Source organism: Varanus komodoensis, unplaced genomic scaffold, assembly GCF_004798865.1.
Source record: "Varanus komodoensis strain SLA01 unplaced genomic scaffold, ASM479886v1 scaffold3, whole genome shotgun sequence".
In the NCBI taxonomy this organism is placed as follows: domain Eukaryota; kingdom Metazoa; phylum Chordata; class Lepidosauria; order Squamata; family Varanidae; genus Varanus; species Varanus komodoensis.
The window spans coordinates 47,421,740-47,565,918 of NW_025335761.1; the positions used below are offsets into that span (position 1 = coordinate 47,421,740).

The 144,179-nt window shown below is 44.7% G+C and overlaps 1 protein-coding gene across 1 annotated transcript; it reads right to left on the reverse strand.

The window, feature by feature from the left end:
• Nucleotides 1-16,728: 16,728 nt before the first annotated feature.
• On the reverse strand, nucleotides 16,729-108,332 carry CLMN (calmin). Its single transcript, XM_044435847.1, has 13 exons — nucleotides 108,251-108,332; nucleotides 53,775-53,836; nucleotides 52,075-52,170; nucleotides 50,003-50,086; nucleotides 43,292-43,384; nucleotides 34,914-35,104; nucleotides 31,907-32,100; nucleotides 28,639-28,721; nucleotides 25,731-26,993; nucleotides 23,357-23,544; nucleotides 21,244-21,304; nucleotides 18,190-18,254; nucleotides 16,729-16,898 (listed from the first exon to the last, which is right to left on the reverse strand). The coding sequence occupies exons 1-13, from the start codon at nucleotides 108,330-108,332 to the stop codon at nucleotides 16,733-16,735; spliced, it is 2,628 nt and encodes an 875-aa protein (XP_044291782.1). The 3' UTR covers nucleotides 16,729-16,732.
• Between the last annotated feature and the right edge of the window lie 35,847 nt (nucleotides 108,333-144,179).

Genomic DNA, 144,179 nt, shown 5'->3' on the forward strand with positions numbered 1-144,179 from the left:
ATTCGTCACTATAGGCTCCTCTGGTTAGGGTTGATGGAAGTTCCAATCCACCAGCTTCTGGATGGCCGCACATTCCCACTTCTGCTTTAAACCACAAGTTCTTTGGTGGATGCAGACTGTTTATACACTCTTACCTGAAACGAATGCCCAGTGCCTATAGATCAATAGGATTGGGCTGCAGGGACCAGGATACCTGAAGGAATGTCTCCTTCCCTATATGTCCTCCCACCCCTTAAGATCTGAGGCAGAGGCCCTCCTCCAGGAACTCTCCTTGAAGGAGGTTAGGAGAGCGAATACCCAGAGGAGGGCCTTTTCCGCGCTGGCACCCTGACTGTCGAATGCACTCCCCAGAGAGGTTCACCTAGCTCCAATGTTATATTCTTTTTGGCCTGGTATTTTAATATTTAAATATTTCAACTAAGTTTTAATGGTAATGCTCAGTCACATTTTATTATGCTTGTTATACTTGTTGTGTTTACTTATTGTTATGTTTAATTATGTTGTAAGCCATCCTGAGACATTTGTTAAGGACTGGGTAAAAATGTAATTAAGTAAGTAAATAATGAATGAATGAATGGAGCCATGCCCATCTATCTGCCTGTCCTTCACAGGGATAGCCATAATAGCTGCAGTAAAAACAGAGGACTGTGGCTCCTTAAAAACTACCAAATTTATTGCAACCCATGAACTTTAATGCCAGAGTGGGGAGAGGGAAGGGAGAACAGGTTGGAGAGATCAATAAATAATCTGAGAATTCTGAATTCAGCAGAATTCTGGAGGTGTAAGAACTGATGACAGATCTGCAAGAATGACGTTTTCCTCTGTGGGTGTCTTTGTCTAGATTGGCATCTTGGGTGTTCAGAAGAATTTGACAGCTGCTTCCAGCTATTACAATGGATGATGGCTTTCTTCCTTCACTTCCTGCAGTGACCATCGGCCCCCTTTCTGCAGCTGTCCTTTGGCCTCAACTTTCAGTGTTTTATCTAGTTCTGGGTGAACTTAGTAGCTCATTCACTACAGGGTAAGTTTAAGGTTCTGGTATTAGTGTACAAAGTCCAAAACAACTTGGGCCCAGGATGTCTAAGAGGTTGCCTTCTCCCTGCCAGGTCACTGAGGTCATTGAAGGACATCCTCTTAGCTTTACTTCTGTGAATGAGGCAAGGGATCTGCATAATAAAAACCTCATCTGGGAGCACCCCAACTGTAAGGTGGCTTCCTACATTCCTAAGTCTCAGAAAGCTCAGAGTATGGTCTGAAGGCACATAAGGCACCCACCTTGTTGAAGCTAAGCAGGTCTGGGGCTGGCTAGAGCTTGGAGAGGAGACCACCTGCAAACTGCATGTAGTCACCTTGACTTCCACAATGGGAGAAAGGTGGGATATAAATATAATAAATAAATAAATAAAGTTGACAGTCACAGAAAGTGGACTGATCATACATTTCCCTCAGGACATCACATGCTTTTGTGTTTTTTTCCTGCTTCCATCAATCCATTCCACCCAAAAGGTACAGAACATTCCATGAAGAGATAATACATGTCTGTTGTCCTTGCTTAACATTCTGTGACATTTTAATCTTTCAGAGACTTCTTGATACAGTCCTGATATGATACTGATTTTATTGTTCTTTTGGGGAAATCTGGAAGTTGGCATCTGTACGGCCATAAATTCAGATTGTCATTTTACAACCCTTGTCATTTTACAACCCATATTACAAAAACAGAAGGCATCGAGCTTTTCAAAGAAGAAAAGGGACAACAAGATAGAACAAGATGTGCCCTAACCAGCAAGCATATACATCACATCTCATGTTACTCTCAGGACTGTGCATGACTGACCAGTCAAGCCACTGAAACACAGCAAGTCCAGTTCAAAATTAAAAGCCCAAGAGCTCAAAGGAGCTCTGATTAGGGAAGAATGCTTTCTATTCTGTATTTTATATATGGGTGCACACACCTGATAATGTGATACGGTTGAACAAACGCACGGTTATGTTTGATCAAGGGTGGGCAACACATGGCCACTGCAGCTGCATGGATTTTATACAATTCCTTTGCAAAATACCCTTTAAGTCCATATTCCACAGATTGTCAGGTATCTTTCATTCCATTGTCTGCTCATTGACAGAGTTGGTGCTTTGTCCTTTTTAAGGATGTGTAAGACGTGCATTCCACTTGCACAAATGTGCATTACTGTAAATTGCCCCCCCCCCCATAAAAATGCATGGAATCCAGACAGTTCAGAAAAAGCTGGTCCACTGTGGAATCCTCTGCTTGGATTGCCAGAAATCCCAAACCATGTCAATACATTGCCTATTTTTCCCGCATCTCCAGTCATCGGCCGCTGGTGTGGCCCATGCTGCCCCCGCCCACCCCAGCTGATGAAATTTGCAGCTGCAAAAGCACTGTCAGTGCAACTTGAAAAGAAGCTTAATTTGCTATTTCAGGCTTTCTCAGTGGTTTGCCACTTTGGGGGTTAAATGATTTATATTTTGTTCTAGCAAAACCTACCCATTTTCTGCTTCTGAAATTCAGTGCATTTCAGCCAATACGGTCGCAGGTCATGCTTAATGAAGCTACAGTCCAGCATATCTGAAGGGCAATCAGTTGGGAAAGGCTGCCCTACGTGATTTCTCCCTCTCCCTCTCCCAGTTTGGCACAGTAGGAGTTGAATCATAGAATAGTAGAGTTGGAAGGGGCCAGATGGCCATCGGTTTCCAACCCCCTGCTATTGCAGGGCACTAAGTTCCACCATCCCACTCAGATGACTGTATGGATGCTTTTTGAATGTCGTCTCTTCGCTTTTTGTTGTCATCTCTAGAGGCAAATCCCAGATCAGGAGTGAGCCCCCAGTGGAGAAGATTCAAAGGGTGGCCAAAGCAAGGCTAAGGCTGATTACGAGCTGAGACTTGCCAAGAATATCAAGAGCAACAAAAAGGGCTTCTTTCAGCATGTAAATAGGAAGAGGAAGGGGAGACAAATGATGGGACCACTAAATAAGGAGGAAGGCGATCCAGTGACTGATATGAGGGAACAGGCACAGATGCTAAATGACTATTAGCATAGGAGATTAGATGAGGCTGGGGACTTAGGGACACAGATTAGAGTCACCCCCCTTGAAGTCGAGGGGCTCCTCAGGGCATTGGACATTCCAAAGGTGCCAGGCCCTGACGGGTTACACCTGAGAGTACTTAGAGAGTTGACAGGGGTTCTCTCACACCCGCTGGCCTCCATTTTTGAGACTTCATGGTGAACAGGTGAAGTTCCAGAGGACTGGAGGGTGGCATCAGTGGTCCCAATTTTCAAAAAGGGTAGTATTGGAGTATTGTGTTCAGTTTTGAGCCCCTCATTACAGAAAGGATATAGCCAGGTTGGAGTCAGTGCAGCGTAGGGCCACAAGGTTGGTGGATGGTCTGCAGGGATGTCGCATGAGGCGAGACTGAGGGAACTGGGTCTCTTCAGCCTGGAGAGGAGGAGACTCAGAGGGGATATGTTGGCGACATACAGGTATGTGAGGGGGTGTCACATGGAGATGGGTAGAGACCTGTTCTCCCCTGCAGAGGAAGGCAGGACACGCTCCAATGGAGCAAAGCTCAGGGAGCCAAGGTTCCATTTGGATGCCAGGAAGCATTTCCTGACAGTCAGGACCCCGAGGGTGTGGAATGGACTTCCCCGGGAGGTGGTTGAGGCCCATCGGTGCGGGTGTTCAAGGATAGGCTGGACGTCCACATGGTGGGCATGTCGTGAGCGGAGCCAGCTGGTGCTGGAGGTCAGACTACATGGCCCGGGAGGCCCCTTCTGACTCGCTCTGTTTCTATGTTTCTAAAACCAGCTTGAAAAGGATCACAGTAGCTGGTATCATCTAGACATCCTTGGGCCTGAGAAGCTACTACATGCTCCGACACCTTGCCCAATAATGGAATGCTGGAGACTGGCCAGAAATTATCCAATATAGTGAGGTCCAAAGTAGGGTTTGTACAATCCGGCTCTCTTCTGTTCATCGGACTTCCTCTCATGCTTGGCCCTGGCTTAGGAAGCAACCTGAGCTGAGAAGAAGTCTAAAACCCCACAAGTTTCTCAGCATTGCCTGTTTTAACCAAGACAGAATCTGAACTTGCTTTAAAGAGGCATTTACCACTGCTGTTACCCACTCAGCCAGGAAGTACAAGGCTCGTGCACACATATGGGGAACCTCCCCTCTCTGCACAAATGAAGAGGAAAAGGAGGTGGTCCCCCAATTTCATGTGGCCTTAGACGATGCAAATTATTTGTGCAACTGGCAACCTTCTGTTGTGGCACAGACAGAGGCCACAAGGAGCGCGGAAGAAGGAGGCTGCTTGCACAGCCTTCGCACAGAGCTCAGTTCACGGCGGGTGCCTGTGTGAATGGTCGCTGCACTCTGTGCCGAGTCAGACCCACAACAGTGAGAAAGCAGACCAGAGATTGAGGAGCCAAGCCAAGGGAATCCTATAGAACAGCCCTCCCCACCCTTACGACTTCCAGACATGTTTGGGCTGTAACACCTAGAATCCCCTGCCAATGGTCCTGCTGGAGGGGAACTCTGGGAGTTTCAGTTCAAATGGTGCTGAAGGCCACCAGGTCAGGGAAGGCTGCCATAGAGCTCCACCCCACACAGGGAATTCCTCATGCATCCCTAATTCTGGGAGGATTATTTAAAAACCCTGCAAGTTTCTTAGCATTGCCTGTTTTAAGCAAGACAGAACCACAGCTTACTTTAAAGAGGCATTTACAACTGCGGTTACCCACTGAGCCAGTCCTCTTCTAAGCCAGGAAGAACAAGGCTCTTGCGCGCACACACGGCGGGGGGGGGGGGGGGCTTACCTCTCCACACAAATGAGTAGGATAAGGAAGAAAAGGAGGTGGTTCCCCAACTTCATGTGGCCTTAGATGATGACAAATATTTGGATTTATTTTGCTCTGGTTTCTGCCCTCATTGTGGGATTGAAACTGCCTTGGTGGATGACTTATTCTGCAGAATGGATGCAAACAAGTGCAACCCTGTTAGTCCTCCTGGATCTCTCAGTGATACCACATTGACACATTTTCCTGGGGCAGCTGCAACTTGATGAGGGTTTGCAGAGCTTACCTAGCAGTAAGTTCATTAAACCTCACGGAACCTGCTGAGACTCCCTTTTCCCAGTAAGGCTGTGACTGGCTCACACAACATTGCTGCATGGGAAGCAAATTGAATTTCAGTGTGCTCCTTGAACAATTTGCACAGAAATGATAAACCACCTTTCTATGGATTTGGTGTAGCATTGCATTTACTGCCCGCTCAAAAATATCTTTTTTTTTTTTTGCAATCTTTTTTTAAGCAATCTTTTTAATTGCTTAAAAATATCTGAGGGTGCAACATTTGATCTGGCCCAAGTAGACAAACAGACCCATGTGCTATGACAAAACTCCCACTGTAGTGTGCTGAACAGCTGCTTCCTTTCCTTCAGTCTTCTCCCAGAGTATAATTCTTGTTCCAGCTGTGAACTGGAAATCAGGCCCAAACACTGCTGAATGCCCAAGTGTTGCTAAAGGATCCTATGTCATTTCAGCAATGTACAAGGCAAAACTTTGGCAGTATGGTGGATCATATTCTTCCAGTATAGTTCAAGTGGTAGAGCAAAACAAAAATAAGTCTTGCTCCTCCTTGGGAAATAACCAGTGTTTCAAATATCCAGTGTTTCTTGGCAAAATATCCAATTTGCCAGCGCCAATCACACTGCATTAGCCCAGGAAGTTAACCTTGAATAGCACACCCCGGAAAATAGCTGAAACTGGTGCTTCTCATATAAGAGAAGACAGTGCAGATCTCTTCTGTGGGCAGCATCATAAGCTTACAACCCTACAACTGCTTGGTGATCCCAGAAGCGAACTATAATAGAGGATGTGACTTCAAATTGCAACTGAAACTTCCGTTCTGGCCTTTGAGTAGATTTCTGCTGTTATCATGCTTTGCTTTCTTCTGCCTGAATCACTCTGTAACTTTACTTCTGTTTAATACATACTTTAGCCTTCAGCTATTAGTGTCTTCATTATATTCTGAATCCTAAAAAGAATTGTTGCCCCTTGGCAGCACAAAGAATAATCCATGATCCTGAATAGAAAAGCAGCGATGGCAAGTTCAGCTCACGAATGACACTGCAAAGCATGGATAAACAGCTGGGTCATAAGATGAAGCTGGGTGCTAAAATGAAGCCAGTGTTGGCACCAGAAGAACTGGGGTTCCACAACTCAGAAGACCCTACTTCAGGGCCTTCATAATAATAGGTGCCAGTGGGACACAGATAGTCCTTCTACCACACAGGTGTCTGCCCCAGTCTCTCCTCTTCGAAAGAAACACTAAACAACACAACATGAAAACCTGAGAACACACATTTCTGAAGAAGCCAGCAGTGACTTCAGATAGAGACGGGAACGTGAAGGGTTTGAGTTCCATTCAGCGAAGCAAGAACAGTGACAGACCTCATAGTGCGGGGCAGTCTGGGTGAGGCTGGGCCACATCAAATATGCCACCACTGCGGTGGTGGTGGGCCGCTCATCCCGCGGCCGGCCTGGGCGCTGCAGGCACTTTGAAGGCAGCAGGGCCCCTCCCCAAGCCCCGCCCGTCCCGGCAATTGGCCTGCGGGCCGCGAGTTTGAGACCCCTGTGCTTACCCATGACTGCTATGGCTCCTTTTCCTCAAACAAGGGAGTCTGGATCTGTGCACCAATATCAGGATATCTAACTGATGTTGAAGATTGGCGTCTGTGTCTCCAGGTGCAACTGGGCAGTTGCCCACAAACATCTTAGCTTTTGGGGTTACAACAAAAAATACAGTTTCAAAAACATGAATTTAGTACCTGAACTACAGGCTCTTAAATTTAAAAAACAGTTTACATGTGCGTGCAATCTATAAATGCAGCACAAAGAAGGAATACTCGAGCATCTGCCATGCTTCTTGTGCCCGAGAAAGTACGAAAGCTGGAAGCAGTAGTTCTCCTGAGTCAAGAAACAGAATCTTGTGGCACTTAAAGATTAATATTTTTAATGGAATAAGTTTCATGGAGTACAATTAACCTGATTGAATGTATTGTTATCCTTAATTACACCTATATACATACACACATGGAGTTATACATTGCAAGGTTACAGGGAAATAAAATAGAGGAAGTACAGGCTTCGGCAAGGGGCGGCATAGAAATGTAATAATAATAATAATAATAATAATAATAATAATAATAATAATAATAATTACATGACTGAGCAGCCAATTACTAAGCAGTTCTTGTTGGTAACACAAGCATCTTGGCCCTGAGTAAGATAATAAATTCACAGAATCAAGCAAAAACGTTTATTCCAGTTCAAGCCGGGGTGATACACCTGTTAGCAGCAAAACATTGAGTAGAGCTGAGCACAATGTTCTCTAAAATTTCTGCCCTATTCCTGGGCAGAAAAACGGGGCAAGGGACAGGTTTTTACCAAATTTCCCCCTGGGGAGGAGAAATTTGCCTACAGTTGCTCACAGACAAGGATCACCATTGGTAGGTGTTGTATCAAACCTACTTTCTTTTCCCTCTGGGCTTTTATCTTTGCACTGCTACTGCAAGTAGCAACAGAATCCAATGTCCTGGCTTTGAAGCCCTTTTGGTGTCCTGCACACAGCACTGTTCTGGGGCATTGTGCTGAGGGAAGAGGACCCTCACCCCAGAGTGGGCCGAAAAAGTATTGTTGCTTCTTATTTCTAGGGGGATAGGAAAGGAAAAAACAAAGAAGCTTGCCGATAAAATTCTCCAGAGTGAAACTTGGCCTCACTTTCTTTCAGAGTTTACAGATGCAGATGCTTTTGTTTCTTCTGCAGATGCTTATAATGCCATTCCTTGCCTAAAGGCCCCATAGCAGGCTGTGTGGAGGGGCAAGCAATGTTGTGTGCTGCTCCAAATGGATGGATTTTGAAGACTGTGCCAGAATCAGTCTTCCCAATTCCTGAAAGCTTTCTTCTTCCATGAAAGAGCCTTCCATTTTTGTGCCTTATTCTCAGGATGTTTTTATTTATTTATTTATTTATTTTGGTGTTTCTGAACTTTCCTTATTGCTGTAAAGAGGTCAGTGGTGCATGTGCTTTCTTTCCACTTCCCTGCTGCTTGCATTGCCCTGCTCTGAAAAAGCCTCATGGGAGTAATTTCCCCATGAGGTCTTCTCCTGGGCTTAAATTGAAGTGCAGGAAGCCAAGTAGATTACAGGCTTCCTGAGATGTTAGTACAACAAAAGAAAGGGATATTTCACACACTTCTCAGCTACCTCATAAGTAAAGTAAGTAGAACCATCCAATCCATGAGAATTTCTTTGAAAAATTACTCTCTTTTGAAACCCCTTTTCAAAAGCAGCTTATCTATCGAATTGAACATGCATGGTTGAAAAAGATGTGGGATACATTTTCAGCATGGGGGACCTGGCTTTCTGGCTGAGTTGCTATGATGTCATGGAATGTTAATGAGCACCTACCAAAGGAGAGTAAGGTACAGCCTGGAATACTAGAAATAGAATAGATGGAAGAGGAATGCTGAGGGAGGGAAGATCCACTGTGGGTGAGAACAGATGCACGCAAGTTGAGGATTGTTCATCCTGCAGACCTTTATCTGCCTCTGTAATGCATCACATACCAGCATGAATAGATCAGCTGCTATTATCCAGAATTGGCCTGCAGGAACTTCCAGTCCCGTCCATCAGGCTAGATGAGAATGCTGCAGAAGCAGACATCATTCGCTTTTGCTCTAATTGTGCTATTATATTTCGTTTTATCATTACGTCAATATCCTGCCTTTTCCTCCAAGGACACAAAATTGCCGGATATGATCCTCCGTCTCCCCCTTGTAGTCATACAGCAGGCCTGTGAGGGAGCTTAGCCTGGGAGTCCATCAGTGGCCCAAAATCAACAAGTGAGCTTCATGGATGAGTGGGGACTTGGATCCCAGGTCTCGCCACTCCGAGTCCAACAATCTAACCACTACACCACTCTGTCTGTCAGGTATGAAAAGGGAGGATAATGGGGGTGGGGCAGGGCAGATGATTCAAGATGGGAATTCCTCTGAGGACTACCCCTCTGCCTTTGAGAAGCAAAAGCTGTGGTAGTCCTTTTCCTATGGATTGGCCCAGTGCAATGACAAACTAAATTTAAAATCAAAGGCCATGCTGCTGTTATCATGAATGGTTTCCGGGTCAATGAACTCATCATTAAAATGACCCCTCCCCTCCCTCAAAGTAGGAAGATATTCCTGACATCACGATCATCATTGCTATGACCCCACCAAGGTGCACAGCATGAAGTGTAACAATGGAAAGTTCTTGCCCCAAGGAGCTTACAATCTAAAATTCAGCTCTCGGGAGTTAACCAAATGAAGGTAGAAGAACTTTATAAGGCAGGGAAGAATCCATTTTTTTTTGTTCAGTATAGTTTAGAGGCAATCTTATGTGTGCTTGGACAGAAAAGGGGGCCTGTAACCCCCAGTGTGCCATAGGCAGTGTGGCAGGTTGTAGGGCGTTAGGCCAGCTTCTTCTTAAACATGTAGAGGCTTGCAGCCTTGGTGATATTTTGTTAACGTGTGGCAAAGATAGGAATCCATGCTTAGTAGCCCACAGAATGCATCTACCTCTTCCGTGATGAAAGCTGAAATAGATTCCTTTCAAATACAATTTGAAAAACTGCTTGGCCTTTGTAAATAAGCAGGTCAGACTCCTGTTCCTCAGAGCAAAGGGCACACACAAGATCAATTTAGTACAGAAAATCCATCTATTTATTTGAAAATTTGAGGCATTAGAAAATAACATTTGAAGCAGTTCACTATTTTTAATTATTACAACAGATCAACATTTTGCAAAAAACACACATCCCTTTTGCAGTTTGTTCCATCTATACATAAAACACTTGGTATATTTTACCCCCCACTCCCTGTTTCAGAGACTAAGTGCAAACATTCAGTGTATGGAGCTGACCAGAAAAACATACCAAAAGTACAGAACATGCTTATTTATTTCTGTGCTTTAAAAATAAATCCTTTGCACTAAGACTGTTTCAGATTGTCCCCGCTCAAGAAAAGAAAAAAGAAAATATCCCTGCCAAAACCTGAATAAGAATTTATGGACTTCAGATCACCAGTGTTAGAATTAAGAGCATTTACTCAGAAATCCTGTTGTGCTTAAAGGGATCGACTCCCAGTAAGGTAATACAGGACTGCAACCTTAAAAAAATGATGCTGTGTACAACCAGGAGAAGAAACTGGTGTGCGGGGTAGAACAATGTGACTGCACACACAGGAAAATTTGGTTCTGCTTTAAATGTTTGTTCCTCTTTTCTTCCAGGAAGCACAGGGCAATGTAGGTGGTTTTCTTCCCCTTTCTTGTATCCTCACAACAACCTTGTGAGGTAGGTTAGAATGAGAGCTAATCACCCAGTGAGCTCCATGGCAAAGTGGGGATCTGAACTTGCATCTCCCTGATCCCAGTTAAGAGTGCTGGACCAGTGTAACCCACTGATTTACCCCAGTTTGACAAATAAAAACTTGGGTCAGGAAGAATCAAAGCAAAAATTCTGGCTACATGTCCTCTTATTTTGGTTTAATCTTCTCCCATTTTTGTCTGCAATCTTGAGGATTCTGTTTTTAAATTATACCAATGGGTCAGGAACTTCTCCCTAGAAACATAAGCTTCTTCCATTGGTGATCACGCAAACGAAGCCTGGCCTGGAAGTCCCTGCTGTTTCCTGTTTGTAACCCCCTCTTCTGTTTTCTCTGTCCATCTTCCATTTTTCCATTTCCCCTCACCCAAAAAACCATGAAGGAGTAAAGGATGGCTAGCCCTGCCATGCCCTTCTGCCAGTAGCATGAGGAACCATACCTGGAAGCATCTTCCACTTACTACCCCAGGCCTGCTTTCCTGACTGTCAGCCCTGGTGGGTTCAATAGGACCTAATTTTGAGCAAAGATGCTGCAGATTGCACTGTTCATGGGCAAGAAGGCAGAGTTACCAACACCTTTCTGCTTAGCTTGAAATCAAGTTGCCTTCTTGACCTTGAACAGCTCCAAAGCAAGACAGGAGCTGTAAGCGGCACCTGAGACAAGGGCCAGATGCTGCTGCTGCTGCTGTCAAAGCATCCTTTCCTCTCTGTAAGCATAATGAGATGCTCTAGCTCTGCTTGCATTGCCAAGCCTGAGCCCACGGGGAGCTGGCCCTGCATCTATTTCTCAGTGCCACCAATCTGTTTCACAGAGCTCTGAGAGTCTCTTGGTGCCAAGGGACGGTGTTTTCCTCTTAGCTTCATTGCCCCAGAGATGATTTTTGATGGGCTTGCAGCTGGAAGTGGAGAGTTACCTCACTCCATCTTTCTCTCCATGGCAATTAAGCTTAGAAAAACCCTTTTCCATGGGTTTGGGAAGATCTGGATAAGACTGCAAATGGAATGAAGAATGTATTTTGAGATGATTTTGTTGAGAAATTAATTAGCAGGCTCTGGCTCTTGTATCATTTAAATACATCCTAGTTATTTTTTCTACATGTTCCTGTACTGTTATAGATCAGCATATGCAAATATGCATCCTATGGGCATGAACCCAAATCTTTTAACTGCCTAGCAACACCCTGTTCATGAGACAGAATAAATGCCATTCTGCTAAGCTGTGTGATGTTTGAGTGCGCGGGGCTTAATCTGAGCATCTCACAACTTGCATGGCTATTTAAGAAGCACTGGGATGGAAAGGGGGTGGGGGTGCTTCAGTGATGATGGTGATGTCATCCTTGCTTTTCCGGCAGAGGAAGACATGAGGTGGAGCATGAAGAGGTTAATCTGTGGCATCAAGTGATGCAGTTTCTGAAGTGTTGTGCTGCTCTTTTATAACTGATTTCTGTTTAGTAAAACAGAATGCCACAACATGTCATATTAAGCTTTGGGGGAAGTTCAGGGGACTGCAACCAATCAATTCCCTTAACAAACAGAATTCTGGCTCAAACAGGAGCACCTGATACAGAATAATACATTATGTCATGCCTCTTCCTGCAGTCCTGCTCTCATGCTGGAAGACTACCAGGGGATTGGGGGTTATTCTTTGCAAAGTACAATACAGGCCACAGAGAGGCATCTCATCCGAGTGGGATGGTGTAACGTGGTGTCCTGCAACAGCGGGGAATTGGACCCGATGGCTTTCTTGGCCCCTTCCACCTCTACTATTCTATGATAGGACCCCGAGGGTATGGAATGGGCTTCCACGGGAGGTTGTTGAGGCCCCATCGGTGAGGGTGTTCAAAGATAGGCTGGACATGCACATGGTGGGCATGTCGTGAGCGGAGCTGGCTGGAGCCGGGAGTCAGACTAGATGGCCTGGGAGACCCCTTCTGACTCGCTCTGTTTCTATGTTTCTATGATTCTAATACACTTCCTGCCCATCAAGGAAAACCCAGCACAACCCTCGTTTATTTACACTGCTTCTAGGATACAACTTTTCCCTACACACACGTGCACATGTACACACCTCTCCAAGGAATACATGGCACAGTTGACGGTACCACTTCAAACCCATGGGCACTGAATGCCACTTGTGGGCTCCTTGCCACCACATATAAGACATCATTGGCAACCAACTAAAATGCAAAACAGCCCCAACTCAGGCTGTGCTTTCCTCTGAGTGTTTTCAGATGGAGAGCAGCATTTGCTTGGGCTGAGCAAGGATGCAGGACTTTTCCACTGCCTCTGCAGAGAGAGCGGCTTTGGCTCTCCCTTGAGGGCTCCTGGCAGCAGCCATTCCTTTGCCTCTCTGAACCGTGCCCAAGCGGGCTGGCTGCTTAAGGACTTTGTAACTAAGAACTGGGGCTCAAGTTATGCCTTCTTCCTTCTCCCTCAAACAACCCTTTTTTATTCTGTGTTTTGAATTTTAGATGGTGAACCATTAAGGCATTTTTTAAAATGACTGAACAGTAAATAGTTCTGGGAGATTTTTAAACGGAAGAGTTGTATAAATATAATCAAAATAAACACACTTTTAAAACATTTTCTCCCATACCTACAGACTTGTTGCAATCCGAAGTGGGACACTCCATCACCTCACGCCCTTGTGCAAACCAGACCTTCTGGCTCAAGAAACAAAGGAAATGAGTGGTCACCATATTCAGTTGCTTAGAAATCCAGGTAGCAACCAGGGACAATCTGAGCCACTGTACATTCTACTTTCCCTATTGCATTAACAAAGATGAACGCTGCAACACAGCGCAGCTGTGAAAAAAGAAAACATTAGATTTCATGGAATTTCAAATAAAGGGGCTTAGATCCAGATGTGATCATGCTTAGTGACAACCCACTGGCATCAACAGGACAGATAAGTCAAGGCTAGATTAAGTCCCACTTATGTCAGTGGGTCTGCTCTAGCCATGGCAAAATCTGGATCCAACTCTGGAGGCATGGGTAGCCCCAGTCTGACACAGCGTTCGCACAGCCCTATAAAGTAAGCTGATCTGGAACATGGGTACAGAAGGAAGATGGAATCTAGCCCTTCCACAGTGTTGTGAGCTATCATGCCTGCTGTAAAGATGCCCAGCTGGAAAGGTTTGTTGAATGCTACCTCTCCAAAATGAAGAGAGAGTTTATGTTAGGCCATGGACTGATGAACTTGGTGAGGAAAGAGATGGAAGAAAAGCAAAGACTGGCCTCATTTCATTTTAGTATAGATGTGTGTGTTTTCCAAGGCTGGATTAGGTGACATCAGTGAGGGCTGGTCTCTCATGGAGGATTGGTGATTAGCTAAGAAGTTGAAATGAAACCTCCATATTAAGTAGCAGTAGCAGTATACTTCAGAGGATTATCTGGCATGGGTTAAAGAGTTATTGCCTCGCTGTTTTATTTCTGTGCTTCCCAAAAAGCTTCTGGATAGCTGTAGTTAGAAACTAAGTCTGACCAAATAGAATTGCCTGATTTGGAAGAGTCTCGTGTGTTTATCACAAAATGGGGGCATTCTGGATTACTTTTGGACACACCTAACTTTTTAAAAACTTGCATTGATTTACCTACCTTTTATACACTGATCACTTACCAGTGTTGGTCTATGTTTATCGACAGCCCAACTAAAGATGGCTAAATCTGTCCATTCGGGTTTATCTTTTTTCCTATCCTATGTTTCAACTAAATGTTGAAGATTGCTCTAAACTTAAATTCAGTTCATCCCAAACATTGAAAATTTATTTTTAAAAGCTCACATAAAACTTCAGAAGCAGTGTTATGCACATTTCTTCTACCACGTGTACTTTGTCTACTATACAAATTTTTAAGAGCCATTTTCCTAATATGCTGTGGTTTTCAGCACTATTTCTCTAATATTTCCATTGCTGAACACAGCTTTCTGATTGGAGATCCCCATTGTCACATTTGGAGATGTTCATATTTTGAAGGTTAACCAAGCTTTGGTTCATGAGGCAGTTTGAAAGTCTGAGGAGAAGGTTGATGTGAGTGAAAAAGCTGCTCGCGGGCACAGGTGCCATCCTATGATAGCCCTGAACTCAGGAGGCTTATGAGCATCCAGTGCAATGTGGGAAGAGTGGCAGAGGCAATCCTGGCCTCCTTGCATCTCCCTTCTACATTTTAGCCAGACGGCCATTTTTGAGGAGAGCGATTGTAGGGTACAAATGATAGCAGAACTGTCTCCTACCTTGGTTCTAGGAATCCATCATCACAGGTGATGTCTAGCGCTCTCCGAAAGAACTCCTCCCTTATTTCTAATCCCAGCAAAGGGAGGAAACTTATGTTGCAGAAAGAGAATGGCAGGAGTGATTCACACAAAGCCAATGCTACATTTGCGCAAGGGCAGAGCTGGGAAAAGGAAGCCTGGTGGCCGACTATGTGGAAAGTACCACAAACTGGACTCTTGGCTGCTCCTAATACGGCAGTCTCAAGCTATTAACTGCCAGTCTCCTGTCTCAGTCAATACAAGACAACGCCATCTCACTTCATCACATAGTTCCCTGACTCAACCATCCCCAAACCCCAAAACAACCCAAAAATACTTCCTGTGTACTTTTCCACCAAAAATGAGGTTTCTCTTTCTTTTGCTTCCACCTCGAGCAGTCCTTCCCAAGCTGGGGGCTGTGAGATGTGTCAGGGTATCGCTTCCATCAGCCCCACTAGTTGGGGATGATAGGACTTGTAATACAACACACATGGAGGCATTGCCAGGTTAGGGAAGGGTGTTCAAGAGGACTGTCTGCCTTTACTGTGGCTATACATGAACGACCAGGTGGCTAGTCTCTAATCCTAAACTATATTGCATCTATCCGAAGCAAGGCCCCCAAAACTACTCTGGATTTGTCTAGCATAAAATAGCTTAGTTCTACTTGCATATGTCAGATTATAATAACTTAAGAGAATCACATTACATTTCCATTTATGCAGGACAACCGTTTTCAAGCAAAATTATCTACCGGGAGGTCAACATAAAGAAATACACGCACACACGAGTGTGTGCGGACACACACACATTTGGCAGATTTCATGGCTGTAGATAAATCAGAATTGCAAGAAAGACTTCTGAAGATGAAAACACTTTAAATCTAGAATTTCCCCCTCAAAGACAATTCATTTTATTTAGTGTCCTATACAGCAAGGCACAAATGTACAAAATTGTGAATGTTAAGTCATTACCCAATGACTTAATTCAATATAGCTCTATTTATCTGTCTGTCTGTCTATTTAAATATATAATATATACACACAATCTTTTTTGCTGACACTTGTTAATACAACAGGACATAAAAGAGTCAAAAACCCCTTTGGAATGTGCTTTGAAACCTATGAGGAGAAATTACACTGTCTGGGGCTTTTAACATAGAAAACAGCTGAGTAAAGTTGGACACAAGTGAGGTGCATAAAATTACGCATCGTGCGGACAAAGCAGTTACAGAGGCTTTCCTCCCTTCTCTCATAACATCAGAACCCAAGAATTTCCCATGAAGATGAATGATGGGAAATTCAGGACGAAAAAAAAGTTACAGAACTTGCTACCACAAGGTGTAGTGATGGCCACCAACTTGGAAGGCTTTAAAAGGAGATTGGACATTGCATGACAAAGGCTATCCATGGCTACTAGTCCTGATGGCTAGGTGCTACCTCCAGCATCAGAGGCAGTTGCTGGAAAGCACAACTGGGAAATGGCTATTGACCTTAGGTTACGGACCTTAGGCTCTGCTTGTGGGCTTCCTGTGGGCGTCTGATTGGCCACTGTGGGAACAGAATGCTGGATCAGAGCCCCTCTGGCCTGCTCCAGCAGGGCACTTCTCACGTTCTTAAGGTAGGTCCTACTTTTTTGGCTGGTTTCTGAACTGCAGTTGAGAACAGGCAAGGTTGGCTGAGAGTCAGCACCCCAAGAGGGTCCCACTGCCATGAGCCCCCTGGACTTGCTCCTTCTCTTCACCAATGCAACCTGCTTACTCACTTGCCTCTCTAGCAGGCCCAAGCAAGGGTGGTGGGGAAAAGAAGGGACAGTACATGCTATTGCTACTTCACTCACTGGGAGCAAGTAGGAGTAAAGATGAGGAGCATTAGCAGCCAGTGGCAAGAGTAATGGGAGGTTGACTTACTGAGGGTGGGTGCCCATTGAGGGTATCTTTTCCACCAAAGCACTGGCAGGAGCAACTATCTCCTGAAGAAGCAGATTTGGGGCACAGAAAACAAAACGCCAAGCTGCTATCTTTTATTATTCTGACTCACTCAGATCAAAGTGGGCTGCTAACAAGTTGTGGAAGGAGCAATAAGCAGTAGACAAGCACCCAGAGGAAAATAATGAAGTAAAAGAGTTCAGGTTGGTCTGCCTGGGAAGTGGTGGCAGGCTCTGGATCCACCTTTTCCGAAGCATCTCTCTTTTCGGCATCTTTTCTCTTCCTACAAAGAACATAAGAGGTAGGTTACAAGCATGGATGGCCCTTGTCCACATATTTTCTCTGCAGAGGCTGGAAACGTAGGAAACTGTTCTATCCAGAGTTAGTCAATTTGGCCCATCTGGTCCTGGACTGTCATCAGGAAGTGGCAGTGGCTCTCCAGGGCTTCAGGCAGGAATTTTCCCATCCCCACCTGGAGATGCTGGGACCATTAGCATGCAAAGCAGGGGCTCAGCCTCTAAGCCATGACCCCCTCCCCTGGTTCGATTGATGAGCATGGAAATGACAAAACCTTGTTTGTGGTTGTGCCTGACTGTGGGACTCTTTCCAAAGAACATTCACCTGGCCCCTTTCTCACCATCCTTTAGGACCCAAGGAAGGCCAATCCTAGCTACTTGGGCTTTGGGGTTGCTAATTAGGTCATTTCAGTTAAATGTGTCTGCATCACAATGCTTCTTTGGCTGATGGAATGTGTAGATGGCTCCAGAAGTAGTGAATTGCTGCTTTCATCAGCTATTGCTGTAGGTGGTGTGCTTTTATGTGGTTGACTGTTGCTGCTTTTGATTGTCAATATGTATTTATATTAAATGAAATTCTGTTAAGTTGCCTTGGATCCGGTCCAGCAGAGAAAGCAGCACATGTCTATTTCAAATACAACAGGCAAATGAATGATGCAATAATGTGAAGAACAATTGCCATTAGTTATATCATGCCAGGCTGCGGGACATTTTACAGAAGTACAATCAGAAAGAGGGGCTGCATTCCTGACAAGCTTAGACTCTAAAGGGCTTGTATGTGCACACAGGAGCAATGGATATGGGAAAAGTGAAACACAGGAATAACAAGAACACAGCAGGCTGGTATTTCTGGCCTCACCCATCTTTGCCTTTGGCTCACCCAAGTTTATCCAAAACTAAATTCTGCCCTTGGATTGAAAGAGGTTTCCAATTCCTGGATGAGTGGCAATGGGGCATGGACAGTGCATTACTCTCGTTCCTTAGTACTCCAATCTTTCTTTGTTTTTAGTTACAAGTTCATATTTTACTTTAAGATAGAAAGTAAAGGAAAACATGCAGAACTAATGCAATCTCTCTGGAGACTGGGTGAGCAGCTTAAGGTCATAGATGCTAACCAATTCATAGCCACATTTTGCTACCATCTTTGAGAACAAGGCTGTTTTTTCAAAGCTTAGTTCTGGTGAAGACAGGTATGCTTGTCCTGAGTGCAGTTAAGGGTGCTATCCAACCAGCCAAATGTTACAGCTCACCATATTAAAAAAAGGAAAAAGTCCCCACCTGATACATGAACTTGTGCTTTCACTTGTAGTCATGCTCTTCTGTACATCTGTGCTGCCACTTCCCTGAAAATATTTAATTCATAAGGCTAACAGCAACATAATTAAGCAGCTCCACCAGCAAAGTACCAGGCACAGACAATAAATGCCATTTTTGTACGTCGAATCAGGATAATCTGATCACACCCATATTGCTCATCTGTGAGGAATGTGTGAATTGCATGGACATTTCATTTTTTACAAGTCTGTGTAAACATTCCAAAATCCAGATCAGTGCAATGCCTTTCTTAGGCCAATTCAAAAGTCACCCAAAATGTGCAAGCTTTTGAGATCTTCAGGTCTCTTCATCAAGCAAGATGAAGAGTTGCATGAAATATGCCTTCCAAAATAGGTCCCTTCCTGGAAGTCAATCCTTGTAGAGCAATTCCTTGCTTCTCCCTTGGCTGGAGGCTCTTTCTTGGTAACTTCTAAAGTGTTCTGAATATGTTGGCTTTTCCAGCCAGCTCCTAAACAACTGGTGCCGCTGAGCCTTCTTCCTAATTGCAACTTCCTTTTGTAAAAATAGTGCAAAGGTCCAGACATTGCTCAGATTGGTCACTTCACTCTGGAATGAGATCCAACCTCCGGGCTTTGGAGGCAGGAAGGAGAGTCTTACCAATTGTCAATAAGGGCAAAGCCACCAGAGTTACAAGGTGCAAAAATACTTAGAGCACAGCTGACGAGTCTGAAAGACTTTCACTGGTAGAGTGACAAGGAGGAAACCTGGGGGATATGGGACTCATCGTGTCTGTATTCAGAATTCCAGTGCAATGAAGAGGCCGGAGTACTACACTTGAACCATTTCTTGAACCCACTCCCACCAGCAACAGTTAACCAAACATGCCTGGAAGGCCAGGAATTTAGCAAAGGGAGAGGCAATCTTATTTTTACACTGGAGTCAAGGGTGACTGAGTCAGTTGAGGGAATTAATGAACGAACAAGAACCATTTGGAATGGGAGAAGTTGTCTCTGTTGTGCTTTCTTCCATTCTGAGGCACTGAATGGCATATGATGGGCGTTTCAAAGCATCTGATGAGTGGTGCTGCTTGTCACTGACATTTTAGGTTATTTTATATGGGGAAGCGGGTATCTTAGCGGATACTTGTTTTTAGATGTTTTAAATTCTGTACTCTCATTTTGTTGTAGGATGCCTTGGGTCTTTTCTGAGAAAGCTGTCTGAGAGTACAACCCTGTGCAAGTCTAAAGGGAAGAAAGGCCAAAGAAGAATGGCTGGCTGGGGTATGCTGGGAATGTAGACCTCTTTTTCTTCTCCCTGAACTTGCACAGGTTGCCCCTTAAAACACTAAATCATCACTGTTATCATCATCACTGAGGGGAAAAATACATTAAGAAAAAGCCATCAAAATCATCATTTTTCTACCCAAGAGCATTAAAAGTTTTCCCTGCACTGATGTCGAGGAAAAAAAATGTGCATTCTGAAGAAGTGAGCACTCTTTTTCCCTTGAGTGCCTGTAATGTGTGTTTTCAGGTACATATCCCTTCATGCACACACTGCAGTGCACCTGAAGATCCGGTGGAGAATTTGCTTGGCACCTGTGCCATCTGCCCCCTCTTGCTGGTAACACCGGGCACACAGGGCCCTTGAACAATGAGAATGGCTTATAGGTCTATCAACAGGCCAGTGGCTTTTGCTTGGACAGGCTGATGCTGCACAACTCAGGAAGGATTTCCCCAAGATTATTGCTTTAAAAGGAGCTGGTTGTAGGGGCAGGGGCTGGTGGCTAAGTGCGCATGCTGGCAGGTATGAGTGGGGAGTGAGGAGAACACCTTTGCATCTGTGAGCCAAGGTGAGGCATTGATCTTCCCTTTCAAAATAAGTATGTGTCTTGGCATGTTTTTCCATGGGAGTTTGGAGATTTCACTGCAGTTTTTCAATTTGTCTTCACTGTACCAATTCTGTTAAAACATCAAGCTACAATTCCATGACCATTTACCTGGGAATAAACACCACTGAACTCGATGGGACTTGCTTCCAAGTAAAGATTGGAACAAGTTTAGCATATGATTTATGAATCTTTAAGCAGAAGCACCTTGTGGAAGATGTGCCTAGAAGATCAGGGAAGGTTTAGGGAGAGTTCTAGAAGACGGCCTCCCCCCACACTCTCTCTCTCTCTGGGGTGTGTGTCATTTTCCAATGTTTCCATGAGTTGCCATTTCAATTTGCAAATGATGCTGCCCTGGCCCAATCCCAATGAGATTAGTTCAAACTAATGTGTTGCGCTAGTTTCAGAAGATATATAATTTCCCCGTGTTGTTGTGCTTCTTCCTTTAGGAGCAACACCAGGAAATCCACTCTCTCCTCATCTGGTCACCTATTCACCCTTGGCCAAAATACTCCTCTAGGCAGTCTGTTCTTCCTCAACACACGAGAGTGGCTCAGGCGTGAAACCAGGGCCCCTCATCCTACCTCCCTTGGTTCCTGAAGTTACCTGATATGTGTCACTCTCCTCATTTCTTCAGCCATTTCTCCACTGCCTGGTAAACTATGACCCCATGCTCTGCCACCAGTGTTATGTAGCTTTCTGTTTGCTCCAGCTGAACACCAGGTAGATTATTTTTCACCGATCCAATTTAGGAACACAACAGATGTTTCATTTGTTCTTCTGTTTACACAGACCAGGCCTTTCTCTCCTGCCATCACCACCCCAATTCTTCCTTCAGGCCTCGCATCTGGAAAAGGTCACACTACAGAGAGCACCTGACTGCTAGAGCTCTCCTTGGCATTCTGGATCATAGGCACATCTCCCACTAGGGCCAAAGAGTGACTTCCTTCCACTATTTATTTGGAAATATGTCCCACTGAATTCAGTGGGGCTTACTCCTAAATAAATGGATACAGAATCATACCCTTAAAATACTATTGGTATTTTATATGCTAAAATATGTTTATAAATCCCTTGTTACCCAACCAGAATTATTTAAAGCCATGCTAGCCCAACCTTATCTTGGATCAGGAGGAGTGCATGCAAATGACAAAACGAAGACGAGAACTTACCTGACTGGTTGAATCAGGGGTGTATCTTTGGGAAACAACATTGGGATCACTATGGCTTATCCTGCAAAAGATGATTGAAACAGTGATTAAATGAGGTGTGATTTGAAAGATGGCCTGGCGCCAATAGCTTGGCACAGCGTCCTGAAAAACAGCTGTTCCATGCCTAGGGATGATTGGAGGCTTCTCGGAAGACATACATCTCTTGCATATAGATATATAGATCCAGTGAAGTTGCATGCTTCTCCATGCAAGTTCCAGGCCACCATATTATTCATATATGTATCTGGTGTAGTCCAGATTCTCAATCTTCTGTGCAACTAGAACTCCCATTTACCACCATCTAATAGAATCATACAGTTGGAAGAGACCCAGGCCATCAGGAACAACTGCATGCTCAGTGCAGGACTCAAGCCACCCATCCAGATTTCTACCAAACCCAACCCTACCCTACCCAACCCAACCCCTAAGCTTCCAAGATTAGGCAGGGTCAGGCACCTCAATCTATATGAAAGCTACATAATAGTGGCAGCGCAAGTTCATATGATGTTGCAGAGCAACCATGGGTCCTGGATAGACAGTGCCACAACTCCCAAGTTTATATATGCACTAATGATGGAGTGGACATATGCCATTGCCTATCCGTCTTCCTCCCCATGTAATGAGACTGAACAGATCTTTAGAAGATTTTAGGAAGGAAGGAGAATGACATTAAGTGCCACAGGATGATATGAAGTGTCCTCAAAACAGGTAATAGGCTTACAGCACATGAAACAGGAAAGGGAGTAGATGACCTGTTGGAAGGCCTGGGAAACTTTGCTGGGTGAAACGTAATTTATTGGAAGTGAGCTAATACGATGGTGGGAAAAATAGGAAGGGGACACAGAGACTTGAATCCCAAAAGCTAGCTTGAGTCCACCCACCGTGCAAATAAGGTTTACCTGGTTTGGTTCCATGTAATGAGCTACTGGAGCACATGTTCATAATCTCACACTGAGCTTCAAGTCCAGTAAGTCTCTCTCTATACAGTTCAAGCTGACTGCCTTATATAACCTCTGACTGAGAAGAAGCATGAGCCACGAAGCTCATCAACTTTCCAATTTCAAATTGCATTTGTGGAAAACCAGCTGGTCTACCACTTAGCTTGAAAAGTGTGCATGAAATTTAAGTCAGTGAAATCATATTGCAGATCAGAACCTCCCCAACCTGGTGAACTTCAGATACTTTGGACCACAAGTCCCACCCTTCCTGACCTTTGGCCATGTGGGCAGGAGCTGATGGGAGCTGAAGCCCAAAACCTCTGGGGATGGCTGTTGTATATCTCCAGCAACCAGGGTGGGGATGGGGTATATCTCAGGGTGGGGTATATCTCCAGCAAATATATATCTGTATATCTCCAGCAACCAGGGTGGGGATGGCTGTTGAATATCTCCAGCAAATGAGCTCACTGGATTTTAGAACCAGCCTGCACAACTTGTGGCTCACTAAGCAAAACAGATCCACTTTCAGTCAAAGAAGGTGGGTTACTGGGGACCACCTCCGGAACTGATAGCAGCTAGCAGGCCAACATGCTGCACTTGGCTTGGTGTATCACAACTGTGCAGATCCTGCTGCAGACACTGAAGTATCATGCTTCTGAGGAGAATTCCAGAGCCCCAGTCCTAGATAGCCAGACCAAAGGACAGGAAGGAGTATGCATACAGCAAGGACTTACCTGCCTTTTCAGTGCAACTGAAGTGGCCAAACAGGTAAGCCAGTTTTTTAAATGAGTATGGCTCATCTATTTTCATAGGCAATCAGCTGCCATCAGAGCATGCAAGAACTGCTCAGCCCCATTGATTTCAGTGGGGGAGTAAAGCATGCACTCAGTTAAATCTCCGCTGTTGAAATCGGCAGGACCCAAAACACTTCCAATTTTGCTGCAACCCATCTTACCCAAGTGCATCTGGCTGCAGGGGCACTTCTCTGTCTAGGACTACAGCCAAGAAGACCAATAAAACAGAAGACATGGCAAGCAAACAAGCTGTCTGGAAACTGGGCAAAGAAAAGTGGCAAGATGGGTTTCATAGTCAGCAATAAATCAATCAGTTGAACAAACAAACACAACAGAAAGCACCTTGAAAGTCCCTGGTGATCTGTGGACTCTTCTTCTAGCTTATCTAGGAACCAGGTAGAGCCAGCTTTTATATTTGGGGCATTTTCTCCTTGGAAAATTGCCTTATTCTTCCTTTTTTCTTTCTTTTTACTTCTTTCTTCTGGCACTTTCCTTTCTTCAGCTGTAGTATCAAATTGGTTTACTACAATCTATTAAAAATATGTTTAAAACTTCGTTAAAATTCCAGACTTTGCTCCCATTTCCCAAGATCCTCCAATTACAAATATAACCACTAAACTTTCTTTTTTTGGCAAGCTGCATTTAGTGTGTGTGTGTGTGTGTGTGTGTGTGTGTGTGTGTGTGTGTTGGGAGGATTTCTATCCTGTTTTCTGAAAAGTGAAGATACCCAAAGCAGCTAACAGGATGAAGTAAAAAACTAGGAAATAAAAAGTTCAAAACAAAAAAACTAATTAAACATACCAAAGACAGAAATAAACATTAAAATAAACATTAAAAACAATATGCCCCCAAAAGAACTGCAATTAAATAACAAAACTCTATGTTGTTTAATACACAGACAACTCAAATAGCTGATTGGAAAAAAAGCATTTTCAGGTGGCAATGGAAAAATGGTAAAGTAGGAGAAAAATTAACTTTCCGAGGGCAGGGGGTTTAACGTAATAGTCATTTCAACTGAAAAAGCTGCTCGTATGACCCTTCCAACCACAGGGAAGGGTTATATTAAATGACATTGTAAATGAAAAGGAGGTAGGCAAAAGCTGATGCAGAGTTACATCTGCTAATTTACAGGTAGAGAGGCAATTGGAGAAACAGTGTCTTTCGAAATACAGTACATATACTGTAGTTCAGAAGGCCTGGTGAGGTGACCTGGGCATCCGCTGCTCAGTCTGCTGTCCAGAACTGATGAGCAGCCTCAAGGCCACTAGGTACTCTTCATATGGTTCTTTATCTTTAAACTACACTTGTGGACCGAGTAGCCGTCCAAGCAGAGAGGATTTGGGCAGGAGCTTTTGCAGCCCTACCCGGAGAAGCCAGGACAGCACCTGAGACCTTTGGCATGCAAAGCAGGTGCCTTCCACTAAGTTGCTGTCCCTCCTCATAACATTGCATGGAGATGGACGCATGGTTCTGCTGATCCCCAGACAAGCTGGACCAGGCAGGGGAGAACAGGTTACGTGTCCTTAAGCTGGTAGCTCTTTCCAAAATGAAGAATTGTATAGAGTGCCACAGCCAAGGCTCTTCCAAAGATAACAAAAGGACGGGGGAAACTTGCACTATTGTTCCAAGTATTTTGTTTATTTATAGAGTTCATTTATTAATTTCTATACTGCCCGTTAGCCAGAACAGCTCTCTGGGTTAGTTTGGGGGGTTGCTTTACATTATAAAGGTGTATAGTGTAAACGTGTAGTGTGTGAGTATGATAAGCAAGCATTTGAAACTGAGGGTATCGGAGAGATGCTTTGCTTGCCACAAAAGCCAGGACTACCAGTCTCCTGTGGAGGGTACACCTGATGGAAACCTGAGTGTGTTGCTGAGTGATGAGCGAAGAAGCCCTCAGAATCCAATGCATTTTCACAGAACTAATGCATCCAATTATTTGACCGGATTATATACTGCTGTCCACTTTCCCAAAAACAAGGAAACAAGTCTACATGTACCTACTAAACCACTTGGATTAATATCAGCAGTGCCCAAATTCAGGGAAAATTTATGGAGATTCTGCCCTCTTCCTCAAACCCAGCTGACATCTGGGCAATACATGAAGCCTAGGGGACTCGACCTCCAAATAATCATTTGCATTTAGATTATGCCTTCAGCAGGTCAGGTCTGGTCTGGTCAGGTCAGGTCTGGTCAGGGAATGTCATAGCCTTTCCAAGCTTGGATGACCACCAGATGTTTCTGATTACAGCCTTCAGCATTCCTGACCACTGACCATGTTAGGAGACCATGATGGAAATTGAAATTCAAAACATCTGGAAGGGGCAAGGTTGGGAAGGCTGATATGCTACTTGAAAATTCTGTGCTGCCCCAAAGGCTCCCTATCTAACCTACACCAACTCCTGCCACAAGAGAACCACCACAAGGGAACCACCAGTCCACCCACAAATCAACAGACGTCTCATGAATGGAAGACCTGGGCTTAGTCCCAAACATTTAAATCCAATTGATATACCACCAAAGAAGACATCTTGACAGCAGCATGGACTTGAAATGTACAATGCCATTCCTTAAAGGTACCTGAAAGCAGCAGGGGTCAACTGAAGAGAACAAACAGTGAATTAAACTTTTCTGAAACCAGAAAAGGCATAGCATGAAAACTGACATCATCCAGGGATCATTTTGAGCAAGAAAACAAGTAATGCAAGAACTTTACCATAGGGACATCTGGGTGAGCAGTATCCTTCTGAAGAGAGATTGCATGGCTGGTTACTTTAGATGGCACCTTCTTTCCTATTACAGTGGCCTTGTTAAGGGAAGCCTTGGTATGGTTATGGATAATTTTCTTCTGTTTTTCCAGGTCTTTCTCATCCATCTGGGTGGGTGCAACCTTCATACTGACTAGTGGGCTTGGCTTTTGAATATCCTCCTCAGTGTTTTGGCCAAGCAGTTCTTTCTTAGCCAAACAATTCTCTAGAAGTTCAGTGCATATTTTGTTGTTTTCTGAAAGGGAAGAGTTGGGATCTGAAGTAGCAAAGGCATCCAACACTGCTGATATGGGGACATTATAATGTGGATAATAGAAGAGGTCATGGGGGATTATAGAAACTTTAGAAGAATTTGATGCTATCTTAGCCTCTGATCCATCTTCACTGGTGACATCAAAGCTTTTGGGAGTGTTTCTAATTGGCCAGTGTTCAGATGGGCCAGATGCTTCAGAGCTATCTTCCAGAGTGGGTCCATCAATTTCCTTTTCCTTCACATCAGACACTTCTTTTGCATATTCATCCTTTTCGGCAAGATTAGATATTTCCTCGTGCAGCATGTGCAATACATGTTTCTGCACAGTGTCTTCCTCTTGAGAGTCTGAAGTTGGATACTCAAGCTCGTTTGATAGGTGTTCTGGTACACTTGGTGGATGTGAAGTCCAAGGCAAGGAGAAAGCATTTCTGTCAAGTGATTCTTCTGTTACACCAGTTGGCTTCTGCACATTAAATTCTTTAGCATCAATTGGATCAGGAGAATGGCTGCGATACATAAGAATAGTCGGTGGATGGTCATTTTGCTTCAGTGAATCACCTTTGCTAACTTGATCCCCTTCAGATCTGCCTGCATCATTGGCAGGAACGTTAGTAACAGAACAGGACTGCAACCCAAGGGGCTCCGTTATTGGCAATGTGTTGGGACGCTGGGGTTGTTCTGCAAAAGTCTCTGGAGGACCAAATTGCAGCTGATGGTGATTGTCATGAAGGTCTTCATTGGCCATATGAAAATTCTGGTTCTTCTGATTGAGAAGTGAACCAGGAACATGGATTTTGGTGGGTGGGGACTGGCTTCTGTCCAGGTGAGACATGTAAGTGTGCTGTCCATTTTCATTCAGAATTAAAACCTTTCCTTGTTTTTCTTCCACTGATGTCTCTTTGACGTGAACGTACGTAGATTCAACTGGAAATTCTTTGTCCGCATCTGCAAAATCTTCCTAAAGGATATTAAATAATAATAATGAATGAGGAGTGGTGGTAATTGTAAGACAAATGTTGAAACAAGTATTCCATGCTTCCACTAAGCTAGGCAAACATTGCCATCAATAAACATATGAGGTTCTGGCCAAGAAAATTCTTGTAATTCAGTTACTCGCAAAATAGATAGATTAGAATTTAGGATTATGACCAACACACATGTAGATCAACATAATTAGAGAGGCCTGAGATGCTGTTTCGATGCTTCTGACTCTTGCGGTTCAGATGAACAAGGAGTTTGAGTCAAGCTTTCCTCAATCTCAAAGCCTCCAAGTTGGATTACAACTTCCAGCATCCCTTATCCACCCATGCGAGCTGAAGGATGGTGGAAACTGTAGTTCAACACATGCGGAGGGCACCAGACCGAGGAAGCTTGAGTTAGTCTGTGTTGCTTGTTTTCCAGCATATATGGCTGACAGGGACCAACATGGGCTGTGCAACCCACACTGGGCAACTATCCATCTATCTATCTATCGAAAATATTTCCACCCCATCCTTCCCAATAAAATGTCTCAGGATGGCTTACAACCATTAAAATAGAATACAATAATACAATAATTAAAACAATAAATGAGAACTGGGCTTTGAGGCTGGGCACCAGGCAGAAGCCTGGATAAAATGTATGCCATTCTCAAATGGATCCCTCCGTATTCTGAGCCAGTATACTTCTAATTTTGAAGGAATGGTGCTGGGGAATATGATTCATTTGCTTTTATATTCATACTATTTTAAAGGCAGGAAACAATATCATTTGGAGATTCTTATTTATTTCTTTGTTATCAGTCCTTAATATAGTAACATCTTTCAGTGGTTACTTAGAAAAATACTCAAAATCTCCGCTACACTAGACATAGAATTCAATGTAACAGCAAAACATTTCAACTTTCAACAAGTACTGTTTGGAAAAAAAGACACCAAAAAGAGACAGTAAAAAAGAGCTGAACCATAGCAGACAATTATAAGCCAGGGAAAGCATCTGTGAACAGGTGTGATCACTTGCTCATACCAGAGTGTAGGACACAGAATAACAATGCAAGTTGCGATAAACCAGATTCCAGCTAGATAGCAGGAAAAGCTTCCTCACCATCACAGCAATACAACAGTGGAACCAGGTTCCTAGAGAGGTGGTGGGCTCTCCCGCAATAGAGACATTCCAAGAGAAACTGAACAGCCATCTGAGTGGGGTGGTATAACTTGGTCATCTTCTTGGCCCCTTCCAATTCTACTATTCTATGATTCTATGTTTTCAGAAGATCCATTTCAGAGATGCCACACGTTCTTCCTCCCAAGCCAAACACTGGGAACGTGTGTCAGAGCAATCACCCAGGCAAACGAAAACACCAAATGAAGTCAGATTCACTTCAGATGCTTAAAAAACAAAAATATGTGTACATCAGGCCAAGGTGGCCATGTTGAAAAGTTAACACCTGTAGCTGGCAAGCTAAAGAACAATGCTGCAAGGGTAGAAAAGTCTGGCAATCAATAAACCTTGGCTTCTAAATCCATACTGAATGACATTATTGCAAAGCATCCATAAGAGCAGCAGGGTGTCATTGCCTTGAGTGAATAAAAGAGCTGGAAAGTGAGGGGAAGGAAAAAGCATACCCCTTCCAGTTCCGGGAAGTGCTCCAAAAACTGTGCCACGTAGGTCATAATGGACTGTTCATCAGGTGAGTCAACCATGATGTCTGTGGACCACACAAAATATTGTCTCATTATCTAACATTTATAAAAGAGGCAATGAAGCAAGCGTACTGCACAAAATAGTGCTTTGGCTAGGATTTGGAATGCAGAAGTAAAAATGTACCTTTATGTATTATGTTATTCTTAATGATACATTATGATGCTTCTGTGTTCTTTTCCAGGCACAAAAAGACCTTTTTATTTTACCAACTGGCATAGTCTGAAGATTCCTCTATGTACTAGTGCTTCACCAAAAACGGTGAATATGGATGGTTTTCTTTCCTGAAATTCTTCATCCCACTAAAGAGAAGTCTTGGTCTAGCATGGTATTTTCTGACAAGAGTCCTTCAGTTTTGTTCCACAATTTCTATCACCCTTGGTCAACGTGGCTAATAGCCCACACATCTGGAGGGCAACAAGTTGCTTGTTTAGCAGCGTTGTTTAAAGGAAGAAAGTCCTAAAGTAAGGGCCAATTCATCTGTCCAACATCTGAAACAATAGATTAAATCCAGTAATGCTCTACTAATTGCAGAAGGGTTATTGATCTTCTGCTTATGTGGAAGGGCAGAAGAAACAATATTCACCTATTGCTTCTCCTACTTGCCTTCAGAAAATATTCTGGAGGGTTGGAGAACCCCTCTAGGACAGCACGGGAGATGGCACAAAGAAATGCAGGGAGAACTGGCAGAGGTCTGTACTAGGTTATACACTATCATTTGCAGAACGGCTCAGCCTGGTAGCATGGAATAGACATGGCAGACACAAAGCAGATGTACACTAGAGAACACCATGCACCCCATTTCCATGAACCTTTATGCCGCAAGATGAAAAGATGGTGAAAACTGGGCCTTTGCAGATAGGAATATATGCTTCGTGCACACAGAAATATATGCTTCGTGCTCACAGAATATATGCACAGAAATATATGCTTCGTGCTCACAGAAAACACAGGAAGCCGATGCAGAGCAGCATCAAGAAACACAAGAAGAAAGTTTGGAACAACATGGCACTGCAGCAAGTATTGTATCAATCAGTTTCTCAAAGTCTTGAGTTCCCAAGGAGTATGGTAAACATCTGGCACAGGGATGCATTATCAGAACATGGCTCATTTTCTAGTCATCCCTCTTCTTTAGGAAAGCAAAGCCATTCATCCATTTGAACATTACAACAGTGAGTGCCAAAGCAGAATTCCACATCCCCCATTTTTGGAACAACCTCCCAATTGCAGTGTACCTGGTACCAAATTTGTCATCTTTTCAGAGCCAAGTCAAGACAGCCCTCTTTGCAGAGGCCTTTAAATCACTCCTTGGTTATCCAGAGGCCTGAGGGGATTATCCCGGTGATTCTTCTTGTGGGGCATTTTAATTGTTTTTTTTACTGCATTTTAAGTTATGTTAAACATTTTCAACATTGTCATTTTTATGTAATTTGTATCATATTTTATTGTTTTGATTTGTACATTGTTGTAAACTGCCCAGAGAGGCAGTATAGAAATGAAATAAATTATTGTTGTTGTTACGTATTAAATGCCTCTAGCTTATTTTTTATTTATTTTCAAATGTATAGGCTGATGAATAACCTCTAAAGGTTCTCTGTGCAGCTAACAACAATAAAACTGGCCAACAGTACAATTACAAGTAAAGGGGAAAGGAGCAGGGAGGGCCTGTTGGGTGTAGAGTGAGCTTTTACAATCAGGTGTTAAAGCCAGGTTTTGAAAAACTTTTGAAAGGGGACAGTTTTTGCCTGGCACCCAAATAACTGCAGTGATGGTACCAGGTGGTTCTCTTTCGGAAGCCCATTCCAAAGGTGGGGACAACCACTGAGGAGACTGTTCTAATGTCAAGGCAGACAATTCAACCCTTCTTAGGGGAAGGGTCTTAGCCATTAGAGGAACAGAACCAGGGCTCACAGTGTGAAAATGCCAAGGTTTTCAAACTGTCAAGGATAATGAAGTCACCTGCTACCTCTCACAAGCTTCGCTTTTCCCTTTCAGTTTAGTTGCAATCCTCACAGTCAATGTGCACATATGGGGCAGGGAAGGGGGAGGAATGTTCCAGCTACAGTATATGTCACTGTGAGCTGTCCTGTGTGTAATGCAGATAATTTTGAGAGTGGCTTGACTCCAAGTGAGCAACTAAGAACCATGAGCTTTACAATGACCTGCTCCTCCTAGAAATGAAGTCTGCTAGAACTAGTTGGTTGACTTAAAAGATAAATGTTTTTTTGCCTGATGCTGGAAAAAGAAACCCCTGGAAAATCTTGAGCTGCCATGTGGGTATAAATATGAGCATATATCACAGACATACATTTAGTTATGGAACAGCACATTTTTGAAATCTTGGTGATGTAGCTTGGGACTGTTATGGTGGGTTTCTGCCCTTCAAAGTTTACCACTACTTATCACTAGTGGTAAGAATACAGTGGTACCTCAGCTCACGAATGCCTTGGTTCACGAACAAATCAGGTCACGAACAAAAATTTCTGAAAAGTTTTGACTTGGGTTGCGAACACCACTTTGGGTGGCAACCAAGATCGCAGCCATCTCTGCCCCCCCCCCCCCAAGTGGGGAGATGGCCATGATCGCAGTTCTGTTCATGCAGGGAAGGCGTGCGTGATCAGAGGCGCGCTCCTGCTGGAAAGATGGGCTCGGGCTCGGCCATCTCCCCATCCCCAACCAGTACAATCGTGGCCATCTCCCCACCCCCGAGTGGGGAGATGGCCGCGATCGTGCTGGGGGCGGCGGGGGGGGGTGATGGCTGAGATTGCACCCATCTCTCCCTCCCCCAGAGCACCGTTTGTGCCCGTCTCTTCCTCCCCCAGTACGCCCGCTATCACGCCCATCTCTGCCCCACACCCCCCAGCACGCCGGGATGACAGGCACGATCTCAGTCGTACTGGGGGGAGGGCAGGGAGATGGCTGCGATCTTTGTTGTTGTCACTTTGCTCCACATTTTTCTGATTTAAAAAATGGTTACAGAACGGATTAACCTTATTTACATTGAACTTTATGGGGAAATTTAACTTGGCTCACGACCAATTTGGGTCACGACCAGAGTCCTGGAACGGATTAAGTTCATGAGCCAAGGTACCACTGTATATGCTAGGGTCAGCACTTTTAAGTCATTGCACTGTGACTTCTTAGGTTTGCAAAACCAGTATGCATGCAGAAGACATTCTAATAGGAAGTTACCTTCTGGCTCTAGAAGTCTTGGTATGCCCAGATGATCTTGTGCTATACCAAACGCATCCTCTAAATTTTCCCGGGATGATTTCTCCAAAGCTTGCTTCATGTCTACTAAGTCAGAATCTATTGCTTTGATTATAGCCAAGAAAGCAAGGCCACTTCGCCAACTGCTGGCAAAGTCCTGAACTGCAACACCATACCTAAAGACAGGAGTGGCAAAGACAGAGGCTTTCTGAAAATCCATGCAGAGAACACATAGAGAACCACATCTAAACCCTTTGCAATATGAAATATTTCTATATTACTGCTGTTAGCTTCCCAGCTTCAGAAACTGCATCACATATACTCTTCATGAAACCAACCAAAAGGTATTGTGCAGCCTTTGCCCTCCTGAATGGGTTATTTGGTGTGTTATGGAACAGGCAGTGAAGAAACAGTTATAAATGGAAATCAACACTGTCTTGATGCCCCCCCCCCCAATTCTGTAAATAAGGCAAGGCCGATGCACAGAAGAACAGCACCATCTGGAGCTACCATAAAGCATCCACAGACCTGAACTCAGTATCGAATCACCAAGAGCTTCTTTGTGTATTCATTTGCTGAATGCATATTTATTTATTTATTCATTTAAAACCTTTATATGCTGCCCATCAGGCCATGGCATCCCTCGGTCGCTCTCAATCTTGCCCAGATTTTTATGCCACCCCATCAAAATAGATCCCAGGCCTTACGGTGCATAAGGTTCGAATAAAATACACAAATACATGGAAACATAATAACAGAGCGAGTCAGAAGATGAGTCGCCCCGAGGCTTTGTTGTGATGGGGGCAGCATAAAAATGTTTTACATAAATAAATAAATAAATAAATAAATAAAGCCTGACCCCCCCCCCCCCCGGCTCCAGACACTGGGACTGGGCGACGCATGGGCCGCATGGATGCTTTCTCTCATGGCCACGTTCACAACACTGTCACTATCACCACCACAGCCACCCACTCCCCAAGAGTGCAATTCTCTTTGCAAATAAAATGCACACTTCCAACATGCCCTGTTTTCCTGCAAAAACTGTTATGATGGCCATCATTACAGTGGGTGGGATTCCAGGGGAGCAATTTGCCCCCCTTTGACCCTCAACAGATACATACATACAGAAGGGACGAGGAAGAGGAAGAGAACTTTCAGCAGGAAAAAAGAATAGTCACTATATCATGCATTGGGCCCAGTACTGACCCAACATGTGATACTGAGAGCGGCTTCTGTTGCAAGGTGGCAATTTTGTTTGTTTATGTATTTATTTCCATTTATATGCTGCTACATTAGCTTGCACTTGGGCTGTTTTTTGAGCTTGCTTCCCCATTTTTACCCACCTAGCCTAGGGAATTTCCAACATAAAGATCTGATTTCAGTTAGCTTTTCATATGAATACGGTAATATAAAAATCTACATGGACCACAAAGTCCATTTCCATTACAAACGCCTCACCTCTCTCTATCATTCTCTCTGTTTCTTTCTCTCTCTCTCTCGCACATACAGCCTGTTGTCTGTCAGGCTGTCTGAACCCAGCAATGGTGTGTAGTTGGCATGGTTAATAAACCACACAGAACCCATTGCCTGTTTTTACCAGGTCTGGACAGAACAACAACAGAGGCATGACTGAAGTTTGGGTTACGGAAGGGTTCCCAAATGCACCTAGCATGAGTCCCATGACCACCTGATTGTGCCAAGAAGGTCAAGAAGAAGTTAACATATACAGTGCGGCACCAGACGGAGGCCAAACAGACTGAAGGAGGACCCAGTGAAGGCCTGGTTGCTTTGCCTGAGAATCTGAGGATGCTCACATCCCCCCCACAACACACACATGGATGGCAGAGCAGTATCTGCTGCAGCAGATTTAAGCTGCGAACCTTCACCTGTGCACAATCTGTACATTCACAGATAAACACAGGTGTTTATTTCAGAGAACTTCTATATTGCTTTTCATTTCCAAGAAAGAAAGATCCAAAAGCTGTTTAGAACAAAAATAATCACAATATCATACAGTTTAACCATTGAAACACCAAAAAAATGGTCTCACTGGAAAATATCATGCCAGAAGCTTCCTGTGACCAGCTTCCAAAGATACCACCCCAAGGACACGCTGGAACCCCTGGAAATTCAGAGGACGATCAGAGGACTGAGGTGTGTGTATCAATATCCACTTGCCACCCACACGCCTCACTGCCTCATCTGCAGGTCGTGCGTGCCAAGAAAGTAAAGCAAAGGGCAGGCAGGCACTCCTAGTCAGATCTACCACCCCACGTGGTGCATTGACCTTCTGCTTGTCATGCCATGCACGCTGCTAGCGTTTTGGAATGGCACCTCAACTGGCAGTGCAGCCTCTGCCCACTCCCACGCAACAAAGACCAACCTCTGTGTCGTGAAAAGTGTGTGCAAATATTTTTTTAAAAAAGTCTTTGGCAGGGTAGATAATTAACCTATACCATGACCTTCTTCTGAATTCCAGATTAGCTTCCTGCTGGGCAAATCTCTCCCCGCTGATCTACCCTGCGTAGTACAAACAAAAAAGAGCTGGCACACCTATTCTCATGCTATAAAAAAAGCTCATCTTTTTACACTAGTATAAATGGAAAGTCATGTTTATCATGGCTTTTATCTTATACACTGCCTTGAGAAGGTGACACCCTTAAAAAGTGGCTAATAAGTTTAAGTAGATGGATGTATCTGTACATAGAAACATAAGCTGCAGGTTTTATTACTGATATGTTACAGTGTGGAACAAGAAGGGGCAGGAAAGCCAGATGCAAAGCCAAAACAGGCAAAATGGCAGTGTTTGCTCCAGTTCTGTGTCCTACAAATATTTTGGACTACAACTCTTAGCATTGCCTAGGTAGCCGCTTTGCATTTCTACATATAGATTGCAAAGGGAAATTCCATCCGATTAGCAATGTTCTTTGCAGCTGCAGTGAATGGAATATCTCTCAGTCTTGAAAAGAAAAGATGGGGAACAACTTACTTTCTTGTTTTCCTTTGAACCCAGGTTAGAAGGGCCTTGATTGCTTTTCGCTGATCCTTCACTGAAACAGACATGCTTCTCTCAACATTAGGAGTGCTGGGATGAGAGGTGTCTGAATCAGGGCCGCTGGGCCCTGAAGACAAGCTGGAAGAGGAGGAGTTCCTATTGAGGTTGCCTGTAAGTTCCTTAATCTGTCAGGAAAAAAGGCGACAGGCAGGGGGTCAGAAACACAGAACAAAGAATCCATCATCCTGCTGCATAGCCTCCAGGACAAGCACCCCCATTCATTTCCTTCAGGCTTCTTACACAGATGAGGAAAAGACAGTTAGTTCATGCCAGGTAGTCCTGTGTTTCACACAGAGGGCATTTGGGGCCCATTTTATGCTGGCTGAAAGAATTTGCCCCTTGCTGATACCTGCAGCAGGACTTCGGTTGGCCTGGGCAGCCAGGTCCCACACATGTACAGTAAAAACAGGAAGCAACCCCTATGTCCCGATCGATAGCTGCTCTTACACAAACATTCTTCTATGGGACAAATCTTGCCCAGATCTACCAAAGCCAGACTTTGAGATGGTAAATGAAACAAAGGATTTGATAACACTTTAAAGAAGAGTACATTTATTGTGTACAAGGATTGTGTGAAATGAGGCTACAGAAAGAAAGAGAGGAAGAAAAGGATAAGTGTGCGTATATGTGTGTGTGCACACATTTGAGAAAGAAAGAAAGAAAGAAAGAAAGAAAGAAAGAAAGAAAGAAAGAAAGAGAATGGATGATAGATGAATGGTGGGGATGTTAGAATGGACAATTGTTGTGAGTAAGAGTGTGGGGTGGCTCAGGCACCCCTCACGGATCACCATCTGCTCCAGCCCCACAAGTGGCTTCTGAGCCCTAAAAGATCCTGAGACAGACTGATGCTTGAAAACTCTTGAAAGTGTTTTGCTTTTCCATACCATGGCTGAAACCGAGTCTTGAAATGCCAGGAACTGAATGAACCTGACAAACTTGACATGCCTCCCACCACTTGGACCACCAGCACAGATACAGCTCCTCCAATCTCTTAATCACTTTCACTGGGTAATCCTGCAGCTTGCACAATGTTTAAATGATCCAACTGGACTGCTGGATCTCCTTCTTGAAGGAATTCATCTCCATGGTAAAACGACCCCTCATGGGAATCATGCAATTTCACAGGCCCCAGCATCTTCTTTAGCCAAGGTTTTCAAACCCTGGTTCTAGAAAAGCAGGTTGCTTACCTGTAACTGATGTTCTTCGAGTGGCCATCTGTGCAGTCACACATATGGGTGCTGCGCCTGCACAGTGCCTTTGGCCGGAAGATTGCAAGCTAACGGTTTTTGGCAGGAAAAGCTCCACTCCCCCTCCCCCATAGCCTATAAAGAGTGGAGCATCTGCCATTTTGTTCAGTCTTTGACGACCGAATGTATGCCCCCATGTGGAAAAAATTTGCCAGTATGAGATAGGAAAAAAGATCGGTACCATGAAAAAAGGGAAAACTTTCGGTACCGACAAATATGTCCACTCACCGACACCGAGCGGGGCCGGCAGGTGGATTGTGTGACTGCACAGATGGCCACTCAAAGAACATCAGTTACAGGTAAGCGACCTGCTTTTCTTCATCGTGGCCTCTGTGCATCACACATATGGGTAGATTAACAAGCTTACCATAAAAGGAGGAGGGGAGGTGTCCTCACTGAAGAATAGATGAAAGAACAGCTCTGCCAAAGGAGCAATCCTGCCAAGCCCGAACATCTAGATGATAATGTCTGGCGAAAGTGCAAGGGTTCGCCCAAGTAGCAGTTCGGCATACATCATCAATCGGGACCCCTGATGCAAAGACAGATGAGGCTGCAACAGCCCTAGTCGAATGGCTTCGAGGGGCTGTAGGTAATTCAATCTTAGCCAGTTGATAGGATAAAGTAATAGTATGGACTATCCACTTCGAAAGTCTCTGCAGAGTGACTGGATCGCCTTGATCTCTGGTGGAATATTTAATAAATAGTCTATTTGAGCGTTGAATAGATTCAGTCCTCAATCTGTAGAAGGCTAAGCAGCGCCGAACATCATGTGAGTGCAACGATCTTTCTAATGGAGTCGACGGTGACGGAAAAAAGGCAGGTAAGATAATATCCTGTCCCATATGAAAAGATGTAGCCACCTTAGGAAGAAAAGATGGATTGAGGTGCAAAACAAGCTTTTCTCTGTGAAAATTCAGGTAAGGAGGGTCTATGCGGAGAGCGCAGAGCTCACTGGCCCTTCGGGCTGAAGTGACCACAACAAGAAACGTCTTCCATGAAACCAGACGTAAATCGACTGTTGCTAATGGTTCGAAAGGAGCTCTCGTAAGCGCTTGCAGAACAACAGAGAGAATCCATGTAGGCATTACTGGCCTGATTGATGGATTAAGATTATGAAGTCCTTTAAGAAACCTCTTAACAGTAGGTTGAGAGAAGATGGTTGATCCGTCAACCAAGCCACGATGGTAGACTATTGCTGCCGTATACACTTTAACTGAAGATGGTTTCAATCCGGAATGGTGCAGTTCTAATAGGAACTGAAGGATTTGATGTATCAATGATGTAAATGGAGAGAATGAACGAGACTCAGCAAAGGCAGAAAACCGTCTCCATTTAGCCGCGTAGGACTTCTGTGTGGACGGCTTCAAAGCAGAATCAAGGATGTGTTGGATATCAGGATGAAAGGCTGTCGGATTTGACGGATCAATCCTTGAATCTGATGGTACAGAAGGAAGAAATGAAGAGGAAATGCTGAACCCACTGGATTCGACGGCAGGATTCGATTCACTTGAAGTTGTCATCGATACCAGTGGCGCAATGGTAGCTATCGGATTCACCACGCTGTTAAGTTCAATGACAGTAAATCTGGATGGCGAAGCGTACCGCCCTGTTGGGTTATGAGGTATGGAAGCAGTGGTAGATGGAGGCATTCCCCACGAGAGATGTCGAGCAGTGTCGCAAACCAAGCTTGGCGTGGCCACCAAGGGGCAATTAGTATCCCTGAGGCTCGATCGTATACTATCTTCGCTATCACTCTCATCATAAGAGGGATTGGAGGGAAGGAGTAAAAGATCAGGTTGTTCCAGGGGATCATGAATGCATCCCCTAGGGATCCGTCCCTGATTCCCGCTCTCGAACAGTAAGCATCGCACACCTTGTTCTGTTGGGTGGCGAAGAAGTCCACGTCGGGGAACCCCCAGCGATGAAAGAGAAGGTCACGTGTCTGAGGATCTAGTTCCCATTCGTGTGAGATGAACATGTGCCTGCTAAGGAGGTCTGCTTGCACACTGTCCATACCAGCCAGATGGACTGCCATCAGCGTAATGTCTCTCGGAATGCACCAGTCCCAAATTTTCATTAAAAGTCTGGCCAAAGTTGAGGACTTTGTTCCACCTTGTTTGTTCAGGTAGAAGATGGTGGCTATGTTGTCCGAAGTTATCTGAACGACCCGATGTTGGAGAACATCCTCGAAAGAGCATAGGGCCTTGAATACTGCCAGCAGCTCCAGGAAGTTGATATGATTCGTGGATCCTCGACGATTCCACATGCCTTGGGTGTATAGGCTGGAGCGTATCGCTTCCCATCCCAGAAGAGATGCATTGGTACCGAGGGTTATCGAAGGACATCATGGCCTGAAGGGAACCCCAACGGTCAGATTGACTGGTACCGACCACCAGAGCAGAGAATGGAGCACCGAAGATGGGATTCAAATCAATTTCGATGGTGGGTCTCTCTGTGGGTGGAAAATCTTGTTGAAGAGGAGTTGTAACGGACAGAGTCGAAATCTGGCGTGTGGCACCACAGCAACCGAGGAAGCCATATGTCCCAGGATCCTCTGGATGGACTTTGCCGGGACCGTCCCATCTCGTCGCATTCGATGGATGTGGCGAGCAAGAATCTGTTGTCTGTCCCGAGGAAGGAAGGCTTTCCCCAATGTCGAATCCAGGCGGGCTCCAATGAAGATAAGCGTCTGCGTCAGAAGAAGAGAAGATTTCTCGGTATTAATGCGTAGGCCCAGATCATCCAACAAGGCACAGGTTATATGGATGGATGCAAGGACTCCTTCCCTAGACTGGGACACTAGCAGCCAATCATCAAGATACGGGTAAATTTGTATGCCTTGGAGGCGTAGGAAAGCGCAGACAGGGGCCACACATTTGGTGAACACTCTCGGAGCAGTGGCCAGTCCAAAAGGTAAAACTGCAAATTCATAGAAATGGGGTACAACAGCAAAACGAAGGAAATGCCTATAACTCGAGTGGATCAAAATGTGGAAATAGGCGTCCTTCAAGTCCAATGAAGCGAACCAATCCTCTTTCCTTAGCAGCAGCAAAATATTTTGAAGGGTGGTCATTCGAAACTTTTTTGTCACGATAAATCGATTCAGATTACTTAAGTTCAAAATCGGACGTAGACCACCATCCCGCTTCGGGACCGTAAAATATCTGGAATAGAATCCGTGGAGTCCGTCAGGTGGGGTTACTTGATGAATCGCTCCTTTACGAAGTTGTTGTATTTCATCGAGTAGTACCGGCGAGCATGATATAAACCGGATCAGACTCGAAGGAGGAACGATGTCGAATTCTATCTGATAGCCATGCTGAATGATGGACAATACCCACCGATCAGATGTGATGGACTCCCGAATGGGGAGTCGGCTTTGCAGCTGATCCCCAGATGAGAGGGGGATGGGTATGGAAGGGATCAGAGGAATGGTTCGCCAGTCCCGTCAACGCTGTCTCCTATCGCTGAAACGGTGGCGGCCTTGCTGAAAGCGCTGCTGGGGCTGTGGATGGTGGCGCTGCTGTTGCTGCTGCTGTCGGTGCTGGGGCTGCTGTCTAGGCTGGTTGGACTGCCTATAAGATGGACGAGTCCATGACCACTTACGCCTGGTCTGGGTCTGTAGCTCCATCCTACGTGCTGTCATGCGGGATTCATGTATGGTTGGTACGCGAGTGGAAAAGCCCGGACCCGTCAAAGGACATTTCCTCTATCCGACCTTTAGTCTCCTCCAGGAAGTTACAATTTCTTAGCCAGGCAAGTCTCCGGAGTGAAATGGCACCGACCAAGGCCCTCGAGTCTGTGTCCACATGATGCCTAGCTGTGGACAACTGCTGGACAGCAAACTGCATTGCCTCCTTGATGAGGACCTTGGCCAGGTCACCCTGGTGGTCCGGGAGGGTCGAGGTGACGTTGCGGAGGCATTGCATTATGAAGTATTGATACCTCGCCAACATAGCCTCATAGTTGGAGATACGCAGCCCCAGGCCTGAGGCAGTGTAGACTCGCCAGGCCAGGGAGTCGATCTTTCGGCCCTCCTTATCCCTTGACCTCTCGCCTCTCTGCCCTGGGAGGACTCCACCATGACCAAGTTCGACTTGGGGTGGCGGAGGAGGAAGGGGATATCCTCCTCCCAAACCCAGTACATGGATTCGTACCTCTGAGATGTGGGTTGAGGGTGAAAGGGCAAGTCCCAGGGCTGCATCATCACCTGCCGTAAGGTGGTAATCAGCGGCAGGACGATTGATGTGGACTGTTCCCCGTGGACAATGTCGTAGAACTTGTCCGTAGTCGGTCCCGGATGCTGGATGGCGTCGATGTTGAGGGACTGGACAAGCTGGGACATCAGCTCCGCGAAGGAGACATGCGATTCATCCGGTGACACAGGGCCCTGGGAGGTCACAGCAACGTCAGAGGAGGTTGAACCGACCCCCGAATCGTCGGAGTCAGCACCATAATACAGGGGAGCCGATGATGAGGACTCCGCCGGGGAGAAGGAGCAGCTACTTCCATCCCGAGGAGGTACTGGGGATGCACGCCTCGGGCCCGAGGACTGCGGTCGGTCGCAGGACAGTAGCGAAGACCAACCCCTAGGAGGGGGATAGTACCTGACGGAGAGTGGATTGCCCCAGGTGTGATAATATGAGCAACGCCATCCCTCCGAGCACTGCTCCATGGAGTGACTCCTCCAGCTCCTAGGCAGGGACATCTCTACATCCGCCTTCAGTGGCTGTGGGCATAGGTGTGGGAGACCTAGCCCTGGGGGGGGGGGGTCCTGAATTTCCCCATCAGAAATTGAGCCTCTTTGTAGAGTTGGAAATGGCCCAGCAGGAAGGTCAGCCACACAGTGAGGGGACCCTTGAGGGGCAACCCTCATAGCTTCCTGAAGCACTGGGTCGGGTGGAGTCGGTACGGTAAGTGCCGCCGGTACCGAGGGGGCCGCTGAATCCAAGTCCCGGTGTCGAGAATGCTCTGGATCCTTCGATTTTTTTGAAGGTTTAGGAGCCTTCTCCTTCCTGGCCTTCTTATGGCCTGCCGATTTGTCAGGTTCAGCATGCTTATGCTTCTTGTGCTTTTTCTTGGGAGAAGCAGGTGGAACCACCATAGCAGACATGCCTTCATCCGAAGGGCGTGAGGGTGGAGCCACTGAAGCGGAGCCAGGCTTCGGAGCAGCAACAAGTGGGTCGGACTGCATGAGAGCCCGATCCCATAGGAGCCTCCGGAGGCAATTCTCATGATTCTTCCTGGCCTGCTTAGAGAAGGCCAGGCAGTGAAAGCATTTATCAGTCCTATGCCCCTCCCCCAAGCAGAGGAGGCATAGGTCATGCGGGTCGGTTGGAGACATTTTTGACCCGCACTCCGTGCATTTGCGGAAAGCCGCTCGCTGCACCATGGCAAGAAAGAGAAAAAAGGGAGATAAGTACATATTTTTGGGTTTTTTTTTTTTTTTTTTAGATAGAAGATCGAAAGGAAGGTAGAAGGACAGAGAAAACTACAAGAACTATAAGAACTATAGGAACTATCAGGAACTAGAAGAAATACCGGAGCTATAACAACTGGGAGAACAATTGAGAAGAAGAACAGGCTAGACGAGCAATGGTCAGAGCGAGAGCGAAAGCGGCACGAGGCACAGCGAACGGCGGTCGCAAAGACTGAACAAAATGGCGGACGCTCCGCTCTTTATAGGCTATGGGGGAGGGGGAGCGGAGCTTTTCCCGCCAAAAACCGTTAGCTTGCAATCTTCCGGCCAAAGGCACTGCGCAGGCACAGCACCCATATGTGTGATGCACAGAGGCCATGACGAAGAACTGGCTAAGTTGGAGAAGAAAGATAGCAGTACCTAGATTTCACATTGGTAGAGACCATACTACCAATGGCACAAATCAGAGGAACAGTTATTCATAGCATGTGTTCCAAGGTCAGACAGATACGGACTTATGAGAGGGCCCTGGGAACCAGAATTCTCAGATGTTGAAATGGGAGTAGCTGAGGGGTTTATCTCAAGGGCACCTGCCCCAGGTGTTCAGGCAATGTTGAGAACAGCCACGATTTACAACTGAAGGTACGGGATGTGGGAGATCTCTTGCAGCCAGCTCAGCCTTGACTCCATGACATGACTATGGGAGACGGGCCCACTAACTGGAAGGGTGGTGGACAGAGAAGAGGCTCACCCATCTCCAAAAGGGTCATTCCAGAGTTTGGGGTGGGGGCGGGGGTACTCAAAAGGCAGATGCTTGGAAGTAGTTGCTAGACTGGCTTCAATGAACCACTCTGTTCATGCTCAGAGACTCTTTCTTCATTGGTTGTGCTTACTGGAAGTGCACTAGAAAGTAAAGATCTGCCAAAGTACCGTCTGTGTTTTGGAAGTGCAAAGTGGGAGGGGGAACCTGGCTCATGACACCAGACCATATTGCAGGCCATCTAGGGAGGTGGTGGCAAAAGCTGTGCAGCAGAGGAGAGGGGGCAGGAGTACATTAGCCTAATACCTGCTGCCCATCACAGTGGTTAAGAGACCAAGTTACATCTGTACTGGATTTAAAAAGGTTGGAGGCACATCAAGTCCATTGCTTTCATTCAATTCCTTGCATTTCAAGACTCAGTTTCAATCTTGGTCTAGGAAAGTAGGACACAAGGGCTTTAAAGCATTGCTGTCAGGACCTTGTAGGGCACAGGTTTCATGAGCTGCATTGCTAGAACATACAAAGCAAGTGTCCTATATTTTCAGCCCCAAACCTTCTGATCTTTGATTGGAATGGAAGCTAGAGATGCACACATCAGGCTGGACTCAAGTAATTTGAGGTGGAAATCCACTTGTGGGGGAGCAGAAGAGGACTAGAGTGTGGAGGGCAAAAGGAAAAAGAAAGGTGTGGTGAGATTTGGGTGTGTGTTCCATTGCAGCTGATATGTCAAGCATTTACTGCGTTGTTAATTTCAGGAAAAATGAAGTGTTATGTGACATGCACATACACAAATGAGAGCAAACTTCATTTTTGTTCTTCACACTAACCTTCTGCAGAATTTGAAATATTTAATAAAATACCTGTTAGATCATCACTTTTATTTTACCTGAAAAAACAGGATTATGTTCCATATCAGGCCCAGGACCATGGAAGAGTTTCCATCTGCTATTTCAGCTGCATCAATGCTAACCAACTTTACCTACAGGAGGAAAAAAACCAGGTTGTAAGCTTTAAAAGATGCTTTAAAATAAACAGATAAATACATACAAATCAGTTTTAATCAAAACAGCTGGAAGCATATAGGCAATGCCTGCATTCTGCAGTTAATTACATGAAGCAAGGTTTTGGATTGCATTGCTTTTATACTACAGGAGTCCTTATTTGCTCGGTTCTAGCTACAGTTCTGCACCTAGTTTGTAGCAGGATGTGGCTGCAGTGTGGCAGTTCACTTTGAATAGGGAAAGGTTCTCAAATGACACCATAATTGTTCAGAAGGAAAGGGCCGCTGTGGTGTGAAGAAAACTGGATTCATCACATTCACAGTCACCATGGTGGATCCACAGCAAAACAATCTGTTAGGGAGCTGTAAACATGGGCAGACAAGCCTGCTCTCAAAGGCTGGACTTGGGAGCAAGGGAAATTACTGTGCTATGAAGTAAGTAATACAGGCACCCCACCTCCTTCCGTTAGAACTGTGGCTTTCCTCAAGGAGAGAAGAGCTTCCCAAACCAGGCAGCTTCCTATCCATGACTTCCCAATCTATAACCTTTGTCATGGCGCTGCCCAGACCCAGAAGAATATGGAGGCCGTTCTTCTCTGCAAGGCATGTGCCACCCAGGAATCAGGAATATGCCCTAATGGAGACTTCCCCAGCCTGGTGTCTGCTGGAATTGCTGGACTGCAGTTCCCAGCATTCCTATCCAGAATGGTACTGGCCATGCTCCTGGGAACCCAGGGAGTTGCAGATCCAACACATATGGAAGGCGCCAACATCCAATACGTGCTATCAATTCACTGGTGCTTATGAAGATGACACTCTTGGGTGACCACGGGCCATGCAATACATTGCTGACTAGTGGCATGACCAGTATATTTTACATGAATTGGTTTCTCAATAATCATCAGCACTCTTAACATTTGAGGGCCAAACTCAGTTTGCTAAATGCATAGCTGCCACCAAAACCAGTAACTTCTTCCCTCTTCCACCGAAACGTACCCACTCGTCGCATGAGGAGGAAGGGGTTTTGTGTGTGTGTGTGTGTGTGTGTGTGTGCATGCTTTGGGGGAAGATCTCTAACCTTTTGATTGCTCCCCAACAGACTGGCACGTTACATCTGCACTTTTAGAATGGTTGGAAGCATGTCAAGTTCATTGGTTTCCATCAATTCTTGGGGTTTCATCCAGACTAAGTTATATTTAAAGTAGGTCATCTTGAGCCCATGGAAGTTAAGTAAGTCATAACTAACTTATGTCCCATTGATATAATGAACCTATTGTAGGCGTAACTAAATCTGGATTCTACCCTTGATGTTCCACATGTCAGTTTCTGTATTGGTACAGGAAACGAACATGAATCCACATGTTTTGATCTGAAGCATCATTGCTGGGCCTTTTTAGGATACATGTCATAAGAACCATGTAGCTCAAATACACAAAGCAGCATTCATACATTGTCAGCCCAAACATGGAAAATAAAATCTCCTGATTCTAGATTTGAAGAGAAGCCAGCTTCATGTTAGAGTGGATGAATGCCACAGTATCTCATGGTTGTTCTTAGTCACCCGGACCTACAGCAGTTGCTGACAGAGAGTGAAGAAATAAAGAATAGTATGTGATCAGGATACATGAGCTACCAGAGGGTGGCAGGAGGAAGAGGGTGAACACACATCTCTGTGATGTATTGGCAACATTACTTGGTTATCTGGATTATTTGATGCTAATGAGATGAAGTATTCATACTCCGTATCCCATGACTTGATTATACGACGCTCATCAGGACTCCATAATTCATTTTTCTCCTCAAGTGAGATTTATCAGATCTCTTCAGATGCAGCCTTCTGGCATGCACCATCTCTAGATCGGGCACCCACATTCATCAAACTGCCATCTGAGCTTGTGGGTGTTTGGAAATGTGAATGCAACACACTTCTGATGCCAACATGGCTCAGGAAAAGTCTATCCTTTATTTTGAAGGCTCAGCTATCATGGCATCCGCCTTCCCAATTTTTTACTGAGTGGCTGCCTAGATGGCAGTTATTTGAGCTTGACCAAATGGCCAAAGGTGGGAGTTCCAAAGCCCTATCAAGAAGCAGAGTTTCCACACTGATGCTGATTCCACAAGATAAAAGGCAGCATCTGTCACACTTTCAAACACTCACTCACTCACTGTAGGGAAGACAGCAGAAGATGGGTGAGAATTCCACTGTTGCCAAGGTCAGTGCTCAAGCCCAATAATGCAATAAGATACTTCAGACATGCCCTAAATCTGCCTTCCCCAAGTTACCGTTCTCCAAACATGTTGGACTGAAACTACTATCTGGGGGGGCAGACAGACATGCTGGTTGTGGTTGATGGGAGTTGCAGACCAATACAGTTGGACAGGCTGATCTACATGATGGAACAGGTTAAAGTACTGAGCTTCTGCATTTCCCACACAAGTCCTTTCAAATTCCACAAAGCTGCACACTGTGACAGTCCCTTTCCATCTCTTTCTTTGTAGTTTAATATTTAATCTAACTCTCCACTGCCATAGAAACCAGAAAACATTTATCCAGACTGCTGTTCCATCTCTAAATTGGTTAATTTTAACATGAGATTGAAAGGGAAATATTAACTTGTGGCTTACCACAAGGATTTTCTGTCCTGATAAGATGTCACTACCCCATATATCATTTCTCTGATAAAGTCTCAAACTAAGTCATGAACTAAAATCTTTAGGCTGCTGGCTATTTCTTTCCTTAATTAATTTTAAGGACACTTCTATCACACTATAACTCTTAGAGTTTGCAAGTTACATATGACCTGTGTGGTTCTTGATGCAACTGCCAAAGACAGGCTGCATTTCCATGTTGAAAACCGCAAATAAATGCTGGGAAAATGGGAACTGTGTTGGAAATGAGCATGAGCATTCCTACAGATAGAAAACAAATGGGGTCATGAAATCAGCGGTGTGGTGGTAGATTTTGAAGTGCAGGAAATCATTGACACACCCATAGTCACACTCCAAAAGAAAGGCCCAACATAAAGAAAGCTACAATCATCTCTCTCTCTGTGACATGTCTACACACACTCTCGTGATTTTCCTGGAGCTGCTTTTCCTGGCACCAAGGCAAAACTATTTTTCTCAAACTCCACAAATCAGGTCTACCAGGTTTCATTTCCAACAGGAGCAGGTCTTCATAAAGCACATGGTTCTAATTTGCTCTTCTGGGAACACGCCACCCACAAATTATTTGCATTTCAACAAGGACTACTCACAACAGTATATTATTGCCTGGAAATCCATTGAGCCCAAGCTGTTGCGAATGCCACAGCCACATTTACAGGGCAATCTGTGGGAGGAGGCAGATGATGTCACAGTCCCTGCGAATCAAAAGGTCCTGCCTCCAACGCTACAAGCCCTGGTTCCACTACACCGCTGCTTGAAAGACGGACTTGTAAGAGCTGCATTAGCTTAAGTGGCCAACACTCCACTGCCAAACTACCCCTAGCTCTGCAGCTGCTGAAGGTGTAACAGCCCTCCAGTGATCCCGGTTCCTATATCTTGCCTTTTCACTCTTCCCAGACTTTCCCAACAGGAAGGACTTACAAGGACACGACTGTGGTCACCCTCAGAAGGGGGATGGACATGAAGATCAAGTCATTCCACCTGGCCTTCAAAAAGTGCCGTGTGCCCAAGCAGATTCACCTTCAGTAAGCTGAAGGCAAGGTGAGGCAGCTCACTATGACATACGAAGGCCCCTGGCAACATAATAAGTGTGATGTCGCCAACAGCAGGAGCAGAATTCAGAGACACTGGAGCAGCAGTTCAGGAAGCTGTCGCCACCTACCAAAGACTCCTGCGAGGCCATGTGCTCCCACCTGCACTGGTTTTGGAGGAAGGGAGGGAGGGGACAGCCCAGGACCGAGCTTAGAACATCAGCTCTTGCAGGATCCAGCAGATGACAACAATGACATGGAAAGCCTCAGCCCTAAGCACTGAGAAGTGGTGGCTGCAGGAGAACATTCTGAGAGGAACAGTGGCACTATGCCAAGGTACCAAGCTATTTCCACTTGCCCTGCTCATCCTGCTGCTTCCTCCTCCTCTTCCACCACAATGCAGCAAAGATACAGCTGGATACCACCCCAGCTTGTGGCGAAGAATGCACTGAGACAGGACACCACGTGGCAAAAAGGCTGAGCACCTCAGCCTCGGTTTCCCTGCTGCCCATTGCTTGCACCTCTCGCCATTGGTTCACACTGCAAAATTAAAGGCATTTTCCCTTTCAATGAACTCAAGGGAACACAACCCCCCCCTCCTCCTTTCATTCTTATCCTTACAACAGTCACCCTGTGAAGTAGATAAGGTTGAGAGTCTGTGAATGGTCCAAAGTTATCCAGTTGGCTCCATGGCCAAGAGGGGACTTGAACTTGGAGCTCCCAAATTCCAGTTCAACACTCAAACCACTACTCCACACTGCCTCTCAGTACATGCGAACTCCAGTGTAACTTTCCAGTATGGCATGTTTACACAAGGCATAGGGATGGTGCTGTGTGTGCCAACTGAGGAGCCATTTGTTTTAAGATCTTTCCTGCTATCTCCCCATGGATGTTCACATAATTGACCTTGTCTCTTCTAGAGGCTAAAGGAGATCTGAAGGAATGGATACGATGCATCCGTGTATGAAAGTTCACTTGCTCCAAGTTATCCAGGGTAATCTGCAGGTAATGATTCACACGGGGAGAGAATCACTCATCTCTTAAGGTGTACTAATGGGAGCCACTGAGGTTGTTTTGGACTGGGGACCTGGGGGATCCAGGTTCTAATCCCCACTTGAACATGAAGCTACCTGGGTGACTTTGGGCCAGTCACTCACTCTCGGCCTAACCTACCTCACAAGGTTGTTGTTTTGAGGATAAAATGGAGCAATGTAAGCCATCCTGGGTTCTTTACAAGAGAAAAAAAGGCATGATATAAATGCACTGTGCTGATGAAGGCAACGGCAATGATGATGATGATGATAGGTAACTCTTTAGCCCCAGTCACTGAAGAATGCTGCAAAATATACTTTCTTATTCTGACTTTTCAACATAAACTTATGTGGGGAAAAAGCACCCCTGTATGAATCCCTACAGAGAATCAGATGTGGTTCAGATGTTAAAAAGAAAGAAATGTTCTAATAATAATAATAATAATAATAATAATAATAATAATAATAATAACAATAATAATAAGTTTACTGCTGCATTTATGTTAATGCATCCCAACCCCCAAACCCAGTGAGGTGGTACACCACAGCTCCCATGATCCCTAGCCAGGGCAGTACTTGCTGGTGGGGTGATGGGAGTTGTAGTCCCACACATCTAAAGGGCAGTGCTTCATAGTGGCATGGGAAAGTCCTCCCCATGAGACATGGAATGATCAAAAGAGAAAAAAAGACATGAGCACTTGTGTAAAGGGACATACACCCACCTGTGCAAAGGCATGTAGGAGAGACACAGGTCCTCAGAGAAGACTTCCCTAACGTAACCTGGTATAGTCCAGATGTGTTGGACTCCAACTCCCAGCATGCCCCACCCCACATTGATCAATTATTTCTACGTTTGCATCCAATCTTTTCTATCTTGCAAGGAATCCAAGGCAGTTTACATGGCCTTCCTCCATTTCATTTGATTCTCACAACAACCCTCTGAGGTAGGCTGGGCTGAGTGTCAGTGGCTGTCCCAACACGAGTTTAATCGCTAAGGATGGACTAGCACCTCTTCAGTCCCAGTCCAACATGCTAACCACTATGCCACACTGTCTCCCTAAAGCATGCTGGAAGCTGTCGTGCAAAATATCTGGAGGATACCAAGCGGGGGAAGGCTGCCTCATGCTGCAAGTATGTGGACCTCAACTGCAAATGCTGCATGCAGCGCTCAGCTTTCATGCAAGAACGCAAGGGAGGAAGAGTCATGCTTCCCATTTGCACTGCCCAATGCTTCCAATGTTAGCCTAACAAAGCAAGTTCCAATCATTTAATTGGGCCTGCCCTAAGTAGGATGAACACTGGTCACAGCCCCAAGTGGTTGTGGGTAGCAAAACCAATGTATTATTAGGCCAGATCTTTTGTTCCTGCTTATGCAACATTCGGCCTTCAAAACGTGTACAGGAAATGCAACTCTATCTCACCAACTTTTGGAAGGTTTTTGGAACAAAGATCAAATATGTTCCTGATATAATTTAGCAAAGAAATATAAAACTCATAATGTCAAAAAGTTTTTTTTTAAATCAGATGATTCAAGTTACTAACTTCCAAAGCAAATCAAGTGTGGTTGCTCAGAGCTTTCCAGTTGCATGCGTGTCTTATTATTTTCTTTTAATATTAGCCACTTGATCCTTTAATCCAGCTGAACCTTTTAACATTACAACTTTTTAAAAAAGTAATCCCTGTTTTTCAGAGTCAGCAGGAGCCTTTTCTACAGATCCTGCGCTGCATTTTATACTCAAATTAAAATAAAGCATAATTCCTTCAGCTTACACATTCTTCACTGAGGCTTGCTAAGTTTTATTTATATATTTTACTGCTGTGATTACTGGGACAAGTGAAGAATGATTAACAGCTTTCCAATTACTTACATTGCTATCCTCCAAAAACCTGAGGGCTTTTGCAATATTGTTCAGTCGAAAAATACGATGGGTTGAGGGCTTGTACTCGTGCAGCTAAAAAAACAAAAAACAGAAAAAGCTTCAGAAGGAAGTCTGGCAATGAAAGCTTCTTTATAATACAAATTAATTAACAGTGTGAAGTGATGAAACCGAGTCTCTCATTTACTGTTCAATGAAAAGGTTATCATGGCTTATAGAGGCAGCAACAGCAGTGCGTTACACCAAGAGCTGCCAAATGGGAAAAAAAAGACTCAAAAGCAGAATTTAAATTCCAAGAAGTGCCATTTTTTGGTAGAACAGCAGGACAGAAATCAAGTAAATAAACAAATAAATAAAGCTGATCACAGTTGAATTCAGCTTGAACAAATTGCTATGCTGACTGGGAAGATAATTTTTTAAAGCATTGCCCCTCTGTACATAAACATTTATCATCATCATTAAGGGAAAATTATTTTCTCCAGTTCATTATCCCCTATCAGTCTTTCTAATAATTCTAAAAGGCAATTTCCTCTAGATTAGTGTCCTCTTAGACACTTTCCATAGATGAGACAGTTCAAAAGATAGTTGTTGAGATCTACCTCTCACAACAAATACAGAATAAACATTTGCTGAGAGATTGGGGGTGAAATGACATGAAATGTTAGTCACACAGCTCTAAGTCCGGTTTGGTTTGGGGAATTTTGAGCATGGGGTAATAAGTAGTGCAGGGGCCCTAATCCATATTGGTGCTCTAGCATGGAAGGTAAAGCATTCTACCTTTTTGACCCTCATAATAGCATGATCTAAATTGGGGCCCCTTCATCATTAGACTGCACCGCAAAAAGTTTTCATTCATTTCAGTGGGGCCTTTTCACATTGCAAATTGCATGTGGCATGTAAAGCGTTAAAGCCCCATAACCCTAAGGCTAGAGTCCCAATCTGGAATGGGGGTCCTACCAAACTGCCCCCAAGTTATTGCTGCATTTAATGGCAGAACTATGTGATTAATAATCCCTGTAAATTGGCCCTTAGATGTACAAACTATGGTTTGAAGGATGAGAAATGAACTCCTTTCCAGCTCTGGCTTCCCTCCCCCTCCCTTGCACATTTAGCTTAATGCATAACATCCTTCTTTGATCAAAAAATAGTTGCAATTTCATCTGAACTGGCACCAGGCCTCCAAAACAGAAATCCAGCAAATTATCCATTTTTCTCCCCCATTTTGTAAGGTTGTTTCTAGTCCTGAACATCTACAAAACATGCTTAAGAGATTTTGATCCTGCTTTCTGTCCACTCAGAAACTGCAAGGTGGCTCACTGTACACTAAATAAAATACGAATAAAGAAGAAACACAACAATCAGTGCATCAGCAGCAGCACAGAATCATTCCTCAGTGGCCTCCAGATCATGTAGCCACGAACTAGGGCAAGCACATACAAACCACAGCATCCCAGTGATGTAGAGAAATAGGCTCCAAACAGGTGTGTGTACCTCTACTGATTTAAATGTTTCACAGGGGAACACAGTGCATACTAGCGGGCAGGGCTACACAGCCTTCAGTCCATGGACATAATCTGTCCCATGGGGTACCTTTTGGGGTTCACTCACTTAGGTACCAAGCTCTACCTCCTGAAGGAATCTCCTCGGACAGCATCCTTGATGCTACCTCCAACCTGAGATCAGGGTTGACCCTGGGGACTCCCCTGCGGCTTCTCTCCCAGCATGGCTGAGCCAGAGGCCCAGGCTGCCTGGCCCTCTGAGCCTGCCTGTTCCTGTGGCAACCTCTCCCAGTCTGTCTTACACAGAGGCTAACCGGTGATCTGTATAGTAGCAGAGCTACCTCATTAACACATGCTTCCTATTGAGTGGAAGGCTGAGACAAAGTTTGCATGTCTGGAGATCCATGTCAGCTGTGTTTGTTGGCAGGGCTGGTGAAGAATGACTGACCTCTCTGATGTGGCCATTAGGTCACCAAAGGCCATCTGATCCTACCACAAATGCCAAAAAGCAAACAAACACCCCCCGCCACATCTGTGGCTGTTTAAGTCTTCATTTTATCCTACCAGGTTTTGTCCAGAAAGAACCTCCAGTAAAGCCATCAAAATTTTGCCATCTTTAATATCGCCCAACAAATCTTTCACTTCCAGAGGGGGGGTACACTGTGAAGAAAGGGAAAATCTATTGAGGAATACAAATGTGAAGTATACATTACAGTCATCTGCCAGCAATAGCCATCTGCATTCTATTTAGGACAAACAGGCCGGTCTCCATGCAAAAAAATAAATGGAGAAGAATCTGACAATCAAAATGGTAATCTTCAGAAACATTTTAATCTACCATGCTATTCTGGGTGGTTTGAGATGGAGGACCCCTGTTGCTACCTATCAAAAAATGTGCAATTGTTCCATCTTTTCCTCTTTAACAGTTTTTTGTTTGTGTGTGTGTACTGTGGAAAGAAAAAAGACAGAAAACATAGAACAGTTACAAGTGCAAGAAACCTGTCTAGGGTCCACAAATCCACAAATGGGGCAGAGCTATTGCACAATAAAAAAGTTGTCTAGAAACACCCTCTGCTACTGATCTTAGGGTGGTTATCCTTGAGCAAAGCATGTTCAAAGAGAAATTCCAGTGTGCAACTGTGGAATTAGAACTCACCAAGAAGTCCCATGTTCTTTATTCAGGTTAATGGGTTTCTTTCTCACTTTCTCAGTGTTAATTCCTTACCAATGTGAAGGTGATTGTGATCACCAATGACTGCTTCTGTGAAACATCCCTGTTCATTTTGTATATGTGCAGATGTGAACTGAATTGTCACTGTCTGTAGTGGTTTCATTTCATTGCCATTTAAGCCCAAAAGCTACACTTTTTCTCCTGTGTTTGTCTATGTGACTACTGGACCAGCAAGAGAGGCTGACATTTCATGCTTCTGATGAAGTAGCCTCTAATGAATGTGTTGTCCTACCACAAGACACTCTCCTGTTTTGAAGAGACTGTTAGCATTCTTTTATCAGTATTATTTGATAAGCATTTAAAAAATTTGATAAACATTTAACAACAACAATGAAGTGAAACTCCTTCCCCTGACACACAAATGCACACCTTCCTATCTATAAACTCTACTGTCCAATATTTTTAATACTGGAGCAGATCCATTTCTTGATTGATTGATTGATTTGACTTGACTTGTATGCTACTCCATTAGTCATAAGCTACTCTCTGGCAGCTCACAACTTATTATAAAACAATTAAACAATACAATGCATAGTACATTTAAACAAATCATGATGTAAAAGCCAACAATAAAGATAAAATCAATAAATAAAAATAGACATAAAACTGAATGATTAATATATTAAACTATTTAAAGTAATTTGAATAAAATAAGCAAAATTAAACTTTTTATTTTATTTTATTAAAGTAAAAATAAAAATGTGGTGCTAAAATCATAATATGGCAGCAGCAAAAGAGCAACATAAGACTATTAAAACCATTGAACCAGATGACTCACCCATTAAAATGGCATCAAAAATAAGAGTTTTTAGTTGCTGTCTAAAAGATGATGCCAACCAGATCTCAGATGAGTGAGATTAACAACTGGGGCACTGCTACAGAGAAGGCCCTTCTCCTTGCCATCTGCCCTTTTACTTTTGTGGGGAGGAATATGGAGAAGGGCCTCAGATGGCAAACTCACTAATCGGGTTGGTACACACGGAGATAGGCGCTCCCTCAAATAGCCTGGCCCCAAGCCCTTTAGCAGGCTTACCTTTTCCAAATGCAGATTGATCCACCGGGTGAACGTCCTTTTCTGCACATTTTCTCTCTCCACTAGAAAGGAAAGAAATGAAATGTGTGAAAGGGCAAGGCTCTATAGAAGGAAGAGCAATGGAATCCAATGGGGATGCTGAACCTCAGGCCCGTGTACCAAATCCGATACACCCAAGGTCTCCAGATGGCCACGCACCATTTCCAGGGTTCTGGTTCTCTCGCCCAGGTGCCAATTTTCAGTGGGCTCGTCCCTTCCAGCTGAAAAGCTGAAATGCTTCTCCTAAGGCTTCAGTAATGCCTATAGCAGCTGTAAGCTAAAATATGCTAGTATTTTTTGTTCCTGGCTATTTCGCCTTCAGCTCCCTGCAGCACTGGAGTGCAGCCCCCAAGACCGTCTCCAAAATGGCTGCAATTCAGCTACAATTACTAATAGTGCCACAGACTTAAAATATGCATTCATACATTCTACCAAAGCAAAGTAAGGAACACAGCCGCAGAAACGACATAAGGCAACCCCTTGCTCCCTCTTCTTTGGAACAAAGTAGACAGACCAAGACATACATGATCACACTGCAAATGTCTTGTTGTTTAAGATGAAATACCATGTGTGCAAAGCAGGTAGACCAATATCAAGGCTGTGGGAAAGGAAGGGTTATTCTCAGTTGAATTATTATCATTATCAAAGGTATTCAGAACCCATTTTTTCACATAAAGTGCTCAGGGAATCTTCCAAAACCAATAAAAATATGTTGAATGTGAGTCAACAATGTGACACGGCTACAAAAAATGCAAACGCTATTTTGAGCTGTATTATTAGAAGTATCACTTCCAAGACACTTGAAATAACAGTTCCCTTCTACTCAGTACTTGTTAGGCTTCATCCTGAGAACTGTATTAAGTTCTGGGCAACACAGTTTAAGAAAGATGTAGACAAACTGGGAAAGCTTCAGAGGAGGGCACAGAGATGACCAAGGACTGGAAACACGGCTCTGTAAGGAGAAATTGAAAGGACGCGGCCTGCTTAGCCTTGAGAAGAGATGACCGAGGGAAGACATGATAGCACTCTTGAAAGTCTGTCACACAGAGGAGGACCAGGATCTCATCTCAGTCAAGTCAGAGTCAAGTCTCTAACAGAGCCTTCCCCACTGTGGTACCTGCCAAATGTGTTGGATTTCAACTCCTACCAGCTCCAGCCAGCATTGCCAATGGTCAGAAATGATGGGAATTGTGATCCAAAACATTTGGGAGTCATCAGACTGCAGAATGCTGCTCCAATGACTATGCCACACTGGTGGTCACATGCATTCATGCTTCCCTTAAGAGCTCTCTGCTTCATCTCTTTTGTAGAACTCCCACTATGAGCTAGTTCAACTTGCATGGCTTGTACAGAGACTCCATAAATGTTATACAGTTCCCATAAACCCAGTGGAACATGTTTTCTTTACACCTACTCTTGTGAAAAGGTACAACTAGAAAATAAAGTAAAAATAAAATTAAATCAAGTCCAGTGTTACTGTTGCTCCTCATATGCATACACTTTACTGAACCTTTGCTGGACTTTTCTGGGCATCTAGAGAGCAGTAACAAGATTATAAGTATCATAATTACACACAACATACGGTTGGGTCTGTTCACAAATCCATGGCACCAAGCCAGAGAGAAGTAACATGAGCTAGATTTTAGTAATATAAGCAGTAAAAGGAAAAGGGTCTGGTTTTGTTTTAACTTATAAGGCTTCAGGCACCATAAAGACAATGGGAACTCAAGATGAGAAATGTCCACCAAGCAAAACAGTATTTCCTCATGAGGTTTCAAGTAAGGGATTTTGGGGGGGGGGGGTGGAGGGAAGAGTCCTAGTATGAAGCATGGTTTGAGGAAGAGTTGTACAATCCACGGGCCTTGGACTAATTTCCTGTGGCCCTGAAACCAATTTCAAAAGCCTTCTGTAAACGACCAGTCTAGACCCTTAGCAAGTATGATCTGACCCTCCTTTGGCAGCCTGCTGGGGGTGGAGGGGTTCTGGAACGGTAACTCTATTAGGCAGCTTATAGAAGCAAATAATCCTCTAAAACATGAAATAAAGGGAAAATGAGGCCAGGTTAAGTCAGTCAGGACATTATAAGAATCAGGAGCATAACCAGTAGTGATTCCAGAATCTTGCTCAGCACTTTGGGCAGAGAGAAATTTCTGACCACATGCAAAGCAGCCAGGTGCCGATTGCTGGAGATTCTGAAGATGACCTCCTCTGGATTGCCCAGAGGCGATTGCTCTGGCATTGCTGTTTGAAAGAAGGTTCTGCAGGCCAGGCCAGGGTTGGGGTCAAGCATAAGTGTGACTGCGAATCTGCTCTGGGCTGACACTCTAGAAGGGTCCCATTGTCCAGGTTCCCCTGGCCCTGTTTCTCTTCTTCATCACTGTAACCTGCTTGCTTATCTCACTGTAACTCACTGCCCTGTCAAACAAAGAAGTGGCAGCAATGAGGAGGAGGCAGCGCAGGAGCAATAGCAGCTGGTGACCACGGTGCTGAGAAGACAGACTTATAGAAGAAGAGGGAGTCCTGCCAGCATGCTCCAAACCCTGGAGCCTGCAATGCTGTAGGCCGATAAAGCCTACGGCCTCTGGCTCCAGGGCAAGGGAGCTGAATTATTATTATTATTATTATTATTATTATTATTATTATTATTATTATTATAACATTTCTATGCTGCCCCTTGCCGAAACCTCGGGGCGGCTTACAACACGATAAAATACAATGAAATACAATAGCACATAATAAATTACCATTAATTACAAAATACAAAAAATATATTGATTTACAAATATAAGATTAAAATTATCAGTATAAATTAAGTAAATAAAAATATAGGAGGAGAAAGAGAAGGAAGAAGAAGTTGCCCTGGCCAGATCATATGTTTTAATAATTAAAATGATTTTTAAATAAAAAGGTCTTTACCTGGCGCCGAAAAACCAGTAACGACGGTGCCAGGCGGACCTCTTTGGGGAGTGAATTCCATAGGTTGGGCGCCACCGCAGAGAAAGCCCTCCTCCGGGTACTTACTCTCCTAATTTCTTTCATGGAGGGTTCCCGGAGAAGGGACTCTCCCGCAGATCTCAAAGGGCGGTCGGGCATATACGGACGTAAGCGCTCGTTCAGGTAGCCAGGACCCAAGCCGTTTAGGGCTTTAGAGGTCATAATCAACACGGGATTTGGTCCAAGAACCCTGGCATCAAGACCCAGATGCCTTCCACTAGGAGAGGTCTTAGGCTAAGGGAATGGCTGTTGTGCAACACCACAACCCATGTAACGGGCACGGAACGTGTGCTTCAGCTGTTCAGTCGAGCTCTGGGTTGCTTGAGGACCTATGAGAGACTTGTCTGGCAAAATGACTTAGGACCAGGCAGTTTTTAAAGACCGCACTGCCCGCTGCAGCCTGCCCAGGCATTAAAATTCCTGGGAGAGGCTCTGCTGTGTGTCCCACCACCACTGGAGGCATCATCGGTGGAAACATGTGAAAGAGTTTTGTTGTGGCTTCAACAACAGCTCCTGGCATTGGGCCTGAGTTTTGCCTCTTGCTAGACTAATCCACCCCACAACCATTTCTGGGAGATATTAACTGAAATAATGAGAAGACAAGCCAATTGGCAGGCATACTCCAGGAAGAATCAAGGTAATCCCTACCACCATCACCCCGACAAGGATTCTGAAAGGTCAAGCGTGTGGCCACTTTTCACATACTGAATGAAGGTAACATGTAGCTGTTAGCACTTGATGGGCTGGCTCTCCAGTCCACTTTGTGAACAGTAAAAACAGATTATGGAGATATTCCCAGGAGGGCCTGAGCCAGGCCAAGAGCAGTGTGGCAAATCAACAAGGTCATTGGGAGTACTTTGTGAGAGCAGACAGATGCTTTCCAGAGCTTTTCAGGTCTGCTGTCAAGTCCACAGTCTGCCACAGAACAAGTGTGATTAGGAGGACAGATTCGGCTCCGTCAAGGCATTTAAAATTGCTGCATGTGGTAGTTGGTCATAAATGAGCTCTCCGTGCGCTCAAAGTCCCATCAGTAGATCGAGTGTGGCTGATTCATGCTACCTTTTGGTGCATTTCAGACTAGGCTATTAACTCTTACTCTCAACTCTGTCTGAAGTCACACAGCAGGTCCAGTGCTTGCATGTTCTCTCTATGCACTCAAGCTCTGGAGCACTTTGAACAGTGTGTGCAACCAAGTAACAATGGGTCATGGGCATTCTAGAGCTCTGGAACACCCCAGCCAACATTCACAGGACATGCCTCTCTCCCTGAGGGTTCAGACCAAGCTGATGGTGAAAGGTAACTTCATCCAAGATAGATGGTATTGTTCAAACCCGACAGCAAAGACCAGATATGGTCTGGCTCTATGGTAGAAGGAAGTCAAAAGCAGGGCTGTACTGCACGGAGGTGGTGGTGGAGTGAAGTTTCAAAACCCATTGCAGGGAAGCTTGAAAAACTTAAACGTTTAAAAAAAGGCAGATGTCACTCATGCCACGCAAACTTCTGCTCTTGACTCCCAGAATACACTTCTTACACCACAGACCTTCAATAAACAGAGGCATCATTTCCAGAAATAGAGAAGCATTCATTTCCCTCTACTCTGCATTAGTCAGACCTCACTTGGAATACAGTATTCAATCTTGGGTACCCAGGTGCCCAAGGGATGCTGAAAATCTAGAGATGGCTCAGAGGAGGGCAACAAAGATGATACGAGGCCTGGAAAATAATGAGAGGCTGAAAGAACTGGGCCTGTCCAGCCTTGAGAAATTAGACTACGAGGTGACACAATACCACGCTACAGATACCTCAAAGGCTGTCACAAAGAAATTAAAGACTTCTCACTCATCCCTGAGTGTAGGACATGGAACAGTGAACTTAAACTACAGTATACCAGGTGCAGGCAAGACACAAGTGAGAGCAGTATGGCTGTGGAACCAGCTGCCAAGAGAGGTTGTGCACTTTTCTACACCAGATGTATTCAAGAAGCAATTGGACAGCTATCTGATTGGGGTGATGTAACTGGCATCCTGCACTAGCAGGGGGTTGGATTCGATGGCCTTCCTGGCCCCTTCTGATCCAACTGTTCTGTGATTCTGTAAAGCTGGGGGATGGGTGCGGGGGGAATCAGCCACAGCCTAAGCCAGCCTTCTCAAGCTGGCACCTTGGAATAGCCACGCTGGTTGAGAATTTTGGGAGTTGCAGGCTGTTCCAGGAGATTTATGAATGGTACCAGAATAAATGTATTAGCCACTAGGGCAGAGAAAGGCAAGCATGCAGCAGGGTACACCCCTGCACCTGTTGCTGAAATTTGGTGGCACCGCAGCTAAAACTCAGTAATTTTCCCGCACAGGTGTGTTGGAAGTGCATGGCTTGTTTTAAAGCAAAATTGTGTCCCCAGAAGTCTTCCAGGATCATAAAGAGGCTTTGAAACAAACAAACAAACAAACAAACAAACAAACAAACAAACAAACAAAATAAGCTATTAAAATGCTGCCACTATCCCAAAGTTGGTGGTGGGGCTGCAAAAAAAGTGTTTGTGTATATGGGGAGGGGATGTTGTCCACTACTATTTTATGGTCCTATGAGACTCCATGTTTGTTGGGCAACAGATTAGCCTGTCTACTCCTCTCAAAAGCAGTTATCCCACAGTATGAAGATTGTGAGCCACAGAGGTTCCTGGTTCAAATCTTACCTTAGCCAGGAGCTCATAGATGTTTTTAGGCAAACGGCTAAACTTTCAGCCTCCGCACCCATCTGGTATACAGGGATTATAATGCTGGCCTACCTTCCAGGCCATTGCAAATTTTCAAACACATGAAATACAAATGCTAAGTATCATTGTTATCTATCTTGAAAGTTGAAAGAAGCAAGTTTTGTGAAGGATGACATGATTTCATGCAGAGTGCTTCAAGAAATTTCTAAAACAGTATCACATCTTCTGAATAGCCCACAAAATATTTCCATGTCCTTCCTCTGGATGCTGATGAAGCAGAAATCCATGATTTGTACATCTAGTCAAAGTTAACAGTGGTCACCATCTACCTTGGTCAATTAAGTGTGTCTGCTCCACAAAACAAATCCCAGACAGAAGTTTCTGGATCAGATACCAGATTACAAGTAGATTCTTATTCCGTGAAAGGAAAAATAACTGAGAAGGAACCTTCAAATTTGAGTAGACAACATTAATTCTTAGGAATGCATCCATGAAGAGGATGTTTCCTCTGATTTTCTTCCCGCCCTCCAACAAAGACAGATGAAATGAGTCAGGAGTGTTTTTCAAATGTCCTGCTCTTTCTCCCATCTCAGAAAAAAAAGCAGGGGTCTCAAACTTGCGGCCCGCAGGCCAACAGCCGGGACGGGCAGGGCACTGGGGAGGGGCCCTGGGGCCTTCAAAGCACCAGTGGCGCCCGGGCTGGCCGCCGGATGAGCGGCCCACCACCACCGCGGTGGTGAAATACTTGATGTGGCCCAGCCTCACCCAGACTCTACTTCCAGTGGCCCCCAGGTAAGTTGAGTTTGAGACCCCTGTTCTAAAGACACCTGAGAATATACAGAGTAGAACTTTGGGGAAAGACAGGTTAATCCTGTTTTAGAACAGGGAGCATGATTTAATTACAATGTACCTCTTTTGTCCAGGGGCTCGGCAATGGAGGAAAAATGATTCTACAAATTGGAAGCAGAAACTGGCTGAATAAGATGTGAATTGACTTCCAGTCCTTTTGGTGTTATCAACAAACCTTTCCTCCCCAGAATTCCTTGATATCTTGATACAGCAACTTGCTATATATTAAGGTGACAGACAAGTACAAGAACTTTTAAAAATACAGTGGACACAATGCCTGCAGTGTGCTAGGAAAGACAAGAATGCTAAGGGACAGGTTGATTTAGCTGGCAGGTACACATGCCAATCAAATGTCAATAGAAGGGAAAGCTGGAGGCCTTTTTATATTGCATCTGTCTTCCCCCTTTAACACCTTTCTAAAATAAGGATGTACAAATTTGTCCGTTTCACTTTCTGAAACAGTAAATCCCATCTTGTATCAACCTGCAGTGCTAAGGGTAAAATACCTGCATAAGATTTGTAACACTGATGTACAAATTTCTCAATTTAACCATTAGCAGAAATGCATGCATTTGTGAAAATGCACACACAGGTTTGTATACATTTCTCCCAACATACCTGCTCTTGTAAGCATTTTTTAATTGGCATACTGCATCGCAACACTTGGAAACAGAGTGTGAAAACAGAAGGATAATTGCATTATGGTATAGTTCAGCAAGCGCAAATTAGCTCATTCCATATTAAAGTACAAACTAAACTAATTGCTCCCCCAGCCCCATTCTAAAGGTACAGATAACATAGCAATGACCATTTGAAGCCCTTCATAAATTCGTGGTACGGTTATCTTCAAAATATACTATATTCTGCAGGTGCAATTCACATCACTGAAGACAACTGTGAGATGGTAGTATGAGTGGAGAAAAATTCTAATATCTCTGCCTTTATCATGCCCAGAAGTAGCTGCTCAGTAGAACTCTTTAAAAAAGTTGCTTAGAAGTTGCTCTTCCAAGCCAAAAAGAGCTGATTCCAATTTCTGGGAGCTCAATTTCTCACAGAAATTGTCATTATTTATGTATTTATGTATCCTTTGTGAGCCGATGGAGGTGGCATAGAAATGTTTTAAATAAAATAAATAAATAAATGCTGCTTATGGGTCAATCACCTCCTGCATCTGACACTTCTCATTTGGTCCACCCTCTTGATCTGATGCCGTATGATTGGACTAATGCTGTTGAGTCTGTCCCCTCCCGCACTAGCTCACCAGCGTTCCCTAGAGAACTTGGAACTCTCCAGTTCTGAGCAACTGCTTGGCTTCTCTCTGGTCCCACTGGCTTTGGAAATCCATCTGTGAATTCTAGCCTCTCCTTCACTTCTGAATCATAATCTGATTTAACCACTTGTGGAGGCTGTACTCTAGGAGGGCCTGATCTCTCCAGAGGTCATTTGGGAGTTTGGAACCAGGAGTTGTCAGCATTCTCCTTTTCTTTATAACATCTGAACCTGGTGTGGCTCTCCTGAACAAGGACCAATAAACCAGATCTGTCTGCTAGCAAGATGAAGCACAGTGGGAAGATGAGTCAGGGATCCAGGTTCTGGACCAGGTCACACTCCCTCTGACAAAACAAGTGCGTGCTACATCCAACTCTGTCACGGACGGCTCAAATAGCCTCAAGTAGCCAAAATTTGCTAGCTCTGTCTAGTGTGCCAGCGGTAGCCATTTCTGAACAGTCATAGCTTGGCCACAGCAGTTCAGGTGTTGATATCCTCAAGACAGGATTACGTACTATGTTCGATGTGGGACTAAGGTTGGGCTCAATCCAGAACCCACAGCGGGTTTGGAGCATTGCAACAAGGCAGCTAATACATTACTTCTCCTGGCAGCGTATTTGTTTTGATCTTTATACGCCACTCTATTCCCATAGGTTGCCCTCTGTAAAGTCCCATTCCCATTGGTATCAGATGATGTCCACTTTTCAAGATGCCTTGAAGACCCATCTCTTCATGCAGGCTTTCCAAGAACCATGACCCAGCCAGTTACAGTTGCAGTTTTATCGCTGATCGGTTATTATGCCGTTGTTATATTTTGCTACTGATGTTGTCGTTATGTGCACTTCTCTGAACATTTTGTGGGGAAGCAGTGCACAGGCAGGTGAACTTAAAATAACTAAATGGGGAAAAACAGTGAAAGCGAATGGAACTAGATGAGACAGAACACAACTTGTTCTGAAAAGTCCATGAGATGCTATGCATTTTGTTATGGGTTCAGCAAGAGGCTGGGCAGGAAGATCTCCAGCTAAAGTCAGAACTGCTTGAATCCCCTGATAAATCCACACACACCCACCTCTGCCAGAGTGGATCAGGATATGGCCATTCTCTAAAGGGCGTGCAACATCACACATTTAAGGAAAAAAAATTTATAGACTCTGCAGCTATACAAGGGACTACTTTCCATTAAATGAAATTAGACTTATAAAACTGATCCATATATTATTTAAGAGCACAACAATACAATTTTAGATCTTATTTGTTGTATGCACAGGAGTGCAATCTACATTTTCTGTTTGCAAAATGCAAAAAGCATATCCACCATAAGACCTTATTTATTTGTTTATTTATTTTTTAGATTTTTATCCCACCCCATTAACCATAAGGTTCCTTTTTTTAAAAAAAAGGACTTCATTTAAAACAATTGAAAATAAAAACAGCCTTGTGGATTAACACTGGATTTGGCTGCCACTTAATAAAATGACATTATTAACTAAAAATAGTCACTCTTGTTCCAATGAGATTAGAACAAAAATTTAATTAAAAAATAATTCACCCCCTGTTCTTTTATTCCTGCAGCTGACCAAGTTGAAAAGCACAAACATTATTAGCTGCTCCTCCTTGCACCCCACACACACTTCTTTGTAACTTCATCCCTAGAAGCAAACACGCCAATATTAACTGCTCAGTTTCTGCATTCTCTATTGAGTTCATAGCGGATGCATAATGAAGTAGAAAACACGCAGCCCAGCAGACTAATTGATGCTGAAATAGACCCAGACTTTTCCATCGTTGGACCCCAGAAGCTGTTGGACTACTGACCACAAGGTCAGAGGTGCTGTGGCACAATTGGGTGGCATACAAGTGTTTTAAATAAATAAGGTAGACCAGGGAACAGGAAATCAACCTATAGTGGAAGGGGTTACACCACCATCAAAAACTAGGTGGGTGTACTTCTGGATACGGACTTGTACTTGGATGTCCATTTAAACGTAGTTGGGGGTTAAGATCCTTGGGGAGGCCCTTACCTCTGTCCAGCCACTATTAGCGGCACATTTGATGGAACTGAAGAGAAAGGGTTAGGACTAAGTTAGCTCCTTGTTTGTTGATCTTCCTCTGGTCTGTACAGTCCTTTGGATCTGGCCAGTGACTTCTGGTATCTAAATGGTATTCCTTAAAAAAAATCTGGTGGGTGCTTTTATTCTCACTTAATAATGTGCTTGATTTTTAAAAATTGGATGCTTTTAAAGTGGTAATCTTTTAATTATATCTTTATTTTTTCCACTCTATTTTTAGTGGAAATGCACGATATAAATGTAAGCAAGCAAAATAAAATGTGGGCTGGACCCAAGAAAGGCTTACACATAGCATTGCCTATTCCCCCTTCCAGCAACAGCCCACCACGCTGCATAGGTTGTTATCATTTACCTAAGGGGCTTCTGTCTGGTGTAAAATCTCAGTTTAGGCTACCTCACAGGATTGCTGTGAGTTTAAGTGGAGAGGAGGATCACCCTGTAAGCTACCTCAACTTCAAGAGGAAAAAAGCAAGATATCCATGTAATCATAACCATAATGTCCTCTGCCATATCTGGCAGAGCTCTTTCCCTGGCCTGCTGGAGCCCTTAACAGATTTTTTTAATCCTTATTCTATAATTTGAGATTGTGACAAACCTAGTCTTCCACCCACCCACCTTAGAGAAATGATGAGAGGAAACATGACAGAACTGTACGAAATTGTGCATAGTGTGGACAATGTGGATAAGGAGATATTTTTCTCCGTCTCTCATAATGCTAGAACCCAATGGGGTCACCCCATGAAGCTGATTGGTAGGAGATTCAGGCCAGATAAAAGGAAATAGCTTTTTTACACAGTATATACTTCAGCTATGGAATTCACTTCCATAAGATGTCATGATCACATCCAGTCTGGACAAAAGGGGACTGGACAAATTCATGGAGGAGAAGGATACTGATGACTACTAGGCACGGAGGCATTATAGAGTTTTGTTTGGTACAGCTCTTCCTCCCTGCCCCTTGCACACACATGATTTGACAGAACAGCAGCCACATTTGGTATTAGAGAAGAAAGACTAACTGCAGGACTGCAGCAGGGGTGGAAATTTTTGAAAATTCCATCTTCACGCTTGCTCTGATTTCATTAATTATGAGCACACTTTTTCTTTCCAGCCAATGCATTAAAAACACAACCAACAAAGAGTTAGTTGCAAACTGTATGCATGGTTTGGTCCTTGGCTTTTCCCCCTATCCTCATGAGCCTTCCAGCATCACATATCTGGATATTTCATAGAAACATAGAAACAAAGGAAGTCAGAAGGGGTCTCCTGGACCATCTAGTCTGACCCCTGGCTCTATCCAGCTCCATTCATGTAATCCCCAATATGTTGTTGTCCAATCTTTCCGTGAACACCCTCACTGATGGGGCCTCAACCACCTCCCTTGGAAGCCCATTCCATATCCCAGGGGTCCTAACCATCAGGAAGTACTTCCTGACATTCAGCCTGAAGCCTGGTTCTTTGAGCTTTACCCCACTGGAATGCATCCTGCCCTCCACTGCAGGGAAGAACAGGTCACAGCCCTCCTCCACATGACATCCCCTCACATACCATACGTCATTAGAAGATCTCCTTGGAGTCTCCTCTTCTCCAGGCTGAAAAGACCCTGCTCCCTCAATCCCTCAATATATCATCCCTTCCAACCTGGCTACCATTCTTGTGACCCTGCACTGGACCGATTCTAACCTCGCTATGTCTCTCCTGTAAAGTGGGGCCCAGAACTGGATGCAGTACTCCAGCTGTTGGTGCACCAGAGTCGTGTAGAGCAGTATCAACACCTCCCTAGTTCTGGCTGCCACGCTCCTGGCTATACATCCAAGGGTGACATTTGCTTTCCTAACTGCCACATCACACTGCTGGCTCATGTTCAGCCTGCTGTTGACAAGTACCCTGAGATCCCTTTCACAAGCACCACTCTCCAGCCACTTGTCCCCCATCCTGTACCTGTGACACCTATTCCTGTGTCCCAGGTGCAAGATCTTGCACTTACCCATATCGAATGACATCGTGTTGTTCCCCGCCCACTTCCACAGCCTGTCCAGGTCCTTCTGGATCTGGATCACCTGCTCCTCAATTGTGGCCACCGCCCCCACCTTGTTATCATTCCTTCTCATTCAAACAAATGGGTGTCAAAAAGTGGGCTGCATACTTTTAGAACTATTGCCAGGATGAAGCAATCCCATTTGCTCCCACTTCCTTGCAAAATCCAGATGTTGTTCCATTTCAGTTTTATTTTGGGCCACTGTCAACACACCGCATATTTTAAAACTTATTCCTATCTTTTTCTTTTAAAAATACCACAGAGTTTATGCTATGATTTTCTCTGGAGTGGGTTATTCTTAATTGGATTTTCTTTTATCTTTTTAATTATGGTCCAAAGCAGCTCAGAATGCTAAAATATGAAGTTACAGTGCAATTGGTAATTATACCAAATTGCATAATATAACCAACGCTCTTATTTCATCCCTAGCCAATAACACTCAAAAGTTTTACAAAAAGGCAATGAACAGGATGAGGAAGCCCACTTTTGAGATTACTATTAAAAGTGAATTGCAGTTCAGTTGATTTTATTGCTTACCATTATAGGATGTATCATCTGGATTTTTGCCTTAGGTGCCAAAAAGTATTAGATGGGATCTGGCTTCATGCAAACTTAGGCTTTGCTGCATACTGATCAGTTGATGAGGAACTACAGCTCTGTCTAGATCCCGGGCAAATGCATTGTCTGACATGCATGTAGCAAATCATGCTGTGACTCACAAGTTTAGATATGGCACAATCCAGTGGGGAATAACCCGAAGAACTCAGAGGATTTCAGGCATCCTATGTGGGGCAGAAAGAAGATGGAGCCCAAGTAATCTCTGAGAGCCTTCCATTTTGCAAAGCAGGAGGAGGACCTATTTCAGTGTGGCACTTGACATGAGGAGGGAAGGAGGCTGAGGGGATGCTAGGATACCAGGTCTGGGATGCAGGCAGCAGGTATCTATGGATGGAGCACCAGGACCCTGGTGATGGAGGCAGACTGAGGCATTTGCGTGATGCAGTATGGCCAAAGGCAAAGTCAGGGACTAGTGAGGGCCAGATATGGCAAGGCAGGGGAAGGACTAGCAGCAAGGGCAGTCGGGAGCAGACAGGAGTCATGGCACAGTCAAAGGCAAGGCAAGAAGCAAGAAGCAGGACATCACAAGGCCCCATGGTGTCATAGTCAAGCTGATTAGTATGGGGAAGCCTTTATGGCACCTTCCAGAGTCTCCACCTGCCAGGCATGATCCAGTCCTGCAGGCACCTGCACCGTGAGCCACGGTGCATCGCACAAATACAGCAGCAGGGGTTCCAGATCTCAAGTCACATGGTCAGATTCAGACAAATATGTCCTGTCCTGGAGGCACTGGTCTCCCTCCCTTCCTGTCCCCTAAACTGCTTCTCCAAGCTCAGTCTCACAACCTTGGAGAAACAGCTGGTGAAGTTCTTTTCATACCAGGTGAACAGGGGTTGCTATGAGCATGGGTCCCTACTCTGACATTGGAGCTGGGGGCTAAATAAAAATGCCTATGGTTATCTAGGCACTGCCCATGTGTGAAGAGCCCCATAGGGCTCTGTTGCAGCAAACATGCCATGTCTGAAGGGCATTTCATAAGAGCATTAAAGGAACAAAGCAGCATGTCTACCTATATCTTGTCTGAATGGTGTACAGCAAAGAGAAAAACCACAGGAAAAGCAGAACATAAATACATTTGGTATTGACTAAGACACCAAGGATACCCAACCAGTTAAATACCCAGAAATAATAATAATAACAACAACAACAACAACAACAACCACAGTAGCATGAATGAGAATATGAATATAAACCTGTATGTTGTTGTTGTTAGTCATGAAGTCGTGTCCGACCCATCGCGACCCGATGGACAACATTCCTCCAGGCCTTCCTGTCCTCCACTCAAGCTCACACCAACTGCTTCAGTGACTCCATCCAGCCACCTCATCCTCTGCCGCCCCCTTCTTCTTTTGCCATCTATTGTTCCCAGCATTAGGCTCTTCTCCAGGGAGTCCTTCCTTCTCATGAGGTGGCCAAAGTATTTGAGTTTCATCTTCAGTATCTGGCCTTCTAAAGAGCAGTCAGGGTTCATCTCCTCTAGGACTGACTGGTTTGATCGCCTTGCTGTCCAAGGGACTCGCAGGAGTCTCCTCCAGCACCACAATTCAAAGGCCTCAATCCTTCGGCACTGAGCCTTCCTTATGGTCCAACTTTCACAGCCATACACTGCAACTGGGAAGACCATGGCCTTGACTATACACACTTTTGTTGGCAGGGTGATGTCTCTGCTTTTTAGTATGTTGTCTAGATTTGCCATAGCCTTCCTCCCCAGGAGCAAGCGTCTTTTAATTTCTTGGCTGCAGTCCCTGTCTGCCGTGATCTTGGAGCCCAGGAAAATAAAATCTTTCACTACCTCCATTTCTTCCCCATCTATTTGCCAGGAAGTGAGAGGACCGGATGCCATGATCTTAGTTTTCTTAATGTTAAGTTTCAAGCCAACTTTTCCACTCTCCTCCTTCACCCACATCAAGAGGCTCTTTAGTTCCTCTTCACTTTCTGCCATGAGAGTGGTATCATCTGCATATCTGAGGTTGCTGATATTTCTCCCAGCAATCCTAATTCCAACTGGTGATTCATCTAGCCCCGCCTTTCTCAAAAAGTATAAATATATTTAACAGTTAAAATACCAGGAAAATAAAAGGTTTTAGCCTGGCACCAGAATGCCTAGAGTCAGCACCAGACACACTTCTCGGGGGAGCTGATTCCACAATTGGGGTGCCACCACCAAAAAGACCCTTCTCCTCATAGCCACCTTCCTTGAATCTTTTGAAAATGGCTCCTGGAAAAGGACTTCAGTAGATGATCTTACGGTCTGGGTAGGCATATACGGGAAGAGCTATTTCTTCAGATATCCAGGCCCTAAACTATTTAGGGCTTTATATGTCAATGTAAGCACCTTAAAGAGGGCCTGGGCTTCAACTGGTAACCAGAGAAGTCAATAAAGAACAGGCATTACGTGTTCTTGTCAGCCAGTCTTTGTCAGCAAATGAGCTGCCCTATTTTGTAGCAAACCAACTGAAGTTTCTGGACCATTTTCAAGGGCAGCCCCAGATAAAGAGCATTACAGTAGTCCAAATACAATGTTACCGGGGAATGGATTTCTTTTGCTAGGTTCTGCCCATTTTGAGGGCTGTTGTGAGGATAAAATGGAGTGCAGGAGAAGGAAGATATAAGCCATATATGTTGTGAGTTCTGTCCAAGAAGAAAAAAGGTGGGCTATAAATGAAATGCAATATTTAATTTGTTACGCAGAGTCAAGACTTCATCGTGGTATGTGAGTCCTGATTGGCTGGGATCACATTGCTGGGGGAAAAACCCTGCTACCCCATTTCAAAAATAAAATGTTCCTGAAGCAGCTGCCAAACCTAGTCTGCTTGTTGTCCAGAGAATGGCCAAAAATATGAGCAGAGAGAGCAAAGTCTATTTTGCACTCTCCCTGTCCCTATCACTGCAAAATATCATTTTCTCACTAAGAAGTACTCCATGGAAACGGTCGGTGCACACCTGCTTAACTCTCAGACTCCAAAGCATTGAAAATATGTGGCAAACAGGTGGAAAAAGGCATAGATTCATTTGTGAGAACATAGGCAAGTTGCAGGAAGCTGGCTTTTGCTCCTTAGAAGGAAGCGATGGGAGATGCAGAAATCAGAGCTGGGGGGAGTAGCTCTGGATTCCTTCATTTGCTTCAACATTTATAGAAAGGCCAAAACTGGAGCAACATGTTCTGTCATTTAAGAAAAGGAAAATGTACATTTGTCCCAAGAGTCATGCAAAATTCCAGCTTCCCTGGTCTTCTGCCAGGGAAAGTAAACTGTTCTGTTACTTCTATGTGATTAGGAATATAATTTGTCCTGGGTCTGTAAACTCTGCCTTTTTAATTCAATATGCAATCCTACCGTTATCATAAATTTAGCATCTTTCCCCATTTGATGCATGGCATACTTCATGGACAGCTACACAAATCAATTTGCCTGTGCCCTTAAAACTGGGAGTGCTAGTGACCCCAACAGTAAGCCAAATAAGGTCACTGGTAGAAAACTGGACAAAAAGAAAAGGAAAAGCTCCTATTCTCATCAGAGCTCACTTCCAAGCAAATGTAAGATTGCAGGACAGATACCAGAACAACTGGTAAGTTGGGAAAACTCTTTTATTTTCTATGAGAGCCAGTGTGGTGCAGTGGTTAGAGTACTGGACAGGGAAACGAGAGATCCAGGTTTCAGTCTCCACTTGGCCATGAGTCTTTGAGCCAGACTTGGGCCGTCACTGATACTTAATCTAGCCTACCTCGTAAGGTTGTTCTGAGGATAAAATGGAAAGGAGGAGGCTCATGTAAGCTGTCTAGGGTTCCTTGGAGGAAAAAAGGCAGGATATAAATGTAATCCTAAATTAAAAAACAAACATGAGCACGTAGCCTAAGTGGGCAAAGCTTACGGGCATGTAGGCTGCAATTCGTAGGTCATGGGTGGGCAGCTTGTAGCCCTTCCGATGTTCTGGCCCAGAACAATGGAGCCACTAAGGCATGGGGCAGATGCAGCTTTTCATGGGGTTTAAGCAATCAGGAGATCAGGGCCAAGCTGGTGCCAAGGACTCCCCCGGGGCTGTTTTCCAATATTAACCATGGTGGAGAGCAGCGCCCTCTGGAGGGGTTGCAACAAAGCTCTCCAGTGCTCCCTAGATTGCCTTTCCCCAACCACCAGCTGCCTGGTGTTTTCCCAGTTCTTTCCCCATATTAAAAGGGTAAAATGTCTTTCCTAATTATTAATACATTGTATTTATAACTCTGGTACCCTTCAGATTTTTGGACCACACCCAGGATTTCTGGCCACAGGCCATGTTGACTGGGGCTGGTGGCAATTTGGGTACAAAATATTTACAAGGCACTAGGAAGGAGAGGCTGCCCTACACCATGATTAGGCTGAAAAGGAGGGCAGTGGGGCAGAAATGTGAAGGGAGATCAGGAGCAGTGTGAGAGTCCAAAGGTCAGTTAACAACCTGAACTATGGTGAAAAAGATCAGTTTGTCTCGTCTGCACTGGGTCTGTGCCTTTAGAGACATATTGTGAAGATTTAAGAGTGAGTTTGGCCCCACTGCAAGCTAGAAATTTAAGAAAATGCCTAGTGATTTTCCATCACTGTTTTAGGCTCTTTTACTTTCTCACTAAGCTTATTCTCACTTTGGCAGGCTTCAAGAATTCGAAAAGCTATTTGAGCAGCCATTTCCAGAAAACAAAGCCCCACCTATATTGCAAACAAACCATTTTATAGCACTTACCTGCTTGAGATTTCTGCATCCCGCAACATGAGAAATATGAAACACACTAAAGATTTTCAACAGCAAGTCCTTGACATGCTTTTGCACTGTTGTAAACAAGACAGTATTTCTTTTTACTTGGTTGTAAATACCTTGGAATTCAAAGTACTTACATGGCAGGTGGGGAGGAGGAGAGAAGAGAATCGTTTAAGTTTAGGACTTGAAATCCAAGATCCTATATATGCTATACAATGGACAAGCCCTGCTGAACAAATCAGGACTTACTTCAAAATAAACATGCATTGACCTGTGCTTCCAACAGAGTTGCGGAACCTCTTTCAGCCCTTAGGCTGAAATTCATTTCAGAGAAGCTCTCGGGGGCTGCATACCATTGACAAAAGAGGTCAGGCCAAAAATACTAGCGTGCAGCTGAGTGCTCTTACTGCCTCATGAGTGTCTCGTGAGTGTAATTTCAACCTTTTAAATGGGGAGGGGGACCGCACCAGGGAGCCACCATACACTTGATAATTGGAAGACAGGGGATGTGGGCATTGCACCCCTGTGCTAAAAGTTATGAACAGTTTTATAACCATTTGAACAGACCTCCTGAGATTGAAATTACATGCATCTGGCTTTCTGTCATTATCAATCAACATGATTTCTGACTAGCAGCAGCAACATAGATTGCGTCTGTTGGGGCTAGTTTCACTATGTATGAATGTGAAAGCTGGACAGTGAAGAAGGCTGACAAGCACATCGATGCATTCTCGGTATGCTGCTGGAGGAGAGCTTTGCGAATACCCTGGACAAACCTAAAGATGAGCAATTTGAGTCCTAGAGCAAATCAAGCCAGAACTTTCCCTGGAAGATAAAATGATGAAACTGGGGCTGTCATACTTCCAGCACATCATGAGAGCCCAAGACTCACTGGTGAAACCCATCATGCTAAGGAAAGTGGAAGGCAGAAGAATAAGCAGAAGATCAACTGTGTGATGGATTGACTTCAGAAATAAAGCCACAGTCTTGAGTTTAGAAGATCTCAGCAAAGCTGTCAAGGACAGAAGATTTTATGGAGGATGCTCATTCCAGTCAGAGATGATTTCACTGCACACAACAGCAACAGGACTAGTTCCAAGGGAAAGCTCAGCAAACAGTCCAACATCTGGAAAAGCACTAAGGTATCAGGGGACTACAAAGTGGATGCATGGATATTCCAGCCCTCTATGCCTTTTAAAGCCAGAACCTTCACAGTCCCACTCAAAATACAACTGCAAGTCATTGCTACCACCTGAGAAGTGGTCTAATTCTGAGCAAAGCCTTTACTTGGGAAGTATCCATATTCAGGCTAGCAGTCTGCATTTGGCAACCAGTCAAGCCTGAACTTTGGGTACGTGTGCCCTGCGAGTTAGGTTGCGGTTCCACTTCTACATCCAAGGTCCAAAAGGGGCAGGCTACATCTTGAGGGGAAGAATTGGCAGCTTTCTTACTCCCGCAAGGCTCCACAACCAGGATACTATTAACACCCACTCCCTGGGAGGCAGAATACATCACAGGGCTTTGGATGGTGAAAGCAGGCAAATTCTTATCGGAAAAGCCTTTCATTCAGATAATCCAGTTGTGAGAGCTTTAGCAGAAAGGACCAGCTTCTTGAATTGGGTTCAGAAACAAACAGAAATCCAGTGAAGCTGTCTCAAGAGGGATAATATGTGGCCTTTAAAACATGTCATAGACAATAACCTGGGTGCCATGTTTTGTACTAGCTATAGTTTCAGGACACTTTTGAAAGATAGACCTGTGACAGGTATATTACAGTAATATAAACTCAAGTAGCTAATACATGGCCCACTGTGGCCAACTCCACTTTTCCCAAGAAGGTGCAACAGCAGAAACTGAGCAAAAGCACTCCTGGCCACCTCAACCACCATCATCCAGGAGCGGTGCTGGATCCAAGTGCATCCTCAGCAGCAAACCCCTCCAGAGCAGGTTGTATATCCAGTTGTGGGTTGTTCAGTCTGCTGACCTCTGGGTTTTCTGGACAATGTTAAATTCATCACAGGCAGTCTCTCATTAAAGAATGAGAATCTACTGCATGGAGCTACATATCCGACTTTTATAAAACACCATGTGCCAACAAAGCCTTATAGCACTAATTGTAGAATCATACAGCTAGAATGGCCCTTTGGGGTTATGTAGACCAGCCTTTCCCAACCTGGTGGCCTTTAGAGGCATTTGGACCACAACTCCCAGAATTCCCATCCAGCAGGACCATTGACTGGGAATTCTGGGTGTTGCAGTCCAAATGTGTCTGGAAGGCACAAGGTTGCAGAAGGCTAATCTAAGCCCCTGTTCGATGCAGGATTGCAGCTACAGTATCAATGACAGATGGTCATTCAGCCTGTGCTCAAATACTTCCAGCAAAGGAGAGCCTGGCAGTTTCTGAAGCACTCTGTTCCAACCGAGCAAAGCTCAGGGAACCAAGGTTCCATTTAGATGCCAGGAAGCACTTCCTGACAGTTAGGACCCCGAGGGTGTGGAATGGGCTTCTACGAGAGGTTGTTGAGGCCCCATTGGTGAGGGTGTTCAAAGATAGGCTGGACATGCACCTGGTGGGCATGTCATGAGCGGAGACAGCTGGAGCCAGGAGTCAGACTAGATGGCCCGGGAGGCCCCTCCTGACTCGATCTGTTTCTATGTTTCTATCAGGCTTGTACCACTTGATAGTTTCTCCTAATGCTTAACTGGAATTTTCTTCCCTGCAAGTTCTCCCCATCGTTCTAGTCCTGCCCTCCAAGCCACAGAGAACAACTCTGCTCCATCTTCTTCAGATATCTGAAGACCACAAGCATGTTTCCTCTCAATCGTCCCTTCCCCAGGCTAAACACACATGGCTAATTCTACCATTCCTCATAGGACTTGGTTTCCAGACCCCTTCATCAGCCATGTTACTGCATTCACATCCTTGATTTATTTTACTATGTTCCTTTTCCTTTAGGTGTTGGGTTCATATTTTTTTAAAGAAAAAAAACTCTGTCCTCTGCCTCAAAAGTCAACAGACTTTCAGGATGGAGAGGGATGGGGAAACTGCTTATTTCCTGTGCCTCTCAGAAAAACTATTATAAAATGTCTAAGCCTTTCCATCTGTGACACTGATCAGAACTTAAGATTCCCAGGAGGTGCTCAGGAACGATGTTGCCAGGCAGCAGCTGATCACAATGTGCCCTTAATGTTAGATAACAAGATTTTGGTCCCTGAACGTACACTCATTAAAAAGGATGCCTCCAAGGGGACCATGGTTAAACAGATCCTAAGCAACAGCACAAACCATTTGTTTGTTTCCTTACTCATGCTTCCATCATTTCACATTTCAATGATGCTGGTTTAATGTACAAATACATTTTAAATGGTAATTGAGGATGCATCAATAATGGAGGAGGACCTTGTAAGCTGCCTTGGGTTTCTTGTCAAAAGAAGAAAGTTGGGCTTTAAATGCAAGATCATCATCATCTTTGTCTTCTTCTTCCAATAGGACTGAAGAAGCATAGTATAACATGGTGGTTGTGAATGCGGGCCTGGGACTCAAGAGATCCAGCCAGGTGCCTTTGGGCCAGTCACAGATTCTCAGCCCAATCTACCTCACAGGGTTTCGTTGTAGGGATAAGATTCAGAGCGGCAGGAGGAGCATGATGTCAGCTGCTCTGAGTTTCTTGTTTAAAAAAGCTGGCTGGCTGGCTGGATAAAGTTCTTTGATGTTAAGAAGGGAAGTGGATGGGCTACATGGCTTGCTGTCTACAGGACTTCGAGGACTAGCCGGACTATCTAGGAAACAATTTGCACCCATTGAAGGACCAGGTGCTACCTGCAGTTTTAGCTGTGGCACTCAGAGGGGCTTCATCTCAGTAGGCAAACATGTGTACACGTACAGGAAGGCACAGGTTGGATAAAAGAATGATACATTTAAAACAAGGTAGCATGGAAAACATGGCCAGGCAGTAAGAAGCACTTGTTAGAACAACGGTGTCTTTAACAGGTGCTGAAAACCCCTGCCTGGAAGCCTGATTAGCTCCTGCCAATCCATGTTGATGATACAGGCTGGGGTGGGTGGGGGGGAGGGGGCGGGAACTGGAACAATGGCCTTGCTCAGAATAAGACAGGAGGGACTTGACATGTATGAGTTGCATGGAAGGGATATGCACTGCACATGAAGCTGTCAACCTTCAAAGCTCCAGCCTGCAGGACCACATACACCAAGCCATTCCAAAATGAAACATTCCCATTGATATGATCACAATAGAGGGCTCATCCAAACACTTGTAGTAGGACCTGCTGGCAATTGTTATTCATCTAATTGTCTACCAGCCATACAACTGCACTGTAAATGTGATTTTCCTTTTCAAATAATTTTTAAAAGCTTGCATTTAGGGACAAGAATGAGGGGGATGGACACTTGAGGTGGAACTGAGAGAAGCTGGAGAAGCTGAGTCTCTCATCTCCAACCCTCCATCTCTACCTTTATGTTGTGCTTCCAAGCAGCAGCCCAAATTGAGAGTCCCCAGCCCTCTCCCAACTCTGCCTTGCCTCCAGCTCTGTGCAGTACCGAACATGTTATGTCTGTACACAGTCCACGGGCAGATGGATCCTCATGACATCACCGGTATGTGAACAGCTGCTCCCAGATTCATCGCCTTTGGCAGCTATTGTATGCTTAGCTTGGCCCATTCCTCAATGTTCCCCCAGTGCTCCGGAAACGCATGTTACCATTTTAACACACCGAGCGCTGATTAAGAAGTGAGGGCGGTGGGGTGGGAATTCAGCAAACTGACGGTGTCAAGCTCTGGAGGCACTTCTCTGAGCACCAGGGGGTAAGCTCTTAAGAAAAACTCTCCATATATGCAATTAGCTGTTCTAGGAGTTATAGAAGCACATGTGGCGTATGCACAATCGCCTTGCCTGTATGGCATTATTCACAGATTATTGGAGGAGGGGGCACAATGCACAGACCAGGAAAAATCTCAACCCCCTTTAGCACCCCAGGCTTGTACAAAAATAAGAATGTTAACACCTCAGGATTAACATGTTTTCTCAGCTCTCTCTGCTCGAGTCCTGCAACACCAAAAGATTGTAGAACTCTTCTTTGCACATTTCATTGTTTTTGCACCTTTTAGATGCATACTTTGGAGGTTTTAGATTTTTCTAACTAGAAATGTAAGGTGGGAATGCAAAATACATGCATATCATTCTGGAGTCATGGTACACTACTGCAAAATTGGCCAAGTGTATACTGGATATAAAACACAGTTTTGGCACTCCTTTATGTCTCATTTCCTAAGATAAGTGCAGATGAATACCACCCTTCAAAAGCAATCTACACTTCAGTGCATGCAATGTCCTAGGTCCAGTCCCCGGGATCTCTGGTTAGGGCTTGGAAAGAATCTTGCCTGGCACCATAGACAGCCACTGCCAGTACTGGTCTAGATGTTCCAATGATCTGTCACAATATGAGGGGCGTCTTACATTGCCAAGAGCTACACTGGCTGCCATAAGCTACCAGGCCAAATATTAAAACCTAAATGACTTGGGATGTTACCTGATATCTTCACCTGCCAGGTGAGAGTGATCCATCCTTTTGATGGTTTTACATGGTGATGAGTACCAGTAACAGAGTGTTGCACCCATCCTCTGAAATGCTCTTTCATTTATGCATCATTGTTCTATGTATATCCCACCTTTTCTTCTTTTGCAAGGAACTCAGCATGTCTTACATGCTCCTCTTCTCCATTAACGTTTCAACAGGTGAAGTAGGCTAAACTGAAAGTTGGTGACTGGCCCAAAATCAACTAGGGAGCTTCATGTCTGAGTAGGGACTAGAAGCCAAATCTCCCAAGTCCCAGTCCAACACTCACCACCACACAATGCTGGCTTTAGTAGACATCAGGTAGATGTATCTTGCCTTTTAGGCCTCTCCTTAAGACTTACCTCTCTAGACAGGCTTTCCCTAAGATGTGATTCAGACAATTTAAGTGTGAATCAGCAAAATAATTATTTTAGTTTGTATTTATTGTTGCATCCATGGAATTGGGATTCAGAAATTCATAACATAAACAAAAACAAGGGCAGTTGAGCTGACCTTAACAATAATCCAAATCCCAGACTGTTGGCCTACTAAATTTATATTATATTTCCATTCCTGATGTTTTACAGAGTTTTTCCTTTGCTGTTGTTTGGTTTTAGCTGTTATAAACTTTTAAATGTTTTTCTGAGTTCATATATTTTATTGTATTTATTATCTGTTTAAGAGACTTTGTAAACTGTCCAGAGAGCATTGACTGTGGGGTTGTTATTAATATCCGGAAACAGGGTGGTATAGAAATGAAATAAATATAAATGTGATAATAAATGAATTTTGTAATAACATAATATTATCTTTCTGTGCAGGACTGTATGACTGCCCATCCATGATTATAAGGCAATTTAGAGATGATAAATAATAGGTGAAAAGTGGGGGAAATGCAGCAGGCCGAGTGTCAGAACCAAAGTGGAGCTGCAGCATTATTCACATCGTGAGGTACAGTGTGACCGAATATAACAATTTGCTGCAAAAATTATCTTATTTCAGTCAGGTTTTAAGTTACAAGCATGTGAAGTGTGCTGTTTGCTGAAACCCATGCATTTTCAAGCAAAATGAACAGATAAACTAAACATAGCCAGGCCCAAGATTTAACTCCAATCACTGGAACACTTCCTGAGATTTCAAGTAATCTAGCCTGACAACCTTTTTTAACTTGAAATTAGACCTTCCCAGATCAATCTGGTCCTGGCTTTTGTTCTTTCTAACTTGCTTATGGAAAAGTCAATACATGCAAAAAGTTCCTACTCACAGTAAACCCGAAGCCCTTTTGCTGAACAAGAGACTGCTGGCAAACTGACAACACTGCAAACTGAGGCCTTGCTTCTTGATGCTTTTTGTTCTGATCACAAGGCATGAATTACTGCCAGAGAAAATCAGGCTGTTAAGGCCACAATTGTCTCCACAGGAAAGTCTGGGTTCGGTATAGTCCAAACCAATTCATATCACAGATTGTTCGTGCTTGTGGCATGCTTAGAAGAAAACGGCTTAGTCCAGTAAGGAGGAACTTGAACTTTTTATTTTTTTGGTAGGGGGAAATAACATAGATTTCATGCAACTGTAATCCAATCAAATCTAATCAGGAGAGGGAGGGAGAGTATTGAGAAGCCATGTCAGAATCTTAGTATTAAACTTTAGTTTATCATAGGCCAAAATAGAAGCAGTTCCTATTTACTGTGGCATTCTATGAATATGTATCAAGCCTGTGTGGACCCATTTAACACAGGAATTCGGGGTGCACATGGCTGCCATTACAGGTGTAGGGGTGATGGTAGCCCTTATACCAGGATTGGGGAACCTGAGGCCCACAGAGAACCGAAATTTCCTGGGGCTCCACACCAGCTTGCCATGGCTCACCAGATGACCCCCACCTGCTTCTTCAGCTTTCTTCCATTCCAAAAAGTTGAAAGTTGATCGATAAACAAGTGGGTCCAAGATCAGGTAAGATCAAACCAAACCAAAACTCCTTCCTAGACACAAAAGTGACAATATGGAGGCTTTCATACTTTGGGCACATCATAAGAAGGCAAAACTGTCTGGAGAATACTATCATGCTAGAGAAAGTCAAAGGAAGAAGAAGACCACCAAATATGAAATGGATTGACTCCATAAAGGAAGTGACAGCCTGGAATTTATAAGAGCTAAGCAGGGCTGTCATGGACAGGTCATTTTGGAGGGCTTTCATTCACGATATCTCCAAAAACCAAAGATGACTTGACAGCACATAACAACAACAAAGTTGAAATGTCTTTTGTAAGCCCTAGGGTAAAATCCTATGCATGAGAGAAAAACAGCCTACAATTCTCAGTATGCTTTAGCCACCTTAATTTGTTGGGTCATGCTGGGAGCTGAAGGTCTATTTTCTCTCAAAATAAGTACTGAGGTGCACTCTTAATTACTGACTTTAAGCTTCAACATACTAGCATTTCCTGTGTTTTGCACCATCTTGTTGGCCTTCAGCCACACATTAGAATGCAGCTTGCAAGAGCTTTGCTGAAGTGGAATTCAGTCCTTGGGCTGAAAGAGGTCCCATACCCTTGCCTTCATTGATTGGCAATGTTGCAAACACCAGCAGACCCACATGGAAGTGCGGGTATATAGAAATGGTACCACTGCATAGAGATGTGAAAGCTCTGCATAGAGATGTGAAAGTCCAGAGGAAAAACTGAAACATGCAGTTGGAAAAATGGAGTTCCTCAATTTTCTCTCTGAGGATCATTTTTGTTTCCAATTAATCAGAAGAACTGAACAGCTTTGGATTATAAAAACTTTATACTAAATCTAAAGTATAGTAAAATATTTAAGACAAGGTGGTTATATACCCTTTGTCCAATTGTCTTAGAAGTAGTAGCAAGGCAATTACATATTCCACAGAAGTGAGGAAACTGAACCCAGAAGACATATTGTTGGAGATTGATTGATCGATTATATTTGTGTCCCATTTTTTTCCTTTCAAGGAACTCAGTTTACATAATTTGCTCTTTCTCTCAATTTTATCCTCACAAAAAAACATCTTATCTTGGGCTAGGAGTCCATGACTGGTCCAAAGTCACTCAGTGAGCTCCATGGCTGAGTGGAGACTTGATCCTGGATGTCCTAAGTCCCAGCCCAGCATTCATAACCAGTACGCCACATAAGCTCTCAATTTCAATACTTGTTATGTCACATTTAGAGTCGATCCGACATCAGTGGGACTTGGAGGAGACCAAATGAAGTCAACCTGAGTGTGTCTTTCCTGTGCTGATATGGCATGATAGATCTAACAGTTTAGAGGGCAACCATAAGGCACATTGACAGTGTTCTGGGAGCTATGGGATTGTCTATAAAAACCACCTGAAGTCTTAGTGAGAGCTATGACCTCAGAGATTTTCTTCTGACATCAGAACCCTGCTTTAGCTCTTCCCAGCACTGTGGAGATTTCTTCGATGGCTTCCTCCAGAAGGATGGGACCCCAGCCTCTGAAAACAAACAAACAAACAGGATTTGCAGGGGGCATGCCATTGGATAGGGAGGGAATGGCAGAGGATGGATCCGACACCCTCCCTATCCAAAGCTACTGAAGTTGGTTGAGCAATGAGGCCTGTCTAACTGATTTTCCTTTGAGGAAGAAAAGAAGGCAAAATAAATAGGCAAGCAAACAAAAAATGTCTCCACAGTTTCTCCAGCAGGACTTTAGACTGAATGGAAGCTTTGAGATTGGAGCAATTTATCATCTGGACCCTTTGCCTATAAGATTGTGTTCCTGGTGATTCAGAGTTCATGCATGCACACTCAAAACAGAGAAGTGCTCAAACCCAGAAAATTAGTTTCTAGCATGTTTTATTTAAAGCTGCATTTTGTGTATGTGCAGCTCAAACTTGTGTGACCTGCACATGTAAGCAAAGTTTTTTCTTCTGTGAAATGGCTTTGAAAAGCACTAGTAATTTGAAATTTAGAACTCAACAACCAACTGTGACAACAAGCATAATCACACAGAAGACATGAGCACCCATCTGGAAAATTGAATTTAGAACTCAAGGAAGAAGATTGTTAGTCATATGACCTAACTATATAAATATTTCAGGACTTGATCCACCAATTAGGGTTAAGGCAATTTGACCCTCCCCTTCTTCACAGTACTTTGGATCACAGAAAGAGCTTTGGTGTTCCCAATTATTGAGTCTTTCAAATCAATTTTGCCTCTGAAACTGGGAAATTTGGATCTAAAATTGGAGTGGGCGGGTAGAAATGAGAAGGCTTAAAAAGTGGTATATGAAGGGGATCTTAACACTTCTCCCAGGAACTTCCCTGGCTCTCCTATGCAAAGCTGCTTTTCTCATTGCATCATACTCAAAAGTAACACTGGTGCTACTGATCCAAATCAGATCCTTTTCCTTACCATTTTTAAAGGTATCCTGGTGGTTGACTCATTTCATTTTTACTCTGTCTTTTTACAAAGAAAAATACCCCTCAAAGCAGTTCACAATCATATATCAAACTTCACTCAAATGGTAATGAAACAGAGGGATTAATGCACAATTAAAAACACAGTAATAGCGGAATAAAAACAGCATCCAACTCTGCAGACTCACTTCTACAACAAAGTCCTGCTTAAATAAAAAGGCCTTTGCCTGCCATGGGGACAGCAGTGGGGGAGCCAACCTGAACCATTACCAGGGAGTCCCACAGCACAGGAACCGCCCTTGAGTAAACTCTCTCTTATACAACCACCAAGTGGAGTTTTATCCTCTCCGCTCTACAGTAATGCACACTATCTGGCACAGCCATTAAGCATCCAGAATGCTGAGGCCAGAGTGTTACAAGGAGCACGCAACTCTCGTGTTACAGCAGTGACTGGTCTACTTCCAAGCTGAGTTCAAAGTGCTGGGTTATGGCCTCTAAAGCCCTAAGTGGTTTGGGACCAGCCGACTTGAAGACTGACTTCTTTCAACCAAGCCTGTCTGAGTGTTAAGAATATCACAAGAAGCACTTATTTGATATTGCCTTCTTCAGTTTGTCCTTCAAGTAACTTTGCCATTGGTCTTCTGCGGATTCTCTCAGCTTTCTGCCCATGATCCTCTTGAGACCAATTGTATTTTTAAATGTGCTGCATTTTTCTACTATATGGATCAATGCCATAGTGATCATTTTAGTGTGCCAGATCTTTTCTCTGTTCATAGGAAGCTGGATTAGATAAGTTCAGAGTCCTCTTCCAGATCAACAGATTCCAGATGTGTCCAGATGTCAGCTCTCTGCACTCCATTGGAAATTCCTTCTTGAGGCAAAAATGACTAACATGCAAAGAAAAGGGTTCTTCTCCTCATTCACAGCCCCCTCGGCCTACTTTGACTTATAGCTTGAACATGATTTCTCTGTTACTGCCTCGAGTTGCAAGAACAGCAAAATCAGTGTTTGAAGCGCACACAGAATCCTCTCCTCCAGGGTGGCAACCAGAGGCAAATCTGCACTAAGGATGGTTTATTTGCTACTTGCCTCTGGCCCAGCTTCCAGAAGATATCTCTTCCTTATCCTTCTTTTAAAAAAGAAATCCTCTTTTAGGAACATATGCATGAACTCCCACAAAAATTAAATGACTGCACAGCTAGTCCACATTTCCCTTTAGGGTTTCATCTGAGACACAGCTAGGGTGGGGTGGCCATGTTTCCTACTTCGCAGAGAACAGTCACCTATCTGGAGAGCTGCTGGGGGGGCTGTCCTTCATTTGAAAGCATCCTCTATTTGAAGGGCTGTCCAGTCTAAGTCTGGGAAAAAGATGAAGACCAATAAGAGAGCACAGGTGACTTGAAGTTCATAGAATCATAGAACAGTAGAGTGGGAAGCACCAGAGGGTCTAACCACCTGCTCAGTGCAGGACTCCAAGTTAAACCATCCCTCTCAGATGGCTGTCCAGTTGCATCTTGAAAGCCCCTAGTGTGGGAGGGCTTACTATATCTCTAGGCAACTGGTTCCACCATTCTATTACTCTGACAGTTAAGATTTCCCCCCTGATATCTAGCCTGAATCTGGTTTATTGCAACTTGAATCATTGTTCCATGTCCTCTTACACTCTGGGATGAGTGAGATCCTGGCATTCCTCTTTGTGACAGCCTCTCAGGTACTTGTGGAGTGCTATCATATTGCCCTACAATCTTCTCTTCTCAAGGCTAAACATGCCCTATTCTTTAAATCTCTCCTCACAGGGCTTTGTTCACAGTCCCTGGATCATCCTTGTTGCCTTCCTCTGAACCCTTTTCAGCTTGTCTGCATCTTTCTTAAACTATAGTGCCCAGAACTGGACACAGGACTCCAGATGAGCCCTGAGTAAAGGGAAACTAGTACTTCACAGGATTTGGAAGTGAGGCTTCTATTCATGGACCCTAAAATAGCATTTGCCCTTTTTGCAGCCGCTTCACAGTACCCAGACCGCAGATCTACAGGTGCTCTGGTAACAATCTTCCTTAATTTGGTAAGAATTACTGTGCTTTTATTTTAAAACATATGACAGAAACCATTGATGTTGATTTCTGGAAGAATACAGGTTGGTGGAACATTTACATTAATTTCAGGTATTTCTTTGGGAAGTGTTAGATCTCCCTTGTGTAAGTAGTGGGTTTTGCTTACACAAGAGAATTGGTGGGACCCATCTCACAGGAAAGGAAATTAGTGTGTGCATAAATGTCCTGTTGGGTCCTAAATGGGTCCTATTTCTAAATGTGTAATTCTACTTGTAAATTGGCATGTTATTGTATTCTTTTTGGCTATGCACTTTTGATGGGGAACCTCCTTAGCCAAAGCTCCAGGCACTGCACAGAAGACAGTTCGGATGAGAGATGCTTGGAGTTGCAGGCCAGCACACCTGGAAGGTACCCGGATGGGGAAGGCTACTCCAGAATGCAGTTCCTAGCTGCCTCACAGGTTACCATAGGTCAAGCCAAAGCCATCCATCTTGACTCACCTGTATGGAAATCTTTGCAGCTACCTTTCTCAAGGGCAGTGGTCATTTGGTGGTTTCCTAGCTTTTGTGCCATTCTTGTTTCATTCCATAATGCTGAAGTGCTTCTCCTAAGGCATTGTTATTAGCAGAAAGATCTTTCAGTTAAACTATGCTCATATTAGGGGTCCCACCCACTTTATCTTCAACCCTGCTTGCCATGGAATGTGGTCCTAAGAGCTTCTCCAAAGCAGAATCCAGTCCTTGAGCTGAAAGAGGTTCTATAGCACAGAGTGAGGTAAAAAAAGGTGCTTCTAGGTGTAACAACCAAGGAGAAAAAGTCAACGTGCCCAGATTCCTTTAAATTATTCATGAAAATGTAGGATAAATCCATCACAATGCACAGCTTCACACACTATTCTTTGACAACCACATTTCTTAGTAGTAATAGGCAATATTTTTAGCAAACTTCAGCACTCTCCAGCCCAGTAAAACAAACAACTGTGTTTAGGCTCTTTCATAATATATAAGGAGACAGCAGCTGATGGTTCTGTACATCTGGCAATAGGCTTTCAAGTTGCCCTTTGATTGGAACAATTGCCTTCAGGTATTTATTCACTGCCAGACCGTGTACTCTTTGCATAGACATCGGCTGCTATTTTGAAAGGGTCTGAAGTGTTAATGGGAAAAGAGATACAGAATAAGCAAAATGCAGAACTGGATGGCTAAAGAGTTCCAAAGCACTGTTTGAGGAAATGCCTTGTCCATTCTTGTGCTTGCCCTGACATCCATTCAGCGACTGCCTCTTTGCTATGAGCTAAGGAAACAAACATAGTAGCAAGGAGGGGGAGGCATGGAGCCAATGTTGTAGGCATATTGCTTCAAGAAAGAGGCCACATGGACCATACCTCCAACACCTTCTCTAACCTGGTCATCTGGACCTTTTGGACTACCGGTCCCATCATCCCTGACTGGCCATGCCAGCTAAGGCTGCTCAGAGTTCTAGTTCATAACTCCTGGAGGGCACTAGGTTGGAAAGGTCAAGGTAGCCTACGACACCATTCTTGTTGCATGGTATAGTCCCCTTGAGACCAGCGATGGGGCACTTTCTGCACTACTTTGAAGTAAAGCCATGAGCAAGACATTAGCAAGTCAACCTGGTCCAAGACAAGAATAACTGCCTGCCCCTCCTCCTGCCCTGAATGCAATCTGTGTAGGATACATTGCAGCTTGCCCTACATCCTTCAAATATTTCTGAAAAGAAGCCTAAAAATAAATACACATTATCTTTCCAACCTTAACTGGTCTTGCAGTAGTTTTCAGTTCATTGGTAGTAGCCATAGTTAGCTGAATTAATTAAAAAAGCAAAAAGGGAACTGCTTCATATTTCCCCCACTGATTAGAGAATCTGGGTCTAATTGTCCTTGTGTTAGGACAGGGGAAGCAACCCAGATGAAGTTATCTCCAATATGTTACTCTAAATTAAACATTATGAAAAGGCGGTAGAGTGGCTAGAAAGTTTTACTGGGAACCTGAGAGATCCAGGTTCTAATCCCCCACTTAGCCATTAAGCTCACTGAGTGACTTTGGGTCAGTCATGGACTCTCAGCTTAAGCTACCTCACAGGGTTGTTGTGAGGAAAAAACGGAGACCTATGTAAGCCACCTTGGGTTCTTTGCAAGCAGAACAGGGATGGAATATAAATCCAACATAATAATTATAATAATACTCCTCTATGTGAGAAAGTAAAACTGCTCTAAACGAAAAGGTTTAGAGTAAAACCTTTACGTTTCTCCTATATTTTCCATCCTTGCAAAAAGTTCATTTGAAAATGTCAGGGGATTTTGACAAGAGTTGCTGGGAACAGTTTTTAAGTTGTTAAGCTGCTCAGATATAATCAACAAAATAGACAGGACACCAAGTAAAAGAGATACAGACACAGAAACGTAAATGCCAACTCTGTCTCCTTATCTACTTTGATGCTGCTTTTACAAGAACATTTAATAGCACCCACAACTTCAGAGGTTCATTCACATGCTCATCTTCCAATATAATAGTTGCCACCATCTGCCAGCAATTTTTTCTGCATTCTATGCAGGCCAGTTTCTATACCAAAGAAGATCTGAACACAAAGCCAAAATCGGAAAAGGTGATGCTTAAAATTCAGTGTGGGAAGACTTCAACTCCCAGGACAGTCTATCAGTAACCTTAAAGGGCCCTTTCTTGAACAAGAGACTGACCACAAAGACAGGCTGCATTTGAGAAACATCTGGTTCTGAACTCAGCAAGAGATTCAACTCTATCGCCTGTGGCTAGAATAGGGATAGGTGGGTGGTGTGTGTGTGTGTGTGTTTGTGTGTTTCTTTTAATCCACACTATATGTGTTAATCAGCTCAGCAGTGCAAGGAGGGCTGTGTCATCACCCAACCACTGTTTTGTAAATAGCCACTGTTATGAAGGTAATTATCACTGGGTGCATTTGCACATCACACTAACATACTCAGGAAATAAATGGATGCTGATATTGGGGGGGGGGGGGCGGTGTTGGCCAGGAGAGCTCATGGGACTCACCATGGGTGGGGGGCCCCTCCCTCTCAGATTTCCAAGGGGACACTGGTGGAGCACGGAGTTGTTCCCTCTTCCTGCCACAACCATGAAGCAATTTCAGCTTGCAGCAGCTTTTTCCCCATTTGAAAAATTGAGGAAGGGAGACATAATGGTTACCATGTTGGGCCAGGTCTCCACAAATATCTGGGCTCTACTCCCCACTTGGCCATGAAGATCACTGGGTGACTTTGCACCAGGCACTGCCATTCACCCTAACCTACCTCACAGGGCTGTTGTGAGGATAAAAATGCAGAGGGGAATTATGTAATCTGCCTTGGGTGCCTTGCAGGAAAAAAAAGTTGTGATATAAATTTAATAAACAAACAAACAGCCATTCAGATGATATGCTAAGTCACTGCAGCTTATCATGTCATGCCAACTTAGCCAACTGACTGTACTTTCTGCATTTCATTTTCTTTTGACTACAGAATTTAAAAACCTTTGTGCCATGTGTAACTCCACACAACACTTCATGCTAGCACTGTGTCCATTTTTTCCCTATCTATTTCCATCCATTCATTTGCACACTTGGCTTCATGTGTGGGGCATTTTTGGTTTGGTTCCATGGTTAAAGATCCTTTTTGACAAGAAACAGGAGAAAAACAACAGGAAGAACTTTTCATGCAGCTTTCAGCAGGCAGTTGTACAGGAAAGCCCCAGTGCTAGAAAGTCATGGGCACATCTTTTAGGGGGGTTTCCAGCCATCTGGGAAGCTATTTTACTGGTCTTGGCTGCAAGGGCAGCACCTCCTTACAGTGAGGTAAGCCCTGCAGCCCTGTAGCAAAATTTCTCTGAAATTGCAAAAGAGAAAGAAAAATTACCTCTTTCATAGGGAAAGAAGAGGTCTCAAGAGGGAGGGCACAGTACTGCTTCATGCATCTGATGAAGTGATTGGATTCCATTTTTCCAGTGTGTCTGTTCTGCTTTTCAGATGAGCTTTACTGCATTCAGAAACATGACAGTGATGTCCAAGAGCAGAATTATATGCTATCAGAGAGAGAGGGGGCAGAATCCAACAGTGTCTAGATGCTGGTGCTATTTTCACCATACTAGCAGAAAGCATCACTTTCACAGTATCAACAGTGCTCACAGCCCAACCCTGCCGGAGCCTTCTTGGGGACGCTGCAAAGAGTCTTCACATCTTGGTATGACATTGTGTGATTCCTCACACCCTGCCACTGCTGGATAATGAGGTCTAACAGGGTCAGGTAAGAGCACTCTGTAATGGCATCAAGACATACTGATTTTTCTAACAACACGTTGGCGGCCAGGAGGAAACTTGATACATGGATGCCATTTTTAACTCTGCTCCATATTCTTTGCAATATTTTAATTCTCACCTCTTTGGATCATCTGGGAAAGGATATTTGCTGAAATCTGGGCCAGAAAGCCTTCTTTCTGCTCCTCCATTTTTTAAGAGGTTGAGAAATCCAAGGGATGCATGCTCCACAACCCATACAACATTTTAATCTTACGTTTTTACCCCTGGCTTTTAAAACCCATTATATCCAATGTTGTACCCTAAGTAACAAACACCTATGATAGAACAGTAGACAAGATACATGCCTTCTAAAAATTGACATCACAGAATGATGACTTATTGAAATTCTAAAGCCCTATAGCTTAATGGTAAGGGGAATAAAGCACACAGCTCACTTCCCAACCTCAGAGCACCAAAGGGAGCTGTGCCAAGTGGTAATTTGTTTCAATTGTCTGTTGTCTTCACACATGGGCCCGATCTCTCTCCTTGTGCCTTACAGCATCTCCCACTTTCACAGGCTGAACGATATTTCTTTACTTGTATTCAGGTGTGTCGTCAGCATTAGCTACCTTCAGTAATTGCTCATTTTGAGGACCTAAGATCAAAACTGCATTTTTCTATGGCAGAACCCCTCTCTTTTCACAAGTATATGCACCAAATAAGGGAGGTCTGTCTGTTGACGAGAGCTTTAAATGGAGAGGTTGCAAACCACCATTACAATCAACCATTTGAAAAGTTTTAAAGACCAAAGAGGTCTTAAAGAAAGGAAAATGAAGCCCACAATTTCTTTCACAACCCCAGCCTCAACCCGGGAGCAGCCCACTTATTCTAAAGCTGCTGGCATGATTGAACTGGACCATAGACCTTTGGATTTCCAGTAGCTAGTAGCAAGTCACTGACACTTTCCAGCTAACACGTGCTCGTGACCTTTCAAAATGCTTCATGTTTTATTGAAAGAATAGCAGAAGGTTCCTGTCAAGAGCCAATATGGGTTTCAAAAGCCCCAACACAGAGCTGTTCCACAGTGATTTGGATACTTTTATGAAGGTTCAGAAGCAAAGACTAAGTGTAGCCTTACAATCCTATGGATGAATGGAAATTCAATTTTCCAAGATAAACATCAAAGGCTGGGTTTCTGTTAACTTTCAGGCACCTAGGTCTGGATAGTTGTGTGTTATCTTGGCTGGACAGTAACTTTGTTATGTGTTTAGATCACAGGACACCACGTATTAAGAAGTTCTTGCTCTTCTGTCTTTACAGCTGGACAGGTCTGCACACATACACAACTGTACCTTTCAGAAACTGTGTGTGCATGGCAGTGCAACAGCTTGCACAGAGATTGCACAGAGGGATTGCAGAATCCGCCCTTGTAATCTTGATGCTTTGAGATTTCAATATAACCAAGTGCAAGCTAGGGGCATTCTGTAGCATTTTGGAGCTGTAAGGTTCAGTGCCTGATTTTCACACTGGAGCCCATCCCCATGTTGGTGGTCACAGCCTTGCATGCATGATCCTTGGCCATAGTGTAGTGGATGAGAGTACCGTTCCCTTATGTTAAAGCACCAGATCCTTCCTCCTGATATCTGATTGCATGGTGAACATTCAGAGGTTTCTCTTATGTCTGGAGAGGATGGTTAGTTGTGCTGGTTTTGCAACACAATGTTCCTCGCACTTGGAAAACCATTACCGTGTTTGACTCACATCAGACTGGTGCCCTCCAGAAATACTGTACTGCAGTTCCCAGTATACATCCAGAGGGGGTTAGAGCAGGAAAAGCTGGACTACAGCATTAGCACATGCTGGGTGAATAATGCACCAGTCAGCAGACAGGGTGCATCCCCCGCCTAATGTGCAACCTGATGCATGGTTATTTATTTTATCGATGTTAAATGTTTATTTTATCCTAATTTCTATGTTATGTGCTGCTGCCAATATGTTTTAAATGCTAGATTTTGATATAATTCAATGTTAATGGCTTTTGCATTATTTTTGGGTTTTATCTATTTATCTATACATTTATTTGATTTATATCCTGCCTTTTTCCTACAAAGGGCTCAAGGCAGCTTACATCTCCTCCTCCATCTTATCCCCACAACAACAACCCTGTGAGGTAGGTTGGGCTGAGAGTCTGTGACTGGCCCAAAGTCACCCAGTTGGCTCCATGGCTGAACGGGGACTAGAACCCAGGTCGTCTGAATCCCAGTCCCATGCTCTTAACTACTACACCACACTGGCTCTCATTTATGTATTATTTTATTTTGTTTATTCTGGGTTTATTGAATTTTCATAGTTTATGTTGATTTTATTGCTATTAGTCCTTTAGTTGTGTATTATCATGTTGTCTTTGTACTGTTTTATGGATTTCACTATGATGTAAGCTGCCCAGAGAACCTATGGCTAGTGGGGCGGCATAAAAATCAAACAGATAAATGGTTAGACAGAAGAAAGGTCTCCAACTCCCAGCATGCCCCAGCACAGCACAGGCTTATACCCTTAATTATATTAATAATCCAGAAAAAAGATCATTTTCCTCTTCAAAGATTAACATGTACATTAATTAAATTCCTTGCAGTTTCTGATCTTTCAAAGAAAAGCATAATTTTTCAAGTTAGAAAGGTCAGTGAAAAGTGACAAATAGTCATTGTGAAGGGAAAAAATTAAGTTCATCAAGCCAATCCCTTCCCACGCACAAACATGCAGACATTCCCTACTTGACCTTGGTGGAAGTACAAAAGGATAGACATGTTTAGAACTTGTATCAAACTTTCTTTTGAGAGGAAATGGAGAAAAACCGCATCCTAACGCCTATGCACTTAAAAATTCAAAGCTACTTTAAAATAAGAATTATGCAAAGCTGCTAAAGTGTTCAGTTTATACCCTGAGAGAACCACTTTCCTTAGCAGGATTAAAGCCTTCATGTTATAGACCAGAATTCATCATGGAGGACAAGAAATGATTGAAAAGCACAAATGGAAGTTTTATACAGTGTCTTAGAAAAGAAAATGTCACTTAACAAGTTGACCTGAGAAAGTAGTTGCTACCCCAAGGAAAAGTCAAACCAAGTTGCTCCTTGACCCAGAGCTGTCCTGGAGTTCCAGGTGGCTGCTGTGGCGAGAAGCACTTGCCCTCAGCTTTGCTTGATCATCAACTGCGCCCTTACCTGGATGAGCAGAACCTAGCAACAGTGACCCATGCTCTGGTAACTTCCTGATTGGACTATCGTAATGCACTCTACGAGGCGCTGCCTTGAAGACAGTCCAGATACTTCAGTTGGTTCAGAACAGAGCAGCCAGGATGTTAACAGGGACTGGCAGGTAACATGATAACATATAGTACCAGTCTTCTACTGGTTACACTGGTTACCAACTGAAGTCCAGGCCCAATTTAAGGTGCTGGTGATGACCTATAAAGCCCTAAATGGCTTAGGGCCTGGATATCTGAAGGAGCTTCTCCTTCCCTATGCACCTGCCCACCCATTAAGATCTGGGGCGGAGGTCCTTCTTCAGGAGCCCTCCTTGAAGGAGATTAGGAGGGTGGATACCCAGAGAAGGGCCTTCTCTGTGGTGGTGCCCCAGTTATGGAATACTCTACCCAGAGAGCTTCACCTGGTGCCGACACTTGATTCTTTTCCATTCCAGGCCAAGATCTTTTCATTTTCCCAGTATTTTAAGGTTAAGATTGCAAGTTTAAGTGGGATTTTATTGTACGGAATGGAAGCAGTGCTTCACTTTGTTTTATTGTAAGTATACAAAAGTTTTAAATAAATAAATTTTGACAGATGAAGGAGAACAATAACACTATTATTTATTGTTATATTATTATTATTATATTACATTTATACCCCACCTTTCTCCCTCTTCCAAGGAAGCCAAATTGGCTTACATCCTCCTCCACCACCGTGCCATTTCATCCTCACAACAACAACCCTGTGAAGCAGGTTAGGCTGAGAATTTGTGACTGGCGCAAGAGCTTTGTGGCCAAGCTGGGATTAGAATGCAGATCTCTCCACATTGCAAATAAGAGAATTTGCCCAAACAAGATCAAACTTGTTTTAGTAGTGGAGGTTGAAGCCAAGAAGACTCTGTGCATGTATTTGCTTTCACTCATAGGTCTTGAAGGAAACCTGTATGGGAAAATCTCCAGTGCTGTGGATTTATATGGGTAATATTCAAGCTTTTCTCTAACTTTACAGATCCTGTTTTGAATAGGGCTGGGTGAGAATTTTGTTTCAGTTCAGTTCTGGTAAGAATCAGCCAACTGCACAAAGTTCTCTATATCTGAGACAGAACGAACATAACTGTTTTACAAAATCAATTGAGATATCAAATGAAACGGGCAGATTTGTCCAGCCATATGAACCTCTGTGCATTCAATGATGTTAATGCTGAACAAGGGCTGCCCCTTTTTTGATAAAAGGCTCCTCATCTTATGAGTTACATGGCAGGAAGGAATATCATTGTCTTTTTCCTACTGGGAATGGTGGTACTGCATGAATTTGACCCGTGCAGACGGGTGCAAATTTCATTTCAATTTGGTTTGGATCAGAATTTACTCAAATCCACAAACTAAGACAAGGAAGAACTTGAGATTTTAAAGAATTCCAATAGGAGAGCAAGCAAAACTGTCAGATTCACCCATACTTTATTTTGGACTTTTAAACAATATAGTTCAGAGCAAAAACTAGGCCTTATTGAAAATCTCCTCTTTTCTGCCATGTGTAATTCAGAAGTAGTCTGGCCTAGTTAGCCATATTCTCTCAAGCTCTTTATTTCTGAATGAGCACATCCATTTATATAACATCCGTTTAAGAAAATGCATACACTATCATGCACTTGCCTATTAAGTCTTACTAATTACTGTTTCTGCAAAAGTAGCCTCTGATAGCAAAGGTTCACACCCTGTCTGTTTGCAGAATTACATGTTCTGAAAGTCCTTCTTCAGCAGAGAGACTAGTGCTGCTTTGGGAGAAGATGCTTTATTCATAAGGGAAACTGTGGCTTTAAAGCTGCAAATTTTAGGTAAGAGATGCAGTTCAGCTGTTTCTTAGGAAACACACTGGCAATTAGGATCAAGTACCTCCCCAACACCCCTGCAATGCCAATCATTATGCTAACCACTACTATTGAATTAGTTGAAAATAGGTATTAAAATGAGAAAACCAAAAAGGAGCTATCCTAAAAATAGTTCAGCCAGTCTTCCAGTTTACCTGGTACAGAATGGACCCAGTGGCCAAGTGCCAACAATAAACATGCAGTCTGGTGGATACAGGCAAGAGCGGCTCCTTATTCCTAAGGTTGCAACAGCCAAAAAATACATGTGCACCTGATGCATGATATTACGGAACTCACTGCCACAAGTGATGACAATGGCTGTTAGCCTAAATGGCTTTCAGAGAGTGTTACAAAAAATCCTTTACTTTGAGCCATTATATACCATTTTTCACTGACTCCCAAGGCAGTTTTTTTACATATTAAGACAATGAAATATTCCTCCCAACAAAAAATCAAAGAACACAGAAGAAGACCAACAAAGTAAGTTTTCAAAGCCTCGTAAGTCTGATGAATCAAGATCCAAACCGCACTAGACGTACTAATGAAAGGTACTTCTACCAAGAGTCTCAGACATGCCACAAGATCCTGTCTGAGAAACCCACCTGCCTCACTTCATATAATAGGGAGGACCAGACAAGGGCCTCAGTGGAGAAGATAAGAACATACACACAAGCTTAAAGGTGTAAGAAGAGCCATGCTGCATCAGATTAAGGGTCCACCTAACCCAGCATTCTGCTCAGGGAACAGCCTGTGGGAAACCCACGTTTAGCCACAAGCACAACAACATCCTTCTGCTCATTTCCCCCAGCAATTAGTGTTCATAGACATATTGCCTCCAATACTGGTAGCAGCATATAACCATCAGACTAGTGGTCGCTGATAGGCTTTTCCTCCGCAAATTTGTCCCAGCAAACACAATTGCCTACTGTAACACATTGGCCATACTGCCCCGGTATCCTTTAAAAGATGTTTTACATTACATTTTGTTGCAGTTCAGAGCTGAGATGCACAAATCACACTCACTGCCAACATCAATATTTACTTTTCAAAGTCTTTCTAAAACTCTAAAACTCAAATTCTTTTGACATGTGGTGCTGGTGTTTTAAATATATAGAAAGACCCACACATCCTATAAGGCTGGCCACTTAAGCCTGCTTTTTCAAATTTACCAAATTCAAATATACCGGTCTCTTTGCTTGATTGAAAAGGTAATTAAAAATGTTCTTGACCTGATTTTCATGATGAAGCTTTGCAGGCAACTGATGATTTTCAATTTACTTCTCACTCCTATTAGAGGGTAGTAAGACAGAAATCTCACAAACACCTTAAACAGCACAAGGATGTAGAGGAGAAAAATCCAGCTGCATCATTAAAAAAAATGAACCAAAGCAAAGTTTACAGAGCGTTCTCAGGACCAAATGTTTGTGCAGGGAGGAAGGGTAACAACAGCCCTTATTCCAACCCAATTTAAACCAGGAGTATCACACAGATGGAGGGTGCATTTTTAAGGACTCCCATGACTGGTTTTACAAAAGAAAATTAAGTTTGGGAGCACCAATATAATATACAGTTCAGTCACCACTGGCCTGTCTTTCCTTGCTGAGCCACTAGAATGCCTGACTGGCGCTGTAGCCACAGCTCCTGCCGCATAGGAAGGCATTCTCTGTTTCGAGAAGCCCAGCCTTTTCACTCCCAAGGGTATCATGGCATGGCAGGGACCACACATATGCATGCGTGTGCGCACTGCTCATGCTCAACTCAGCAGCAACACATCTTGATCTCGCAGCAACAGTATATGTTCCATGTCACATCATTAAGATGCTGAAGGCCCATTCCAGCCTCCCCAACCAGCTCTTCAAAACCAGAGCCTAATACTCCAGGAACAGACTCTGACATAGAGGTCCACTCCCAGCACATATCAGAATCCTGCAGGAACCTGCACGCACGATGTCCTAGAATGCTCTAAAACCATCCTTCTATAAGAGGTACCATAGAGCCCTTTCCTAGAGCGACTTTCCTCTCCTCACTGGTCACAGATGCTGGGGCCACCAGACAGGGCTTGGGAGCGGGGAACCTGCAGCCTACATCGCAATCCCTCTATAAGTACCTCAAAGGCTGTCACAAAGAGGAAGATCAAGATCTCTTGTTGCTGATACCGGACTGTAGGACACGGAATAATCAGTTCAAGCTGTGACAATCGAGGCACAATCTAGTTATCAGGAAAAGCTGTCAGAGCAATATGACAGTGGAACCAGCTGCCTAGAGAGGTAGTGGGCTTTCCCACACTTGAGATATTCAAAAAGGAACTGGACAGCCATCTGAGTGGGATGATTTAAGTTGGTGTCCTGCAACAGCAGGAAGTTGGACCCGATGGCCTACTTGGCCCCTTCAAACTCTACTATTCTATGGTTCCATGTTTTGCACCCCAACTCCATTTAAAGGGCTGTATAGTCCAAGTCTGTACACAAAGAGGGCAAGCAGCAGGATGAGCAACCGAGTGGGCATGAAGGTCTCCTGATCACGGTCTTCCCCACTTTTGCATTTCTATTTAAATTATAGATACCTGTTCTAAACTTGCCCGTGTATACAAATATTATGCAAACCTGCCTCCTCTCTTGTCATCCTCTTAGGTGACCCATTGGTTGGCAATGGGTAAATGTTTGCCCTGCTTGCTGGGTGCTCTTTTGAGAAGCAAAATTGTAGGCACTAGTTTAACATCCCAGACACAAGCACAGCCTGTCTACAGTTTCTGGAGATTTTGTCTTCATCTTAACTTGCAACAGGAAAAGGAAGATAATCTTCACCTGTCAAGAAACCACATTTGGCCTCAGGGCATCGCTTTACCTAACCTTTCTGTACTGACTAACCAGCACCCTGCCCTTCCTTTCTGAGTCCTCCTGGCAGTTCACTGCCTCACCTGAAATGAAGCACATGCTTGTGAATCTTAGTACCATTCACATATGATGTCTCATTTGTTTCTCAGGCAGGTGCGGGGTGCCACATAAAATCTGAGTTTATAACATGCGACCACAAGCAGAACAACTCATCATTTTTGCATGGATGGTGTCCCAGCCATCTCAACGCTGATTTATTTTTCCTCCTCAGCTATTCTAAGGATGAAGGACGGTGCATTTAACAGCTTCCTTCAGCAACAGTACCAAGAACTAACCCAAGTGGGCAAGGTTTAACCATTTATTTCTAGAGGGATATTTATTTTCCACAACTATTTCTTTTAAATAATAAGTTCTAACTTGATTTTACTGGCTGGCTTAGACAGCTCTACAGTATTGTCTCTCTCAGCAGGAGACAAATGTCCAACATGCTTGCAATCCTTCCTTCCACTTGTTTCTCAAGTCCTCATTGTGCCAAAGAGAATTATGGGATATAAGCAATGAAGGGAGCACACAGAAAGAGCACAGAGGACTTGCCTTATTGGACCATTGGTCCATCTAGCCCAAAATGGGTGACACTGATTGGCTGAAGTTCTTCGGGGTTTCAGGAAGTTCTGCCAGCTGAATCACACCAGGCAGCAGCCCCCTCCCAATAAATGAAACATAACTACCCCCTTGTTTTCAAAGCCAGCTAGGCTACCGTAAGTTTGAACGGCAAGATCTTGCACCACTTCCCCAAGGGGGGGGGGGGGGCAAGCAAACTCCAGGAGGTTGCACGAGGTGGCAGATCTGCCATTAACTGTAAATTGTCAAGTATTTTGTTTGAATGCACATAACATTTCTAAACAAAAGCAGAAATTAAAAGGAGCTTCTCAGTGCATAATAAAGGGGGGTAGAGAGGAGGTGGGTAGAGAGCTGGATGTTTTTCATGCCACATACTCGTGCCTAAAAACATGATCCTGTGTTTGGTGAGAAAAAGATCCTACAAATCACTGGAAGTTGCAGGACTTTTCTTGCCCAATAATGCATAGGATTGGAACATGAAATGTATTCTGGCACCTAGCTTCCAAATAGCTTCCAAAACAAGTGTTGCTGTGAAGCCTGATTCCCATGGATGCATATCCCAGATTGATCCATGTGAAATCACCAACAAATGGGTTTATTAGGGTTCTGGTATGCACCACGGTAGGGTTAGGGTTGGAAAAACAAGGTGTCCAGGTAAGATTTTAATGGCTGAAATGCGTTTGGAAGGGGCAGAAACGATGAGCTGTGCAGAAATAGGGACTCAAAAAAGGCTTCCTCAAAATCACCCTCTTTCAATGGAACTTTAGCCCTAGATTAGGGTTAGGGCTGTGAAACAGGGTAGGGTTAGGGTTAGGGAAAAAATGTGTCCTGGTACGATTTTAGTGGTTAGAATGTGTATGGAAGGGGCAAAAATGATGAACTGGGCAAAAAAAGCTCCTCAAGGGAGGCTTTTTCAAAATAACCCTTTTTTCAATGGAACTTCAGCCCTGGATTAGGGTTAGGAGTGTGCACAAGGGTAGTGTTAGGGTTGGGAAAAGAAGGTGTCCTGGAAAGCTTTTGGTGCTTGGAATGTGTTTGGACAGGGCAGAAACGATGAGCTGTGCAGAAATAGGGACTCTAGAAAGGCTTCTTCAAAATCACCCTCTCTCAATGGATCTTTATGCCTAGATTAGGGTTAGGGGTGTGCACCAGGGTAGCATTAGGGTTAGGAAAACGTGGTGTCCTGGCAAGGTTTTAGTGGTTGTAATGTGCCTGAAAGGGGCAGAAATGATGAGCTGTGCAGAAATAGGGACTCAAGAAAGGCTTTTTCTAAATTACCCTCTTTCAATGGAACTTTAGCCCTTTATTAGGGTTAGGGGTGTGCACTAGGGTATGGTTTGGGTTAGGAAAACATGGTGTCCATGGTAAGATTTTAGCGGTTGAAGTGTGTTTGGAAGGGGCAGAAATGATGAGCTGTGAAGAAATAGGGACTCAAGAAAGGCTCTTTCAAAATCACCCTCTTCCAATGTAACTTTAGGCCCAGATTAGGGTTAGGGGTGTGCACCAGGGTAGGGTTAGGGTTGGGAAAACAAGGTGTCCTGGTAAGATTTTAATGGTTCGAATGTGTTTTGAAGGGGCAGAAATGATGATCTGTGCAAAGAAAGCTCCTCAAGGGAGGCTTTTTCAAAATATTCCTCTTTTCATCAATGTGCTGTGCATAGCTGCTTTGAGAAATAGCTACTTCTAAAATGGGGCGATTAGCTCAAATAGTCATCCTTTGGACTTTTTTTTCACAGATTTTGTTCTCAAAACACCCAGATGCACATTTGTTGAAGAAGAGAAAAATAACTTGCTTAGAATACCTCTTTTACAAAGACCATTTACAAAAGCTGAACAGGGCTGCCATGGTCAAGACATTTGGGAGACCTTTCTTTCACAGGGTTGCCATACATTGGAGAGGACACCAACATGGGCCAGTATAGTGACTCTAGTAAGCCTACCTAAAAGGCAGAGAAAGACAGTTACTGTGGAAATTAGCATTTAACAAATAAAATTGGAAGTGAGTAGAAGGTGACATGTGCAAAGGATCTCAGGTGCTGCTGATCACGGTGAGCAGCAGCAGCAGGAAGAAATCAATCGGTTTGGGAGGAAAAGGAAAGAAAGAAAGCAAGAACATCTGTAGTTACTTGGCTTCAGAGGAAGGGGAACCCAAAGGCTTCTGCTTCCAAAGTGAGAAAAGTGCCATGAGGACAGACAGCCCTTGCATTTCTTCAGTTTCAGCTCCCAGTTCACAAACGGGACATTCGCCTCAAGCCAGTCCTAGAGATGAAACCTCTTCTCAAAGCTGAGCTGCACCAATATCAGGGATGCCCAAGTGAAAAAAAATCAGCATCAACTGTCCAACCCCAAGGTAGGTAAGGTTGTGCAATGAAGGGTCCGAAGAGGTCAGGACAGGTCCAAGCAAAGTGTGTAATAGCTTGGTTCTGAGGAATGAACAGAGAGCTGGTGGGGGTAGGTCCTTGCTCTTGAATAAATTTATACCTAGGTGGCTCTACAAAGCTATAGCGACAGGACTCTCAAAACCAAAAGTATCCTCAAAAATGCTCAGGTGGTGTTTGGCCTTGCTGTCCTATCTGGGAGTTGAGGCCACTTCAGGTCTGGGCCATTTTTTTCACCAAGGCTTTAGACTGCCCAGTCCCAAAGTCTCTCCTTCAGAGGGTTGATGGCTTGACAATTGGGCAGGCATTTCCATGGTTCTGGAGTTATGGGGATCTGATCAAGGAGGAAGTACATGTACTGTATGAGTCTGAAGCTCTGCATGATGCCTGGTAGCTTTTCAGGCTTTCATTTTGGAAGCAAAATAGATAAGGGACTCTCAGTGTCAGGGTGATGGTGACTGAATGCGTCATGTGCCATGCACATACCTGAAAGCCAGTAGATCCGACATTTGCCAGTGTGGTGTAGTGGTTAAGAGCATGGGGCTGGGACTCAGACGACGTGGGTTCTAGTCCCCGCTCAGCCATGGAGCCAACTGGGTGACTTTGGGCCAGTCACAGACTCCTAGCCCAACCTACCTCACAGGGTTGTTGCTGTGGGGATAAGATGGAGGAGGAGAATGATGTAAGCTGCCTTGAGCCCTTTGAGAAAAAAGGCAGGATATAAATCGATAAATAAATATATAAATAAATTTGTTTGTAATATTCTATTCCAATATAGCTTCAAAGCAAGTGGTGATCTAATAACTATAAATGTAACGAACAAAGGAAAAGAACTATTTGCTGAGTAACAACGTATGAAGCTTATATCAAGTCAAACCATGGTACCTTTTAGCCCAATAAGGACTCCTCTTGACCACCAGAGATACTCCCAGGTGTCAGACAAAAGTCTTTCCCAGCCCTACCTGGAGAAGAATTACACCTGGGACCTGTGCCTGCTGCACATGGGCCTCACGACCCAGCTAAAAGCACTTTTCCCAAAAGAGTCAGATCATGATTGTATTTAGCTAAAGCCATTTCAGGGAAGTCATGATTTCAAACCATATCTTTTTTCATTGCCTTGAAAAGCACATTACTCACAAATGGAGATTCAGACTGCATTCCTCCTAAGATTTGGTGGTGATCAAGAGACATTGTTGTTACTGTTTTGCCAACTCGGTCAAGCAGAATATAAATTGAGAAGTCCTGCAAGGTTACATAATAAAGCGTTCTGACCTAGGCTAGGCTGCACCATTCATGATAGCTTTTATATCTTTAGCAGCATTGCTGTGGAATGCACAAGACAACACAAGCGGCTTTTGGCACCAGGGCAAACAGAGCTTTCAGTCTCTGCCCTCTCTAAAAAATCAATAGCAGAATTCCCTGTGGACTTCAGTAAGAGCACAGCAAACATTCTGTGCCACTCCAAAAAAGCCCCTCTGGTGCTCTGAGATCATACATCGCACTGGGTGGAAAAGCAGGCTAGATTTTGACTGTTTGGCTGCTGACTTGCTCCATTATATCACATCCAATTGTGCAGGCTTTTGCCTATGAGAAATTATAATATATTAAAACCTATATTGGACTCTATCATTGCAGGTTAATATTTGGCCACACCACCCATTACTAATGCCCTGAAATAGTTGTTTCATCTTTTCCTTCACGCTCTCAAATACAACCTGGTGCTTTCCAGATGTTCGAGACCCACCAGCCCCAGCCAGCATGGCCAACAGTCTAGGAGCTACAGGCTAAAACATCTGGAGGGCAGAAGACTGGAGAAAGCTGTGCAACTAATGAGTCCCTCAGACAATGATGCACAGAAACAGACATAAATTATCCAGGTTAGTCAAAATTTAGTTTTCAATTCAGTCCTCAGCTGCATACAAACTGTGCTGCTAAATCTTACATCACAGAAAATACTCTGATTTATGGGGAGTGGGGAGCAACTGTGCAAGGCATCGTCTCTGTAGCCACTTCTTCAGCCTAGCCTCACATCACAATTTAACCAGTGGGCCTCACCTTTGCTTTACCTGAAGTGTAAATACTAGCCAGGATGCCCCCAGCACTGCCCTGGGGCTGAACTAGGCAGTGGAAGATTGCCAGGACAAGCTGCCTTTCAGGGTGCTTGTCAGGCATTATGAAGCTGCCACTTCTTTCTCTACTGCATTTCCATCCTACCCCTTTTTCATCAGGAACTCAAGGTGGGTAGACATGGTTCTCAGGGGCCTCCCCTCCAAGCACTGACCAGATCTGCTTTGCTTCAACATGGTGACTGCCTCATGTGCCTTCAGATGAAACGCTGGAACCACCGAAGCCTTTCAGCAATACGTCAGAACAAAGAAGGGCCCCATGGGGACACGGCTTCCGAAGCATGAACCACTTTGCTGGCCTTTTAAAAAGTGAGTTGCTATATAAATGTTCGCCGCCACCACCACCACCAACGCCACTGTAATTGCTAATTCAAAATACGCCTGCAGTCAATTATTTTGCTGGTTGTTTCAGATCAATGAATGTATCTCAGCTTTCCTTATCCCTGTATCTCCTAGTCACGTGCAGCTCTATCCATATTTTCCATTCTCCCTCACTACACCTCCTTTTCCTCCTCCTTTCAGAGCACGGCTGCTTTTCTGTCGATTGCCTTTGCAGGCCCCTCCTGCATCACTGCTGTGTTCCTGCTCATCTAGCACTCCCTCCTTAGGAACATCTGTCTTCCCGTCTCTAAATCTGAGCACCTCATCAAAAACACTGCTGCGCTGCTGGCTAAGCCAGGTTAGTTTCTGGTTACTTTGGCTGCTCCCACTTGTCAGAAGAGCCAACAGGCCACAAGGTGCTCATTCTCAGCAAGCTGAAATACCCAACGATTCCAGCTTAGCCTTTGTGCAAACTCAGCCAAGGGGCAACTCTTCACCTACCCCAGCACTCTATGGGATGTATAGCAATTTGGACCCTTCAAGGCTACAGTTCCTTTTGGCCCCAGCCAGTAGAGCCAATGCTCAGGGATTATGGGAGTTGGAGTCCAAAACACCTGGAGGGTTACCAACCCTTGCTTTATGCTGTTAGAATGCTTCAAGCTCTCTCAGTTTGCCCCTGTATGGTGCCAATAAGAAGTTGTGAGTTCAAGACTCGGGTTAGCCATATGCAGCAGACAGAAAGGCAATCATCATCCAAATGTTATTTTTTACTAGGAGATAGCAGGAGATGCTCTAGAATAAAAGATGTCACAATGCATAATATTGAAAGCTCTGAGATACTGGGCAAAAAGAAGGGACAAAGAGCACCAAGAATGCTTCCAGCACAAAAACAGGAACAGTAAAATTGGTAGTGACCACAAAACAGAATGGACAAACACAGAATATATGTGACAATGTGCAAAACAGCACCCAGGATTAAGCTGTGTCAAGGTCATGAGAATGCGGTGCTAAACTGTGGAAGAAAATCTTGCACATACTGGAACAGGAATCATCCTCAGAAGAATGGATGTGCACAATTATAGATGTTACAAAAGCGGAGTATTTGTTTCAACGCTATAGAGCCTTTTATATGCGCTATTTTAATGTACAAGTGAATGCTGATATGAATGCGATTTTTCAAAAATGCCTATTTCCTTTAAATGCATTTATTTTGAAAAACAGTTGTAACAGGTTGTATGGAGCAGACATCACTGCTGAAATGTTTTTTCTCTCCTTCCTGCACCCTGCTGCACCCATTACCTATTCTGCTTTGGAGCATTAGGGGACGCTGCGGAGCGGATCTGGTGGGAGCGTGGGGGCTGCAGTGGGATGGAAGGAGAGGGAAAGGAAATCCACTCACCCAACATCTTCTCTAAGTATTAGCTAGGGCCTGAGGCACTCAACTTTGCTCATATATAATGATTTTATGTGTGTTCTCATGCACAACTTAAGCATATGTGATGCAACTATCAAAGTCTAGTATACTTCCTAACCTACATCCTAAAACAGGATTGCTAACTTCTATGCTAACAGCACAATCTTGTGCTGGTTGACTCAGAACAAGTCCAGTTATATTCAGTGAAGCTCCCTCCCAGGTAAGTTTGCCCAGGATTGAATGTGAAAGGAACTTCTTCATGTGCAATGTGATCTCAAATGCCATTGAGTTCAATAGAGTTTGCTTTCTAATTATGTGCATTTCGAAGCAGCACACACACAACACCCATCCACCTGTTTTCCTCTGTGAAATGGTGGCGGGTGTTACAGAACAGAAAGTATTTCACTTCCCATCAACTGCAACAGTTTTCTTCACATGCCTCGCTGTCACATTGACATTTGCTCATTGTGCCTAATGATAATGGCATGTAATCCCAACCCTATTATTTTAATTTAAGGTACAGCTATGTGTCAGCTTAATGTCAACTGCTGATTAAAAAGACTGGGCTGAGGTACATTAAATAAATTGTTTTTCCATCCCAGCAAATCAAAGCTCTTCTTGCATTGTTCCTTTCGTTGGCATAGTCCCTGCCGACTCAAGCCTGCAGAAGAGGAGCAACATAACTTTTGCTGGAATTATCTATACTGAATGAATGAGAATGGAAGTCAATACAGTTTTGCATCTGCATTAGCCAATGCACAAATAAAGTGGACAAAACAATCAATGTGTCATTTCTCTCCTAATTCACTTTGCAGCAGTTTATTTATACCGGCCTTGTGAATTTCACAGACTGTGTGTTGTGTAAAAAAAAATCCGTCTTTTATCTGTCTGAATCTCCCACCATTCAGCTTCATCAGATGATCCTGCTTCCTACTATTATGAATGAAAGGAAAATGTCTCCTTCTCCATTTTCTCCACACCATCAACAAGTTTCCATGCCTTGTTGTCACCAAGCAATTGTTGCTCTGGCCTTGTTGTCACCAAGCAATTGTTGCTTTGGTCTAGCTCCAGTTTAACATGATGGGTGCCCTGATAGCAGCTTGGCAATTCATAACAAACAACAACAGTTTATGCATGAGTTACTCTAGTGTAATCTAAAGACATCAATCCTTTAAGCAAGAACTTAGATTATCTTCATCTTTCCTGGTGTTCTGCCAGCGCTTGAAGAGTTTACTCTTTCACCAAGTTCTTAACTCTGTCGCTGCTTAAGTTCTTACATATTATTTACTGGTTAGTTTTCTATTTTTAATGCAGTTTGTAATTATTTCCATGTTACTTATTTTATTTATATGGATTATTATTTTAATTCTGTTTGCTGAATTTTGTAATTCAGCTGCTTTGAGCACCTCCATATAGAAAGGAAGCTCAGAGTAAAATATTACTAAAGGGACCACTGATAACTACACAACTCTGTTCATCCCCATTTACCTTTGCCTGGCCTCCACCTAAAGCCATGCAAATAGCCTTTCACACATGCTTTTCCTCTGCATCTTTGGCCTGTCCTGGAAATCAGCTTCACAATTTGGGGTCATGCAGGGTGCTGGGTGAAGGGGAATCTATTCCTGTACTGAACTTGGGAGCACACAAAATGTGTTCCACCACCAGTGTCCATTCAACTATGGGCAGACACCATTGGATACAACCTTCTCTTCACTCTCCTGCTTTACCTTTGAATTAGACCTTGAAGTTCCTCCTGGCATTGCTAGCATGAAGAAATCCAATTCAACCAAACTAGACTGAGGCAATGGCAAGCTACCATTGAAATAATAGGTTTATATGCCCTTAAAGCCAAGTTATTTATTTATGGGCTAACAAACTAATCCAATGCTTGTTTATTGGAAGAAAAAAATCCCATGGAGTTCAATGGGGCTTACGTCTAAGCAAGCTTATTTCGGATTGAATCCTGCATGACTAGCTCTTCTACCTGAAGAACATAATTGCCATGTTGACTGTAAATACTCCAGGCTAAATGTACTTTTCAGGAAATACACAAAGTGTATTGGGAGTGGAAAAACAAGGTTTGAAACTGGAGTTCAGAAGGTAACAAAACCACAAAACCATCCAGCAGCAGAAGCCTGAAGCATTTGCACACAATCTTCCAGAGTAGTTCCAACCATAGAACTAAAGAGGCCACAATGGTAGCAAAAGTAACGTCCTCAGAAAAAAAGCATGACATCCATTCAAGAGTTATTTACACAGTCATCATTTCTTTACAGTTTCCAAGTGAACTGCAAGAGTCTGCCATGGGCAAAAAAATCACAGGTTCTCACCTTGGACACAAGGGTTGTCCCGTAAGATCAGACCAAAGGCCTAGCTAGTCCAGCATTCAGTTCCTGCTGTGGCCAGAAGCCTGTGAGAAGCCTACAAGGAGGCCATTGAGTGTAAAAGCACCATCCTACTCATATTCTTCAGCAATGCATGCATTATCCTAAGCAAATGTGGCATCTGGAATGGAGACACTAGCAACTTAATTCAGCAGCCTTAAAACATGAGAAGACAGCAGCGACTGGCCTACTTTTATGGAGAAGCACCATCTAAGTCAGATTGCATCATGCCTTAGATCACAGGCCAAGAGGCCTCCTCTAAGCTTCCATTCACATCATATGTAAATGTCTTCTGTAAGTAGCCAGTTTCTACCAGTTCCCAAGGTCTTAAGGAGAGAACAGCCAGCCAATCATGTTTATCAACACCAAGCCAAGAAGCTGCCTTGCAGAACCAAGTCACCTCCCTCTAGCTCCACAGCTAGCCCAAGGAAATTTGCTGTCTCAGATGAAAGGTCAAATGGCACCCCTTCTTCCATTCCATATTCAGAAGTCAACTAGTCAGGCCTTCAAATCTTTCTTCTGTATTGGGTACAGGACAGAACCTGCCACCACACTTGAAGGTAGCAAGCTAGCTTGGGGGATACCAGAAGGGCTATTTTCCAAGAGAGGGAAACACCTGAGGGGTTTGAGAAGAATGGTTGGGGAGGCTGCCATGGCTGTCCCCCAGTATCTGCCACCTAAGGCAGTTTATATTATTAATTAATTAATTAATTGCTTTGCTATCCCATCCCCTACAGAATGTCTTGGGAAGGCTTACAATAAATAAGTAGAATAAAACAAACCCCACAGCATCCAACCATTAATATACTAAAACCCCAGTTAAAATCAATTAAACATTAAAATAATGGGAAAATAAAAAGGGTTTTGCCTGATGCTGAAAAGAATATAACGTTGGCACCAGGCGAACCTCTCTGGGGAGCGTATTCCATAGTTGGGGTGCCAGCACACCGATGACCCTCCTCCAAGTACTCTCCCCCCTAATCTTCAAGGAGGGCTCCTGGAGCAGGGCCTCCTCCTCAGAGCTCAAGAGGTGGGAGGGCACAAAGGGAAGAAGGCGTTCCTTCAGTTCCCTCACACTGCCGAACGGTGCAGCAGGCCTTGTTTTGTAGTAGTCTGGCGAGAGCTGGCAGCAGCTCCTTTGTGTATGCAGACAGGAATATTTCCCAGTCCCACCTGGAGATCCCAGCGATAGAGCCTGGGCTTGCCTGTACGCAGAGCATGTACTGTACCACAGAGCTATGTCCTCTCCTCCTTGCATGAAGAAAAAGCACATTTTCATTTTTCAGTGTCAACTTGGAAGTAAGCCCTGACAGGTCCTGTGAGTCTTAGCTCAAGGGAAGGTGGCTTGGGATTGCATCATCAAAGGTCCTCTGGATAGCAAGCAAAGCTTGGCATAGCTCCAACAGATGCATTTACACATATGCCTAGTGGGCCTTTAGAAAAGACCAGCACACGTTGACCACAGGTGGGATATCTACGATATAAAAAATTCTGAAGAGCAATTATTTAAAACACAGCAAATAATTGTCTTTCATTGTCCAGTCCTTTTACACTTTAATCATAAGGGCATAAGAAGCTAAATTTGAGTCAGCTTCCTGTCCATCTAACCCAATACTGTCAACACTGACTGGTAGCAGCTCTCCAGAATTTCAGGCCAGTTTCTTTCCTAGTCCTACCTGAAGATGCAGGGGATCCAGCCTGGGACTTTGGCATGAAAAGCATGCGGTCTGCCACTGAGCATAGACTCCATAGCCGTAGACTCCATAGCCAATTCTTAGCAGAGATATTATAAAGCAACCCTGAAACAGAAGCATCTGAATCCCAAGTGCATTTGCGCAAGCATTAACTTGTGTTCCACTACAAATGGCAGAATGGCAAACACAAAGCTTGGGATACTCCTTCCTCTAAAACAGCCCTTGGTAGCAAGTGGTCCAGAGGTGTCACAATCCATGTTCACATGCACATTATTAAAGTCAAAGATTCTGCAGAAGCAGGGCCTGCACGGCTGCTTGTGTATTCATAATTGTAAACATGGCTTCATTAGTAATCTAGCTACATTTGAGCATTATATGTGGAACAACATGCTTTAAGCATATTGCTTCCCCCTTTTTAAAGTTAGTCATTTTGCAGAGTCCTCTCGGAAAAGCCATCATAGCAATTTCATACAATCATGTGTATGCGCATGTTTTAACCAGTTTCAGCATGAATAAACGATTTATGGAGTCACCAGAAACTCCTCCTTGAGATCGGTATATCCAGATCCTGTGATCATGCTAGCTTTAGATGCTAAAGTCTGCTTTCTGTTCAAAGGCACACTTTTAATGGACTTTTCTACTTGTCCAGTGAAAGGCATGTGAATTGATGTATTTATTCATGACCATGATGCAAAGAAAGAAACAAGGACTGACTGTAAGCAACGACTTTTCACAACAACTTAGAAAATTTCCCTAACTCTGCTAACTCTGTCCAAGTATGTACCAAGCACATTTATTTTCCTAATACATTTCTTGACATAATTTATAAAGGGGAGTGAGCATGTAAGATTACCTTTCAAAGGAATTTCTGAAATCACAGCATTCAGCCTTCTAAATCTGCTACATTAGAAAGGAGTCAACTTTGGTCTGTCTGCTTGTTTTTGTTTTGGTTACCAAAATCCCCATGGTCTATTGACATGTTTAACATGCAAAGGAAGATTGCATATTCAAGATCCTTGGTTCTTATTATATAACACCATCAATGTGAGCAGTGCATTATAAAGGTAATATGAGACGTCTCCGCCCCAAGGAGCACACATTCTGTAATTTGACAAAGGGGAAACTGAAGCAACAGGGATGGGAAGATGAAAGAAGAGGTAAAATGAAAAACAGAGTATGCATGCTTTCTGGTTGGTTGCGTTTAAACCTGTAATAAGGGCACTTGAATGCACAACAAACATGGGTTATGCACTGCTGGACCAGTTTCAGGTCACTGTTTTAGAAATGCCTTGTTTGACCCACCAGACAGTGGACAGTAGTTCCCTTCACATGATGTAACTTCTATTCATTACATTATTTTGGAGAAATTTCATCCCATACTTGGATAACCTATACATTGAATGAGGGACTGAACTTCTTTAAAAATGGCAACATCAAACCAAACCAAACACACCAACACTCAAATATGTGGTCTTTTCCCCCTTTCTAGGAGTCCCAAGGAAAAATAACAAATAGTAATTGATCTTATTTTACTTTAATCAAGTCACCCCAAACAAAACCTTTGGCCTCCACAGTCACCGAGCCTAGTGCAATCCCCGCCCCCTCACTCTTATTTCCCTGCATGCACCACCAGCGGCTATGTTATCCTTAAAAGTCTGTGCATATAAAATGCCACACACTTTCTCCCCCCCCCTTTTTTTTTGGCTTTCCAAAGTCGCAGATCAAAGCAGCAAGTGAAAAGGAAACCGCGCTCAAATACACAGACGGAATTAAGACTGCGGGGAGGGGGCAGAGGGAAAGGAAGGAGCCGGAGTTTAAAGTCCCCAAATCGAATCCATCTGGAAGCCAAATCCGGAGAGGGGGGGACGCGCTTTTCGGGTACAGGCGCGCGCACAAGTGTGCACACACACGCGCGCGCGCGCAGACAGACACAGAGGAGGGGGAAACAATGAGTGAGTGTGTGTGTCTATTTACCTTGGAGATTTTGGACTCTGATGTCGCTAATCTGTCCGATCAGCTCCTCCCGCTGAAACCAGTCCCATTCGCTCCCAGCCATGAAGGGGCAAGCCGAGGTGGCGATGGCAACACCGCAGTGGCAAAAGAGGGGAACCCCTCGAGGCACCCCCTCGCGAAACACACTCCGTCGGAAAAGGGAGCCAAATGAGTAGGAAGAGAAGGAGGAGAAAGCGAGCGAGCGAGCGAGCAAAGGGAAGGGGAGGAAGGGAAGGCGAGGGGGGGGGGGGCAGGAACTGCTTGCCCAGAGAAGGAGGAGGAGGCGGAGAAGAGTTGGACCGAGAGGAACCGGCGGCGGGGGCGCTGCGAGGTCCTGCGCGCACAGGCTTGGTCTAAGGGGGGTGGCCAGAAAGCCCCCAGAAGACCTCACGTGCCCTCGCGAGCGGCAGCGCGGAGGGGGGAGAGGAGCGCGCAAGTTATTGGGGGCTGAGGGAACGGGGAGGGGAGGGGACGGGAGGGGAAGAAAGCCACACTTTGGGCTGGCAAGAGGCTCCCCCCGTCCCGCCCCGCTCCGACCTGTGCGATCAAGTTTTTAAAAGGCGGAGGTCAAGCGCGAGGTTTCCAAGTTGCATCTTGTGATGTTTCTCACTGAGGTGGCGCAGCCGCCCGTTTGGGTAGGCGGGGAATCGAGCAACGCCCGCGCACGGAGCGCGAGCGAGCACCTGGCGGATGCGTCGTCCCAAGTAAGACTCCGGACGCTCATCCCGGACCCCCGTTCTCACGCCCCCCCTGCCTGGGCCAGCCCCGGCCTCGCCTCCTCTCCGCCTTCTCCGCGCCCCCACATGCCGCGCTCTCGCGCGCTCCCTCTCCCTGCAGCTGGATAAAAATTAATCTGATTAATCATTTTGCAATGGCCAGTGGCGGCGGGCGGGAGGGGGGGGGAGCTTCCGAACTCTGGGAAAGCCAAGCAGATACTCTGATGAGAAGGACCCTTGCTGTGCCAGTAGCAGTACGCAGAGCTGGCACATATGATCTGGGAAAGGAGATAATGCGTGTGCATGTATATGTAGCTCTGCATTCCAGTGTGGGGACTTCAAATGGTGTAACCAACGCAGAGAGGAGTCAACAGAGAAGGAAGGAGGAGGAATGCTGGAGGAGGAGCGGAAGCTTTCAGCACCGTCCCACCTGGAGGATCTGGGGACATCCAGGGAATCTGCAGAAACCAACAAACTAAGCCTAATCAAGAGGGGCGATGGACAATAGGGTCTGGCAAACTGGTTCATTCCGAGGAGGATTCTTCTGGTCTAACTTCCTGCTTTTAACAAGCGGTAGTGGAGGGGAACAGTCCTTTTCTCTCTCCATGAACTGGCCCTCTGTCTGGTTGTTCTCCATCTCTTGATTTTATGCCTTTTTAATTTAGCAACTCGATAGGATTGATTTATTTAATGGCCTGCTTTTCTGCCAAAAACTGGTGCTCAAAGTGGCTACAATCATAAAAAAGGCTACAATCTGGATACAAGTCTAACGTAAAAAGATCCATAAAAACACGACTAAAACACAATAAAAGAGATAGACAGCTCCTAGCCAATCAAAGAAAATGTCAGCAACAGACCAGCTAGCAAGTCAAAGGCCTGCCTGAATAAAAATGCATTTGCCTGATTGTGGAAGGATTGCAGAGGAGGGACCAAAGGGACTTCTCTTATCAGAGAGCTCCGGATCCTGAAGCAGCCACGGAGGAGGCCTGATGGTGGTGTGACTGAAGAAGTTTCCAGATCGATGCATTGATTCTCAGCATCTTTGCTGCATAACACAGGGTACATCCTCACACATTTCTGCACCTAGTAGTCTGGCAGAAGCAGGTAGTTATGAGGGATGAAAGAGAAAACAGATTCTTTAGTGCACAATTAAATGGCCCCACTTTGGGAGATCAACTACACTGTTTTAGGGCTTTTAAACCTCAAAGCCTTTCCAGATGATGGTTTTGCAAGGAATGCACAATCATCAATCATTTCTTGTGTTTATTGCAGGCAATCCAAATTCCTTTGCTCCAGATAACAAGACCATTTCTTCCCCAATGTCCCAAGTTGAACATTGTGTCAGTTTGCACAGTTCCTTGCATAAACACTAGCTTTGGTATTGGGAATCCAGTGTGAAAAGTTGTGAGAATAATGCAGGTGCTACCCAACTGGTGCCTGTGACATCACTGAGGGGAAGGACATACCTTTTCTCCATAAACTGGGTTAGCATTACAGCTGTCTGGATGTGACCCCAAGTTTTCAGTGTTGCTCTTCCTTCCTTGGGCCAGGAGGGGAAAAAAAGCTAAATTCCTGTCAGATGTAAAAAGGAGTGCCACCCCTGGGATTTAAAAATGCATTTGCATTTTGGTGTGAGCACGTGTGCAATGCAGCAGGAGTGGCAATGATGGGAGAAGCAAGGGTTGTGATGTGACCAGCAGCCCTGGTGACATTAGCCTCAACTGGCACCAATGTACTGGATTCTTAGCCAGCGCATGCTTTCTGTTCGGGGGTGTAGTGGAGCCAGGGCTTGCAGGGATGCCGCTCTAGCACCTCTTTATTAACAGGGACACTCATCTCACCTGCCATCCCCTCTGACTTTCAGAATTCTTTGTTGTCTCTGAGCTCTGCAGCAGCTGGGATAGGGACAGGAATGGATTTTCCCAACAATATATTGGGTCTGTTGTAATGGGACATATTTGATGGTGGCTTGTGCCTGAATCAACAGTTAAGTTCCATTCATTCTACAAAAGACCTGCTCCGAATGGAGATGCACCTGTTGATGAGATCAACACAGATGTCTGATTGCTTGGGCCCTCTTTGGCTCTATGGCTGGCGGGGGTGGGGGTGCTCGTCAAGAATGCCTGCACTGCTGAATGTGCCACCACACCACTGTTTATGTGCATCAAGGTTTCCCTGTGCCCACGCTGGGGCTGACTGGGATCAGCTCCATGTCATGCCTCTTTCTTCCCTGTTCAGAGAACCATGACAATGCTTTGGGCCCTTTCAAGCAACAAGCTGCCTGATTTACCCAGTTCCAGGACCAACCCTAGCGTTAGGCAGGGCAAGACAACTGCCTCAGGCAACGGCACCAGAGGGCTAGGAGTGATGGCAAGACAGGAGTACCACACAGGCTGCCCTGTGGCCTCTCTATTTGGGTGCAGCAGAGGCGGCTGGCACTGGAATAAGTTCCTGCTGCCATCCTGGTCTGCCTCTGTTCATGGAAGGCGCACCATCTCACCCTTTTTGCTTGATAAGCACCAAACATCTTGAGATGGCCCCTTCCAGACCATTGCACTCTTATGCCAAGCTGGCTGGCCACCATGCTAACTCACTGATCTTTCTGCTAGACCTGGAAGGGTGCAGTCCATGCATCTTTAGACAGAAAAATGTCCTACAGTCCCCATGCTGGCTGGAAACTGCTAGGACTAGTAAGATGCCTGTTGGTTTCAAATGCATTGAATTACATCTTAAATTCTTTTGTCCTTCCCCCTCTCACCCTTCAAATTCATCTTCAGTTTCAGGTGGGAGCAGAACATGGCAATGATCCTCAAAACTGGGTTTCACTTAGTTTTTCTTCCCAGAAATACAAAGCAACCCACCAGACAAGTGATTGAAAGAGAATGAAAAGCTGGAGTGGGTGGGTATATGAGGCAGAAAAGGAAATTTATTCCCCAAGCTCTTCCATTGACAGCCGTCTTAGCAAGTGTGGAGGAAGACGTGACGTACCGAACAGAAACAAGATTTTCCTGAATTCTGTTAAATAAGTAATGACCACTAGTAATTGAAATAAATATTTCATTATGCAGTTTATAGCTTCTGCCTCTTGTCAGCATGTTTAATGCATGGTCAAGCTCAACACAGACATTTGCAGTGCAATGCTGTGGGAGTTTACACAGATGTAAGACCCACCAAAGTGACTGTGGCTTACACTTTAGTAGCGGGTATGGGATGCCGACCTCCATCTGGGTACAGTTTACTGCTGCTGTATTCATAAAACACCAAAAGGAATGGCCAGGAATGAGTCCCCTAAAAGTCCTGCTAAAATCAGGGGTGCAATGCAATAGTGACTTTGTCCAAACTGGAAAAAAATCCTCTAAACTCAGTGGAGCTTCAGATCACAGAATCATAGAATAGAATGGCAGAGTGGGAAGGGGCCATGAAGGCCATTGGGTCCAACCCCCTGCTGATGCAGGTCACCACCTTACACCATCCAGTTTCTGTTCAGTTTCTTCTTGAATGTCTAGTGTGGGAGAGCCACCACCTCTCCAGGCAGCTGGCTCCACTGTTGGATCGCCCTGGCAGTGAAGAAGCTTTTCCTGATGTCCAGCCTGAATCTGGGTTGTTGCCACTTGAATTGATTACTTGGTGTCCTGCACTCTGAGAGCACCAAGCAGAGATCTTGACCTCCCTCCTGTGTTGCAGCTTGCAACCTTGGGATGAAATCCTAAGCAAGCTTACCTGGCAGTAAGTCCCAGTGAAAGTGGCAGCACTTAATTCTGAGTAGACCTGTATAGGGTGGCCTGTTAGTTGTGCCAAAGAACGACACGGACTTTGCCAGAAAAATCTCACCCTCCTCCTCTTTCTCTGCACCATGCAGTATTTTAAACGCCTCTTTCATGTCCCCTCTTACTTTCCTTTTTTCTACGCTAAACATTCCCAGTTGTTGTAGCTGCTCATCGGTCAAAGTTCTCAGGTTGATTTACAGAAGCGTTAAACCTTAAACCTACAACATAAAAGATAATATAAAAATATTTACATGCAGTGAGAAACAATCAGCAGTAGAAGTCCAATGACTCATTTTGTTGCCTTTCTCTGTACTTTTTCCAACTCAATAATGTCCTTTTTCAGGTAAGACAACCAATCAATTTCCTAATTATACCTAATATGGAGTTTGTCTTTTTCACAGCATCTGAAAACTGGATCAACATTTCATCAAACTGTCCAATACTACCCCAAGATAAGTTTCTTGGTCCATCATTGCTAGCTCAGATCCCATCAGCATATACTTGAATTTGGAACTTTTTGCCCCAATAAGCATCACTTTATACTGCTGACACCTCAGCCCAAACCTCCTGATGACCTCTCCCAGCAGTTCCATGTAGATATTGAACAATATGGGGGATAGTATTGAGCCCTGTGGAACCCCATGGTGATACCTCTGTGGGCCAGCGCAATCATTCCCCAGCATCACCTGCCAGACATGTTTGGTCAGGAAGGAGTGGAGCCAACGCAAAGTGGTTCCCCCACCTCCCAACCTGGTCAGCCTGCCCAGAAGGACACCATGGTTGATGGCGTCGAAAGCTGCTGAAAGGTGCAGGGGAATCAACAGGGCTGTACTCCTCCTGTATCTCTCCTGGCAAAGGTCATCATACAAAGCAACCAAAGCAGTCTTCATCCCAAACCCTTGTTGAACCCTTGGTTGAAATGGATCCAGAAAATTTGGTTTCTCTAAGAGTGCCTGGTACTGCCCAGTCACCTTGCCCAAAAGGGGAGCTTTGGTACCAGTTGGGGGTTGTGATTACGCCTGGGTCCAGGTGTGGCTTGTTTAGGAGTGGTCTTATCACAGCCTGCTTTAAGGGAGCTGGGACCACTCTTAAGGCATTGACAGCCCCCTGGACCCACGTACAAACCTCTCTAGAAATTTTCCAATAAGCCACGATGGGCAAGGGCCAAGCGAGCAGATGGTAGGACAAACAGAGCAAAGAAGCTTGTCCACATCATCAGGTCTCGGTACCTGAAGCCAATCCATCCATAAGAATGGGACCAAAAATGGCACACTGGACTCATCTTGAGGATAAACTGGAGTCCAGCTCATTATGGATCTCAGCAATTTTTCCTTCAAAGTGCACTGCAAATATATCACAGCGAGCCTCTGAGGCTTCTGGGGTATCAATGGGTGAACTGTAGAAGGTCTTGAAGCTCCCAAAGTAACTTGACTGGACAGCACTATGAGGAAGTGAGACAGGTAGCAAAATACTGACATTTTGTCACCTTTATTGCCACAGAATAGGCTTGATAATGAGCTCTGAGTCATATTTGGTCAGATTCGACATGGTATTTCCTCCACTTGTGCTCTAGCCCTCAATTACCAAGGTGCTGACTTGGCTCCACAGGTGAGGAAAGGATGCTCAGGCACGATTGTGTCAACCTCCCAGGTCATTTCCCTGCTCCACCTGAGCTTTGACAGGAGCATCCTGGGTGGAACACTCTTATTATTTATTATTATTTATTAAAACATTTTTATGCCGCCCCATTCGCTGAAGCCTCGGGGCGGCTTACAACAATAAATAAAAGTCATTATAATATAAATTACAATAAATATAAACATTAAAAATCCAAAAAATACAATATAAAATAAGCCGCCCTGGCCAGATAAGATCAAATTATACTAACAGTTAAAATGCCGCTTAAATAAAAAGGTCTTCGCCTGGCGCCGAAAAACAAATAACGACGGCGCCAGGCGGACCTCTCTGGGGAGCGCGTTCCATAACTTAGGCGCCACCTCCTCCGAGTACCCACCCTCCTAATTTCTTTCACGGAGGGTTCCCGGAGGAGGGCCTCTCCCGCTGATCTCAGGGGGCGGCTGGGCATATATGGATGTAAGCGCTCCTTCAGGTAACCAGGACCCAAGCCGTTTAGGGCTTTATAGGTCATCACCAACACCTTGAATTGGGCCCGGACTTCAACGAGAAGCCAGTGAAGCTGACGGAGAACTGGAGTCATGTGACCATAACGCCCAGTCCCCGTCAGCAGCCTGGCAGCTCTATTTTGAACCAACTGAAGTATCCGGACCGTCTTCAAGGGTAGCCCCACGTAGAGCGCATTACAGAAGTCAAGGCGGGAAGTCACCAGCGTGTGTGTCACTGTCGCCAGGCAGTCGTACTCCAGGTAGGGGCGCAGCTGATGAATCAGCCGAAGTGCGCTCTGCCTTGCATCACACTGTCATCCTTTTAGTGCCAGGTTAAGACTTTCCTCCCCTCCCAGGCATTGGAGTTCAAGTGTGGTGCACTGGGTGGAAAGCGCAGAGATCTGGGTTCTGGTCCCCACTCAGGCATGATGCCCACTGAGTGACTCAGCCCAACCTCCCCCATGGGAAGATAAAATGGAGAGGGGAACTTATAAACTATGTTGGGTTCCTTGGAAGGGGAGAAAAGGTGGCCTATAAATATAATGCAATGGTAAAATTATGAAACGGTTTTAACCAGTCATCGGGTTTCCATTGTTGACTGTTTCCTACTGTATGCAATTTTTATATTATCTTTTATATTGTACTTTTAAGGTTTGAAGCTTTTGTAAATCAACCAGAAAACTTTGGTCATTGACCATGATAATGATGCTGATGATGATGATGATGATGATGATGGCAGGAGAAAGTGGCCTTCTACAAGATTCTCCCCCTCTGCATAGCCCTCTCCCTGGCCACAAATTCTTTCAAGCTGTTTCTTGTAAGAGCACTGATTATTCTTCCTTCCATCTTTCCGTCCATCCTTCTGTCCGCCCATCCTTCCTTCCTTCATATCTATGCCACCGTCTTTCCTTCCAAGGAACTCAAGGTGGCCTGCTTACATAACTCTCCTTCCTTCTCTCAGTCTTATCCTCACAACAACAACCCTGTGAGGTAGGCTGGGCTGAGAGTCTGTGACTAGTCCAGAACCCAGATCACGTGAGTCCCAGTCCCATGCTCTTAACCACCACACCACACTGGCTTCCACCCTACTGGTTATGGGGACTGGCATTTAACAGTGCTTATAGCATTTTAAACAATAACAATATCAATAAAAATAATACCATATAATGGCAACAAGCTTCGAGTGTTAGGGTTACCACTTGCTTGAGCTATGAACTGTGCCCTCTGAGCAAGTGAGAAGGGGTTTTGTGAATTCAAACAGCTCTGGTTTGATTATTTGTTATAATGGACCCAGTAATAGATTGCCATGGTGTGTGAGACGACGACCTTACTCGTTCTTTCCAAAGTCCCCATTTCTCACATGAATATAGGCCTATTCCACACCTCTGAATACCTTTTTACACACTGCTAACATGTACAGTCACCTTGACAATGCTGAACACCTGTTCTCTCTCTCCTACCCCATCTTTGCATATTCCTGCTTTGATGTGAGTTCAGGAGGAACTGAATTCCAGCCAACACAAGTAACATTCAGAGTAGGGGTAGCTCCAATCATCAGTTTTTACTCTGTAACTAAAATGTGGCTTCATTCATTGCATACTGAGAATATTGTATTGCAAGCCTATCTCCCCAAAAGATTAAAAATTATCATTTGGAATTGAAGACACCTTGATTCCCAGAAACCAGGCCATTTTTCCTATGCCTCAACTGAAAGTCAAGGGACAAGACATCAATTTTGTGGGTGGAATTAACACTGCAGAAAGTGTGCTTGCCACTTCAAAGTGAAAAGCAGGCATGAAAGAAGGTGTTGCAGGGGAAAAGATGGCTGGAATTTACATGAGGTAACTCTTATCCCTGCAGACACAATCTCTTCACAAATTGCAAAAGGTATGTGCATATTGTGGGATGGGGTGACATTTGGAAGTGAATCTACCTTTCCAGAATGCAAACTAGGTAAAAGGTAAAGGTAAAGGTTTCCCCTTGACGTGAAGTCCAGTCATGCCTGACTCTAGGGGGCGATGCTCATCTCCGTTTCCTAGCCGAGGAAGCCAGCGTTTGTCCGCAGACAGTCTCCGTGGTCATGTGGCTGGCACGATTAAACGCCGAAGTGCACGGAATGCTGTTACCTGCCCACTGAAGTGGTACCTTTTCATCTACTTGCATTTGCATGCTTTCGAACTGCATGGTTGGCAGGAGCTGGGACGGAGCAACGGGGACTCACCCTGTTGTGCAGATTTGAACCAGCGACCTTTCGATCAACCAGCCCAGCAGCTCAGGGGCTTAACCCACTGTGCTCATTGAAACATAAAGGAACCTGAGAATTCCCTTGCTGGATCAGATTACAGTAAATCTTGTTCAGATGTTCCTGGACTCCAACTTTAATCAGCTACAGCCAGCATGGCCAAGAGTCAGGGATGATGGGAGTTGTAATGCCACACATTAAGTTGTAATTCACCACCCCTGTTCCTTAGGGCATAACAGTGATGGCAAAAGTGTGAAATTTAGGGAAGAATAGCTTTTTTTTTTTTTTAAAGGAGGAATTTGCAGAACTGTAAATTTGTCCAAATGGACCTGAATGCATTTGCGCGATATCTGATTCCTGGTAGATGCCTCATGATCCAGTGGAAGGAGCGACAAGACAGCCTGATCCTCCGTATGCCTACAAGTGTCATAGCAAGCATTGTGCTAAGAGAGGGGACCTTTCCTGTGTTGGCACCCTGTTGGTGGAATATTCTCCCCAGAGAGGCTTGCCTGACATCTGCTGGCATTTTTACATTGGCTTAAGACCATTAAAAGAACCTTTGTTAATTTTTAGTACTTTTTCCTGCTGTTGGTTTTAATTCAGTTTTATGTGCTAGAATAGTTTGGTTCTGCACTGCTTTTATATCTGTTTCAGTGCTTGCACTTTATATCTTTTAATGTCATGCAGAGCATCCAGAGAACTCCACTTACCGTGACATTTAAAAGTGCAGTAAATCTCTCAATAAAAGGATACTGTAACAGCTGAAGTCACACATTAGCACTCTCCTAGTATTGGGCCTCACATAATCTCAGACCTAGAACTTGTTCTACACAACAGAGCAACCTCGTGCCCATTAGAAGAATCAGACTCCAATGCCCATCATCCCCTGCCAGCATGCTAGAAATGATGGGAGATATAGTCCAGCAAAGCGGCAAGGCACCTGCTTAGAGAAGACTGTCATAGACCTGTATGGCTTCCAAATGGATTTCTCTTTTATGCACTCAGCCTTGACTGGCGTCGGAAACTGGTCTAGCAACTTCTCCTGACAGTCGTAAGTATCGGATAGGGTGGGTGGGGAAGTTAAATCTGACATACCTACAGAGCAGACTATAAAGTCAGCGATAGTTGTGGGAGCCAACCCATCTGGCATGCTTGGGCGCATTGATATCTATGTCTAATGAACACTGATTTGCATGTCATTGTAAATAGTTGATATTTCGCATGCTTTCTTCCTTTGACTAGTTTGGGGAGCGTCCAAAACAGTAGGAAAATCTGCCACTGATCTGGGACACATTCCAGAAGAGCAGACGTGCCAGCAGCAAAAACAACAAAGAGCCCCCTTGTACCATAAATTACCGGGGCCAAAATCCTGCACACTTACCTTGCATCAAGACCCACCAAACTCAACAGGGCATCTCAGGGGAAAGTCATAGGATGGCAATGTAACACATTGAGTAGATGGTTCAGTATAACACAGGGCTTAGATAGTGTTGGCAGGAATCCAAAGTACACTAATTATCAGAGAGAATTCATGCATCAGAGAAGTCTAATGATGAAATAAGTTCTACTCTGCATACAATTTATTTTCTTTTATTTCCACAGTGCCCAATAGCCAAAACTTTCTGGTGGTGATGTAAAATGGTTGATAAAATACAGTCAGATGCAAAATAAAATATAAATAATGGTAAAACCATCATAGCACTTCACTAAGATATAAAACCAGATTTTAATAAGCAACTAAAATGAGTGCGCAGATGCTGGGCCTGCTAAAAGCAACTGCCCATCCATCACTGTCTGCTGTTTGGAGTTGGTGAACGGCTTAGCATCTTAACCTAGAGCTGAAGAATTAGCAACTTTGGGATCAGGCAGGTCTCAGAGGTGAGATGATTCCATGATCTGGGGGCTAACACAGAAAAGGCCCAACCTGTTGCTTCCAGCTGACCCTCCCTTGGAGGTGGCATTCAGAGAAAGGCCTCGGGTATTAAGCATAGTATCCCAGTAGATTTTGGTTGAAAGAGGCAAGTGGAACTGTACAGGTGAGGAACAGGAGCCTTGAAAGGGGCCTGGAAGCACACAGACAGTCAATCCAAGATCAAAGGTGGTGCTATGTGTTCAGACCTACTGGTGCCAGTTATTAGTTTTCCGCTGCATTTTTCACAACCTGCAGCTTCCTGACTGTCTTACAAGGTAGCCCCCTGGCACTAGTCCAGTTTAGAGATCACCAGAGCATAGATTACTGAAGTCAGGATATCTCTGTCCAGACAAAAGCATAGCTGGTGCAGGAAACCACCCAGAGCATTTTGACTATTGGGAGGTGTGGAAAATACATACATACATACATACATACATACATACATACATACATACATACATTAACTCCCACTCACTTCTGCCTTTAACACCTTTGTCTTTGGCGCCAACCTGTGGAATTTGGCCACTGGGAGCAATTTGGCCCTCAGGCTGAAAAAGGTTCATCACCTCTCCCATCCTACAGATTAATGAGTCTTCCAAGTCCCACGTGCATGGCCGGAAAGGAGGCGCTCTCAGTCTACCTTCTACCGATGAGAAAGTTGAAGCATTTCCAACTCAGGCATGTTGATGTTTCTTTGATTTATGTCTCCTCTGTCCGGCAAGCACTTATGACAGCTTACAATCAATGAACCTCCTTGGGAGGATAATGTATCCTGAAGCCCTCCTTTAAAATGAATCCATTCAGTCGATAAAAGAAATACAAATAATTTCTGCTCCCACAAGACTCCCCCTCTTGCCACAAACCATCTCAGGGTGTCATCCTCAAACCAGGATGCAGCTGCTTCCATTAGGCAGCTGCGTCTTTGGGTGGCCGGTGCCGGGTCTTTGTGGTGGGGCAGTGGCGGCCGGATGGGCACTCTTCCTCCGCAGTGGCTGTGCTGGACAGCAGAGTGGCAGGTGCCATTTATGCCACCTGGGCCGCCTCAAGCCACAGGTTCCGCACCCCATCCAGGAAGTGTGCTCAGAATGGTTGGCTGGATTATATCCTTTTTGTCTGGCAGCAAAACGCCTCAGGCCAGCCCAGGCCCAGCCTGTCCTCTCATTTACTCCTTACCTCTCACCTTTGGTGGCTCAGCAGAACTCAGGATCATTCCCTATTGCAATTACCTCTCAACCTCCAAGGCTGTTATCAAGCAGTGATAATTGGAGCGATGTTCAAGGTGCATGTGAGACTGCTCTCGGCTAAGGTGAGGCTTGGGACAAACCAGGCTCCACATTATGGAAGTCAGAACAACAGTGTTTAGGTTGAATTATTACAAAAAAGTGGCTGTGGTTCCTCTGCAGAGAGTTGGTACGTTCCAGAGGTGGCCCTACTTCATGGGGTCTGTTTGCTCTGCACCACATTCTTATGGTCTCTGCCTGTTTATTTTCAGAGCAAACAGACTCTTAAATGGGCTGCAGAACCACTCTCTGCTCATCACTTCCTCACGAGGCAGCCGTACCCCAAGGGTGTTTCACCTCCAGCCAATGCAGCTTCAATACAAAGTATGCTGACCCACTTTACTGAAGTCAGTCCTTTATTCAAAGGGCCGGCAGAAGGTAGTCCTCTGTTTGCAGGTGTCTGCTTGTCCAATACAGGTCCAGATTAAAGGTAAAGAAGCCTGAGAGGCAAGAGCAGGGGCCATGAAGTTGACCATCAAGAAGTAGCACCTGAGCCACAGCCCAAGTAGGCAGGTACACAGTTCACCTGGTTACATTCTTAACCACTCTGAAAACATGTACTTCATTTTTACTGCCATTATAGTAGGTATGTCTAAATTCATATAAAGTAGCACATGGCAATTTTATACAGTGCTGTGTTCCCCTTTGTCCTTTCTTCTGTGATGAGGCAACAAAAATGGTCCTGGGTTTGGAAACAAAGCCCTGTGAGGAGAGACAGAGAGAACTAGGCAAGTTCAGCCTTAAGAAGAGAAGACTGAGGGGGGACAAGATATCCCTCTATAAGTACCTCAAAGGCTGGTTGTTGCAACTTGAATTGATTATCCCGTGTCCTAAACTTTGGTATCACAAATAGGAAGGTCAAGTTCTCTTCTTGTTGATACCAGAGTTTAGGACACGGAATAATCAATTCAAGTTGCAACAACCCAGATTCAGGCTGGACATCAGGAAAAGTTGTCAGAGCAATACAACAGTGGAACCAGCTGTTCCACTTCAAAAAGAAACTGGGCAGCCAACTGAGTAGGATGGTGTAACTTGGTGTCCTGCAACAGCTGCGAGTTGGACCTGATGGCCTACATGGCCCATTCCAGCTCTACTACTCTCTGATCCTATGAGGCCATCTTATAGAGAACTGCCTGGCAAAAAGCTTGCCCACCAATATGCATTTTTCCTGTTGTTTGCAGCTTCAGAGGAGTGGTGGGTTTGATAAAGTTGGTGCATTTGAGAAAGTTTGATATATTTTTGATCAATGTGCAGAATTGTTTGACCCAACAGATTGGTTGATTGATTGATTGCATATGCTGCCTGATTAGCCACAGGGCTGTCAATATAATTGTAAGGCTGCTTACAATATAAGCAATACAACAATACGATATAGTAAAATCAGCAGTTGCAATGAAACCAATAATGGCAATACAATCAATAACAATTAACAAAAGTAAATAAATAGTAATAATAAGGAGAATAAATTGAAATGAAAATAAAATAGAATAGAATAAGAAGAGGATCCCACACAAAATGAAAGATACCAAAGGCATATTCCAGAATCCTTTCCAACATGCAAGATCCAAGTTGGGCAGCTGGGACATTTTATTTTGAATAATTATGAAGTTTTGTAAACTGAATTTGAGTCATCTCTTGCAGGAAGTTCATCTACATGATGAAGTGTTCTGATCTATTATGAAGTATCACTGTCATCTTCTTGGAGTTGAAACTGAGAAGTCAGCTGCAGAGGAATCAAGGCTGAAGATAAATGGAAGAAGCTGCCTGGCAAACAGTCATGTTGTTGTGGGTTACAGTCTATTTCAATGCCCCCTTTTGGCACAATGATGTGTTTTTGGCCCAAAATGTTCCCAAGGTGGCTTGCCAAACTATATAAGTACAACATTGAAACAATACCACAAAATATTTTTAAAGCAGCAACATTGCAATGAGTATTTAAAACTCAGAAGGTTAAGAAAGGAAACACCAAACACAAGCTTCCTCAAGTCCAAACCCAAAACCTAATTGGAAAAATATCAAAACAGAGGTAGAGGAGCCCCCATCTCCTTACAAGTTTTCTTGGGTGGGGGTGGAGGGGAAGAGGAGAGGCAAATCAGAAAGCTCACCTTGATGGACCAGTGCTCTCTTCCTGGGAGCTGTGCCCCCCCCCCCAGCTGCAGCTGCCCCCTCTCAAGTCTACAGCTGTGTGCATGCGTGTGTACATGTGTGCAGTACAGCAGGTGCAGTAGTTGTCATCCCTGCAGTGGAGTCCTGGTCTATGTTCCAGCTGAAGCCATCACAGGAATGCAAACATTTGAAACCATATGCGCTTAAACCAGTTTAAAACCAGCTAGCTGACCAGTTTTCACAGATACATTTACAATTCAACTTGAGCTATTTTCAGAATGAATGTTGAAATCACAGTTGAACTCCCTGCCTCTGTAAATCAAATCAAAACAAAGAAAATCACATGCGCCAGCACAGAGGAGGGCAACACTCCGTTGGACAGGGAGGGGTCTTTAGTTGTTGTTGCTTTAATCAGAGCCCCAAAATGCATCAGCTGGAACCTGGTGCAAAACGAGGGCCTGTGGGTGTGCGGTGAAAGGGTAGGGAGGAGACGGGCACAGACGCAAAAGAACCAGAACTGAGCTTACAGTCCTTTCACAGAAGTCGATTAGAGTCCAGCCCCCTGCTGCATGTGGGACTCCAAGTAAAAGCATTCCCAGCTGAAGGTTGTCTGGCTGCACCTTGGATGTCTCTAGTGTGGATGCGCCCACGACCTCCGTAGGTTGTGGGTTCCATTTCTTGTATTCCTCTTGACAGTCAGGGAGGAACAAACTATTGTGCCCCAATGTCTCTCCTGATGATTGTTATTGTTTAAATATTATTAATATTGTTTGTGCTTTTATTATTTTTAGGTTACTTGCAAGCTTAACCTTGTAGGACTTGTATCCTGAATGGCAGTATATCATTAATTCTAATAAATAAAAGAAAAATATTGATATGAGAACAGATTGTCATCATAACATTCATTATGCCCCGCATAGGAAGCTGATAATCAAGTTAGTAGGATAATGGACAGCTGGATTGGATTGTGCCCTAAATATATCAAATAACAAATATTAGATTAATTAAGAACATGCTTCTTTACAGAATGAAAGATGCCTGTTCTGAGTTGACTTAGCTTCTGCAGACAGAGGAGCAGAGGGTTTTTCTTCCCGTCACCTTTCCACCGATGTGTGTTGGGAGTCAAGCCTTCTTCGACAACACCCAGGAGCACATAACTGGACTGCTACACAACAAAGCATTGGTGTTAAGCTCCTGACTCACTTAGTGCATCATTGTGGGTTGCAGGTGAAGGCAGGTAATGTTCTTACACCAGTGGCTGCATTAACTTCGGAAGTGGTGCATGCACTCTAAAGAAAGGGCTTCAGATAAAATTAAAAATGTTCTAATACAGACTCATGGACTCATGGAATGGAATGGAAGAGCTGAAAGGGGCCAAGAATGCCATTGGATCCAATGCTGTGCTCAGTACAGGACTGCAGACAGCTGTCTCGATACACCTTGAATGCTTCTAGTGCGGAAGAACTCACAAAGAATTGGTTCCATTGTTGCACTGCAGTTCTTCCTGATGTTCAGCTGGAACCTGGCTTCCTGTAACTTGAGCCAGTTATTCCGTGTCCTGCATTCCATGATGATTGAGGAGAGATCCTGTCCTGCCTTTTTGAGCCTGCTTTTCATGCACAATCTCATCTCTCTGCAGTCTTCTCTTCTCAAACAGATCCAGTTCTTTCAGTCTCCACCTCACAGGGCTTTGTTTCCTGACCCTGAATCATCCTGGTTGCCCTCTTCTGAGCCCTTTCCAGTTTGTCTCCATCTATCCTAAACTGCGGTGCCCAAAACAGGACATGGTACACCAGATGGGCCTCACCAGTGCTGAGTGAAGTCCTTTGGAAGTGATCCTTCTACTAGTGCACCCAAAATAGCATTTGCCCTTGTTGCAGACACCAGACACACACACCCGTAACCCTGTGCAGTGCAATCCCCCCCTGCTCCCCCCCCCCCATGGAATGCCTTCCTTTCCTCTGATGTGCTGCCGTACAAGGTTTGGTTCTGAGAGAGGTCCTGAGGAGATGCACGGAGAAAGAGACTCTGAAGAAAGCTTCTGAGGGAACAGTGAAGAAGGAGAGGCAGAGCTGGAAAAGAGACTTTGAGGAGGCTGAGAAAAGACTGGCACATTCTCCTCTTCTTCCAGTTAATGGTCAATAGATGCTAGATGACCAACTGTCAGTCACAAAGGTTGGCAATTTCACCTGAGTCTTGTACTGCACAGCAAGAGATCAGTTTTGAAAAATGTCAGCCTCTGCTGGACTCCCGCCACTCTTTGTGATTGCTTCAAGACTTAACCCTCAGAACTTTTCTACAATGCATTCGTTAATCTGCTGCATCTACATTTGGTTTTCTTGCAGAATTGAAATCTACACAAACAGCATTTATTTTCCTGCTTTCCTGCTACATAACCTCTAGGTGGCCCTCTGCTGGGTTGAACTAGTGCAATTACACAAGTGAGGAAATTGGGCTTGTTTACTTTTTCACTTTCAGAACAACTCCACATTTTCTCTGCTCTAAGAGAAAATCTGAAAGTGCTGGTTAAAAACAGCAGTGAAACTGGAGGGCTATAACATTGACTAAAGAACCCATAAACAACTACGAGCAGGAAATGGCAAGTGTTCAGTAAAAGCCTTGCGCAGGACCACTCTAAATCATTCATTCATTTCTTTCCCCCTTCCTTGTTTAAGAAATCCCAGTTCTTGCTTGGGTTGCTCACTGGTTGCTCACTGGTTTCCCCCTCCCATTTTCAAGGAATGGGGTACTGGAGGGCTAGGGGCATAGACTCGAGTCTGCATTTTTCTCTTTATCCGCTCACTTCTGCAGTGACATAGTCCCCGTGGTTTCCAGCACCAAGCAGTGCTGCTGGGAGGGAAAGTGAACGTACACAGAGAAGGACACACATAAAAGCATTCGGTAGAAAAGCTTGTTGCCGGTATCCAGGGTTGGTTGTTGATCGGTGTTATTGTTCACTTAGTGAATTCCTATAGGAAGGCTCAGGTCCAGCCATTGTTCCACCCATGCAGTTGCTAAATTTCTGCAGGCTAGTTGCAATTTTGCAATCATCTGAGAAGACAACAAAGGTCTAATGTACTCTGGTTGGCAGCAATTGTGGCTTATGGCAGCTTTCTGGCAAGTCTATGAAAAAGCTTGTCGTCAGCCCATGACAAGCAGAGGTCCCAGGACAAGTTCAGCCAACTACATCAAATTGCCATTAGTTTATGACAGTTATAATGACTGTTAACTACAGTATGGACTGGCCACATGACCTGAACGCTGAATTCCCTGCCGGGTCAATAAAGATGACTAAGGTAATAGTGAACATTCAGTAATAGAATTTAACATATTTTATGGCATGATCTTTAGTTGGACCATACATAGGGAGAGTGATGAGTATTTCAGTAATGTCCAGCTATATTAAAACCAGGTCCTCCCATTCCTGCAGCATGACGAGCCTATGCAAAGTAGAGCAGGATTCGTTTTCAGTGGTGGGGCAGCAGAATAATCAGGGCAGGAAAGTGCCTTCCTCTTGATGCCTGATTGGATCCCTATGAATGAACGCTGCTTTTCCCCATGCATGCAAATGAGTGCAATTGTTTACTATAGGGAAAAGTGCGGCGACCAACTGGGGAACGTAGAGTCATTTCAGGTGTGGTGTATTTTAGCTTGTTCACTGAGATATGCTCAAGCCCTCCTGCCTGAGCATGTTCCTCCCTTGGAGTGGTGTGATCAAAAGCCACAACCCTGTGACATCCAAACTGGAAAGCTGTGGCTAAGCATCACTGCCTTTTACTTCCAAACCAAGAAACTGCAATTACCGATATTAGAACAAACCAAGGCCTGAATCATGGTTGGAAATGGTTTCAGATGCAGCTTTGTTCTAGTCCTGGTAACCATAGTTTCCTGGTCTGGATGAAGCAGGAAAGCATGGTTAATTTACCCAGTGGCACACCAGGTGGAGAGGAGGGAAGGGGAGGTTACAAGGGCATAAGGCTTCTTTGTAATAATTTGAGAACGGGAAGTAAATTATGCTCACATTGGGCCACTATAGTGAAAGTAAATCCTGAGATTAGGTGGTTGAGCCCTTGCTGAAAGGATTGGGCAGGATGATTTCAAACATACGCCTGCTATCTTTGGCAGGGTACCATGTGGCACAGATAGTATATTCAGTCCTGCCTTCAGTCTGATGCTTCCAATACACTATTTACTTTACTTTTTTCGATTTATATCCTGCCTTTTTCCTACAAATGGCTCAAGGCAGCTTACATCATTCTCCTCCTCCATCTTATCCCCACAACAACAACCCTGTGAGGTAGGTTGGGCTGAGAGTCTGTGACTGGCCCAAAGTCACCCAGTTGGCTCCATGGCTGAGCGGGGACTTGAACCCAGATCGGCTGAGTCCCAGTCCCAGCTCTTAACCACTACACCATACTATAATCAATAAAGAAGTCTCCTGAATGTCACTGAAGCCCTACTGGGGGGGGGGGTCTCCATGATCCTTCCTGGTATGTGTCTTCTCAGGAGCAACCAACCACCCTTCTGACCAGATGCAAGCGCATTCTTTTTCCTCCAATAGGAAAGTTCAGATATACCCTTGGTTTGCACTATAACAACTCAGAGATTAGGTTATGTGTTGTTGATCTTGAATTGTGGGTTGTTGTTAAAACATGGGTTGTTACAAAGGCAGCACTATGTTAACTGTGAGTTGCTAGGCATAAACAACCCAGAGTTCACAACCCAGCAACAAACTATGGGTTCTTTTCCTGGGATGTTGATGAACAACCATTGTTATTCCATAATTCACATCTAACAGAAAGCTGCAGTTCAGTGACATCCCATGAATCAATGGCAACCAATATTCAAGCTACACTCAGGATTATCATTAAGTGTAAACAGAAAGCTAGAAGGAGGAGGAATATATCTTGCTTTTGTCAGCCACCCAAAGATGTAAGAGACAAGGATATCATGATGATGCTAGGCAAAACTTTCAGAATGTCTCCCCTTCTTTACTATTAATTTCAATTCATTTGCAAATAAAGGATGCTAAATTAATTTGTTCCACCAAGTGTTCCATGAGTGCAATTCAAATTGGGCCTTAAGGCTACACATGCACCTGTTTAGTTATTTATTATTTTATTTTCATCCTGCCTGCTCTAAAAATAGTATTCAAGTTGGCTAGTAGCAGCAGCAAAGTACAGCTAAAATTTAGTGCAGTTATCCCATGAATCCATCATTAAGCACCAGTAACAGCGCAGAATTTTAAAAAAATCAGCGGCATCCATCAGTTAAAACCACATTTAGTGAATAAGAATGTCTTTGCCTGCTGATGGAAGGACAATAAAGATGGAGTTGGCATTGCCCCCCCACCTCACTGCAGACAGGTAAACTTACTATGAATGGGGAGTATACCTGGGCATTGTGCCTAATAGATGATAGCTCAACAATTTGCCTGTTAAATAAAAGTAATTTCCTGATTAGATTTCATATAAGGCATATGGTGCCATGCTCTCTCCAAACAAGAGAATGTCCCAAGTATATTCAACTATGAACTTAAGCCTCTTATCTTCTTTAGGTAAGCGTGTTTACATTTTAAGCAATTTGCCATATGAATAAGGGCATCCAGATGGAGCCAGCTTCTGACGTCACAGCCTCGAGAGGTGAAGTTAGTGATTAGCAGAGCCTTTTAGGTGATGGCTGCATTTTTGCAGAACCTCTGGCCAAAGGAGCCTTACAGTCTTGATCCCTTGGGACACTCTGGAAACCTTTCATGTCCCCAAGGATTTTTTCCTTCAAGCTTCTGAAGAGTTTTGCCTCATGTGATAAAGAACAACCTCAATCAGGAAGGAGGTGTGGTACACAAGAGTTCACCTCTATTCCCCTGGAATGCAAATCAGAGTTACTTCCCACCCCTCAGCTGCATTTGCTATTTAAACATGCATGCACAGGATCCCAGCATTTTGTCCCACTGGACCTTGAGGTTATGGGAATTGATAATTTTGCTGAGGTGCTAATTAGGGCTGGGACAAAGCCTCTTGGAATCCATCCCTCCAGAATCCAGGGACTGTCTCTTGTGCTTGCAAAGCAAGCTGAGCCAAGAGGAGCTCCATGAATGCCCATGGACCCCTGGCTGTGCAACCATTTCCAGCTGCCATTCCTGGTGGCCATACTTCTTCCCCTCTTGCGGCAGTGGCGGCAGAGAGTGGGGAAAAGAGGAGCAGCAAGCAGGCGCACCAGCTGCCGCTCTTGGTGGGCCACCTCCTTCCTGGCTTGCTGCTGCTGGGGACAGCGGTGGACACGTGAGACTGGTGCTGCTTGTGCCATGCATCAGGCCCGATTCCTGGCAAACACCCCGTGATCCCAGGCTGCACTCACCAGGGACCTGGTCAAACGCTTGATCCACCGGTCCAGGACTGAGTGGGACCCAAGGCAAGAAAGTGGCTCTCCTGTGCTCACTCACACGGACCATCCAAGAGCCTCACTCCTGAGTTAGGCACGCTTAGGCTGGCGTGCCAATTGTATTTCTTCTCAGGCTTGTCCCTGCCACCTACGCTTTATTCTGTAAGCTGGGACTGGACAGTCATTGCAAGGACTGCTGTGATCTGAAGCTGGCATAAATCAAACCAGCAAGTTGAATACCATGAAGTGGCTACAGTTTAGCATGCTCTAAATCTGGGGATAAACTATGTAAGAGATTATTGCCTCGGAGCCTGAGCAAACCCTCTGACAGGTCTCACAAGCTGTATTCCAGCCCTGATGTTCAAACTCTTGATGCCCCGGTCCTCCCTCCGCACAACATGATCCCTCCCTCCCCTTATTCTTCTTTCGAGAGCCTGGGGAGCTGCTAACAATGCTCACTATGAAAAACATTATGCAATGTGCATTTCTACACACAAAACCACCATTGAGGGTTCATTGGTGGCCACCGGCAGCCAGTTAAAATAAAATGTAACTTCTATGAGAAGTCATTGTTTTTGCAAAGATCAAATGCACTTTGTTTCCTGGCAGCCTACATAAATATTTGAAACCAAGCCTCTCTGATCAGCATAATTTAAAAAAGAACACAGAATCGTTTACTTTGTGCTAGGAAGTAATTCACTTCCTGCACAATTTATTTCTGGTTTGCCAACTTCTTCCAAATGATTGCTGCTACATCTGATAAGCTATTTATTTATTCAAAGCTCTTTTACTCCACTCTCCAGCCAAAAAATTTTACAGAAAAAAGAAGGTTCCCAGAGCAACTTGAAAAGGTCAGTAATATTTTATTTATTTAAAAGATTAATAAACCACCTTTTAAGGAAAATCTCCCAAGGTGCCATGCAAAATTTAAAACCACAAAAATAAAACAACAATAACATCAAAATTTGCCATTAAAACCAGATAGCACAATATATGCAATAGCATTCAATAAAAGCCTGACGCAGTTATAAGCCAAGGTAAATACATGCATCTATGGGGCTTGAAGGCCTGTAACCCAGTCCTTCCTCTCAGGCAAACATTTAAACAAATGGCACAAAGGAAAAGAGACTTTGTGGAGGAAGGGAAAAAAAGCAAACTTCTGCTCTATTTTTTAAAATAAATATCTAATAACAACCAGATGGAATAGAAACAACTGAAGGACAGGGGAAACCAAAGGTCCTGTTTTCTCAGCTGCAGGCCCTGCTTTCATTCTGGCTGGGTTCACACATCATGGCGAGCGACTTTGCGTGGTTTCCATGGTGCAGGTTTTTTTTGTTGGGGGGTGGAGGACTGGCTACACCTGACAGATGATTAAGTGGTTTCTTCACTAGCATGGTTTCCATCCTCCTAACTCAGTCCTCCCACTCTTGGTATATATTCCATCAGCCACCATGCCTGAAATTCAATCTCATATCGGATGGCTGGAGCAGCACCTGTAACAGCTGCCACTCCTTCCAGGTAGCACCATGGAAACCACGATGCCAGCTTTAGTTCAGCAGAGAAACCATGGTGAAGCAGAGGAACCATTGTTTCTTATTGTGGTTTCAAAAAGTAAACATACCATGCTGAAATACCACAGCAGTGTCTGGACGACACAACAAGCAGCCCTGTTCAAAAAACCCACCATGGCTTGTGATGTTGTGTGATTCTCCCCTTGCTCAACTGGTTTCACACAACACGACAACCGTGCTGGTTTGTGCTCCCTGAACCCAGCCAAAGTGGTTCACAAACCGAACAAGCCACCGCAAGCTTATCGGCCAGAAGGGACTCTCATGTTGTGTGGACCCTGCCAGTCGTCCTCTGCCTTGGCCTGATGGAACGCGTGCCCCCAGCTGACAGCTGAAGTACGAGGAGCCTGACAGAGCAGAGCCCGTGAATGGACCCTGCCTCCCTCCTTTCTCCCACTGCAGCCTGATGGAGTGGCCCCTGCTGGAGGACCGCCGAGGGAGTGGAGAATCCTGACAGAGCTGAGGGAGTGTCCTGCTTTGTTTCTCTCCTGCCAAAAATATTAAATCATGTTTCTGCACTTATCCCTGGTAAACATTTTTGGCATAGACATCAAGGATCATCATCATTATTGTTATTATTATTACTTTGCTTTCATATCCTACTTTTTTCTTCTTTAAGGAACTCAAAGAAACTTACATAGTTCTGCTCCACTCCTTTTTTATCCTCACAACTACAATCCTTTGAGGTAGGACAGGCTGAGGTTGGGTTAGTGGCCTAAAGTCAGCCAGTGAGCTTTGCTGACTGAGTTGAGGACTAGAACCTGGATCTCTCAGATCTCCAGTTCAGCACTTGAACCACCACTTCTCACTGGTTCTCTCCTCTAATTTTTTTGCAGCTATCATTCGATGGAACAAAACTTAGTTGATTGATCCTACGAGATTTAATAGACTAACAGATCAATTTGTTGGTTAATAGCAAAATCCTCAGCAAGCTCATTCACAAGTGTATCTCCCTATTCCTGTATTTTGGCAGAAATTACTTGGGGGTAATTCATGCCAAACAGGAATTACCCCCAAGTAAATGAGAAAAGGGTTGTTACTAGATCCACATAAGAATGAAACATAAATTCTGAAGGGAAGTCTCCTATGGCCCAATAGCCACAGCTGATAGTTAAGTGGAGGTCTGGAGGACGCTGCCATAGCTAAGAGCTGGTTTTCATCTTCAGTTAAAAAATCAGGGAGCCAATGACAAGCGAGGCCCTGGAAAGCACTGCCACTCAGAGCCGGCAAAGCTGCATGGGGTGGTGACAAACCTTTTGCTGAAACCCAGCTCTGCTTCAATTATGTTCAAAGTGGGAAGGGAGGACCATGTTTGAGGGCAAAAGGCATACCTGGGTGAGGGCCCCTAAACTCCCTCCATCCCACTTTCTCAGTAAGATCCCAAAAACCACGATGTTTTGCCTTTCATTGTGTATGCTTTTGCAGAAAGAAACCAGCAATGGAAGCTTTCCTTTTAGTTCAGGAGTAGAAAGAAGAAAAACGTAGGGATTCTGAATGATGAGCAAAGGGGAGGTTCACTGTGGAATGATGAGTATTCAGTCCCCTTCCTTTCCTATTACTACTAAATTAAGACACACCCCCTCCACACACACCCACACTCATCCATATGTGGATGGGGAAGACCCATTCCAAGTCCCATTGCCATCTGGGAAGGATGGCTGGACTTGCAGTCCTGCCCTGAGCAGGGTGTTGGACCTGATGGCCTTCTTGGCTCCTTCCAACTTTACCTTCATATGTCTGCCACCATCATGGCTAGTTTGGCCAACAGGTTCTTGGAGCTCATGCTCTGATAGCCTCACAGAAATAACTCTGGGCCCTACTGCCCTCTGCTGGGTTGAAAATGTACTGCATGACCTTCCGTGTCTGGTTACTGGCAAAATATGGCCACCTGCATTCTGTATTAGGTGAGGCTCCCTGCTTACCTGGGAGCCCCTCTCTCTGGTCGGTGTGCCAGCAGGTGGTGGGAGGCTGCAGCTGTGAGAACCCGCAGCCCCTGGCCATGGTGCCAGGCACCCGCACCTGTATGACTCAGGCGCAGCCAGACAAGCCCATCAGGATGCTAGTAGGTTCCTGAAAGGATGCCCCCATTCAGGGTTGCAAGCAGCCAGCCATGCCCCTCTTCAGCATGCTCCATTCCATTTCTGCTCCTCTCATTTCCCTTTTCTCCTGTTCTAGCTATCAGCCAGTGTTCCATGCCCATGCAGCCTGCCCGGCCATCACTATGTTTTCGGGCGGTTTTTGATGCATCCTTCTTGTGCATGTGTGGTAATGTTTTTGGCAATGGAGAAGCATGGATCTTCTATTTGTAAATAGCAGGGGTGCAGAAGCGGTGGCCTGCTGGCTTCCCAAGGCCTCTTCTGCAGCCCCCCACCCCCGCCATGCATGACTTGTCCCTGCCCCTGCTGCTAAAACCCTGCAGATGCTTCTACTCCCCAGTCTTTCCCCAGAGATGGTGAAAGCCAGTGTGGTCCAGTGGTTAAGAGTGCTGGACTGCGACCCAGGAGATCTGGGTTCTAGTCCTCACTCAGCCATGGAATTTGCTGGGCAAGCATGAATTCACTGTCCCATACTCTCAGCCTAACCTACTTCACACAGTTGCTGTTGTGAGGATAAAATGGAGAGGAGGAGAACCTTATAAGGTGACTTAGGCTTCTTGCAAGAACAAGACAGACAGGATATAAATATAATGTAATAAGAAGAATCCCCTTCATGGATCACTGCCTTGCTGTGGTGAAGGGGCTTGTGTAGCACAATGAAGCTATGACCTATGCTGTGCAGGGGCACCCAAGACACTCAGGTCATAGAGAGAGCTCTGACAAAAGGTGATCCACTGGAGAAGGAAATGGCAACCCACTCCAGTATCCTTGCCATGAAAACCCCATGGACAGTACCAAAGGCAAAAAGATATGATGCCGGAAGATGAGCCCCTCAGGTCGGAAGGTGTCCAATGTGCTACTGGGGAAGAGCAGAGGGCTAGTACTAGTAGTGCCAGAAAGAATGAAGTGACTGGGTCAAAGCTGAAAGGACACTCAGGTGCAGATGTATCTGGTGGTGAAAGGAAAGTCCAATGCTGTAAAGACCTATACTCCATAGGAACCTGGAATGTAAGATCCATGAATCAAGGTAAGCTGGACGTGGTCAAACAAGAGATGACAAGACTGAACATCGACATCTTAGGAATCAGTGAACTAAAATGGACAGGAATAGGTGAATTTAATTCAGATGACCATCAGGTATACTACTGTGGGCAAGAATCCCTCAGAAGAAATGGAGTAGCCTTCATAGTCAATAAAAGAGTAGAAAAAGCAGTCCTGGGATACAATCTCCAAAATGACAGAATGATCTCGGTTCGAATCCAAGGCAAATCATTCAACATCACAGTAGTCCAAGTCTATGCCCCAACCACTGGTGCTGAAGAGGCTGAAGTTGATCAATTCTATGAAGGCCTACAACACCTTCTAGAATTAACTCCAAAAAATGATGTCCTTACTGTCATGGGGGATTGGAATGCTAAAGTAGGAAGCCAAAAGATAACCGGAATAACAGACACATTTGGCCTTGCAGTACAAAATGAAGCAGGGCAAAAGCTGGCAGAATTTTGTCACAAGAACATGCTGGTCATAGCAAACACTCTTTTCAAACAACCCAAGAGACAACTCTACACATGGACGTCACCTGATTTTCAACACAGAGATCAGACTGACTGTGTGCTCTGCAGCCAAAATGGAGAAGCTCTATACAGTCAGTAAAAACGAGACCAGGAGCTGACTGTGGCTCAGATCATGAGCTTTTTGTTGCAAAATTTAGGCTTAAATTGAAAAAAGTAGGGAAAAGTACTAGGAAACTAAGGTATGACCTAAATCATATTCCTTATGAATATACAGTAGAGGTGACTGCAGCCAAGGAATTAAAAGACGCTTGCTCCTTGGGAGGATAGCTATGGCAAATCTAGACAGCATACTAAAAAGCAGAGGCATCACACTGCCGACAAAGATTTGTATAGTCAAGGCTATAGTTTTCCCAGTTGCAATGTATGGCTGTGAAAGTTGGACCATAAGCAAGGCTGAGCGCCGAAGAATTGAAACCTTTGAATTGTGGTGCTGGAGGAGACTGGTGCGAGTCCCTTGGACTACAAGGCGATCATACCGGTCAGTTCTAGAGAAGATGAACCTTGACTGCTCTTTAGAAGGCCAGATACTGAAGATGAAACTCAAATACTTTGGCCACTTAATGAGAAGGAAGGACTCACTGGAGAAGAGCCTTATGCTGGGAACAATTGATGGCAAAAGAAGAGGGGGATGGCAGAGGATGAGGTGGCTAGATGGAGTCACTGAAGCAGTCGGTATGAGCTTAGGTGGACTCCAGGGGATGGTGGAGGACAGCAAGGCCTGGAGGAATGCTGTCCATGGGGTCATGATGGGTCGGGCACGACTTCACAACTAACATAACATAACAACAACATAACATAACAAGAACAATATTAGTTAACATGGACTGAGCAATCCCACATATCAGCTTGCATCATGGAATATATCTTTTGTAGGAAGGTTGCTGTTTTATGGATGTCAGATAAGGAGAAAGAGAGGGCAAACATGACCAAGGGACTAGAACTATGCCTTGATGACCTCTTCAAATTCTACTTGAGAATGGAGAAGCCAGGAGGATGTTTTCAGTTAATTTCTCCAAGGAGAGGAGGAATTCTTCAAAGCTTTTTCGTGGGTAGGGCTCGACACCGGCTGGGCTTGGAGGCAGAAGACTAAGCCTGGGCAGAGTCCTGAGTGTTAGGGACAGAACCTGGTGCATCCAACAGGGGGATCAATGGCAAGGACTCTTTGCTAGCCCAGCTCTGTAGTTTGATAGCTTTTTAGACCCTACACTGGCAGAACTGGAGTTTTCTGGTTGGATCAGCAGCTCTAGTAATATTGGCTTGGAATCAAGTGGTTTCTTCTGTGAGCAGAAAGGATCCACTTGAGGAAGGTCTCTTCACATGGTTTTTGGAGATTTCCCCCCAGCTCCCCACCCCACAGCTCACTGCCTTCAGGAGCATTCCCTGATTCAAGGTGTAGCATTTTCAGTGGGCTGGAGGAGTTACCATGACAAGGAGACTCCAGTTCCAATTGATCCAGCACAAGTCTGGGTCCAACACCTTTCCTTCTGCAACCCCATGAAGCGAAGCCTCAGAGGAAGCCCCGGGAAATAGGTCCCCTTGCATTTCACAGCCAATTCCACTTTACCGAAGGGGTTCCTTTACAATGTTGTTAACCTGACAGTTCACCATCACATCCAGCTTTTTGCAGAGCCAGAAGTGCATTTAGTGGAGAGAAGTCATAAATCCTTTCATGCTGTTTAATGAAACAAGAAAATGTGTTGCTCTCACTTGGATGCTAAACTTTATTACCCAAACACAGCTAAAAAAATAAATGGAGTATTTCCTGTTTAGAAGTGCCTCCAGATCACATGGCCTTGATTTTACCCAGGTGTGATGAAATTTGCACTCAAGTGGCTTTTGGGGAAAATTCGTTGGCATACACGTGCATGTGTGTGTACTCACAGGCGCACACATGTTACCTGCCATTCAAGCAGAGAAAGGATTACAAAAGAAAAAGAAACACATGCAATGAAATGTGAGAAGCTGTTCACAAATTTTGCAAGTCATTATGCAAAACTGACTCATGCCTGATTTTCTTTACAGAGTGCATTACAGAATTATCATAGAATCGTCAGAGTATCATTGCGTTTGTATGGGACTAAAATGCCATTGAAGATTGACAGAAGTGCTCTTTTTTGTATATGCTGTGATCTTTGCAGCAGTACCTTCTGTTGTTGTTGTTTTTTTAATGATAAAGTATTCTTAAAACCCAAATGAAACTCTGATGAATTCAGGTGGGCACAGACAAAGATCACTACCAGCGATATGTAGCCCTGAAGAAATTGGTACTATTACCAGTATTTGTTAGTTTTTCCCAAAATTGATATGTTCGTTATTTAATACTATTTTTGCATCCATGCCATGCTAATTAGAAATCCATCTAGCTGCAAAATTGCTAAGATACGAGTAGCAGGGGAGGCATAATTCGACTCGATAATTTGCTCATAACAGTAATTTGTATAGCAGCAGCAATATTTAATAGAAAATACTGTATCACAAAATGTATGTTTATTTATTAGATTTACAACTTGCCCAGTCCAAAAGGGGGGCAACAGTACACCAATGACTCTACCTTACCTCCAAAGCACCAAAATTTGTAAAAAAATATTGTTTACATCAGTTTTGTAAGACACAGATACTTTGGGTTTGGCACATCAAAGAAAAAGCTTCTAGATAGATGGACAGCACCAAAAAAGCCTTCCTTTATGCATATCTTCAGTCTTAACCAACCTGGTGTCCTCCAGATATTTGAGGCTCTAGTTGTCTCTGAGCATTGGCCATGCGACTTTGGGCTGCTGGGGGTGTCAGTCCATCTGGGCACCGGGTTGGAGAAGACTCCTTGTTGACCTGATCTGGGATGAAGTGTTCAAGAGTTGCCATGGTGGGACATGGGTTGGGGTCTCTCATGTATGCCGGACCCAGGCTATTTAGATCTTTCTATGGTTCACTAGCACTGTGAACTGAGTTTGGAATGCAGAAGTTCAGCTTTTCCCAAGTGGGGGTTCCTTGCAGAAATATTCACTGCCCAGTTTAACTTTTCCACATTTTGTTGTGTTGCAACCTGGAAATGAGATGCATTTAATTGGCTTTGTTACTACTTGATGTACACAGGATCCCCAACACTGTGAAGGTGCAAATTATTTTTATTGTGGCACAAAAGTTAAGTAAACAGAAAGAAACTGGCACTTGCTGGTTGCAAAAGAAGTCACATGCCCTGCGTCAATATTTGGTAGAAGCACCTTTGGCAGTAGTTGCAGCTGTGAATTGTGGACAGGCCTCTATCAGTTTTGCACTTCTGGGTCTCACGGTGTTTGCCCATTCCTCCAAGCCAAACTGCTCCTGCTCTGTCAGGTTCGATGCAAACGGTTGGCGAACAGCAACTTTTAAGTCTGGCCACAGATTCTTGTTTGAAGCCACACCAGTGCTGCTTTGACTGTGTTTTGGGAGATTGTCTGGATGGATGGCAAATCTCCACCCCAGTCCCCGGTCCCTGGCAGGCTGTGACAGGTTTTCCTCTGGAACTGCCCTGTGCTTGGCTCCATCTACCTTGTCCTCAATTCCAACCAGTTTCACAGTCCCTACTCTGTCCTGGGACCAATCCTGTTCAATCTTTTCACCAACAGCATGGAAGAAGGGGTGACCAGTGTGCTGATCAAATTCACAGATTGTACTAAAATGGGGGCAGTAGCCTCAACTGAGGAGCAGGTACTCCAGATCCAGAAGTATGGATCTACTGTTTCTACTGAGAAAAGGCATCCCCACACTGTGATGCTGTCACCAGCATGGAATGCTGTTCGCGGGGGAACGTGCACGGGTTGCCTTGCACCAGGCAGAGCATTTTGCAGCATGACCAGAAAGTTCCATTTTGGTCTCTTTGGAGGAGGCAACCTTTTCCTACTTGTTTGCTGTCCCTCCCTCCTGCCTCTTTACAACTGCAAATGGGATTTAACGTGGGTTGGCATCAGCATAGCTTTTCATGGACAGTTTCAGTCCTCTCAGCTGCAGATCTCTGCAGCTCCATCAGAGTTGGCGAGGGGCTTGGTTGCTTCCCTGACTACTGCCCTCGTTCCCTGGTCACTGAATTTTGGTGGACAGCATTCCTCTGGCAGGGATGCAGTCAAGCCATATTCCTTCCATTGTGTCATCACGGATTCGAGGATGCTCGGCTGCAGGATTTTCTAAATGACCCAAACCCAATACTTCTGTGCAACTTTATCTTGGAGTTGTTTTGATAGCTCCTTTATCTTCACGAAGCTGTTTGTTTAGCTAAGCTCTCCAGTAAACTCTGGGACCTTCCAGAAACAGGTTTATTTAATCTAGGATCATGTGTTTCTAGAATTGCACACAGGTGGAGTTTATTCAAATCATCACACTATGTGCCGTCTGGAAGCTGAACTGCCGGTTTGTTTCTGTTGACTAAACTTTTGCTCCACAATAAAAATACTTTGCCCCTTCACAGTGTTGAGCATCTTCTGTACATCTTCTATGCCAATAAATCCATTTCAGTACCAGGCGGTAGCCCACAAAATGTGGAAAAATCAAAGCGGCTGGGGTGAACATTTCTGCCCACATTGTGCCTTCCAGAATTCCACGGCTCAAGGCCATCCTCACTGGGGAATGGCGAGGTACAACCCAACATATCTGGGGGCACAAAGTTGGGGTACATTACCATAGCAAGCCACTGTGAGCACTAGCACACGCAGTATCGAAATGAAAGGAACCCAGGCACCCTGGCAAACGTCTTTGGCGTATTTCCAACTTATCTTCTGCATGTACGTCCCCCAGGCTCAGCTCGCATTTGTTGCGCTGTGGACATGGCTTCCTATGGACCTTTTAGCACGCGCTTTCTTGGTTGGAACGAGCTGCTCTGAAGTCATTATTCTTCTCCTCCTTTCCCTTGTGCTTCTCAAGCAGCTTGTGCAGAATTCCGATGATTCATTTATATGCATCTGGGGCTTCTTTGTATGCCTTTGTGTTGTTGTTGTTGTTACCTGTTATTTTTCTTACTCTTTATTCCCAAAGGCAGCAATTTTATGGCATCCTCAGCTTGTGTCTCCAGGTTTTATGCTGTGGGACTCTTGTTTGATTTTCTCATGGAGTGGTTCTTTTCCCTCTCTTTAGCATTTCCCTCATGCCCTGTATTACAATTTTATGACCACAGGGGCTATGTCTACAGGTCCTTCCGGCTATTTGTACCAAGACTTTTATTGGATTCTCAATAAATATGTGTGCCATTGGGGGTCCTTAGCTAGTTTCCTTACTTTTTTTATTATTAGAATTGAATCTGTACTTCCAGCTGAAACGTTAAGCACCTATTTCAATGGCAATCTGGTTTGTCTTCCAAGCTCTTGCAAAGGTTTCTAGCATGTTTTCGTTGGCTGAGGTACGTCTCGATGTTTTCCCCCCGTCCCTCACATTCAGGTGCTTTGTTGGCTCTTGAGGTGAACAAGGTGCTTTTTCCCTGAGTCGTTTCCATTGCACCTTGTAATACAAATAAACCTGTGTCTTGTGGCAGGTGGAAGTGAAAAAGCTCAGATCCTCATTTTTTTTTTAAAGTGAAGCAGAAAAATCTCAAGGTTGTAGGCAGGAAACAAAAAACAGGTAATAATATGTTCATGGAAACTCACCTCCTCCAATTAATGAGTTCCATTGCTCTGAACTGAACATGTGGGGAACAGAGATGTCTAATAAGACCAGTTGGTCGTGTCGACCAATTACAGTCTCATTCTCTATTCATTGTGCTTCTTTCACTTCTAGTTAAATGGATGACAAATTTCAACACTACAAAGACCTCTTCCAAGATGTGCCACCATCTTTGCTTTCATACCAGGTTGTATCTGGTGGTGCCACGCTGCAAGTGCGAGGGAACTACTGCTTCAACAGTTTTCCTCTACCCCTTGTGCACCTTCCAAACCTCTCTGGGGAGCGGGGGAGTTGAACATGCTGGTGCAATGTCTCTCAGCTTTAGCCTAAAAACAAAAAATAATAAGTAAAATAAAAGCAAAAACCTCAGAGCTGCAAGCTGCTTCTTTCTCACTGTTCTGCCCTCTGCTCCTGAATGAGATGATGGAGGAATTTGTCCCCTTATTGCCTGAAGTTTCTTGCCTCCTTGTGCTCTGGCCCAAGCCATCTCCTGATGTTCTCCGTCTCTCTTCTTAAGTGAGAAAGGTAACCAATGGCCAGCCATCGTTAAGGATGGTGGTGTAGAGTATACCTGCATGGCCCTTCCTTTCGCAGCCTGCACCCCTTTACGGGCTTTTCTGGGTGCTTTGGGCAGTGCTGACTCCAGATTTGGAAGGGCCTTTGGGTGAGACACCCTCCCCCGGGCCCTTCAGTGAATCTGCCTCCTCGCTGCCACGGTCACCAGAGGCTGCTGCTTCTCACCCTTTCCTGTCACTGGTACTGGCTTGCTTGGCCAGCAGAGGGCCAGGGAGCAGGAGGCCTGAATAATCAACTCAAGTTGCGTCAAGCCAGATTCAGGCTAGATACCAGGAACAGTTTTCTCACTGTCAGAGCAATACAACAGTGGAACCAGTGGCCGAGAGAGGTGGTGGGCTCTCCCACACTAGAGACATTCAAGGTGAAACTGGGCAGCCATCCGAGTGGGATGGTGTAAACTGGGGACCTGCTGCAGCAGGGCATTGGACCTGATGGTCTCCTTGGCCCCTTCCAACCCTGCTATTCTATGATTCTAGGATTCCTTTTACTTCTCCCCTCCACTGCTCTCTGGGCAGAGTAGGAGGAAGGTGAACGAGCAGGTCGGCATGGTGTAGAGGAGGTGCCTGTCCATGCATGCCCTTGGTTCGCTCAGAGGTCCTGGTGGCTTCTCCTGGACTTTCCCCAGCAGCAGAAGGACTGGCTGGAAAAACGAGCAGAGATGCCACCTGCTCCGTCTTCCTTCCTCCTACGGTAGCTTGCTATTAAAAAGCTTGCTGTTGTCATCCCCGCTGGTTATACCAACCTAAACCGACAGCTCTCTTTTCATATGCCTGTGACAGCAGAGAACTCTTCCCACCTTCCTGTTTCAGGAAAACGAACTGGGCAGCCCCCACCCACCCAGGGCTGCCACAGCAGCCGAGGCTCACAGCCGGGATGAGTCATTGAACCGGCAGCCCGGCCTATACTGGCACCCCAATTAGGTGCCTGGAATAGATTCAGTGGGCGAAGAAGCAACGACGCCACACAGGAAGCTGCTCGCTTGCTGAAAAGACGGTCGCTAAGGAAGGATACGGAAACCAGAACCTCCCTCAATATTCTTTTTCTCCACCCACACCCCTGCAGAGCTGAGCTGCTCGGCAGTTACCTGGTAGAATCACCCAGGAATGCGGTGCACAGAAGCTGCACTGAGTCAGGAAGGCAGGTGGGGTTGCCCACTTCTCCTGCCAGGGTCCCCATGCCCAGGGCAGGACCCAGGCACTGTTCCCCTGAGGAGCAGCAGCAATGGCACCTCCTTCCAAGCGGAGGTGCACAGTGCCCCTGAACATGCATGGAACCAGCTTTCCAGGAGACAATATACTAAAAAGTGGAGGCATTATTTATGCCACACTCTTCCAAAACCCAGAGATTAACGTTTGCACTAGGGTGCAGCATAGCCTATGCACCAATGAACGCCCACACCCTTTTTGATGCATTCACACATGCGGGGCAACACATGCCACCTCCCTTGCCAGCATCCTCTGCCTAAGCTGAGACAGCTGCTTCTCTTCGCCAGCCTGTGCTTTTAACATCCATGTAATGTGTGTTGATCTGCTTCCATGACTGGAAGAAGTTGCATTCTGGCCTACTGCACAGCTGCTGAAGGCCCAGTCGGGGAACCCTGTGTAGCGATTCAGCACCCACCATCATGCACGGATGCAGTATAACATTGCGCTATAAATGCCGAGAAGCACAGCCGAGACAGAGAGCTATTAATACGGATAGCTGGCTAGTCCTGAAAAAATCCATGCATGGTGTTTTTGCCTTTTGGAGGATGTGAACCGATGGTGCCTAGAGATCATCTGCAGGGCCACAGGATTTCTCAGATTCCCTGTTCTAGGGCTGGAGGCTGTGCTCCAGGGTCACAGCTGGGAATCGGAGTGCTGCCCTCTCACCCACCCCCCATGATCCCCTTGCAGCCAGGGCAGGGCAATCCTCTGCAGTTACAAAGGCATCTTTGCAAAGGCCCCAAAAGGGGCAGGGACTGCAGAAGTCTAAAGAGGCCTGGATGGAAGGTCTTTTGAAGATGCCCCAGGCTCTTCCCTCCTCCTCCAAAGTGCCCCAGCTAGACTGCAGAAGAGCCCATTTAACACATAGGTGGAGCAGGAGGCCAGAGAGGTGAAGACTGCCCTCCGGCTGCCTCTCCTCTGGCTCTGCACTGGATACCCAGAATCTCCAGGGCCTGTAAGCCTGGACAGTCTGTCTGAAAGCAGCACCCAACTGAAGCAGGGCATTAACATTCCGTTTTCTTGCAACACTCTGGACTCCTCAGTACAATTTTGTCTTGTCCCTTTCAGTCACTTATAATAATACTGAAGGGAAGGGACATTACCCAGATCACTGCTTACAGAGGGAGGAAAACTAGGAGAAACCAGAGTTTTCTTCTCAGAGAAAATATTTTATGAGCTACACTGCACTCCAGACAAGCAAACAAACCAGGGAACTGAAGGCTGAAGACTCTCTGCCTGTGAGAGAGCAAGACCTGATCAGCAGAAAAGCCAGCTGCATGCCTATAATAAGTCCATGGGAGGGAGAATTTCCCCCAGTACCACTTGCTTTATGCTGAGCTAAACAATTCCTGCAAAAAGCCCACCTTCAGTGAAACTGCTAAAGGGGTAGGGCAGGGTGGGGAACTGCAGTCACGAGCCGGTCCTTCGGGGTTTTTGTGAAGTCGCACACCCTTTGCACGGCCTCATCGCCTCTCCCCTGAACACCGATGGTTTGCTGGTTCCCCAGCTCTGGGACTTGTTTCCCTTCCATTCCGAAAGGTCAAAACGCCTCTCGTGGGGCTTGCTTATTGGCAGCAGAAGCTCTGAGCTGAAACAAGCTGGTGTGTTTGGTGCCTCCCCATGTTTACCTATGGCAGAAGCACAGCCTCTGAGACCTTCACTGGAACGGGGTCTGGCTCATGGGATGGAAGTGACAGATCTGTCCTTGGTGCTTTCTGGCAACTCTGCCTTGCCTGGGGAGGCTGACAGCACGCACGGACCGTGCTGTGCCGGTTTAATCCACAGGATCAGACTGGGTGAATTGCAAAGTCCTTGCAAACAGCTGTCTGGTTATCCGAAAGGGGAACGGAAGTAGGAGGTTCTTTGGCAGCGCTGTCAGAGATATGACCTTTCCTCCACCATCCTCCCAGTTCACATGAGATTCCGTGAGTTTCCTTCAGAAGGGAGCATTCCTGTTTGTGCCACAGTGGGGCTTTCTTTTCAGACTAACAGCCCTGGATTGTGATGGCATGTGGATTTAAGCTGTGGCAACCGCTTCATACCTGCAATATGGGCAGGTAGATAATAACAACCTACCTTGCAGGAATCTTGTAAGGATTAGAGCTAGTTAACACATGTGAAGTTCTTTAACATCTCTGTACGGGGATGGTGAGTATAGTGATAGGTATACAGTACAAGGTGTTCAGTCATAAATATACTGCAAAGGGACAACTAAGAAGGGAGGAAGGGACCTATAGATGTACAAAATGTCTAGGAAGAACCCTCTTGTTGTTTGGATAGTTAGTCATAGATTCACAGTAAGAGGCTATGTAAAATGTCCCCAGGGATGGAACAGAGTGTTGTTGATAGATCTCAATGGAGAAATCAAATCAATGAACATAGCTGGGCTCAGCAGACCTTGGTCAAATGCCTGCCCACTCCACCCCCCGCCCCACTGCAACATGGAGAACACCCTCCCCCCAAATGGAGGGTGGAAACTCAAAATCAGCTGAGGAGGCCTGAGTGTACTCAGTGGGCACCAGCTACGGTCTGATGATTAGGGCAGCAGGTAAAGGGGTACAGGAGAAGCTCAACTCCCGAAAAGAAGCGCTTAGCTCTGCAAAATTTCATTGCAGGAGTTCACTCTTACCTGCCTGGGTTTGCCCCATTCATGCTTCACAGTGGCTCTGCAATTCACCACTAGCCTTACAGTCATCCCTAGCCTGCCGTTACCTCCACTTCGCTCTCCCTGTGCACCCTTGCT

Excerpts from the sequence above, each read along its gene's own strand:
- CLMN (XM_044435847.1), bottom strand. The coding sequence starts at position 108,332 with ATGGCTGGGAGCGAATGGGACTGGTTTCAGCGGGAGGAGCTGATCGGA. Across the intron at positions 52,171-53,774 it reads TCAATCTGCATTTGGAAAAG|TGTACCCCCCCTCTGGAAGT; the intron begins GTAAGCCTGCTA and ends CTTTCTTCACAG. Across the intron at positions 23,545-25,730 it reads CTCACCCAGATGTCCCTATG|ATTGTAGTAAACCAATTTGA; the intron begins GTAAAGTTCTTG and ends TATTTTTAATAG.